Consider the following 119,327-nt stretch of genomic DNA (forward strand, 5'->3'; position numbering starts at 1 on the left):
TAAATCTTTTTATATTTTAAAATTTACTATCTTATCTTTAAAGCTAATTTTGACCGTTGACTATTAAATTTGACTGCACAAGAAAGTTGATCAATATTTTTTTAAAAAAAAAACTTAAGAAAATATTTGAGGAAGGATTAGAATCATCATTCTTTGAGTGAATGACATACTTCTTTAATGGTCAACAACTAAAATCAACATTTAAATTTTAACGGTTAACCATTAAAATCAGTTTTGAAGGATGAGATAATGAATTTTGAAATATAAAGAGACTTAAATAGAAAATTAAAAAATAGGAAGACTAATTTAATGAAATAAATAAGATAATGAGACAAATTTTACAATTAAACCTTAATATTGGAAGTTAAAGGAGATGATGATTTTTTTAGTTGCTTATTTTTTTAAAAAGTAATATAGTGACAATTTCCAACCGCAACTATGTTAAGTTAATTATTTTAAAAGGTTTAATGTTATTTTTAGTTTATTATTTTTCATAATTGTTTTACTTTGATACATTAAATTTTAAAAAATTTTATTTTAATTTTTTATGTTTTTGAAATGTATCATTTTGGTTCTTTTTAAAATTTAAAAGTTAATAAAATACTAACATTTATAATGAATTTTTTTAAAAGTGACGAAAACAATACATTTCACAAACCTAAATGACTATAATGAAACTTTAAAAATTTAACTACCAAAGTAGAACAACCGCAAAACATAATAAATCCAAAATAATATTAAGCCTCAAATAAATATTAAAATTAATTTTTGATTTTAATTTAAAGAAGAATGTCGACGATACTTATTCTAACACTCATTTTCGGATACTCTCTTTAATTGATTAAAATTTATTAAAAATCATAAATTTTGATAGATTTTTCTTCTCATTTAATATAAATAGGAAAAGAGAAATATTAATTAAGAATTAGTAATTTTGAATAAACTTAATCAATCACAGAAACAATAACGAAAAAAAAAGTGTAAAAAAATGTTGCTAGCATTTCTGTCAATTTAAATATATATTACAAATTATTTTATGAGATTTTCTAGTAGTCGATTATATAATGAGAATCTCGGTTCTTCATAAGGTAAGAGGTAAACAACATAAGTATCCTACTGTTGGAACTTGTGGCAATGTGGCTAATGAGTTCCAGATTACTAGTGATTTTAAAGCCTTACAAGCAATGCCATAATCCATGTTACTACGTTGAATTTTTCTGTGGGCATTGAAGGTTTTAGTTGAGTTCTATCAACGTCCTATATTCAACAATCAGCACACAGCTGTTATTGTGACTTGGCAGGGTTTTACACATCCCTTCATCTATCCACAGTACATTAGTTGAAGCTACCTAATGATGAGAAACTCTTGTGTGACACTTTATGGTTTCTCTTCTTTGTGCTCAGTACCATGGGGAGATATGATATCAAAACTATTTCTCATTTGTTGCTACCTGCCAATACCAGCCTACCACCTATCTATCATTAATTATTCTATACAATAAATTAGGCACCACAGTCACTTAGCCTCAAAATAATTAGGCAAAACAGTGAATGACAAGTTGACAGTACTACACTAGTCTTTATCTTTGTGTCTACTTGTCTAGGCATGTGACTGAGATACCTTCCCATCGGCCACTCAAGTTTCTCTCCGTTTTTTATTTCCTATTCTTAATATTCTCTTTGGACATAAACTTCGAAGTTCCAATCTCCGTAACGAATGTGATGATATCCATAGATTCAATATTTTCCCTTTTGAGTCATATAAATAATAATCAAATCTGATTGATATGATTTAACTTTCGTTACTATATCCTGCCATGATGAGGATGGTTGGTGGGTTTAATTAATTTCACCCTCAGAACATGTACGAGTTACCATTGCTAGATCACAATACTGGGTACTGTTGACTAAGTACACCTTAGACATGTCATCCTTGAATTCGTTAATAATAATAATCGCAGAATCAATGTTATTAGTGTTGTCATTTGATTTTATTTACTTAACATATAAATAAAATTAAAAAAGGAAAAAATTTAGTAGATAAATTTTATGTGAATTTCATTAAATAATTTAAATTTATTTTTATTTGAAATTGACATAAAATTTATGAAATAAAAATATATATATTAAATGTGTCATTTAAAAAAAAAACTTCAATTGCCCAGGGATATCCATGGAATTAAACAACAAACAAAATAAGTAAAGGTGCATGCTATACCTTACCCATATCCCACCCCTAAAATTAAAAGAGACAAATACAATGATGCAGGTGAAACCAGGTTCAATGCAGTAGGCATAGCACTAAATAGATTTTATATCGATGTTATTTTACCAGCACAAGATTATTGTCATTATTGGCTTGGCCATAAAACTTCCTTGGACAAATTTTTGGTTGCAGAGACACATTTTTTGTTGCGGGCATTGTATGAACGATCGTTTCTTGTTTGAGAACTCATCCAATCAATTAGGACATTCTCTAGCTCGTCTGTTTTATATTGTTAGATAACAGAAGCATTGATCACATTCATTACGTAAGATGATATCCAAGTACAAAGAGATTACTCATTCGTTTGTTGGATATCATATTGGTCTCATTGATTACATGAGAGAGATCGATTTCGAGCCACAAATAGTTTAACCATTTGAAATCAAAGTGATTTTTTTTTTAATAAATCATAAATATGCTCCACTCCACATAATCCTAATTGAATTAGATAAGAATAATGTGGACTAAAAGCTCTCATTCAGAATGTATAACATAGTCACATACCTAAAAAGAATCAATTTGATTTAATAATGCATAAACTATAGCATAAGTGCATAACTGATCAATAAACAACTATGTTTTCCATTTATTACGCATATGTTTTGTAACTTAAGTAAAATTTAAAAATATAAATAAAAAACATTAAAAATAATAAGAGAAAATGTACTTCTTTTTCTTATAAAAAATATATATATAATCTTTATTGCATATCTTATCATTCAACTATCATTATTTTATCATTTTGAGTACCCATTGAATTTATCCCTATATGTAAACCTTAATAGTTTATCGAAGGATGATAACCTCTGACCAATATTCTAAGTTTTCACCAGAAACGAGACATTAAAACGGGGAAGTGGAATTAAAATGACTTCTGGAATACAGACTCGACTAGAGAAGAATTTTCCTCCGTAGCGGCTGAATCTAAGCACGCCAATTCTTTGAAACTTCATGCTTTAGTTCCCCCAAAGACTTCACTAAGAACCTGCCAACAAGACTCGCACCTCCAAAAATGAAAACACACACACACACACACTTTACAAGTGCGACAAATTATCAGTACCCTATTTTTTGTCTTTCTAAACTCAACACTTCTCAATTAACACTAATCCCATAAAGGTATACCTTGCACGAGAGCATAGGCTCAAACAGCATCAAAGTCCCTCTGAGGAAACAACTTATCTTGGAATTGAAGCCACTTTACCACAGTGGTTCCCACAGTCAAAATGTAGAAATAAATGAAATATTTATTAAAATCAAAACAAGAAACTGCAGAATATATTTATATAATATCCTTGTTGCCAATGACTACTTAACACAATTCCCAAGAAGATTAGACAGTAGTAATGAACAGTAGCAAAACTTGAAATTCCATCTGCATAGTCATTAAAGTGCATCATTGACTTGAACAGGAAGCAATTTTCACTTGTAAAAATGTTATCAAACATTCTAAATCTTGTCTGTTTAATTGGTGATTGGTTCAAAGGTTTAGAGCTTTCAAACTCTAACCCTCTTGTTACTGCAGCTAGGGCACTTGTATTGCTTGATGTGCTCAGCCTTAGCAGGAGTAATTTTAACACATTTACCATGGAACCATCTTTCACACATATCACAACAGATCCAGAATTCATCAGTGCCATAATTATCACCGCAAGCACCACATGTCGCACCTTGTTCATCATCTTCTTCTTCTTCTTCTCCACTCTCATCCTCTTCTTTGGGTGGTGCAGACATCTTCATCCCCTTGGCCTGAGACTCAGACTGACGGGACTGTTAAAAGGTCCAAAACAGGAAGACCAAAGTGACTTTCCAGACAAGGGCAGTGATAGAAATGTAAACTAAGAAACAATTGAAAACTGAATACCACCTTTCCACTTGATTTGCATTTGCTACCATTGTTGTGGGCAGCTGGTTGATCCTTTGATTGCCTAGCACTTCCAGTCACAAGTTCGAAGATTGTTGGCAGATCATTTATCATCTGAAAAAGCCTTTTCCTGTAAATATACATCCAAATCATTAATTAGAAGAACCTCCTAAATATAAAATCATGCATGAACTTTTAACACAACTTTCTAAAGATTTCTAGTAATATACTTTTTCTTCTTGGGACCCTTGAAGAATACTTTTTTTCATTTTTGTTTTCTTCACCTTCCCTACCCCAAAGGCCCAAAATTTCTGTGAAAGATCCAATTCTTCAGCATTGAATTCAATCAGACTGACTTTTACTCATTTAGATATTCAATTGAATCACCTTACACTATTTTTAGGATTAGTTTTACTCTCTATTTCCCTATATTACATAATTTGTTTAATCTTACTATGATTTAGTTAAGAGTTAATGCTTTATGATTTGTATTCTCTAAAATTCTTTCCACAATACCTAAAACCCTATATAACTTCAACAACCTTCAATCTACCTGACTTTTAATTTGATAATTAATTTAATATAAAGGAAACATAATGATAGATTAGCATAAACTTAATGTCCTCTAATCTTTTGCTTATTTTTATAAACATTATATAACTCTCTTAATTTAAAAATAAAAAATTGTCCTCCCTTCCCTTTCCCTTCAAAATCTCATTCTCAAACATAACCTTAATGAAGCTGCAAGCATGGCAAATTATTTTCACTAGCTAATGAAAGTCAAAATGCTTAAGACTATAAAAATTAGTTAGCTTTTGGAAAGTCTTACTGCCACAATAGAATACTTTCAATGAAGATACAAGTTAGCGAAATAAAATGATAACATTCAATATGCTACCTCATAATAATAGATATGAATCAGTTATACCACTAGCTAGACATCTAAAAGCAGATCTACAAAATCAAGGTGTTGTTTCCAAGGCAGTCATGGCATTAGATCAACATGAATTCCCAAAGTTGTTATTTGCATTTTCATAACTTCAGCATTAATAATTCATCTTATTTGTGGTGATGAAGTACCCATATTCTGTACTAGGGCCTTAAGATTCACTGGTAAAAAGCTACAGTATCACTACAAATGCTGGGGACCTTCAAAAAATTAGTGAAGGCACTACCATAACTTGCACCTCAGAAAATTAGTCTTCAGAAAATTAATGAAGTACCCAAATGTTGTTTCATGGGTTCTAATATGGTAGTCCCAAAAGAAGTGCAAGTTATGGCCAATTATTCACTTTCTTTCTCACAACAGTACCCCTTGTACTGCTTTTCTAATATAATAGTACTTTTACTGATTAAAAAAATCACTTTCTTTCTCAAATTTTGACTCTTACGCTAACCTTTGCTTTCCTCTGGTTGGCTGTGATGCAATCCTATCAGGCTGTTATTATTGGCTCTTTAATTATCACTTATGTAGTTATGTTTGGCTCTAATTTCCTGTGGCTCTGATTTGCAGTTATTATGTGGGATTCATGGACTTTGGAGGCCTGGTTGTTTATAGTGGCAGAGATCAGGGGCAAGTTTGATCAGCAACATGTTGAGGACATTGGGTTTGGGTGACCATGGCACAAAGGGGAATTCTCTTGGTGGTAGTTTGAATTATGTGGGATTCATGGACTTTGGAGACCTGATTGTTCATAGTGGCAGAGATCAGGGGCAAGTTTGATCAGCAACATGTTGAGGACATTGGGTTTGGGTGACCATGGCACAAAGGGGAATTCTCTTGGTGGTAGTTTGAAGGTTTGTGGAAGGGAGGATTTCCATGGGATTTTGATGCAAGATAGCAAGAAACTAGGGTGTTCAAGGGTGGCCATGGCATATTTGTAGTGGGCTTGGAGTAGTGACAGGCAAATGGGGGCTTATTTTGTTGTTTTGCTTCAAGGATTGATATAGGAAGAAGATGAGCTTTCTTTTTGCTTCATGCTTGTTGGTGTGAATTGGAGGAGGATGTGTGTGTATCAAAATTAAGCTTCACTAGAAACAAGAAATCAGAACTTGGACAACGAAAGAAGCTTTTCTTTTTCCATTTTTTATTTGTAATCCCTCCTATCACATTCTATTATTCTGTATTGCACTCATATTCCTCCCTCTTTATTTTGCTTTTGTTCACTAATATGTGAGATTGCTTATGGCCAAAAATTTTATCAAATAAAATTTAAACCTATATATAAACCAACAATATATCACCAAACTCCCAAGTGTTCATACTTCATGATGAACAAAGTTTGAACCTCATAGTTTCCAGTTATATGACATGAAGCAAAACAATGCAAATGAAGGAAATTTAAAACTGAAAGTGGAAAAAGATAATAAAACGAGAAACCATGCCAGCTAACAGAAAAAGAAGTTCCTTCAGAGTTCAGACAAACATTACAAATTAAATAAGTAATTATCTTCACGGTAAAAAAAGTTACCAAGACATCACATACAGATAGTCATTGTACATGAAGGCCTGGAGGGAGAATAGGGATACATTTAGGCATGGACAGGGTCAGTCAGCATCTAGCAGGGTGAGAAAGAAACATGATTGAACATGCCATTTACAAAATAAACCTTAGGCAATGGGAAAGAATATGAATAACATGGCCATGCCCCAGGTTGGTTTTTCTGCCTTAGTAATCAAACAAAATGCATAAATTTCTTGACAAAAAGATAGAGATGGAGAGAATTGGTATTTTGGTTCCTCAAAATACTCTTTAACATCGATCAAGACTTTCAAAGATTATTTTCATCAATTAACCATGTAATTCTTCAGTTGAACTCAAATATGAATGAAATTCAGCCTTTAATTATTGTGTGCATATCAATTTAGTCTCTAAAAAGGGCCAAGATTCAGTCAAATTTGGAGATTGAGGTGATTAATTGACAGAATAATTTTTGAGAGACCAAATTCAATTAAATCCAATCTTTTAGGAAGCAAAGCAAAATTAATAAATACAAAAAGTGGTATCTTGCACTATTATTTTCTAAACAATTCCATTGACATTATGCTTCTCCTGTAGAGTTAAAAACTGCTATAAGAACACAAAAACACACACGCACAGTGAGAACCTTGATTTTTCATTTAGTTCAGTGTTTCATGAGAAATTACACAAATTGCTATGGTTCATGTTTGACTGTAGACTTAATAGATTATTGAGGAGCATGAAAAATCTTGAAATATCGTACTAGCAGTTTAGTACCGACACAAAACACAAATTATTAAAGATTTGTATGAAGAGACTAAACTAATGATAACTTTTACTACAAAAACTGTGCACTGCTTGAAATGAGTGATTGTAAAGAATTTAGATGTATCAAAGAAGTTCAAAACTAGCAGGGTTATCAAAAGCCAAATACTTGTTGGAAAAATAAAAGGGGAAGATGGAAGTGAGTTTAGTAAGAAAGTTCTAAATATACAAGAATAATAAAACAATTTCATAAGGCTAATAAGAATGAAATCTTTTGCATGTGTATAATGGAGAACAGGATTCTTACCTTTCATTCTTACCAAATCCAAAGCGGGCACCAAAATAGAAAGCAACAGCAAGCAGCCATGAGTCACTGTGAACTGCAACCAGTGATAGCCAGTCCTTCTCTTGCATGCCGTCCCTGGCAAAGTTTATACCTAATGCTGGCTCAGGAAGTTCAGGAGGCACTTCCTCAACAGGCAAATTCACTTCCCATGTTTCATTTGGAAACCCATATAGACACAAATTCTCCTTCTCTACAACGAGAATAACATAATGTTAACAAAACACATTGCAAATAACACTTCAAAAAATCATTCTTTTGGGTTCTTCCTATTTGGGAGATTATGAAGGACAGATTTTTAGATATTTCCTAATTGTTGATATTGCATTCTGGCATAGTACTTTATTAATAAAGGATAAAGAAAGATGCTAAATTGATAATTTGCCCCAATTCTTTGATTCTTTCTTACTATCCCCCATATATAGTAACTGTTAATTCCTTCCCTGAGAATTTCCAAACATAACGAAGTCAAAGAGAAAACGACAAGCCATGAAGTTTGACATTGTAGTAGTGAGATTTGTGCAAAGTGATAGCCTAATTGACATTAAACACATCAAACTCCACCCATTTGTGAAAGTGGAAGAAAACAAAATGGTGGTTACTAACTGTTCATCATCTGCAGTAGATTCTCACATTTAAGTGCTTACAACATTTATGACACTTGAATGGCCCGTTATATTAGTTTAATTTAAGTATTATGTTTGTCATTGGCCTCCCTCCCAACTCCAAGAAGGGTTTATTTCCCTAGCTCCTTCCAAGCAAGGAGTGCAGATGAATTCAGAAATATTAAATGAGAGAGCCCAACATGTATGTTTTGGTAGCAAATAATGAAGGTGCGACGAGCAATGATATATTGACAAATTGGGAGCAGAGTAATTACAGGAGTGAGTGACAAAGCACGTGATAAATGATTGAAAGCAGAATGAAGAAAGGAATTATTATTATTATTGAGAAAACCCACCAGGATCGCACTGCTGGTAAAACTTTTCAACATCTGCAGGCAAGAGAAGAAGAGGGTGTGAATAAAAATAATAATAAAGAAAAACGAGAAAGAGTAGCGTACCGGTAGTGAGAGCCTTGATCAAACCGGCGCGTCTGCCCTTAAAATCGGTGAAAACCTCTTCGACTGTTCTGGGTATTGGGTGCGGTACTCCTTCCATATTCCTCTCTCTCTGCTGCTGCTGCTGTTGCTGCTCAACAAGGTTTTTCTTTGGCTAGGGTTTTGTTTTTGCCCTATCTTATCTCTATTAGATAGATAGATTTAGGGTTTAAAAATGGAGAAACAAAAGCGTGAAGTAGTAGTGATTGAAATTGAAATAAGAAGAAGGAAGAAGAAGCATTGGAATTTGGATTTGGTGGTGTGGATATAAAAAGATGGATTGGGTTGGGTTGTGACTCGTGAGAGTTGAGAGCGAAACTAAACGGAACTTATTATTTAGTACTAACATAGTCCCTCCTCTTCTTTAATTTTTTATTATTAATAACAACCTTCATCCTTCTTCTTTACTAACATTTTTATTATATTTAAAAAAACCACATTTTTATTACATTATTAATATTTTTAAAAAATTTTAAATTATTATCTATCATATTTTTCCTTTTCATCGTATTACTCATAATATTTATTATTTTTTTATCTTCTTTCTTCTCTCTCAAAATCGTAAACTTAAATATATAAAATTATTTTAGATTATATTTTACTTTAATAATTAATCATTGATAATTAATAAAATATATGTACATTTAAATTATTATAAATAATTTAAAATTTAAATAAAATAAATATTGGACAGCAAAAAAAAATATTAATATTTTTATTTCTATTAAATAAGGAAATTATATATATATATATATATATATATATATATTAATTTTTAATCATTTTAACAACATTTTCCAAGGAAAAATTTCAAATTAAATAATAAATATTAAAATATTAAAAAGATATGCATATATATATATATATATATATATATATATATATATATATATTGATTAGTTGAAAACTATTATAAAACATTTTAACTTTTTAATTAATTTAATATTATTAAGATAATAAATTAAAAAGCATATTTTTAATTTAAGAGTATTTTTCCTTTTTATAAATATACATTTTTCTTTCTTCACACTTTATTTTCAACCAACTATGGGAAGATAATTTTTTTAATAGTTTTTCCTTTTATTTTTTATCATACCAAATAACTAAAAAATCATCTATTTTTTATTTTTGCTTTATTCTTTTAACCAAACATAGTGTTAAGAAATTATTTGTATACTATATTTTTTGTTCCTATAAATATTAAAATGTTTAAAATTTATCTTTCCAAAATTTTAAATATATTTTTCATCATCACAAAATATTAATTTATGATATTTTGACTTAAAATTAGATTCCGAAAATCTAATTATGCATATTAATAACAGTAAGTTAACACTTATTCTGAGTCAAAATATCATACATTTATATTTTACAAAAACAAAAAATATATTTAAAATTTCACATAAACAAATATTAAATATTTTAATATTTATAAGAAGTTATTTCTCTCAACATTATGGCATATGTGACAAGTTAACTCATTGAGATCACTCCATAAATTTTACCATATAAAATACTTTTAAAAATCAAAGTTAGTTCTTTTAGAAAAAAAAACATTTTTTTACTCCATTTATAATTTGTTTGAAAGTTAGATTTGGAAGAAAAGAAAAATAAATTTTTAAATAAATACTTATCTCATTTAATGATATTTAAATTATAAAAAAAACTGATTAATGAACCTAATATTTTGTTTTTTTATTAACTTTATTAATTTAAAACTAACAAAATTGTACTTTTTTCTTTTCAGCAAAAGACCGCACTGTATTGGGAGAGCCGCCTCTCTCAAAATACGTAGCAGAGAGAAGCTTCTGGATGATCAACTAGCTGTTCTCACCGCCATGCTTCTCTCCGGTTCTGTTCTGCAATCGGTAAGTGGTTCTGTTCTGTGGACCGAATTGAAGCTTAATGAGTTGCTGCAAGTTTATCTTATTTAGTATTGTGAATGGATGATTGAGTTTTCATTTCAAACAATACTTAAGTACAAATGAGCCGAATCCAGAGGCTTATCTTTTCACCTGTGACTGTTGATTTTACTCCCATAACACCCCTGATCACCATGTTACCACTTCCTCTCTGGACTCTGTATGCATGACTTATATATGTCTCTTAAGCCTCTCCTCTAGGACCAGATGCTTCCTGTCTTCACTGCTAAGTGCTAATTGTCAAACCTGAAAGAATCATAATAACTTCAACTACTTGGTTATCCTTTTTGCTACATGGAAGGCCTTGCTAAACTAATTATTTCTGTCATGCAATCTATCTAATCATAGATGAAGGTGCTTGCCTGTATAGCCACCACGAGGTCGAGGACAGCTGTGACCTTGACGTTGACAAAAGTAAGCTGCCATTGCAGTTAGCCATTCTAGGACGCCCTAATGTTGGTAAATCAACCTTATTGAATGCATTGTTGCAAGAAGACCATGTTCTTGTGGGTCCTGAAGCTGGTTTGACAAGAGATTCAATCAGAACCCAGTTTGAATTTCAGGGAAGAACAATTTATCTGGTAAGTATCTATATTCCATGGGTACTTTGTTTCTGTACTTCTGGTAGTATTGATAGAGATTGGAGATACAAGTAGGAATCTTGATTGTAAGAGGAAAACATAATAGTTCTTAATTTGTTTGTCTGACCTTCAAGTTAGATGATATTGGCACACGCTTCTTTTCCATTTCATGTGTGTATTGGAGCATACATGCATGTGTCTCTTTTTCTGATTTTCAATCTTGAAAATATGCAATTGTAAGTCAGCAGGTTCTCTTTAAAGTTCATAATACACTTTTAAAATATATTTTCATAGTAGCTATTGTACAATTTTTTATGGTGAGCATGATCAACTTGCTATAATTTTGATTTTCCTTTAATTCTTTAATAATATTCTTTTTTGGCACATTAATCGTCAAACATGATGCTTAGCATGGTTATAAGCATCCAAATTTATATTTTGATTGAAGGTACTCAATAGGCATGCTGATTATACTTTTGCTTCAAGGGTAATAAACTTAAGTATATTGAAATTTCAGTTAAATTTTATAAATATAATCATGTTTGCTGTCATTCAGGTTGATACTGCTGGTTGGTTACAGATGCAGTCTACTCCGGGCATTATGCAATCAAGGAAGAGTCTACTCCAGGCTCATATAATTGCTTTGGTACTAGATGCAGAAGAGGTATATATGTATGTTACATATATTTTACGTTTTGGACAATGCCACACAACTATGATATGATACATACAATTTTTTAGCCTTATAAATTGCAATTTCATAAAGTCTACTCCATTGTTCCAATTTAGTTCACATGTTTCTATTAATAAACACAAATTTAAACCTATTAAAACATGTTCCAGTAATTCATTTATTGGTTGGAGATGTTGAATTTGCTGCTTAGATTTTGCTGATTTTGGTTTCAAATACATATTCATTGAAGATTCCATAGAGCATCTTTAGTGTTCTTTTTGAGGTGAGTGGCAAGTGTACCAATTCGCTCTAAGTAGTAATTCTCGGAAGTTCGAGTATCATTTCCACAGGAATTTTATTGCACTTTTATTGAATACTCTTCAATTTGTAAGTAAGAATTAAATAGTTCAAAGCAAGAATAAGAATTAAATAGTTCAAAGCAAGAATAAAAGCAAGAGTAATTTGTAAAATCAAACAATTAGGAAATCAAGTAAGATGAGAATGTTAAGACCGGACAAACCTAACTGGCCTATGATGCATGAATTGATTATGTTTCATTACCAATGTAGTTGAATCTGTTCTACCCACACTTATCAGTTTACTTGTCCCTGATGCCTCATGATGAAAAGCTTATTTCAATTACCTATCTTCCAAATGCCTTTGTGAAGACTCAATAATTAAAATGCATTAAGACTGAATTCTAGATGTTGGCTAAGTGCTTGGGCATTGGGCCATCATTCTATGCCTAACAATGCTGACCCTATGATACTTTTCTTTATTTGTTCTATTAGGTGTTACCCTTTCTCAAGCGCATAACCCCTAAATTGATGCATGCTTTTGAAACCCTTATTAGGAAATACCCTCTCCCAAGCGGATAAAACCCAAAAGAAATTTAAGATGTAAATGCAGGATAAAAAGAAAAGAAATTAGAACATAAAACCTGGGAGGAATTCTCTTTGCATTGATAACTCTTGAAGTACACTATACATCGTTGGCTTTTTAGGCCTGCCAGGCCCTACCTAATGGATTAGCCACTCATGGCCATCATTCTATAGGCAAGGTGTGTTGACTGACTCTCTATTTATAGCTGCTGAAATGGGCTTCGGGCTTTTGTAGGCGCGCTTAGCGCGTTTAGATCGTGCGCTTAGCGCGTGTTGCAGGCTTAGCGTGTGCTTTTGTTGGATCGCGAGCTTGGCGTGTGCTCTGTGCTTAGCGCGAGTAATTGATCCTGCGCTTAACGCCTCACTTAGCGCCTATCCTTCCTTGCCCGCTTAGCGCGTGACGCGCACTAAGTGCGCGTACTAGACTGGACCTGCTTCCAATTTTCTTCTTTTTCTTCAGTTTTTCTCTTGCTTTTTGCTTGTTACACCTTCAGCCTTCAATTCTGCAACCAAAATTTAAACTTTATCAATTCTTTAACTTTTAATTACAAATAACTGTTAAATAATTATTTTTAAGCTATATTTGCTTGATTTTCTATTATTAATTTACAATTATTTAGCAGTTATCAGTGAGCAACATTGTCAGCAAGATTTTTCTATATGCTCATTAGCAAATACATTTTGCATTGATAATATTTTTTTATATGAAAAAATCTGTACTGATCAGATTATAAATGCAAGACGAAGTATGAAACATGCTGAAGTAATTATAGCCAGATGGGCAGTGGAAGAAGGACGTGGGCTGGTTGTGATTGTGAACAAGATGAACCTTCCAAGAGGCAAACACCAATCGTCATCCTATGAGAAGGTTATGGAAATTGTTCCACAAGAAATTCAGACAATTATACCTCAGGTTTGTCATGTAATAATAAGCTGAACAGTTAGTCCAGCTGTTCAATAAATTGGGCTGACACGCATCATGCTTTAAAGTGTTATGTCTTTGACATAGATGCCATAATTATGTGTTTGGACGTGTCAAAATTGGTCAGGGTTCAAACTTGAGAAGATATGTGCCGTGTGAGGCTGTCTACTTATCATACAGTCCTTACCAATTTCTCTCGTTGCTTTTAAGGGCATGAATAACGAACTTTATTTATTGTTGTATTTTGATTGAGCATTGACTTTTGACATTGTCAGCAGGTAAAAGGAATCCCAGTTGTATTCATTTCAGCATTGGAGGGAAGGGGCAGGACCACTGTCTTGAATCAGGTCATCGAAACATATGAAAAATGGTGTTCAAGATTACCTACAGCTCGTCTAAACCGTTGGTTGCAAAAGGCAATTAGTCCATCCATCATTACTTTCTGTAACAGTAAAATATGCAATTGGTAATAAATTTGCTTTCTTATTTCTCACTTTGGGTCGGTTTTGATTAGGTTATGAGCAGGCATTCTTGGAAAGGCCAAGCAGCACAGCCTAAGGTTAAGTATTTCACTCAGGTCAAGGCCCGGCCACCTACATTTGTTGCGTGACTCAACTTTCTGATACAGACATTAGGTTCTTAACCAAGTCCTTGAAGGAGAACTTTGATTTGGGTGGAATTCCTATACGGCTCATGCAACGTTTTGTCACTAAGAAAGATGCCAGTGGAAGTGAAACTAGAACTAGCAAGAATAGCCATTCAGTAGGCAGAGTGATTGAAAGGACTGTCTCTGACAAGAGAAGTGTCTTAGTTGAATAACAAATTTGACTTCTCATTGAAGGGCATGAGCATCACTCCGCAAAATTTGCTTAAACGAGTTTAGAGTAATTTAATTATAATTTTGTTCTCACTTCAATTCAAATGAACAACAAGATTCACTCTTTTTGTTTTGTACGTTTAATATTTTGTAGGACATAGTATTTGGAAACAACTGAACATGGATCAGGGTTCTCTTAAGGAATAATTATACTCATTCATCTTAATTTTTTACCACTCACTTCCAGTCTTTCACCCCCATTTTTTTTTCTCTGTACTTTTTTCATACATCACATATCATATGTTATTTTCTCTTTTTATTTTTTTCTTTTTCTTTCTTTCTATATCTCTCCTCCATCCATACCAGAATGAAGAACAATCAACCTTTGCGGTCCAAGTTATATGGTTGTAAGCTTTTTATGGTATTTATACTTTTTTTTTTATAAACAATAGCGAACGATCGAATCCATTAATTTTTTTTATAAAAAATAAAAGAAAATCAATAGTTTGAATAATAACCTATTGAATGAGGAAAAATACGACATACACTTATCAATTCACGTGATATTATTTTAGCTTACTAAATGATTTTGAATTTGAGTGTTAAATTTGTAATTCAGTTAAATTCTTGAAAGAATGGTACTCATAATGATGTCAAGCAAATTGAAACTCAAAGTTACTAATTAAGTTCAAACAATTTAATATTAATTGATGCACACCCAATTAAAAATCATATTTGATATAATTTTAAAATATTTTTAAAAAAATCATATTTGATATAATTTTAAAATATTTTTAAAAAAATCATATTTGATATAATTTTAAAATATTTTTTAAAGTCAATAATTTTATCCTAAATAACAAATCATAATTATTAATAATGTTTGAGATTTCACATCAAATGGTGATATGACCAAAATAATATATATAAATGAGAATTTTACTTTATATGTCAAATATGTAGAGTTGACGGTTGAGTTAAACTTAAACTCAAATAATAAAACCTAAGAACATCTTTAGTGGAAGAATTCATTTTAGATTATTGAATCATTTTTTGTGTGTTATATAATGTCACATAGAATGTAAAAAATTTGTTCATATTTTGTTCTAGTAATAAATCTTAATTTGAGTTCTTGGATTATTACCTGTCAATTTCATATTTAAAATTAATTAAAGAAAAAGAAATTAAAAAATAATATTTTTGAAAATGAAAGAATTCTTTCTCTAAAATCCAACTTCTAGCATAAAGAACTCTAGAATAAAAATAATAATAAATATTGTGTGATAAGGGTTCTTGAGCTCAAGAGCTAAGTTCTAGAATCCCAATATGCTCTAATAAAACTAGTAAAAAAAATAATGGATAGATATTTTTTATAATAAAAAATCAATAGATACTTTTAATCTGATTTAATTAAATTCGTAATTTTTGTTATACACAACGTCCTGTACATAAAAGGGAGACCGAGGAATCTATTTAGAGAGCTAGGCCAGTGTTGAATGGAGACAAATATGATGATCCAGATACTTGTGGGCGCTGCCACCAAATATTTTATAAATTTTTATTCAATTAAAAAAAGAGTAGATTGTATGTAAGACCGTGTAAGTCGAATCATTATTCTAAAATGGCTGGACAACACATTGTTCACCTAATTGAATTGAGACATCTCTCTTAGCTTAAATGTTGAGGTCATCATCATCACCGACGAGTCATTTCAATACAATTCAAGCACCTACTTATTTCTCCAGCTTTCAGGTGTTAGAAAAGTTAATGCTAACTCATCCAACTAGGACTCCAGAATATAATTTCTCACCATCTTAATAATAAGCAAGTGCTAATTCGTTCCCTTTTCTTTGTCCTAATGCAATGTTTCATGGCTCAATTGCATTATATTAATTAACTTCAAGCCATTTTCATATCGTTTCATTGAGTTAAATTGTATATTATATCCAGACTCCCACTAATCATCTCGTGTTGAATAACCTGCGATCGAGATTCATTAAAAAAAAATATAAACAGCAACATGCAAAAAACGAGGTATTTATTGCATGTGTTGGAATATTTAAGAAATACCTCATTATATTATTATTATTCTCGTTGTTGTATTTTAAATGGTAAACAAAATATACAAAAACATATATAATGTAGGTAGTAATGGTAAATAAACATTTAAGAAATACTCATAGGCATGTTTAGAATGACCAGTGTCCTCTGGCTCGTGAACAAAATCATTAATATATGGTAATTTAAGAAACATATATTAAGTTTTAAATGAATACTAAAGAAATATGTTTTTTTTATATACTTATAAAGTGTACGATGTGTGATCGTGCGTGTCAATGCTTTTTAGGCATGTGCGTACTGCAAGTGATGAGTAGGCGCATTCTAGACTTTTTGGCACATAATCTCCCATCTATTCCAACTTCTTGTCGACATTTATAATTTAGGACTTCCTTGAACATCTTAGAGTCCATAACAGTGTCTTTGTAGTGAAGTTTTTCTTGAGTTGATCCTCATCTCTACATCATATTCTCACTAATTTACCAGTGAAAGTGAGCAATCAATATAGAAAGATTGTTATTACCCGAGAGACAATGCAATTAAAATTAATTAAGATAGTTTACTAATCAAAGTCGACTCAATTAGTTGAAGGAATTCAAATAAGCATGCTAAAAACATCATGTCGGTATGTTCACATCATGTATTTTTTTTCTTCAAGTTATGCTTATCTCTTCCTATAATTGACCACACGTATTTGCAATAGGTATCAAAATTGGCCACCCTACCTGTCAAATTTGGTCAATAAGCCCATGCCCAACCAACACAAAAAAGTTATGAGTACGTATTAAAAAAGTGTTGGGTTTTGTACCTCTAATTTCAGCAATTTGAATTTTAGGATCCATTTTAGCAGTGACCAAATCATACTTGAAAAACCTATACTTCATCTCTAGGAGTAAGACAACTTTTTCTATCTTGAATATATGATCACAACAAGCCTAAGATGCAAGAAGAGGAACTGTAATGTGCATAGCAGAGTTATTATTGGAATGTAAAATAAAAAAGTGTCAACTCGCATATAAGTCATGTTCAACATAATAATTGGTTGCAGTGTGACTTTATCTCATAACAGTAGTTGTGAGATAAAATGATACTAATAAAACAAGAGTACAGAATTAATAATTTGTTATGCGAAAGTGGTCTCTATTTTTAATTTTTTTTATATAAATTAATCTTTTGGGGATAAAATTATTTATAGATAATATGATAGGATTAATTTATTAATTAGTAAGTCGATATTTTAGGGAACAAATTTATTTAGACGTATATTTTTAAAGAATGAGGTAATAAAAGTTGTTACCTTCTAAAGACAAAATTATATAATATTTTTAATGTGTGTTCATAAGTATATTAGTTAAGAAATGTTAAATATTTTTTATTTTAAAAGAATATTGAATACAATTTAAACAACAAGTCTATAATTAATATATGAAGATTTATGAATTTTAAGTGTTTTTATGCTTAAATAAATGAAACTTTTCATTGTCTATTAAGAAAACACAATCTTGTACTGCTTATGCTCTTTCTTTCCCAAATTCAATTTTGAATCAGTGGGACTTTTTTGTTTTGTTTTGGGTCTAGCAAATCGTGTACCCTCATATGGTTTTACGCTACTTAAATGCGAGTGTCAATTCGGACCATACTATATAAGTGGGCCGAAATAAAAAAAATTGTCTAGTGCACGTAGAACTCTTTTTCTTATTTGTCTTGATCAAAGAATGAAACCCAATATATGTATATAGGTAAATGCTGTGGCATAACATAAGAAATTAAAGTGAAAAAAATAAAACGGTAATTTCATTTTCAACGTAATGCTTTATTAAACAGAAAAGAAGAGAACCCCTATCTCCTCAATTATATGATTAGGATTAGGGCTTCTGCGTGGGTAATTATCATTCGCCAAAAATGACATCTTTGTTACCCAGCTATTGCGGGAAATATAGATATATTACTTATGAGAAATTAAAGCTGCGTACATTACTCAAATTTGTATTTGTATCAGTATCAGTATCAGGTACAGCTGTTGTCAGATTATATACCTAAAGTGTCCAACAACACAAGTGGTTTCTTGTCCTTTATTTTCTTCACGGGAAACACTGTGAGCCTCTGACCACACACTACACCCAAACTGTCTCCCATAACTACCTATTATAGATACTTACTATTTTCTGATGCAATTTTACATACATTTTCATTTTCAATTCTTCTAAATTTTAACCAATCCAAATATTTTTTATTTTAAACAAACGAATCTCAGATGGAATGGAACTGTCTGATAATTGTCTTTCCTTAAACATTTTTTACTTTTAAATTGAATCTGAAGTAAAAAGTAAAAACCTACATATACATGCTAGCCAAAAAAAAAAAAACCTAACTATGCCCAAGGGGATCTCTGCGCTAATAATTATGAAAACCTGCCGATTTTAATTAGTTATTTTTAAAATATTTCATATATTTTGAAAAACAAAATTGTGTTTTTTTCTTTCATATTATTGATTTTATTTAACATTTTAATGTATGCAGAAATATAAAAAAAAAACTTAAAATATAGTTTATCATATATATATATATATATATATATATATATATAATATTTTAAATAACATAAAATGAACATTTTTATCACACACTATGCAAACTTGCAGCCTAGACTTCAGCTGGCTACCAAACCTGATCCCATGCGTTCCAAACTTCCAATGCATACTTTTTAAAATAAAGATGGATGGACATCTCCATTTTAATGAACTTTTTAAAGAGATAAGATGAAAATGGAGTACATATGTATAGATAATATATGTGATAGAAAGAGAAATGATATGTATAATGTATTCCCATATTACAATTCTATTCTTTTTTTTTTACTTGTAAATTGCGATTCTCTTTTAATAATTGATAATCCAATTCATAACCCTAGCGAGACTCATTTCATTTATCCGGAGTCATGCTATAAAATTATCTTGTTTTTTTAATCTTTACTTACTACTTTTTTTTTTTATTATATCGCCTTTAGTTGTTTTCATATGTGTGAATACATATTAAAAAAATGCACATGCATTTATTCCAATATATATAACTTTTTTTTTAAAAAAATCTCCTTATTGTTTCTATAAAATACTGTTTTAAATATAACTACGTAAAGAAATATTAAAAAATATGACAAAGCATTGAAAAATGTTGCTTTTGGGGGGAAATTAAACAGTTTTCTAAACGATACTTATTTATATAAAAAAATACTATATGAAAAGTCAATGAAGCTTGTACACAATTCATTTTGAAATTTAGTTAATTAGAAAATATAAATTTAAATATAGTATTTTAAATTAAAAAATTAAAATACATGATCAAATTAAAAAGGAAAAATAATTTTATTTTATTAAAAAAATTAAAATAAAAACATCAATTATAAAGTAAAACATGTCAATGTTTACGTTAGAATACCTTAAAAAATAAGTTATACGTATTAAAATATAGTTTAATGTAATAGATAGAGTGAATATTGAGAGTGATTTTCATTTATTATGTTTAAGTTTTTTTATCACCACAATAATAGGCTTTTAAGATAAAACTCATAAAATTATTTTATTACCATTGATATATCTTTTAAGATGTTTATTATAAGAGAAAAAGAACTATATTGTATAGTGATATTGTAGAAAAGTTTTATAATATCATTCAATCACAAATAATAATTTATGATAAATTATTAATTTTTATGATAATTATTTTATAAATTATAAAAAATGATATCTAATTAGATGATAATATAAAATTATATATATATATATATATATATATATATATATATATATATATATATAATTATAAAACTCTTATCATAAAACTCAACAAACATATATGATTATTTGCAATTAAACTACGGTATAAAATATTTTATAGTAAACTTTGTATATTTTATTTTTTTATACTTAACAATTTCTATTAATATTATGATATAATTAATGTTAATGCTTACAATTTAAATTTGTCAAACAAAAATTATATCGATAAAGACTAATCTAAGGTTCATTATTTTTTCTTCCAATGTTTCATTAATTATAAGCTCAAAAAGAAGTAAAAAAAAGCGGCATGCTAATAAATTGGACATCGATATTCAATACCATTAAGTCTTATGCTAATTTACATAGCTATATTTTTCTAAATCAGTTAACATTTCTGACCGTGAAAATATTAAAAGGACAGTTTTTATCAAAATAAATAAAAATACACTATTTTTCTATTCGAAGGTTTAAGTTTTATTTATATCCATCACAATTAAACTCTAAAAATTATAATATGTTATTTTTGTCAAATTTATTAATTCTATAGTAATTCGATGAAAAGATTGCCTTGAGTAAATAATAAATATTTGAAATATAATTAATTATAGTATTTTAGTGTATTGAGGTAAACTTATTCTGTAAATTAAATGAATAGTAAATATATATTATTATCTGTTTAATTCAAAATCATGTTAATTTAATTAGAAAATATCTTCAACTTTATATGAACAAAAATTATATTCACATGATAGAAACTTTACTTAAAACTAGTATACAAAATCACATTGGTATACATACCTAAAAAGATAATTAAATCATTTAATAAATATATTTTTATATATTACAAAGTGTTTGAAGAAATAAGCTTCACCTTACTAAAAATCCGACACTGTGTTTATAAATATCTGCTAAAATGTAGATGAAAAATCTATTTATATAATTGTTGACTAACTTCAAAGCATTTGGGTTAATTATTTTTTATTAGATGTTCTTTTATATACGATAAATTTAATATTTAGTTTAGATGACTTTAATTATTTGCAAGAAGGCATATTAATATTTATATAAAACATTTTATATGAAAACACGTCAATATATAAATTATAGAATTAAGCATATATAACACATGGAATGAATTTGTGGCACAAAAACTCACTAAATTACGCAGAGGAATATATAGATATATAAAAAAGAGAAATTAAGACAAATATAATTTATATAAAAAAAACTTATTATTATCATAATCACTTGATTAACTTTTTACAAAATATACGAATGTAAATATTTACTTCGACCACATTTAACGTGTAGGAGTAAATATATTTAAAAGTAAAACTTTACATCATTACATGTGAACATATTAATAATATCAAAAGTAATTAATAAGACAGATACATTTGTATTTTAAATATATGGCGTGTTATATGTGTTGCCAAATGTGTAAATCACTAAACTTAATTTATTTATACTAATTATGCTCTGTATTGTATAAATCATGAAACTAGTTAAGTAAATAAACAAGTTATGATATACTAATAAAATACATAACTCAACAAAGCATAGAAATATGGAAATTAATCATTGAGTGTGTGTGTGGAGAGAGAGTTAATCTCTATTGATTTTGAATAGATAATTGTCAGCAAATACAAACCCAATAATTAAATAATGAAGTCGTGCATCACTTAAAATATTATTGTTAAAGTTTTTTTAAAGTTAATCTCTACTGATTAAATGATATAGAACTGATGGATATATTAATTTCTTTTAAAGTTTTTTTTTTCAATATGTGATATATTACACTACTAATTTGTCTCTTAACCCATTGAATGGGAAATCTTTAATTTTTGTAATCTCTTTATATATGTTTTATATATCTAATAAATGGTACCAAAATGAAGTTACGAGTTTAAAGTTTAAACCTTATGTGATAAAACAAATAAATAGATTTCTTATTGTATCATTAATTATGAGTGTATATATAGTAGGAAAAAAAAAGATAGAAATAAAAAAATAGAAAATGATATATGCAATTTTTTTATCAGCAATATATGTAATAAGTGATGTGTAATGAGAAATAAAAATTAAAAAAATGAAGAGAGAGACAGGTAAGATATTCATGAAATTGAGGTTTGAAAAAATCAAAATTGATGTGATAACATCTCAAAATTCATGGACGCATTAACATCCATACTTGTGTAATTTATTCTGGAAAGCACCAGATCAATGCCCCAACGCTGCATTTTGTATAAATCCAACATGAAATGCCTTCAGCTTTCTAGTTAATTTGCACTGTAGTCGCATAGGTGCTAATTGAGAGATTTCCATTTCCCTACATTCACCAGCAGGAATGGTGCTACATGTATAAGTACGTGAGAAGGAGAGAGATCGAGGGGAATATATCCCCCTCGGATTTGGAACCCTAATATCACATTTATCATATGTTTTTCTACATTAAATAAACTGAAAACTGTGGCTGGAATCTCCTTTAACGATTTGGTATCTTATCTACATTGGGATTAGTTTAATTTGTTTGGATAAAACATCACTTTATGTAGCACTAATTAATCTCAGTGTTGCCGCGTTTTGAATTAAATAATGATTATGTCAAACTTAAATAGTCTAGGACAGAACTAACACAGTTCATTTTATATCAAAAAACTGGAAGCAACACTACCCAGCCTATACATCTACACAAAACGGGTAAGTGGGTAACTTCAAAATCAATTTTTACTGATAATAATAAAAAAAAAGAAAAGGTTTAAAACTCAAACCCTAAGAGTAATACATATTGATCATTGATCAAAATAAGTCATACAATTATCTTATTGAAATCTAAAATAAGATACGAGATTAATTAGAGAGTAACGAAAACGTACAACCTAGATAAAGTTGATAGCGGAAATTAGCACAGATAATTGTCTCTATCTATCTATATATATATGTATGTGCAGTTCACAGATAGCTAGATATAATTGACGAGTCATTACTTGAAGGACATGTTGCTGTACTCTTGATTTGGTGGCTCAGGGATTGGATTCCAGTCCCAGAGTCGGTCAGAGAAGGTGGGTGGAAGTGGATTTGGTAGCGAGCTGAGAGACACTACCGCTGAAGGTTGCATCAGCAAAGTGGAGAACTGATTGGGATGGCTTTGGCTTTGAACATTGTAGTACTGCTGTTGATAACTCATTAGCCTATTCAGATCATCCATATTCACCACTCCACTGTTGTTGGAACTGGAAGGCCCAGCAGAGAAGATTGTTGGAACATGTGCTGCAGCTTGCTTAGATTGCTGCTGCATCATCATCAAGCCTTCCTCATGATCCATTGGAACAACTGGAAGTGCCATTGTGGTGCTGAGTGCTCCCATTGCAGCACGGTAAGCAGCATTGTATTTGGAAAGTCCAAGAGCTGTGTTGACATCACTGCTTGCTTCCGTTTCATTAATTTTGTCAACTATGTGTTCAGTTGTTGGCGGCTTTAATTGTCCCACGAATCCCATGTTGATGTTGTGCTGAACCATTTCATTGTGCTTCTTATTATTGTCATGAGAAGCCCTTGACGAGGATGGCCTCGTTGGGAGGCAGCGAGGGAGGGAAGGATGGTCCTCCACTCCAGCTCTCTTGTACACACGGCAAAGCGATATCTCAGCCTGCAAATGTTAAGAGATTCATTTTGGTGAAAACGGAGCCATGAAAATGAATTTATGATGAGACTTCAAAATTCATGCATGCAGTCTCATAAATGTGTGTGAGAGAAAGTGAATTAATTAATAATGACAAACGGTGCTGGTTGTTTTGATTTTCTGCCAACTCTTTTTTTTTTTTTAAATCCCTCTTTCTATCACGTACTCATTAATTGTTCACCTCTCCATCTTGATCGAGAGTGTCTTGACTTTTGATCAGTGGCTGCAATAAGTTTCACGCAGCTATACTATTATGGTGTGCTATAGCTTTGAATCTAGCTTTGATTTTGGAAGTGAATCGAAGCATCGATATATAAAAGTTAGCTAGCTAAAGAAAACGATCAATCTCGAAAACCCAAACCCAAAACCAAGATGAATTACTTTAGGTTTAAAACTAACTAGGGTTGAATTATAAAACCAAATTAATTAAGACATGGCGGATTTATCATGGAAGAAAGAAGAAGGAGAAGAAGCTTAATTAAATATAAAGCACATACATATGTGGTATGTGGTATGTGGTATGTGGTACTAGCTAGTACCTTTTGATATCGTTCAGTTTCATGTTGCGGCAAGCGATACTCGTTCATAATCCAACTGGTTCGTATGCCTTTAGGAGCTTTCCCAGAATAGAAAACTAGGGTTTTCTTGAGGCCGATAGAGCGAAAATTCTCGGTTCGGATCATCCTATCAGCTCCTGTTGCCTTCCAATACCCAGAGGTAGTAACACGATTGGGACGATCACCGTTGCGATACTTCCTATCTCTGGGCACATAGAAGTACCACTCCTTCTCACCAATAGCTGCCAAGGCTGCTCATAACACACACACATACTTGATTAAAATTCAACAATCCGTGTGCACAATAAACATCTCAATTGAAATAAAAATATCTATATGTATGCGTAAGAGGGAAAAGTTAGCTATGTAGGAAAAAGATATAATATATATGTATATAAAATTAAAGAGAGATGGCAGAAAAAAGGGGGAGTTAGTTCCCAGAATTGCTTCAAGAAAAGGGAAGCTTTAATATATGTATGTGTATATATACCGGGAAGCTCCCAAGGGTCATAGCGATAAAGATCGAGGAAAGTAATAAGCTCAACGTTGAAACGCTTTCCCTCCACCTTACGGCGAAGGTAGAATTCCACGAGCTCTTCTTCAGTTGGGTGGAAGCGAAAGCCGGGCATGACCATGTCGTGCTCGTGATCATCATTATCGTCGACGTCGACGGGCTTGTTGGTGGTGGAGGCGGTGGTGGCATCCTCTTGGCTCTGGCTATGGCTGAGGCTCATGGTGGGTGATGAGTTTGCAGCTGCAATTGCCATTGACTCTATCTCTATGTATGTAAGTAAGTAACTAACAACTAGTATATAGTTAATCTCAGGCAGGGGCTACAACTACTACTACTACACTTTGCTTTGGCCTCACCTCTTTATACTCACAAAAGTAATATTTGTACGAATTTGGTGCTACACTAGTGTTAGGCAAAGATAAGAGACTGATGGTTAACATGACCACTACCACTGCTATATGCAAATGACGAAACTCAATTAACTTTTTTTTTTTTTTTAAATAAATTTTTGTCTTCCTCTTTCTCGCTCTAGAAAATGGGACGGATTTAATTTAAATTCAGAAAATAAAAAAAAAAAGGGAAGAGAGAAGAAACGAGGAGAGGAGTTAATAGAAACATCTACATAGCTTTCAAGCAGGCCCTACATGGGGAGAGGGCATACGCTAAGGTGTTTTTAAGATGAGAAAATGACTTTTCAAAAAGAGGACAGGGTGGCTACAGCCCCAAAGCGGTGCCCTTGGACCTTTCTTCCACCACCTACAAAAACACTTTGAAAAAAAATATATATATATTTATTTACCTTATATCTTCTATATATTTCTACCTTCACCAAAATATATTGTAAGTTTGTGTCACGAAATCATATATCTCACCTAAAACCCACTCACATCAGTTTTATCAAATAAAATATTCTTGTTTAAAAAACACTCGTGTGCTCTTTCTCTCTCCCCTCTTGTCTGTCTCTTTCGGATCGATAGATTATGTTATGTTAACTCTAAACTAAAACTGTTTTTTAACTAAAGCCAACTTTTCATTCACTATATATTTTTTTATTATCTGATCTCCCTCTGTATAGTAATATAAAAATCGAATATATGATGAATTCTCTATTACAAAGTCTCTTTTTTTATTAGATCAATAAATAAAATAAAAAACTTTCAAATAGGTTGTTATACTGCTGGGACTTTCATATGTTCCATGCAGCAAATTCTTGAGTATGTTGAATTGTTGATTTCGTTATTGCGTTAATTGGTTCTTTTTCCCGCCCGTACTTTAGCAGTTCACGTGCACCACATGAATCCTGTAAGTCTCATCAATTATGTATACGATGAAAATATCATAAAATCTTCAAGTTGGTCCTCCATAGTGATTAATCATGCATATATGGAAATTTAAAGTTATCTATTATGTTTATTGTGTACATGGATGTTTTTAAATTAAATTCAAAGTAAAAAAGGTTTTAAAAGTATTTTATTTTATTAAATAAGAATGGATATATAGATAGTGTTTTTAGAATTGAAAAAAAAATGAAGATAAATTATTTGAATATATTTGTATTAATATGCAGTGTATCTAAATTTAAAATTTAATAATCAAACTTAAATTAAGATTAACTAAGATTTTAATAATTTAAAAATTCAGTTAAAATTTTTAAAATAAAGATGTCTTCAATTTATATAGTATATTAAAACTCAAAACTTAAAATTTAAATAATAGCATTTGAGAGGAATAATAATTATAAGCTAAAAATGAAATTAGACATTCAAAATAGGAGAAACCATGCATGTCAGCATGTATCTCACTATTTATTCTATCATTTATCCATATTATTTTAATTCACTTCTTAATCATATTCATGCTGTCCACTCTGACTATTTTAAGACACTTTTTCAATATTTTTTATATATTCAAATTTGTTTTTAAGAATATTAATATAAATCATAGGAAATTAAGATAATAAAAATGAAAAATAAATTACCTAAAAAATATTTTTGTTTGCAAAATAAAATATAATCTATATTAAATTCTATAATTATATAATTTTAAGCCATTTTATATTTTTTAAATACTTCAACGAGTAATTTTTAAACATATAATGAGTTTTTTTAAACTTAAAAATAATTCTAAAATTAATTATTTTTTATATAAGTATTTTTCTTAAGAAACAAATAGAATTTGTTTCTTAAAATAAATAAAAATTATTTTTTAAGCAAAAATATTTTATACAAATATGTTAAAAAAAACAAAAAGTTATTTATTATTATTAAAATAAGCACTAAATTTAAAGAAATTGACCCAATTAGTAAGTTAGCTTCTAATTAAGATTTTAATTTAACTTTCGACTAGCAAGTCATGAGTTTAAAACTAAGTTATAAGCTATATAAACTAGCTTTTAAGTTAGCTATCAATTAGTTTTTTAGCTCGTAAAAGTTTTTTTTTCAAAAATAAATATTCAAATTCATATATAATATAAGACCGCATCAAAGGACATATTGTTTGTTTTATAACATTTTCACAATGGCAATTAAGTGGGAACTTCATGTATATCACTCAAAAAAATTGAAATTGAAATTTTATACTAGTTTAAAAGCAAGTATTCGTTACTTAACATAGTCTAAATGAGTTAACTAATTAAGTTTAGTACTTCAAACTTAAAATTTGAGCAATAAAAATATATTTCCTAACGAGTCAATTAAAAAATTAATTTAAGTTGTTTACAAACACAAAGTTTAAATTTAACTTAATTTTAAAAAAAATTATAAAAAAACTTCTTTATTTCTCAAAAAATAAAAAATTGACTTAATTTATTTATAACTTGATTGTCTTTTACTTTATCAAAAATTTCCTTGGAATATTTTTTATACGCTTAATAATTTAGTATTTAGACATTATCTGTGTATTGGAAATAAATTAAGTAAGAATATAGTGGATTTGTTCAAATGATGGATTCATATTAAAAGATGAATTATTTTTGTGATATTTTCACAATAATAAGCGACAAATTCCTTCATATATTAATAAATATTTTTTTACTAGTTTAAAAGTAAGAAATTTTTATTTAACATGATTTAAATGCATAAGTCAACTCAAGTTGAATATTTCAAACATAAACTTGACCTGTGAAAAAAAAATTACTTGATGAACCAAACTAAAAATTTTAAATTAACTTGTTTATAAAAGATAAATTCTAAATTATCTTATTTATTTCAATTATAATTGAATAGTCTTTATCGAAATTTTCTTGATTCGCTTTCTTGTTTAATAATTTACTACGTATTTAGAGGTTATCTTTATACTCAAAATAATAAAGATATAAATTAAAAATTATTTTGCATTCATGAGGATAATTTAAGATTAAGATATAAAATATTTAATGATGGAAATGATAATTTTTTTAAATAAAATAATAACGTTACTACTCATGTCTTCTTACATTTATATCACATGTCTTCTTACATTTCATAGAAAATCAATTTTTTTTCAATTAGTCATTCTTTTAAAAGAGATTTATACTTTCCTTAATTTTAATTAATACTCGTAGTTATTCCATTAACATTATACGTATTCAAATCATAAAAGGTTTACTAGAGAATAAATCCTTGGAAAGAGGCAAGAAGTTTTAATATGACTAAATTTTGAACCGAGATTAATTTCATAGTTAATTTGAATCAGTACAAATCTTAGAGTATATTAAAAGGATATAAATTTTTTCACATAATTAATTAAATATTTAAGTTTTAATAAATAATTATTTAATAAATAATAATTTTTAAAAATATTTGCTATTAATTCTATGAATAAAATTATATATATGATCTACTACTAAAAAAATTAAAGCAAATAACAATTCAAAAATATATTTTTCATATATATATATTTTCCTTTATTAATATTTTTTTAAAAAAAAAACTCATACACAAAAGGTCATAAGGAAGGGGGACCAAGGCCATGCTTGCTTCTCTCTTGGATATGTTTCTAACTCGAAGGAAAGATTGACTTAAGGATAAAACAACTAATTAAAGCATAAGCTTTATGATCATTAATAAAAATATATTTTCTTTTAGTTTTTATAAAACAAAAACTTCAAAATAAATATATTTTTGTTAAAATTTGATTTAAACCTCCCTTATTATTAGTCCAGCCTATCTAAAGAATTAAAGTTTTTAAAAATATCTCAACATCTCAAAAACAAAAGATTTAATTAAGGTGATTATAAAAAAACAGAGATAACATCACATGATAACACGCGACAAACACAATAAAATCACATTTTTTAAATCTTATCATATCTAAATTTTATAAATCCAACGATATTATTCTTCTAAAGAAACTCGTGTGATATTATTACGATGGAAACAACATTTTATATAATTTAGTCTGTCATCATAACTATGGTAATTATTTATTTATATTTTAAATAGCATGTCACCTGTTAAAATCAATAAAGTACGTAAGAAAATTAATCATTAATTATGTTTTAGTTGTGTATATTTTGTAAGCTTAATTTATGTACTTTTTTGAAAACGTTAGATTTAATTAATGGGTATATTGATCAAATTTTTTTATTAGAAAGTTATTTAATGCATCATTGTATACTAAATTTGAGAATTGATTTGATCCCATCCTATTTATAAATTATCAATAAAATATTTTTTTTATAAAAAAATGGGATTATCAATAAAATAGTCTTTTTTCATCCATTTCAAAAATACACATACAATATACGAGATACTCATTACTTAAACTAATAAAATACAGAAATTAATAAGAAAAACTAATTAATTTTAATTAGAGGAAAGACCATAGATCTAAAAATTAAAATTAAAATCTTTGATCAGTTAAAACTGCTCCCACTTTTTTCATGAGTGAGTTTGAAATCTCCTTAAGCTATTTTTTTTTTCGTTTGTTGGATAATTTTTCTCTCTAGGAAATTCTTTCTTGCCTAAGAGTTAATTGAGTTGTTGGGTGAAAAAGTTTGCGATTCAGGATCTTTTGAGGTGAACCTCAGTTGATAACTTCAGTATGTTGCTGCCTATTCGGTAGCATTGTGTCCTCTTTATTCTACCATTTTCCAAAACTAAAAAAAAAAAAAAAGTAGCCATTTAGTTACTCGTAAATAATTATTGATTAATTAATATACTTGAGCATGCGATCATCTTAAATTCCTTCTTTAGTCATTTCTATACGAATCCAAATTCAAACTGTAATTAACAAGAATAAAACTTCAATAAAATAAATTATCTAAAGTACAATCAACATGAAATTGAATCTCTACAATAAATTATTACCTTATAAATGTCTATGTAACTTAGTTCATTACAATTGTAACAAGCTAACTCGAAGAAATATTATTTACAAATTCTATCCAAAAACGTACGATTTAGATTGAGGACTTGCATATAATCACAGTCAAACTTTTCTCGAGGCTTATATGATTTAAAAGAAGAAGAAGAAAAAACATATAATATAAAATCCAAGCCATAAGATTGGCACCTTAATTCATATGAAATATATATGTATGTTGAACAGATATTGTCTTATTGATGAGAAATGGTACATTGTTTATTGATAATTATAAAATAATATTTTCATTTTTATTTTGTATCAAACTTTTATCTTTAAATTATATTATTTTTATAATTATAAATAAATAAAAAGTAAATGGCCGTATAAAATTTACTTCCCACTTTTCTTCTCATAATTGCTATTAAACTTTAATCCCAAAAAGTCTTAGATGTGATGTGGTTTTAGAAGTATGTGCAAGCTAGTTGTAATAATAAAACAAATAGCAAGAAAAGCTTGCGTTGACAATTTGACATCGAATTTCTTGGTGCGATGCATATTATAACGGCTCGAGTGAGATGCGAGGGATGAAGAAATCTTGTGAGGTTAATTAGCTGGTGCCCGCTTGCAGTTTTGTGGTCACCAATTATAGGATTTAGGATTAGGATAGGTTAAATGTAACGATGACAAATGCATTAATTAACACTGGAACCCTTATATTTTCTGAGGTTAATTAGCATTCTCACATGGTTAGCTTCAGACTAAATTTAGCTAATTAAGAATACCTCCAGCTGATATATAAAGATGGCCAATAATTAATTATTTACTTCACATGGTGGAGAGCGTTTAAGTTAATCAGTGTGCAATTCATTTATGTAATTGCTGATCAACTGATTTGTTAAGAGTAAAATATATATTTATTAAGTTAGAGAATTTAAATAAAATTCTTAATAATTAAACTTTGAAAAATTGACGAAATTTGAATTTGAAGCTGGCTCTTTGATGATTCTAGTTTCATTTGTTTTTTTTATAAAAAAAATAGAATTTTAGTAATCTTAAACAAATTAAAAAAAAGTACTTGCGTACGCATCAGTCATCACCATTAAAATCAAATAATATTTGTTCTCAAAGAAATTATATATGAATATAGTTTGCAAAATGTTTTTTCGTCCAAGATCAAACCTTTGTTTTAAACGGATCTAAGCGTTCACCTTGTACATATCATAACGTGATTGTCATTAATTGGATGTAGGTAGCTAGGCAGCAATTAATCGCGCCAATCGCTAATAAAAATTGTCATTTTCATGTTAGGTGTAGCTTTCCTTTCTAAAAATAAAATCTAAGAACTTACGTGTTTAATTAATAAATTAAAAGCTTTACGAACCTAATCTAAATCTTCCCGATTTATAATTAAAACACGAATTATATAATTTCGCATGCCATCTAAGAAAAAAAGGCATATTTTTTGAAAATGTAGTGTTTGACGGTAATTGTTATTTAATTAGTAATTTTTATGTGATATCTTAATTAAAAAAAAATATTTCCAAAGTAATGAATGATTAATTGATATTAATTAAATAGTTAAGTAAATAAAATACCATTATTACAAAATTAATTAAAGTGACTGATATTAAAATTATTTCAATAAATATTGTGTGAAAATAATAATATATGAAAAAATTTAAAAATATAAGTGCAAAAAAAAAAAAAGTATTTAACATATTCCTAAGAATTGAGAATTGTGGGGATACAATAAAGAAGTGGAGTGAATTAATTTGAGTCAAAGCAGGAATGAAATTATTGTATGGTGTCATTGAATAAAGCATGTGGTGTACTTATAAATTAGTCGGATGGAGCAAAATCATAAGATCCAGATGCAATAAGGAAATTGGAAGGGAGGTGAGTGGGGCAGCGTAGAATCAAAATTTCTGGCAGATGTGGGAATGGGTTGGCTAACGTTTATACTTTATAGTATGGGCATATATAAATGTATATCTATGGAATGGAAGAGTCAAGAGAAACCCGTGACCACTCCCTTCTCTTCCAGTCTTGACAACAACAACTCACTTTGTTTTCTTTTTTATATTTTATCTTCTTCTTCAATTCATTTTCATTTTTTCTTTAATATTTATATGTGTTGAATAGGTAATTTAAAACAAAATAATCAGATATTAATTTTATTTGCTCAATTAACTTTTTTTTTGAAAAAATGTAAATTATATTAAATCCAAAATGATACAATAATAAACGGGGCATACCCCGCAGTTAAAGAAAATCAAAAGTCTCCCTAATACAAGAAGATATATATCAAGATGCTAAAACAAATGCAACAGGTGCGCTTATCTATACATAAGAAACTTAATCTTGCTAATAACCTCTATTACAAAAAATTGATAATCTTCAAAAATCAGTTTATTCCTAGACTGCAGTAGACTGTAATTGCTATAGCCAGACAACGTATTTTTTCTTGAACACCTGATGTGGATCTGTCCCTAATTAAAGAGTCAATAATGCGTTGTAGTAAAGAAGTGAAACGCATGCGGAAAGGAGTCAAATCACGAATGTGAGCCCAAACTTTGAGAGATTTCCTACAAAAAAAAAGAACGAATGAACATTTGACTTAGACTCATTTGAACATAAAGGGTAGAGGAAAACCTTGTTCAAAAAAGCAACTTTGTCAAGAGTAAGCAGCTGATTCCTTTTAGCAAGCCACAGAATGAAAGACATCTTAGGGGAGTTTGCTGGGTTCCATATAACAGAACAACAACTAACATTAGGCTTGACACCTCTAATGTATTCATAGACTTTGCCAACAAGCAATTGTTCATTCATGCTCCAAGATTAAATCCTCTTTTTGACATCTTCTGTACTTAGCTCAATTAACTTTTTTAACCTTGTAATAAGGGGTTCATACTTTTAGTTTAATGCAAATTTTTTAATCCTTGTGATGTCTAAATGTTTATATTATTTTTTTTTTGTCTTTGTCATCAAATTTCATTACAAAAACAATTATGTAACTTATAAACTTCCACACGTCTTTACTACATAGGTCAAAAGTGTCACCTCATCAAATAAATTATGTGTATATATCATATAACTGAGTTTTACATTATTATTTTACTTTTTCAATTATTTTGTTAAATTTTGGATATTGAAATAAAATAAAACATTACAAGATTCACAAACCAAAAAAATAATTTAAATGGATTGTAAGTAAAAAAGTGACATATTTACATGAAAATAAAAATATATTTAAATCATAAATTAAATATTAAAATATTTTTCTCCCTGATCCGTTGGCTAATAAACCCTCCCCCCTTCTTGGCTTCTAGAAAGATAATCAATATCAATGTGTAGAACTCAATCACACACAACTTCATTTGTTGTGTTTGATAGTGTTAATAATTGTGTGAATTATTTTTAATGGTGAAAATTGCATAATAAACTTCAGGACGTGGAGTTTTAAACATAGAATGAGATTAAAAGATGTACACTTTCTTATGTTGTAGTCTTATATTTATTCAAATTAATATATATTTCAGTATATAAATTTTATTTTGATGCATTATTATCTTCTAAGTTTTCCACACACACATAAAATCATTTAAAAAAATATGTGATTATGATAAATTATTTAAAAGTACTATATAACAAATTATTAAAAAGTATAATAAAGTATTTTTTCTTATATAAAAAATTTAATTATAATTTAAATAACCCCTCATAGTCATAGGTTATATTCTAAACGAACTTTGAATATGAAACACAAAAAAAGAAATCCTCAGATACTTTTTGTATTTATTAGATTGACAATTGCAAATTTGCAGGATGAACATAATTGAGTCCCATCAACTTTATCACCGGAGTGATCGTTATCATACCCGATCTCTCTTTTCACAAAAGCCAAAAAATATAACTAAAAGAACACCGTCGAAAAGAAAAAAATAAACTAATTTATATTAATAGTTTTTATTTAATAAAAATATTTTTTAACATAAAAAAATCATATCAACGATATAATATTTTATATTGCATATTTAATTTATTAATAATATGTACCATATTTATATTAATTTTATTAATGTAATGTATTATACTATTAATACAAATTTACAATACGTATATTTATAATGGATATTAAATGTTTACAAAGATGATTGCATCTGATATTAACCTAATCTCAAAATGTTAGAATATGATTTATTTTTTCATTTATATATTTTAACAAGGATATTCTTACTTTTTTTTATTACTTCCACGTAACATAAGAAATATGAATCGGAGAGTAAATAATAAAAATATGAATGCTTATATTTAATTGCTGACAATCATCCAAGTTTAGCCACGTGTACGTTAGAAATTTCTTGTCGTGTAAAAGCCAAAGCGTGTCGTATAATGATGAGAAGCATGCATCGTCCATCAGACCCTCTGTTTAGACTTTGGACTGTCCACAATCTTCAAACCCCACTTTCCCAGTTCTCTCTCTCACACACACAGAGTTATTTATTTATTTTTAATTAAATTAATAATTTCTTTATTTAACGTAAATATTTGTAAATACAATAAATATTATTTTAAAAATATATACATTTAAGGAAAAATAGTCTTAATCATCAAATATAATTTATTAAAATGTAAAAACACATGCATTTTCACTTTGAACTTTGAAACTTTTTGCTTTGTTTTGAACTTTGAAACTTGTTAAACATATATATTTTAATCCCTGAATTTTTTTTTTAGCAATAAATTGTAAACATCGCGAACTCTATTTCATACTCATTGAAGGAATCTAAATATTGATTCAAACAATTAAAGATATTAAATATATAATTTGATTGAATAACTGATTAAAGACAAAAAGATTTATCCGTTTAACATAAAAAGTAAAAAAAAAAAAGGTATAAAATGAGAAAAATATATGATTATATAAAAATTATTTCATTTATTTAATCATGAAAATTGAATTTATAATATAAGAGTGAACATATTAATAAATTAATTGTTTTAAAAAATCAATACGAGAATGAGCATACGTATAAAAATCTTGAAAAAAAAGCATCTGGAAATGGTTGTAAGTTGCAGGTAGGTGGAAGGTAAGTCACAAATGGTCTGAGGAAGCGACCGACTAAATTTTGTTCAACACTTTGTCTTTTCTCTAAGTCTTCAGAGAATCAAAGAAAAGCATTCGAGATTCCTCTCTTGACTTTGAGAGGCTGCTTCCATATGCATACAAAAAGTTGAGAGAGCATTTTCCACAAAAATTCAAATAAAAGAATTTTCTGAAGAAAATCACGTACAAACCGCGTTCCTTAATTTGTATTTGTCAATATTACTATAAAATATACCTTATTTAAGTCTTATACTTATTTGATTTTATAATTACTTATACATAATATTAAGATTGATATATTATATTAATAAATTATATTCATCTCAGTCTAATTAATCTCATATATTAATATTAAAAAAAATTCTCATATATTATATGCATTATAGCCATTATCATGTGATAAAAAGAGAAAAAAATAAGGATAAATTATTCATTTATTACTTATAGTTTCATGATTCGTATATTTTATTCTCTATAGTTTGAAAGTGATTTTTTAGTCTCTATAAGTTAAAAGTGATTTTTTTAATCCCTACAGATTAAAAGTAATTTTTTAGTCTTTATAATTTGTATTTTAATTCTCTTTTAATTCCTGTAATTTGTAATATTTTTAGTCCCTAAAATTTATATTTTAATTACCTTTTAGTCCTTATTATAAAAAAATATAAAAATAAATAATTACAAATTAGTTATAAATTATCAACTAATTTTTATTATAAATTATCTTATGATAAATTAGTTATGAATTAATACAAATAATGAAACTATAGAGACTAAAAAGTATAAATGATGAAATTATAGGAAACAAAATGATAATTAAAAAAAATAAAAATGATAGATGTTAATTAACTTTTTGAAAAAAGTGGATGTTCAAATAATCTTGATAGTTGAAATAGGGAGTTTCGTGATACCCTCTTATAGATTGGTGTGAATCATTCAGCATTTGCTAGGCATAAGATATAGCTCCAAAATAAGGATATATTAATTTTCTATTTAAGAAAATTATAAAATAGGACCATACATGGTATTATTAGTAAAAAAATTTGACTAAGAAAATCATAAATTCTATTATTTTTTAAATTTTAATTTAAAGACATTATCATACTTTATCATTTAACTTAAAAAATAAAAATATTTCTCACATATATAAGAGAGAATCATGGAAAAAAGATGAGAGAGAAAAAAATATTTTTATTTTTAAATTATATGATAAAATACCACAATATCCTTAAATTAAAATTTGGAAAATAAAATCATCAATAATTTTATAGTCTACAATTTTTGTGTTGAATGTTAATGCACTCTAATTAGGGTAGATATTAACATTATCACACATATATATATATATATATATATATATATATATATATATATATATATATATATATAATAGTTTCATTAAACAAATATTACATCAATAATGACAAATTTAACAGCTAATTAATGGTTAGTACATAACATTTTTGTTTAGTGATGATATATTAATATATATAGAAACATTTTTTTCCTTAAACATATGTGATTATGATTATGAATGATGAAAAATTTTATTTTTGTTCATTGGAATTCGATCGTCGATCCATATATATATATATATATATATATATATTGAAAGATATAAGTTTCTTAAATATAAGATCAATTAATATTTAACTTTTGAGTGAAAAATATCTTGAGTTAAAAAGCAAGAAAAAGTTAGTGAGTGAGATTGTAGACAATCATATTGCTATAATAGTATTTCAATTTTCAACCCGAACCCAATGCTAACAATATTTGGTTACCTATTTTGGTTGATTGTCATATATCAGAGTTAGGTGATGTACTTAAACAAGAAAGGATGACGCAATTTTTGGCCTTTAATATCGACCATTTTTTTTAAAAAAAATATACATATAAATCAGGCCAAAAGAGATATATATTGACTTTCTCTGTTTGAATATTTCTCAAAGACAATTTAATTTTTTTATTTATAATTACTTTCTGGAAGGCGCATATATATATATATATATATATATATATATATATATATATATATATATATATATATATATATATATATATATATATATATTCAATATTGACCGACCAGGTATTAAATGATCGCCTCCTTCAAAGATTCAAATTAACTAATTTTAATCACTAATTACACATTCTAATGGAAAGTAAACAATAGGCTACCCTGCCTGCCAGTACTGTAATATGATTCCTTTCAAACTGACATTGTATTTCCCCCAACTTTTCTACTAATTTCTTCTTTTGACATGAAAGGCAGCTCTTTGGTAGTCAAACAATTGTAATAGTATATATAGGTATTTTCAGAAACCATTGTTTCTGAAAATGTATTGTGTTGTATTAATTCCTGAAATTTAGGAAATTTCAAATAAATTTATGATTTTTTTATTTGTTTCATCTAAATCTCTAAACTTAGTCATTCATTGTATTTTTAGTATTTACATATATTATTATTTAATAAGTTGCATTTTTCTCCTTTAATTATTAACTAATTTAAAAGACTAATGTGATAGAGTGTGTGTGCGCGCACACCCTATGAAGATTGATTCTTACAGGTTGCAACGAGAAGATGATGAAACACTCTTTTGATGATAAAATAACATGGTTGAAAACACTAGGTCATTCTAAAGATTACAATTGATAGGCAGGTATATATATGCATTTGGTTTCAGGTTGGTTAAAATTGATTTTTCATATTATGAACACGTTTTAATATTAAAAAAATGCATTTTGGAATTAATTCAATCATGTTTAATGACATAAAATTATGTTTATCAATGTTTAAAAGAAATTAACAGAGACTAATATCCCTTGAAATATTTTTAATAATTTGTCTATATACTTATTCAACTGTTAATTAGTACGCATGAAGGGAGGCAAAAAGGTCAATAATGTTGGTTTATGGTAAAGCGAAAAGGTTTCTAAATAGGCAGGGGGTAGGAAATCGAAATCCAGGTCGCAAGAAAGGAGTAAGCATATGCATGCATATGAGTATAAAAGGCAGACCTCGTTATCTGCTAAAATATCTTGTGCTGAAGGATGATGCAATTGGATGTTAATAATGACACAAATATTCCCTATTTTGGATTTTCGAAAAGAGTGGAAGAGTGAAGTTGGATTAATAGTCCTAGTAGTATTGTATTGTAGCACAAATATAATTGAAAGGGTCCCATTTGGCTAGTTGTGAGTGCCTCATTAAATGGTTACACAAACCCTCAAGAAGCTCGTGGCTTGGACCATTTTGGCGGTCGTCGACACTCCCTTCATCACACACATGTGACTCATGGAATATTAATCACACTCACTCCACAGATCGATCACTAATTGGCTAGCTAATGCCAAAAATTTATGTACCAAATCCACACCACACTATTGTACTTTTACGATAATTTATAACTCAAATTTATTTGCTTGTTAAATAATTTTAAAAAAATCTGTATTTTTTAAATATTAGTATTTCTATAAATTTTTCAATTTTTCCCATAATAAAGTGCACATATATAGTAAAGATCACTGTCAGCAATGTGACAGCATGTTTAGCTAGGTCACGAAGAAGGACAAGATGGCTTTGGCCAATCACCGACCATAAAGGAATAGTTTGTCTCATATATATAATATATCTATAAGGTGTTTGAGTTATTCAACCGTCCAACCAATCCCTTCGTGGAAGAACGCACATCCATTATCCATTATCCATTATCCATTTGTCATTGGTCTGATTTAAGTTAAGTCAGCTAAAAGAGTCTTGCTATGATCGATATTGTCTTCAACATATCTTGTACTTGAACTAAGGTCACTGTTTCTTTTTTGTTTATGTTATTTTTTATTATAAAAATCTCTTAATATGGTCATATATGTTCGAGGAGTGTTTGTTCCCTTCCTTTTTGATGTATGTGGTTTCATACATTTTTTTAAAAGTAACTTTTAGATGTAAGAAGGAAAGTTAATAACCTTTTTTTTTATTTTAAAAAAAGACAAAAGGTTTAAAGTTTTTTTTTTTATGTTTGATGGAAGAAAAAAAATATTGCTCCTTTTGAGATTTTTAACTTACTAATAAGTGAAAATAATTAATTTTAGATGACATTTGGCATAAAAAATATTTTATATCTAATTAAATTATTTTTTAATAATAAGATTTTTAGAAATAGAATTCTTAAAAAAACTTAATTAAAATATATTTGGCTACTATCTAATTAGGTTTCTTTATTTTCTTGGGAATAATATATTTACAATTTAGCATTATACATACAACAAAAAAAAAAAAAAACGAGAGCGCGTGAGCTTGAACGCACAAAATTAAGTTAAATGGATCTTATGCAATGCAGATCTTTCAATTGGTCTCCCTCATGCGTCCAATAGTGGCCGGGTTTCATGGATCTTTACCATTAGGGCTTTAAGTTTTTAAGTTTAGTGGAAGAGTAATTTTTTATAGCATGATGAACTTTTGTTCAAATCCTTGCTTCGAGAAGTATTCACATTCATTATTCCACGGTATCTAAAAATTAACTACTTTTTTTTACCAACCGTATCTAATTAACTTTACAAAATTTGTATACATATTAAGTCTGAGCTTTGAATATACATTTGCATTAAACATTTAGAGGAAGTACTGTTTTATTTCTCATAATGATCATACTTAGATATGATAATGGGGTGAGACATACCCAAGTAAAAAACCCTCATCACCACCCATTGGATGAAAATTTGTTTATACTCACTCTGTTGGAAGAACACTTGTTGCTTACCCATCCCATACTCATAAGGATACTCATTAAGTGGTTAATTATCGATAAATTTTATATATGTTCATGGATATTAATTCATAGATATTTGCTAACAATTTTTTTTAAAGTAATCAGGATAAAACAAAACCAAAAATTTAAAACATATAGTTATATTAACCATATAATTTGTCTGACATCTTTTTGAACACATATACAAATAAATTGCTATTAAGATATAACATAATTTGAAAAAATGCATATATATATATAGCTAGAAATATTATGTAGTTTCGCTTGGCCACAGGCATGAGTACCTAACTATATGCCCATTCTGTTTATCAGTGAGTATTCATTTAGGTATCTAACTTCAATCTATTGTTGGTTTTACTTCTATAGTTATGATTTATTTTGGTCATTCTAATTTTATCCAGTTTGAGTATGATTTGTCTTTAAAATAGATAAACTATTTTTAGTAAAATAAAAATAAAAATAAATCCATTTATCTATTTTGAATCAGGAGAGCGTACACATTAAATTCTATCAATTTTGAGAAGAAAAAATTATTTGCTCAAAAGCAGCTAACCTCATTAACATAATATTTTTTCATTTTATTATTTAATCAACTAATTGATTCTAATTTTAAATTTAACTAAACTCAATCTAAAGCAACTTAGATTTGGTTTTTTTTTCTTAAAAATTAAAAATAATTCCTGAAGTGTATTTTTTAATTTTTTTTTGTGAAGGAACGTGAAAAGAATTTTTTATTTTATATCATTTAGACATATTTTTTTGAGGTTGGAAATAATTATGTGAAGGAAATGCTATTTTTTTTCTTTTTTTGTTTTCAATAATATTTCACTTATAAAAACAGGAAAAGTAATAAAAGATGATTTTTAAATAATATTAATAGAACGTATCAAGAAAAAGTCTAGAATTCTCGTTCTTCTCGTAGGACACTTGTCTTCCTTCTACTTGCGAAGAAAGGGCACAATCTGTTGGTGGTACGACTCTTTTATAGCTAAGTCTAGTACGACATTTCTTCAGAGACTGTAATTAGTTCGTGAAAGACGAATCATAGATGATTGCTTCAACTTTTTCATTTCACGATCCTCTCTCTCCCATCTTTTTGTAGATAGAAAAATAAAATAAAATTGCTGCACACAAAAGAGCTTGTTAATTATACGTATATAAAATCTTATTGCGTTATTAGATCAGTAACTGATAATGCTGCAAGAAAATATCCACCATTTACATATTTCATTTTATTTATGTCAGATATATAATTAAAAAAATCAGTTACATCATTTTTGTTAATACTTCAGCATTCTTAACTGATACCGAGAATGCAAATCTAACGTGTGAAAACAAAGAGGGTAAGTATTCAAACAGTTTCACATGTAACTTATATGGTTGACAGAGTGGTATAAAATTTTTCTAGAATAATAACAGTCACGCATGATGAGTTTCTAATCCAATAAATTAAAAAATATTCATAGTCTCTGATCCAAGAAAAAAAAAAGAAGACAATTCCACATGTGAGTTGAAGAGATGCGAAAAAGCAGTATCCTTGGTAGCAACATTTCAGCAAATGGTCCGTCATTAGTCGTTTATTACTGAATGAAGTTGTTTTAATTTATCCTCTTATTTGTTTTGAATGTTTACTTTAATTAGAAAAATTTAGAGTATTATTAATACCTTTCATATGATATAACATAGAATGCATCTAGTGTTAAAAAAAAAAAACATTTGTAGTGGAATTTTGGTGGCTGTGAAGCTGGGGGCATAGGGGGTGTCACTAAAAGATGTGTGCGGTGCGGTGCATATAGCCCCCACGGGGCAACAAGTTCCCTGGGTCAAGTCAGGCTCAGATAGGCCTCACAGGTGGATTCACTCTCAGAGACCTGTCAGAAACTAAAAAACAAATTATTCAATTTTGTAATGTGTGTAACTGTAATACTACTACTACTACTACTACGTCAAGGAAAGGTAGAGTATCTATTTTTGTGGTTGGTTGAACAGGTTCCTCACACTGGCAATAGAAATTTGCCAAATATTATTAATTGCAAAAAAGAAAGGGAAACTGCGAAATTCGTAGTTGAGAATAATAAATGGACAAAAGCAGAAGGGATGAGGCAGGGGAGGGGATTGCATGAAAGACACAAAAGCATTGGCGGGTCCACTATTAAACCGTTGGATCGATTTCATTTAATGGGTCATTGGATCCAAATCAAAAGCAGTGAATGGTCAAGCATTTGACCATCTGACCCATTTTTGACCCTCTGACTCCGCATTTATTCCTCTTTAGATTTAAAAAAGACTTTGGAACTAACTTGTTGTTGGTTAAGAAATTGTTGTCTCTCTCACTGCCTTCCAGAATTTGTAGGACCATACTTAATATGCAGGCAAGCATCCCGTGATTATATGCAACCAAGCTTGGATACAATACAACTAATCTATGCTTATGCTCTGTTCTTTTTTTCTTTCTTTCTACTTTTCGATATGTCATTTAATCTCTTTTTCACCACATCACCCAAAAACAACAATCTATTTTGGTCACTGCAATTCAAAAACGGGTACGGATCTTAACTAGTCACACAGTTCGTGAAAATTTAATTGCCATTTCGCCAGCCAAGCATAGTTTGAAAGTCAAATCTAATTTAATGATTTAATGTCACGCGGTAATGCTTTATGTATGTATGGCAACGAGAGAGAACCAAAGTAGCAGGCCAAAAAAACAACTAGTTGAACTGAGTCTTACAACATTTATAGTAATTAACTTATACCCCCCGATAAATCATAATTTTGGTTTTTGAAGGAGGAAGGAGACGAAACAATAACATGCAACAAAAACGATACGGATACAGTGGTGGGGTATGAGTCAGACGACCAGTGCATTGATGTCGCACTCATTCCTTAGCGGTGACATGTGTACTACAACTACAACGAGTGCCATCGTCTGTGACCAGTCACTACCTCTGTCCCTGTCTACTATCAGCTAAATGGAACAATCACATTTCTCTCTTTCTATTTGATCACTGGTGCAAACAAAATACTGTCTATGATTAATAAATAAAATAACAAAGATGAAAAACAATTAAATCTCGAGTGTTACAGCATGAATTTGACCTCCAATAACCCATATTTTTTCTTGTTTCTTCGTCCACACGCATTACATAATATGCATCTTGGAATAACTTTGAATGTAAATAGCCACATTTAATTGATTAACGTATAAATTTACATTACACCTAGCTGTAAGTAAAAACACTACGAAATACAATCACGAGGCACTTCTTTATTTATTGCTATTTAAAAAAATTCACAATGAATACAATTTAAACTAATACATATTACACTTGTACACATAGAAAAATATAATTTTAAAAAAATGTACTATACTTCAGAGCGCTGGTTGTCTTCGCTTGTACAAACGAAAGTAATTGTGATTACTATAAAATAGGCAAATAACAAATGGTCAGTGATGGCCTCAAACTGGGATGCTTGTCAATTTTTGGGGCAGGGTCTTTCACATTTGATGAACCTTGTTGGCTATCGAGCAGGGTATTTCCAAAGTTTGGTCTGCAAAACAGATTACTGAGAAACCACCAATTTGACCAAATATTTAGATGTCTATCTTCAAGCTCAAGGAGCGATCATAACAGATATCAAATGTCTTGAAACTCATGGGAGTTGGTTACTGATCACGTAATATGGCAAGATTACAATGTTTTATTTTATGCAAAACATCGTGCTCACAATAATCAACCGAGTATAGAACTTGAACTTTTGGGATGACAAAATTGATGAAGCTTAAGTTTGTCTCCCTAAACTGATTAGCACCCTATTATATCAACTGATACGACTGACTAAATTCTACTAGAGTAATTGCAACAATGAACTTGAAATGAGAAAGAAATAATTAAATAAATAAGTTGACCAGCAAGACCTGCTCCCTCTCGCTCCTTTCCACTACTACACACATAAATGCAGTGATTGTAGTATATCCAAATCTATGTTATTAGAATGTGTGCGGGCCCTTGTCCAAGAGTGAGGGAGAGTATACTAGTGAGCTTAACTTGAGTGACCTATTGTCCAAAACGTCTTAATGTCTTGACACCATGGATTCATGATGTTTACTTAAACAGCCTTAAACTTGTTTCTAACTCACCAATTTGAGACTTGTTCTCCAACACTCCCCCTCAAATCCAATTAGCTTGGCTCAATTGTGACTTGTCTTTAATCTCCATCTTGGGCTTATATTTTATGTTTGGGCTTCAGAGGTCATAGGTCTTGCTTTCATTTTTTAGATAAGGCAGTCTTTCTTTCATTTATTGTCAGAGTGAACTATTTATCCAAAGTATCTAGACACAGTGGACTCATGGTCTTTTTACTTATACACCCTTTCACTTGTTTCTAATCCACAAATGCGAGACTTGTTCTCCAACACTCACCCTCAAGTTCAATTAGCTTGGGTCAATTGTGACTTGTCTTTGATCCCCAACTTGGGCTTATACTACAAGTTTGGGCTTCAGAGGCCATAGGTCTTGCTTTCATTTATGGGTTTCAAGAAATAAAACTATCCAACATGCAAATTACGAAATACATTTCAATAATCAATTGGATAGTGGAGATTGAACAAATATGCAAAATGCCATTTTCATAAATGTCTATGAAACAAATATGGAAATGCTTGTAAGCTAATTAACAAACAATAAAAAGCAATTACTCCTAAAAGAATTTTGCTCCTCTGCTTAGTAGCATTATTTCCTCGAGATCATGGAAAGAGAAGAATTAGTAATACTTCTGTCCTAAAGTATAGTGATGTTGCATTTTTTTTTCTTGAGCAAAAATTTATCTTATTAGTCCTCGTATGGGTATGTTATTCATCATTCACTTTACTGGTTACTTGGACATTATAGTTCAAAAGGATGTTGTCTTGATGTTAAATGGTATCAGTAAATACAATATCTCGATTCTGTTTGATGCAATCAGTGCCATTTCCATAGTTGATGCTGTTTGGCTTTAGCCATTTTGTCAAAAAGAAATCCAACCAAATGTGAAGGGTTCCAGCGTCAGTGTTAATAATAAATGCATGCCCACATGCCAAAAAATGAAAAGCATTTAGCACCAGATAAAGTATTAAAACCTTGTAGAGAATTCACCTGTCAAACTAAACTATCAGACTAGAAATTTAACCTGATATTTTACTTCAACTCATTTTCAGATAATTTTTGCCTCAGGTCCTTCAGAGCATCCACTACTTCTGCATCAAGATTGTGCTTCAATAATCTACCTTGAAAAGAAGTGGATCTGTACATAATAACATGAATAAGCAAACCAATCAGCAAGATCTGTCATTGTGATAGCTTAGCATGTTCTCATAACACCAACATAAGCTGCACCATAGACAAATTGATTAAATTCAATAGTAAAAAATGTCATGCGCTGTATTTTAGAAAAGCAAAATATTCAAACTTTAAAGGTTTCTAGTCATTTTTGTTTCTCAATTGGAAGTTTTGTTTTAATGGAGGGATGAGGGTAGGGGTTTAGGATGCTGGTGGTTCCTGTGATTGCATGACCTTATCCTTGCAAGATCCTGCAAAATAATGTTTTATTTTCTTTCTCATTGTTTTTTTTTTTTTTGCAGGAAGCCCATCAAGAATATATATATATATATAACAAAAGATAATGAATTATACTGGTTTAGATATTAGCAGTGCATTAATATCACATCTCAAGTTACAGTTATCCACGCACTAACCCATAAACCATACTGTGAAAAAACAAAACAAAACATAAAAGACATAACCAGACCATATTTCAGACAGAAAAATAAATATTTCTCAAATTATTGCAGTCAGGGCACACCTTTGCTCTTGAAGCATCCTTTCAACCTCCTTTTGTGATGCCTTGATCTACTACGAAAACAATTAATACAAGGGACCATGTGAAACATCATTGAAGAATATAAAAATCATCAGCCATGTCAAAGCAAATAAAGATTAGGATTTAACTGCATGTCTATGTAATTTTAAATGATGTAAACTATTAAATCTAATATTCCATCAGAAAACCTGGGATTTTAAATGTACAAAGTAAACCAGACAATATGAGAGGATAACATACAGAACCATCCTGCCTCAAATTAATGTTTTACCTCAGTAACCAATGCCTTGCAACTCCAAATAAAGGCTCCCTGAAAGTCAGCAGCAGTATAAATCTTTTGCATCAATAAACAGAGCACAATGCAGACAGTGTTACTTGATAATCAGGTGATGGTATTAATCCGCATTTAAACAATCATGAAAAGGTAATAATGATAAGATCAGAGAATTACTTTTATTTATGCCGAAATTAAATAGTTTGCATATTTTGATAAGGAGAGTGAAATACTCATAGCTGGAAAAGAATTGTGAAGACAATTGACAATCAAGTTGCATCCATTTCACTCAAGTTTTCGATTTATAGGAAGGAACCATACAGCTCCATGTGCTGCTTGCTGATGACAGTGATCAGAAGTGACTACCCAGACTTTGGGGCAACCATCCTCCTTTAAAGCTGCAACCTAAAATGAGCAAAGAATAAAAGGAAATGAAAGATGCACAGTGTTCATAAAGATGAAGCAGGTCTCTGTTGGTAGTGTCAATTCCTATGCAAGAAGATTCACTTATACTGCAGCAAAATTGGGAAGCACTGTAAATGGAGATGACCTTGCTTCTCTCATTAAAATACTTTAAAGTTACATGCCTGACATCATTGCAATTCAAGGCCCATGTGTGCAGAAAATAATATCATTTTAGATACCAATTCATTAATCACTGTTTGAATTTCACATTCAAACGCAAGGCAAGCAGGAGATTCTAGTACATCTGGAAACAGGATCAAGAGAAAATTTGAAAAACAAAATCCCACTGCAGATCTAGAGGGGCATTTAGAAGCGCTTACATGGGTTTATAGAAGTGGTTTTGACTTATAATATCTTTCTAGCTTTATTTCAATAAGCTTCCTGTAAGCTTCACAGTCAAGCAGTCAAGCTTTTGAATAAATTCTCATTTAATAAATGTTTATCGAATAAGGCAAGTTTGGATAAACTTCTCAACAATTACTTATAGGAGAAGAAAATAAAATGAATTGAACTTCACTTCTTTCATAAGTTAAAATCAACTTGTGCACTTCGACTTCTATAAAAGTTCTCTCATCCGACTTCTCCAAAAAGCTGAGATGCATTATGTTTATTATTTTCTTCTCTTACATGCTACAAGGGCTTATTAAGAAGTTTATCTAAACTGACCCAAAGGATTTAATTAAGTTATTTCCTTCTCGACCTTCTTCTTGCGGTGCTAGAATTTCTATTCTGGAAGCTCTGTTTGATTTGACATAGCATAAGGATGAGTAAGTATGATAATTATTAGTATTACCTTCCATAGCTTTAGGAAGCGGAGGTTTTGTTTGACGTTGGATGTGATTCTTGGAGGAGTGGATTCAGAATCCTGAATTGTTACATGCACTCTTCTGTAGTAGTAGTAGTATTCAATCTCAATAATCTCACTTTTATGGATTCTTACATTCACTAACACAAACGGCCAAATTCTTTGCTTTACAGATCACAAGTAATCCCATCAATAAAATTTTGTAAATAATTCAGAACAAGAATGAATATAGTTAAGTTAGTTAATTTTATTTAATAATATTCATAAAATTAAATGATAGTTATATTTGATAACATTATTTGTAATTTGTATCCGTTGTATTTGAATCGCCCTGTCGTTTGCTCTTAGATTTATTTCGTTACCGTGCTGTAGCCTTGTAGGGCAGTCCAAACATGTCAAATAATGCCGGGTCCCACTTTTGCTTCTTCATGTACATTATTGGTCTGTGGATGCATATCGAATAGCCATGTTTAGGTTACAAGGTTAGTCATGTTCCAGGTTCCGAGTGGACTTGGTGCTATGTTATGTGAACCAGTATAAGCTTTCCCTATGTACACTAATACTCCCTCTGTGTCGTATTATATTCCGTATAACTTTTTAGGAAAAAAAAATTGTTCCAAAATATATTATTTTATAAAATTAATGATTTATTAATCAATAAAATACTTAATATATAAGAAGAGTAAAATAAATCATTAATTAAAAATATATTATAAAATTATTTAATATTTTTTTTTGAAATTCAACAAATTCATTACATTTCTAAATATTTATATCAAAATCTTAAGTGTCATAATTCAGAAGTATTATGCAACATAAATGATGCAGTTGTGGAGGCAAAATTCAAAGATAGTGATTGAATTACAATTGACCACGAGTCTGCTGTACCCCTGTCAAAGGAGAGGTTGGGTTCAACTCCCCATGGAGTAGGTCGTTGATTTTTATGGGAATTAAGGCTTATTAGTGTTGGAGAAAAGCAAGACTATCTATTCTCCAACTTTCTTTCTTAAATTTGACCTTGCACCATTCAGGATAAATGTGGTGAGTCTAACCATTGGGGAACCAGGTGTCAGATCATGTGTTATTGAATCATAGTTAAACTATTCAATAGTCTCTATGGATGTTTTTATTTTTAGTTTTAGTAATTCTTACACCAAAAAATTACAAATTTTAATTCTTACATAATTTTTTTGTAACGGTTTATTATTGTCAAAAAGTTTTTGTAATAGTTTTAAAGTGCCAACAAGCCTTATCTGGTGATAGTGACAGAGACCAAGCGTGTATTGTGTAAGGACTAAAACTTATACTGTATTTTCTTATAGAAGGACTAAAAACTTAAAATAGAGACAAATCAAAGGAAATGATTAAGGGAATAATTTAACCTTTTATCCTATAACATATGCAACGTTCAGTTTTTCTTCTTCACCTTCTGGGCTAAATGATAACGTAAGGAATCTAAATCCACGGGCGTTTCCTTTGCCGCTTCAAGTCATTGAAAATTGCTGTACGAAAAAACAATGATTGAAAATCGTGCTACATTTTTGGGTTTGAAGCATGGAAAAGCAAAACATGATCTCATTTTTAGTATTATTTTCGGTATTGTCTTTGAGTGGATCATCTTGACATGATGAGAGTCATCCTGTTAGGAATAATTAACTTGATATTCAAAATTCTTTCCCCCTTCCCCGGCCTGTTCTCTCTCTGTCTTTATTTTTTTTTTCTGATATATGGGCAATCATTGGTTTGGAGAAAAGCAGTCCGATGATCCGCTTTGTAATAAATGCTTTTGTAGGCATTTTAAGGCAGGGTCAGTTGGCAATGTGGCTCATGTTGGAAACAGGACAACCTGGATATATAGATCAATACAAAATGAGATAATTTATCTAATTAAGCATTAAGCAAGTTGGAGCTCCTTGGTGCTACCGTATACCATTTTGTATTTTCAATTTACAGTTGTCACATGTTACATAAAATTCTGTTCCTCTTAAAAAATTATTTGTGTACTGTTGGTCTATTAAATTGTCATAGTATGTATGTATGTATGATAGTTCTCCTAACAAGAGATGCAAACAGGCTAGTAAAGATGCAGCGAGGAGGCTGAAAATTTTGGGCCTAGTCATCACAGTTTAGTCATGTTTCACTCTTGGGATGTAGTAGTATTAATTAAAATGTTCTTATAAGACTTGAACAATCCTTCTTAATTCAAATAAAAATAATCACTCCTTTATTTATTTATCTTTTTGATAAGGTGGATGTAACAATGAATGTAATGTAATTATAGAAGGCGTATCTAAAATGATCAATTTCCTTGCTTTGATTATACTTTTGGCTGTCTTTTTGAGAGACACTAGCATTCTACACATGTACATCACTTATCATAGGGTAACGTTGTTGTTACTTTGTTAAATGAGTGAAAAAGGAGCACTCTGCGCCCACTTTGGTCTTTTAACTGCTCCACAAACTAGAGCATGTGAAATTCAACAGAAGTCTGGTCACACATCAGAAACATATATATGTAGTATAGTATAGTAATATATAAAAACAAAAGAGTGTAGAGCGTAGCAAAGAAGTTTTTGGTGAAATAATAATAGAATGGGAAGTTAGTTGTTGGTACTACACCTAACGTTACGCTAAGGACAATCCCAAATACCGTGCCAAAGAGTTCATTGGGACCGGTTCTGCCTGCCTTGCTGTTTGAAATGCAATCCAGCTCTATCAACTATCATGGCACGTGACTGGGGCCTCAGAATTCGAAAGTGGTAGGGATTGTCTTTTGGAGAAGAATATAATATAATACACCTTTTTTGTTCACTAACCATACACCATAATATTATGAATATGTCTTTCTAGCTCCAAAATTCCTATGCATGATGGTATTGCTCTCTAATCCTATATTCTTTATTTGCTTTGCTATATATCTGTGGATGAAATGAAATTCTTGTATTTTTCTTTTCCAATGTTTTGTTCCTCTCCCAAAAGCACCAACACTCCATGTGCATCATATTTTCTACCCTTGTTCTTGCTGCTTTTTTGGAAGAAAAAAGAATCTATCTTTTATATAGAGAGAGGGTTATTGCTCTAATCATGTAAGGTTCTTCTGGCACTGCATGTGCAGCAATCACCTCTGCCCACTTCATATTATTTTGCACTTCTCAACCTCTCTATGAACCACTCATATCATCACACAGCCCTCTCTCCCTTTTACATATATATACACATGTATACATAGATGTATGTACCTTCCAATCTACCAAGTGTTTTATTGTCTTAAAGAATTCAACACCTGCAGGCAATTGATACCCTCATTCCAGCCACAATGAGCAGCAGTCCTGCACCTTGCAGCCGATCCTGGTGAATACCAAAACCAAACTAATTAAGCATTTTGATTTCTCATGAGAAGTATTTGTTTTAGAGAGCGACCTAGTAGGAGACTTGGTGTTAGACAGTTTTGTACGTTCAATCTTATTATGAATTTTGTTTGGTATAGAACTTAATAAAACCCTCCCCATGATTTTGTTAAAAAGGTCAATTAGTGAGGACTCCCTAAGAAGGTATGTGCAGTTTGCGAGTGAAAGCTGCATACAAGAGTTATTGGCAGCTTCGGTCACAAACAAAGGAAATGGCAACGATGGATGGAAGGTGCTAACTCTTGAAAATGGAGTGGAGATATCAAAACGAAGGTCTGACTCACTCCACACGTTTCGCAGCCGTTGGGTTCTTAGATCTGTCTCTCCCCAACAGTTCATCACAGTGGCCAATGCCATTGATGCTGCAAAGGTGAATACCAATTTTCTAATGGGAGGTGAAAGGGAAAAAAGAGGGAAAGAAAAGTAAACCATAGGAGAGTTAAGAGGATTAGATTCCCATCCGGCATGTTGAAAAGAAAACTTTTGTCTCTAGCATTGTCCTTAATCCTATCTTCTTTATTAGTTTGTGGCTGACATCAATAGGAATGACAAAAAATTTGCACGATGCCTTGTCTTTTACTTTCTTTTTTATTCCTCCTATTTGTACATCACGTTACATCACGAGGGTTCAATTTGATTTGAAACTACAAAATGGTTAGTTACTGATTACATAAATTCTGATCTTGGTTTTTCCATTATTCTATTAAGCCAGCAATGGGACTCTGATCTGGTGGAAGCCAGGTACATAAAAGATCTTGAAGACAACCTCAGCATAATTCGTCTTAGGTTTGGTGATAACTCCAAGCCTCTCTTCAGGAATAGAGAATTCATTGTCTATGAGCGGCGTGAGACTATGGAAGATGGCACCTTGGTTAGTACTAAATATGCTATCAGGCATAAATTAAGCACAGCTTGGATTGCTTTAATTCATCAAAACTTAGGTCCTGCATAAGCACTTATTGAAAAAATAAATGCATTGAGTTCTTCCAGCTAAAATCAACTTATGCACTATAAGTTGATTTTAGTTTACGGGAAAAACCCATTTATTTTTATATATCTTGTTATTTTATTTTATTTACCTATAAGTATTTATTGAGAAATTTATCTAAACAAGCTGTTGTGTCTTTCAAATCATTGAACAAAATGTTAATCGGGTGTTATAGGTGGTAGCAGTTGCTTCACTGCCAAAGGAAATAGCTGCAGGGTTACATCCGAAGCAAAGTAATGCAATCAGAGGACTGTTGCTACAGTCAGGGTGGGTGGTAGAGAAGCTTGAAGATGATTCATGTGTGGTCACTTATGTTGTTCAGGTACATAGAATAAAAATGTTCACGTTTCTTCTCCACAAACAAAAGAAGGTGATCTTCAATGCTTTCTTGCTCATGGCTTTGTTTTCTTTCAGTTGGATCCTGCAGGATGGCTGCCCAAGTGCTTTGTCAATCGATTTAACACAAAACTGGTTATGATCATTGAAAACCTTAAAAAATTAGCCCAAGCATGTCCTAGTGAAGGTGAAATTTGATTACTTTGTAAAGTTTGAGAGAAAGCGATCGAGTGTAACCAAGTATAGTATTAATGCCCATCATTGATATTTACTTACTATAAATATAATTAATTTCGGCATTCAAGATAAAGATTTAAGTTTCTACTTAACATATTACAACTCAGTCAGCTAGAAAGGCTTTGTTTTCCGCATTTATCGGTATCATAACTAATTTCCTCGAAATGAATGTTTTAAACAGCGCTTTATGGAGGAAAAAATGATTTATGTAAGAATGAAAAATAATGCATTTCAAAATTAGAACAAAAAAAACGGATAATTATTTTTTCAGAGAAACTAAAATTAAACTTCAATTTTTTTAAAAGAACCAAAAATATATTTTGCCCTTTTAATTTTATTTGAGATTTATTTATTTCAGAAGATTAAATATCTTTATTCCTTTAAAGTTAAATTTATTTCAAACATGAAAATATCAACAACTAATGATAAATTATTTATTTCAGTAAACAATGACAAATTATTTATTTAATTTAAAAATATATTTAAAATTTAAGTGTTAATAATATTGAATATTAATTTTTAAATTTTTACTCTCAAATATTTGATGAAGACATCAACCCAAGGGGATGTGCTTGAATAATGCCTTGAATTCTTATTTGAGAGTCATCTGTCAAGGTAACAAAAAAAAAAAAAAAAACAAAGAATCCAAATAAGATAGAAAAGAGAGAAGATAATTGTTATCATCAATCACATGATAAAAAAACACAAGAGTCAAGCGTTCAAAGTTCAAGAAGAGACGGATGAGAACAAAACAAATACATTTGCAATATTTTTGTTTCCTAAAATTAAACAGATAATTACAAGAAGTCAAATAAACATATGTTTTAAAATTTGAAAATAAAAACTGTTTCTAAAAAATAAAAGCAGAAAATAAAAAAAAATTACTAATGAAATATATTTTAACTATTATGTATTAATTTTGCAATCCCTGAACATCCACGCAGTGCTTCACATTTCATGGTAGACCAATGGCCTGGTCAATGATTTCATGAAGACCATATAACCCTTTTGTCTTATCAAGTGCATTCTTAACCTCTTTCACAATATACTTCCCTCGTTCCAACGACCTTCTTGCTGAAATCAGCTCCAACATTAGCACTCCAAAGCTATAAACGTCACTTTTTTCAGTCAATTGTTGAGACATATCATACTCTTGATCCAAGTAACCCATTGTTCCTTTAACTTGAGTGGTAACATGATCTTTCTCAGAATCAACCATAGACTTGGAGAGACCAAAATCAGCAACTTTGGCATTTAGGCGGTCATCCAGCAAAATATTGTTTGATTTGATGTCCCTATGTATGATGGGAGGATTAACAAGTTCGTGAAGATAAGCCAAACCACGGGCAGTACCAAGGGCAATTTTCAGCCTTCTAATCCAATCTAATCTAATTCCTGACTTCCCTGCATTGACCATATCCATTTTATCAGGAGGTACAAGCTTGGTCAGGTGTATAATAATATCCGACTAAACTTTGTTCAAGGTAACCAGGTGGTTAATTAAGTACCTGAGAGAGCATCCTTTAAACTTCCATTTTGAACATACTCATAAACCAGCATTTGTTCTTCGTGCTCAAAGCAGAATCATAAGGCTGACAAGATTCTTATGGTGAACCCTCGATAGGCGCTCAATCTCCCCTTTAAACTCAAGCTTTCCCTGCATAGATTCTTTTTGAGCTCGTTTTATTGCTATCACTGTTGCAAGTCCCACATCGGGTGGTTAATGAACATGTGTTTATATAGCTGGGTAGACCACTCCTTTATAAATTGGTTTTTAAGAGGACCTATCGAATGCCTTGGTTTCACTTTAACATGGTGCTTATATGTGTGGACATTTACAGTTAAAGTACGTTATATGTTAGGCAATGCTTAATTAAAAGCACATGTGCTACACTATATCTAAGTAGTTTTCACTAAAATTATAAAAAGAAGCATTTAATTGATGGAAAACACATATCAGAAGGAAACTTTTTATTCAGTTTTGTAGCTTAATTAAAAGTACTAATATTCAATATATACCTTCCCAAAACCCCCAGATCCAATGTCATTGACTTGAGAAAAAATTTTGGTGTATTTTTTAAGCTTTTCAAAAGAAAAGATCCTTGCTTCTTTCAACTGAGGGACCTCCCTGTTGCTCGAAGCTGTATCCCAGCGTCCTGCATTTTGTGAAATTTAAGCATGTTAATTAAATCAATACCATGCAAATGATTAGAAAGCAAGAGCAAAGTATAGAGCTATCTTACTAAAAGGATTGCTTTGTCCAATTGCTTTTTCGGCCCTTTTCTTTTGGCGGAATGCATAGAGACCTGATAGAAGTAATAACACTAGCAGGACCAAACCACCAACTGCTGCCCCAATTATGATTCCAATGCTTGAAGATTTACTCGATTCACTCAATCCTTCTACATGATAACAAAGTTGGAGAACAAAGATTATCAAAAAACGGAGCAATTAGTACTATTAATTTTATTAAACAGTGTGTGAATGAAATTTACCAGAGTTTCCAAAGTGTTCATATTTATCTCCACGAAAACAAAATGGTCCAAATACTTCAGGAGGCTTAAAAGTCTGGTTGCTAAGCAGAAAACCAATGCTAAAAGCCCCTGTTCGATTGAAATGATCCTGTCATGATGGGAAGACTTGTAAGCTCAATTCGAGATACTGAGTTGAATCCTTCCTTAGATGGCTCAACAAAACCGAATCCACAGGTAGAAAATGAGACTTAAAAGATTGCATAAGACCCTCTTCAAGCATTGAGGAGTAAGTTTTATCATCAAAGTCGGAAAAGGGAAGCGACCTGAAAGTTAAGGTTCCCGAATATGGATATGCGCATATACAGTTGGGACTAGGAATCTGTTCTGAACTGCAGGTACAAGGTTGACAGTTATTTGGTGGTGTTGAATATGAGAAATTGGGTTGAGGAGAGGAGCAGTAGCTTTCTAATTCTCCATTTTCTTGGCAAACTGGGTTATCTTTAAGTCTGCAAGGAAAAGTGCAGTTAAAAATCAGGCTAAGTGAACCAAATTAAGGTGCAAATCTCATATTGACATTTTTCTTTGGGTTTCTAGCAAGTAATAGACATTTTTCTGTGCCTTATGTATGGGTTCTGATAGAAAGGAGGTTAGATGTTATGGAATGCTCCTTTTGCATGCAAAAGATGCATTTGGATAGAATGAAATGCAACATTTGGTTTCCGCAGTTGAGTCTTTTTTGGTTTGTATGTGGTCAGATACGCAGATTTTGTTACATGGATTCTGAGGATTCCTGATCCTTTTTTTCTGCATCACTATTTTTTAAAAAATAAATTCTTGATAAATAATAAATTACGTAAAAAAACATGGAAATTATGTCTTGTGGAAATAAAATACAAGTCTTAAGTCATTTGCTAAGTGTTAGCTTAACACACTAATACTTTCTGGATTCATCATGGAAATCCCAGTGGCAAATTGTCCTCACTTGAGGTATATGACACACACTCATGGATTGATCATTGCCTTCTGGTCACAGTTAATAGGGTGGAAACTGAGCAGTGTTTGACATCCTCCAGGTGTGACTTAAATTTGATATAGTACAAGCACATATTCAAAATAAAAATATTTACAAAGTCTCTAATTCAGATAGTGAACCAATATCTCCAGAAAGCTGACCAGCCAAACCAGTGCTGGCTAATGTTCTGAAATACTAGCAATCAAGTTAATATCTCAAAAACAAATTCTGAAGAATGGAACAACAACCGAGGATATCCGTTAAGAGACACTACATTGATGTGATGCGTGAATTCTTGCACTTGATTCCTTCCCAATCATCACAAGGATCTGAACCCACCCAATTAGGAGGGGTGTTCTTCCAGGTATCCATAAGAGACAAAAGTTTGATCACTGCATTAGAAATTACAGCCAAAGAATACGATTCAGTCACTGAGATCTTATACATAGAGTTGTCTAACTTTTGATTGCTCCGAAGATGAGCAGAAGAAATAATTAATACTGACAAACTTTTTCTAAAACTTGCAAGACACAAATTTGGTTTATCTTAACTTGTCCATTTTTTCTAGTTCTACCAACCAAAGCAGGAACAGAATGTTGGGCGGTCAAGAGCCAACATGAGAATAAAGTAGGTGTAACGGAGATGAGGATGTTGCGGTGGATGTGTGGTAAGACTCGACAGGATAAAATTAGAAACGAAGCTATTAGAGAGAGGGTTGGAGTAGCGCCTATTGTAGAGAAGATGGTGGAAAATAGACTTAGGTGGTTTGGGCATGTAGAGAGAAGACCGGTAGACTCTGTAATGAGGAGAGTAGACCAGATGGAGAGAAGACAAACAATTCGAGGCAGAAGACCCAAAAAGACTATAAGAGAGGTTATAAAAAAGGATCTCGAAATTAATGGTTTGGATAGAAGTATGGTACTTGATAGAACATTATGGCGGAAGTTGATCCATGTAGCCGACCCCACCTAGTGGGATAAGGCGTTGTTGTTGTTGTTGTTGTACCAACCAAAGCAGGTCCAGTGCTTCTGGTTTTGAACGTACTAAACTTAGTTCTATGAACTATAAGCATTTAATAAATGAACATTATAGCAAACATGGCATTCACATGCCAAGAAAAATGAAGTTGAGTATTACAGCGTGGTTGTAGTGTCAGTGTGAGCGTGGGGGAGAATGCATTGATTTAGTTAGCTAAGTAGATAGCTTAGCTGGTGGTGACTGCCACTGACGTAATCGTGCAACGCAACCATTCAATTACTTCATTTAGTAAGTTAGGGGATTTATAAACACACCTTCAAATTGGTTATAGACCAAATTAAAATATTTCAACTCTATCACATTCTTCCCAAATTAAAAACAAGAAAAATCAATATAAACAATTGAATAAAATGAATCTCAACACCATTTTTTTAAAATAAATCCCTCTCACTCCATTATAACTCTTATTATCAATCCAAATCCAAACATAGCCTAAAGTATTGGAATACGTCAAGTCAATCATACTATATCCCCACTTGGCCACCTACGTATTAAACTAGATTTTCATAATCTATTTAGTTCATTATATCAACCATTATATTGTTTTTTTAAAATATTTATATTAAAAATGTAATATTTAATGTCATTAATATATTTTATCATAATTTATAAAAAGTATTTATTAATTTAGTAATGATCAACAAAACTGTTAATTAAAAAGATAGATCTTTTTGTACATGAAAAAGGTCAAATTTTAAAATTTTATTGTTTTTTAAACTTAATGTGTTTATTTATTTAAATAAATATTGTTTTATTATATAAGATTTCAATACTCTAGTCTAGTTAAAATGTAAATTTCATTAACTTATTTATAAATTTAAGTTTATTAACTTATTTAGAAATATATTTATTGAATATTCTTTAATTAGTCTTTAGGATACTCATATATTAGCAAAATTTTCTTTCAGTGTGTAGTAGATATGCCAATGTTTACCCATGTGAATCAACTGTAAGAGTGTGTAAGAAATAAAAAATAAAAAAAAATTGTGATTCTTTACAAAATTAACGCCTTTTTTTTTAATGTTAGGGAATTTCAGTAATTGAAAGTTACTTTTTTAAATACTCATAATCATCTAGGGTGTAGAAAATTAACGCGAAAAAATTGATTTAATTTCTGAAAACAACACTTGGAGCCCTATGGGTTAAGGTGGAGACGCTGCGGGAAGATGGCGCCTGGGTTTCTCCTCTTCGGGCTTTGTTGGGAACTTGGAAGTGTTATTCTTTCTGCAATATTCAATTTTCTTCTATGCCTAACCAATTTTGTGAAATTTTCATTTTACCCTTTTGTGTGTTGCAATGTTCATTTGGAATTTTTGGCTTCCCGTGGCTCAAAATTAAATCTACAAATTAGCAACAAGTGAATTGATGCACTTGATTCTATCCCAACCATCATTACAAGGATCTGATGATCCCTTCCAATTGAGAGGTTTATTCTGCCAGGTACTTGTATATTTTAGCTAGAGAAACAAAGTTCTATATGGATGATAACATAACTGAATAATGAGTAGGTTGTGATTTAGAAAAAACTAGAGACAGAGATATGCATATTATGTAAGGCATATAACGTTAAAATTGATCCTACAATCCTTATTATTTGTTTGTGGTACTGCAAGCACAACCAACAAATAATTGCAGCTTTTTCACTCATTATCATCTGAAATACGTAGGTAGTATAGTAAATATATTATGACTCTCATAACTTAATTTCCCGTATTCCACTGCATTCGCTATTGTCAGATAAAGTCAATAAGACAGTCTGTCATGCTTAAACCAACCCTATGTGATGAGACTGCGCGCGGCTAGAAGGAAAAGGACTTCTCGCGTTGAATTTTAACATGCTCTCAAGTTAATTTGTATTTTTTGAGTTTATTTCAATATTTTATAGAACAAAAAGATCAACACACAATTTCAGCATATATATCTATGGTGCATCCTTTCTTACGCATCAGCCCATTTTAAATAATTTCCCCTATTTTTTAGGTAGAAAAAAAATGTAAATATGCACTAAAAATTTTACTATTTTCATTAAAAAAATTGATAATTTTAATTTTAAACTTTATACATTTTTAGTGCACAATGCCACTATAAAGTTTGATTTTTTTTTTCCGTCAAGGGTGGCTGAAGGCCATACGAACAGAACGGGGGAATGAAACCCCTAAAAAAAGTTTTAATCTCAAACTTTTACAACTAGAACCACCCTAATAGGTTATTTAAATTAATAAAATATAATAAAGTTAATATGAATTGGTAAACACTAATTAATGAATTGAGCATATAATTGATCAACGAGTCTCATTCAAATTTAACGCCTTATCATCAACAAAGAATAAAAACCTTATCTAGAGTTTTCAACTCATTAACCTTAACCAAGATTTATGTTAGACATATCCGCTGCATTCAATCAAGTGATGTACATATATAAACAAAATAATAAAAAAATTGAAAGCTATCATTTCTTAGTGTGGCTCTCTGTGTGGTCTCCTCTTTTGTCACACAGTTCAGTTGCCGTTGTCAAAATGTTATAGTATGTCAGAACATGAAATACATAGAGGGAGGACGACTCCTATGGTTACATTGAGATAAGAGAAATATAAATTTAAATCAAATTTATTTATTTTTGTAATAAAATAAATAGATTTAAATTATATATGAATGAATGATTAAGATTATGAGTTAATAACTTAATAAAATCACGTGTTTTTTTAGTCTTAACTATATGTGTTGATTGTATATGATTTAGATATTTATAGTTGGATATTATTTCTCATAATTAGTAATCATGTGTTATCATAAAAATTAACCTCTATGTATTAGTTAGTGGTAACAATAAACATGACCACTTTAAAAAATCACATTCATTTATTTTTTCATCTTGATCATTTAAATATGATTTTTATTTTTTTTTATCTTGATCATTTAAATATGATCTAGTAAGGCTGTAAAAAAAATGATCCAGTAACATTATTATTTTCATTTCTCATTATAATCAAGAGACACTACCTTACTTTAAGCAATTTGTTTTGGGGCTATTTAAGTAATTTAATTAGAAAAACTTTGTTCTCTCTCTTTCCCCTTCCCCCTCTCATTCTCGCGTAACACTTCACGTACATTCTCGTTGAGAAATCAAAATCAAGCATCGACCATAATTAAAGGTCCAAATGCAAGTAAAAGAAACCATCAAAGAAACATGTGACCATTAAGAAGCATGCATCAAGGTATAATAGCAGCAATATGAGACGGAAAATAAAGAATCACGAGCTTTTTAGTTATACAAACCAAATCACTATTAGTCTATTATCCACGGTCCATGATGGTGTACCTAGCAACCTTATTGCAAGAGTTACTAATGATGGCCAATCAGTCGCTCCTGCTACAATAGTTCCAACCTAATATCAGGTCACATTTCTGTGATCAATGATCAATCAATTAAAATCAAGCATTGAATATCTAAATATGGTGTTCAAAGTCATAAAAGCCTATTATAATTTATATAATATAAATATATAATGTATAATATTACCCTCAGCAGTCAGCACATTAACAGAACTAGCAAAATATGGCTATAAAAAATTATATGTCGTGTATAGATCACTTACCACTCCCAAATTATAGGTTCAACTAATGTACTGCATCTGGCTGGTTCTCTGGCAAAGCCTTCCGAAATGCTGCCATTTCATTATATGTCTCGTGTAATCTTGATAGAGTAGGGAATTCCTTCTGTTTGAACAATAAAAGGAATATTGGATCACGAATTTAGACAATAAATATTGTTTTATGACCTAAGATTTTGTATATTACAAAATACCATGCTATTTATAAAAATAAAGGAAATTATGCAATATGAAAATATTTTAAAACAATGAGTTTGATATAAAATATAATAATTCAAAATTAAGGGTGATTTTTAATTAGTTGACCGTATAAACAACTTCACAAATTACGAGTCACCAATAATATATTGAAATTAAACTTTTAAAATAATTATAAAAGTAAAAAAATTTCAATTACATGGATGAGAATGTAAAAAACTTTTGTTTTGTCACACGATTCTAATTAAATTCTAAAACAATATGCAAAATAAAAAGGGATAAAATACTGTATATTACTCTTGAATATAATTTTAATTGCTCATTATATAAAAGTTATGTATGATAACTAAGAACATGCTTCTACATTACTAGCATAATTTGGAGGACATTAAAGGGTTAGTATTAAACAATTAATCATTAAAAAGACACCCAAAAAGTTGGAGCTAATTGCTAAGGTCCAAAGTCGTTTACACAGTATACTATTGGTTAGGAACATGATGGTAGACCAAACAGAAGTCTAAAAGCCTAAAACTGCCTTGCCTTCAAAAAATTATTTATAAGAGGAAGAAAGTGAAGATCACATCACACCCTTTATCAAAGAAGCTATAATAACGACACTAAAGCAATTCAATTCAAACATTTTATTATCATCCTTTATTCGCCACCAAAATGGTACACATTGAACCATGCACAGAATAATACCATGTCAACGTTGAATCTCTTAATTGCTGTATCTAACTGAGGTGCTAAAAACAAATCTGCCTGTAAACAATAATCATTTCTCTGTTAGATTATAAATAGTTATGAAGTGCAACATGAAACTGAAAAGTATACTCTGACAAAGATAAAGAGCAAGTGCTTATTGCTATGCCTAACCCTAGTCATTTTTAGGAATTTGTGTTTACTTTGTAGTTGAACTGCATTCAAATTGTACTACAGAGGATAAGTGCAAATGTTACTATATTATAGCCTGTGGTCAGGCCTAGCAATGCATGGTATTGCTAACCATGATTTTTAGGCTACTGAACCCCATGGACTCCATGGACTCTTAACATACCAGTAACATTTCATAGCCTGTGGAAAGAAGCAATCTGATCCTATTGAACTCCATGGACTCTTAACATACCAGTAAAATTTCATCTCCAGTTGCATATCTCCTAGCATGGTCTTTCAACAATTTTTCGAGTGCTGAAACACATGAACAATAGTATTTCAATATTAAATTAATCCTAACCAAAAACCATCTATTAAATTGTCATGACTCACTCTTGAAACATGACCGACATATGGACTATAATTTCCTTACTCTGGCTAGCCTAAGAGTATCTCACTCCAAATCACAATTAAAAGATCGATCAAACGGGATTACCGAAAATCTGGCAAAATTTCCCCTAAAAACAGGATAAATCTTATATTGAATAACCTGTGAAAACATATCATATATCCAGATCCAACAGTTAGATATCAAGGTCATAGATCACAACATAGGCCCATGACATAATGTCCAAAATATCAATTAATAGTGATATCGGTCATACATACTAATTATCAAAGTGTCTCAAGACATTATAATTACACCATAAATATATCTATAGGATAAGATCATCTACATCTCAAAATAAAGGGATGTTCTCTATATCTATTCCTACCCTTATCTCTATAGTTGCATTACATTGGAGTCGCAAAAAAAATACTCTCCATCAAATGCAATAGAGGCCTACCAAAAAGATAAACAAATTCTTGTGTAAGTCACGAAGACTTAGTGAGAGTATAAAATACAAAGTGGACAAGGAAGGGAGCACAAACATAGCACGAGTCTTTACATCCAAAAATAATTTAAATGACATTAAATAAAAGCGAAATAAATACAACTCACTTTTAGAAACTATTGTATATTCCCTTAAAACTTTTAGAACTACATATAAACTTGTATTCAAGAATAACAACTTTGTAAAAATTTTCATTCTACTATGTGCACATAGACCACATTATTTCTTCGTTGTGACGAACGGTAATTATAGAACTACGACATTTAGCTCGTAGGTTGTATTATCTCTTCGTTGCAACGAATGGATCTTTAAGAAATATTCAACTCATAGGCTGCATTCTTTCTTCGTTGTAGCAAATGGAAAAAAAAAATACATATATACTATGAGTGTTCGACTCATAAGTTACATTATTTCTTTGTTGTCGTAAATTAAAAACATATACACTATGAGTATTCAACTCATAGACTATATTATCTCTTCATTGTAGCGAATGGTAATCAATCATAAACTCAAAATAAATAGATCAAATAATTCAAGATCCATTTTTAAATACCTTATCAAAACTATTAAGAATCTCAGAATAAATTCTAATCAAGCGAAAATAAATATTTTACTTCATTCTCAAGTACTCCTAGAATTCAAAGATCACAAAAGAGTATATTTTGGAGTTTACTTGCTTCTCCTAAAAGAATTTAAAAAGTGCCACTAAATAGATTAACTACTCACAACCAAAAAGAACGCAATCAATGCCTTCCAATGCCATTGGGAGGATCAACCATCATTTTTCCATAGGATCCAAGCATTTAAAATAAAAAGAACAAGAGATTAGACAAAATTCTCAAATTTAACATACATAGGATTTTGAGGAAATCACAATAATTCCTAATACTTAGTTTTCTAACCCGTCTCACACAACCAATAACTAAACTAGGCTATAAAATAATCATCTAACTCAATGGGTTATAAATTTACCTTAAAGAGATCAAATAGAGAATTTTAAGGAGATGAGTGTTGTTCACTTTTACTCCAACCACCTTCTCATGCTTGAGAGTGCCACAAGGATGCAATAAAGTTGATGAATTTTGGAACAATGGAGGATTAAGGGTGGAAGGATGAAAGATGAAAAATGGGGATGATGAGGGAGGGCTCAAGAAATGGGTGTGGGTTCTTGAAAGGAAGGAATTAGGAAAGGGCGATAAGTATATGTGCAGCAGGAGAAACAAACCCCCAATCAAACTAGTAACAACCTTATCTCTACTAAGAGATAAGCTAAACAGCAACCACCAATCTGCACTTCTAGGATAACAAGCTAAGCTAGTAACAGAAACAGAGCTATAAAGCTGGGAAAACAGAAACATAACAATCTTATCTGTTATTAGTTATTACCCTCATAAGTTTTAATTGAAATTTCATTCCTGGATATTAAGTTTAGTTTGTTAGTTTTCAGTTAATAAATGTTTGACAGTTCTCAGAGAAAAGCTTGAAGGGATTGAATAATCAGAAAGCAAAAAGAAAGGATCTCTACTGATACTAACTGATGGAAAGAAATTGAATTCTGTATTCACTGTTGGAAGCAATGGTACAAGGATTCCTTAGATACATGATATTACGAATGGTAAGAATAACTCAGACTCTAACAGGGAAACTGCCAAGCAGTTATTAACAAAAAAAACTAACTATAGTAATTAACTAACTCAGCCTAATACTTGAAAAACTAAATAAACACAGAAATTCAGACTTTAAGAATGCAGACAGAATATATTTCATAGTTGAAATGTAGTAGTTAGCTACGAGGGGGAAGAAATGAAGCACTGATACTTTAATTTAAACTCACCCATAAAGCCTTTTCCAATTACACTTTGGGTCCAAGGAAGTTTTTCATCAGTGCCAACTTTTTCCTCTATGTACTTCTACAAATACAAAAGGAACATAACAAATTGACAATAAATGCATGATACACACCCTAGCATCGAGAATAAAGTTGATTAAAAAAAGAAAGAAATAAATGAGCAATAAGGTAACATCTACATATGTTTTATTATTAAATAAAAAGAAAGAAAAAGGAAACTTAAAATGTACCACTACAGTATAATTTTGAAAAGGCTGTATAGATGAGGAAACAATAGTGGCAGCCTGTGAAAATGATTAGAAGAGAAGGGAAGTGTTAGTGAAACAAATATAAAAATATAGTTTTGAAAGTTGAAAGAGTTGCAGTAGTACTTGGAAATTGATGGCTCTTTGGTGAATATCACGAGGAAGCAGAGGAGGGTCAGGATACTTATCTTCCAAATACTGGATGTGAGACTGAGAAGAGATGAGAAAATGGAGAAGGGAAGAAAAAGAAAAGAGGGAATAAGTGAGTGAGTCTGACCATAATAATGGCAAGAGAGTCAACAATTACTGAATCTCCATCGACAAGCACGGGAACAAATCCAATGGGGTTGAGCTTAAGAAACTCTGAACACGGGTAAAAGAGGAAATTGAATTGATCTGAGCTTAACAAAAATTATATTGCATTGAATTAGGAGGAACATGAACAGAAAAACAAACCAGGGTCAGAAAATGAAGTGACTGCTAGGTAATCGTAAGGTAGTCCTAAAGAAAGAAAAGGGAAGGTGAGAGATTGAGATATGGAAGTAAGAAAGAAGAAGTGAGTAGTAGAGTACCTTTGAGGTTGAGAGCAAATCGGACTCGGAAGGAACAGGAGCTTATCCAGTACGAATACAGTTTGAGCTTCTTCTCCTCCTGAAGATGTAGCAAACGATAACTAAGGGAAAAGCAAAATCAAATTGGTGGCGTAGAGTAATACTACCATACCATTTCAAGTTCAGTATCAGTAGCACTCCCTCCCACCCTTTCCTTCACTTCACTTTCTTCTATTATATCATTGTACAAATACATCACGTCCCAACATGCGTGTCCAATTTGTTCCCTTCTTAGTTTTTTCTATTTAGAAGAGTCAAAATTCCTGTTTAAAAAAAAATAACATGGATTTACACTTTTTTTCTTAATTTTAATTCAAATATTTATTCTTAGTTTATTTTCATTTTTTTTATTCTGCCACCAAACAAACATACATTTAGTCTGCTTGAATCATTTGAAAAATCATAAAATTCTACCTCACTTTTTTTAAGAGTTTAACATTGATGCATTAAAATTTTATTACATCATTCAATTATAAATTATCATTAATATAATTTTTAAGATAATTTTATAAAACTCAATAAATTTATCATAAATAATAATTTGTACATAGGTCATTTTCTCTTTTTTTAAACTGGAGTGTATGAAATTTTTTTCATTTATAAAAATCAAACTCTTGTTTCTTTACCATGCTAAATATTGCCCTTCTGTCCGATTATATTAATGTTGTTGGTGTCAATCTAGATGGAAGAATAACATTGAATAGTTTTAAAAAAATTGGAATATGAAATTGAATATTTTAAATTAGAAATATCAAATTAAGTAATATAAATGAAAGAAAGATTAAAAGAGGAATTTAACCTTTTATTTATTATTTTTATCTAACTAATTTATTATTTTATACCATTTAGATAAATTGAAATTTTATTTTACATACTTAATATTTTCTTTTATTGGACCATCTCTTCTTCCTTTCTTGATTTTTTTTATAACTTTTCTAGTTCAAGTAATCTATTTGTTGTCCTTCTTGATATTGTTAAGATACTTAAGTTTTGTTTCCATGATTGATTTCAATTATAATTATTGTTTTAAAATTCGGATTGCATCAGTTGGTTCTAAAGATCCAGGCGGGAATTGATCTTGTGATCAATCCATTAACGTTAAAAACCTAGCTCATCTTTGAGCTACCAAGAATTGGTCAAACCAATCCAAGAACAATAAAAGAAAACTAGGTTATTAAAAAAAATTATTGTTTTAGTTTATCTTAAACAATTTTCAGATAACTAAAAACACTCATTTAAAGATTAAACATAGATATTAATTATTTTGCTAAATATTATTCAATTTGATCTCTTTTAAGAAAAAAAATATATTGCCCTTCTGTCCAATTTAATCAACACCATTAGTATCAATTTGGACCAAAGAATAACATTGAACATTTCTTTTTTCAAAATTAGAAGATGAAGTTGAAGATTTTAGAAAATAGAAATACCAAACCGGATAATGCAAATAAAAAAGAGACAAAAAAAATAAAAATAATTTAACCTTCTTATGATGGCAAAAGTGTCAAGCAAACATTTACATCTACTTTTACCAAAAAAGTAATTTTAGCTAGGTTTGAACTACATTATGCAATTTGAGGCGATTTTTTTGTAATATGTGACGATTGGATTTTTGGGGACTAAAAATTACCACAAATTGCATTATTTCTATAAATTATGACTTCCTTTTTTTTGCACAGTTAATAACAATTTTTAACCCCCAAAAATTCTCATGTAGATTGATTTATCCAAACCTAATTTCGGATCAAAATTTGACACATTTCAATGGTGCAAAAACAAAAAAACATACTAAAAATTTTACATAAACAAAATCTGAAAATTTTCATGTTTATGACGAAAAACATGATGAATTAGAGTCGATCTGATATAACTATCGCAAGGATGAGAGAAATGGTGAGGTTAGTGGTTGGTGTGCTACCACATGTCACGTTATTGTGTTCCTCGTCCTCAGAACATGAGGATGATCTCTCAATCTAATGCATGGTAAAGGACTTCACCCTAGTCTGAGGTTGGAGAAAATGGTGAACATGATCTCAAGACTCGAGCTCGCAAGGTGAGTCTTAAAATTAGTTCAATGTTACAAAAATCATCATCATAAACTCAAATGAACTTTTTGAAACACCAATTCAACCATAAACACCATTAAGAATCATCCATCAAGCTACATTGACCGGGATTCTGGGAAGAATATGAAATGGAAAATAAACATGAGGCTTTATAGACATACACCCGAAACCAATTTTTTTTTTTTTCAATTGTACATGATGTGTGCAATAAATATTGCATGTGGCAACCTTATTGCTATATTGAGTATCATATTTTAATACTTTAACAACGAATTCATCCGGATGCTGAATAAGTAGCTCCTGCTGCAATTTCTCCAACTTAATATCAACTCATATTTCTGGGGTGGGATCAATAATAGAGTTGAAAATTAAAAACTGTGCCCCAAATTAAAAAAAAAACTTAAAATTGGTATATTATAAAATAGACAACATTTGAAAAGTTAAAAAAAAAAAAAGGCAAATAACAAATGGGGATTATATTCCAAAGTGCTTTAGAGATAGCTTTACCTGTCCCAAATTATTGGTTCAACTAGTGTACTGCATCAGGCTGGTTCTCTGGCAGAGCCTCCTGGAATGCAGGGATCTCATTATATGTCTCATGCAATCTTGCTAGAATAGGGAACTCGTTCTGCTTGGACAACAATGAGGAAAGTAAGTTGTCATACGATGAATTTGGGCAATGCAATTTAACATACGACCAAAGATTTTGCAAACTACAAAAAACAAAAGTTCTAATTTTGAAATTTATAAAAGATATCATGTCAAGAGATACTTCACCTCCTATTCCATATATTTAAAACGGAAAGAGAGACAGACAGACATTTCTATATTGACTGGTTCTATCCAAAAATTGAACTCCCTACAATTAACACATCTCATTATGATTCAAGGTCCAGTTTTATTTTTGAAATCTATTACAAGTATTTTACTAACTTATGAGTTATAAACAATCTAAGCATAGTAAAAGTGAGAAATTCATGTATTTCTGAGAAATAGATCTGAACTACAACTGAGATCAATTCTGCATTCCACACACTCATATTATTAACTTGATTGAGGAACATAAAATAAATGGCTGACAACCTGACACTTGATCGTTAATAGAGAGAGAGAGAGAGAGAGACTTTTTTGAGTAACTTGAAAGGGTGACAATGTAAAACTATAAGAGGATAATGTACCCAAATTATAATTACAAAAGGGAGAAAATGAAGATCACATCCTTGACCAAAGGGGCTATATACTGATGGCACCATAGCAATACAACATGGTGATAAAACATGACATTTTCAACAAGGCTTCTGAAATTCTAAAGAAGTATTTTCACACTAAAAGAACAATTGCGAATATTTACTCTTTTATACATTATAATTATATTATAATTATCCTTTTATTGTATGGTTGTCTGTATGTAACCTATGTGTTACAGTCTTACAGATGGTACCATAGGAATACAAGTCACGCATTTTATCACCATCCTTTATACCCCACATAAAAGATACACGAGACCAAGGACAGAATACTACCATGTGAATGTTGAATCTCTTAAATGCTGCATGTAACTGAGGTGCTAAAAATATATCTGCCTGCAAATAATAATCCTCGTGTTAAATTATAAATAACTATGCCGTGCAAATGCAACATACAAACTTGGTGTTTGTTTCAACAGCTAATCCTACTAATTTTCAAAATCTTGTTATCATTGACTTTGGAGTTGAATGACATTCTAATTGTAATACAAAATATCAGAGCATAAAAACATTTATTATGGTGTCCCATCCCATGGTCAGACTCAGACATAGGAATTCTGATAATGCCAGTCAAGATATTAAGGCTATTGTACCCTTGAAAAGGAGTTATCTATTCCATTTATTAATTTTCAAATGACTGAACTCCAATGACTGGCAACATACCAGGAAAACTTCATCTCCAGTTGCATATCTTCCTGTGTGGTCTTTCAATAGCTTTTCCAGTGCTGAAACATGTAATTATCAATAGCATTTGATTAAGTTAAAAACAAACCAAATTTCATAAGGAAGGACATAACATAAACAGGGTATATCTTATCAGTAAGGAGGGGGAGGAGAGAGGACGAAATACCATAGTGAATATTTTCTTCAACTATTAACATGGCATACTAGTCTAGTCAAGACCTGAATGCTTATGTTTTTTCCACCAGGGCCATTAACTTTGCCATTTGATCAATTGAAAGATCAACTTTGTGTTGTTCAAGTTAGATTTGTACCTTTTACATACACTTTTTTTATGAGCAATTGGTTTTCAAAGATTAAGGAAACTCTTACAAAAACATAATTAAGGTTCTATGGTAATAAACAGATATTAACTATAAGCAATACAGCTGGTTAATAGTCCCAACTCTCATGAAATACCAACTTGAGGGTAACTTGGAACATTGGATAGAATATGCTATCATACATCTCTCTCTCTCTCTCTCTTGCCCAATTCATAAGGTCCACTTTAATTACAATGTTATTCAATTTCGTACTGTCAATATGATAGTCAAATTCAGTATGTGTTGCATATAGAATAAAAAACTTACAATATTTCAGAAAACAAGGATACACAGTATAGGAAGAGAATTTTATAAGCAACATAACACCGGGCTTCTTAGAATGTGGATTTGAAACTAACTCAACTCCAAAAGCTAGTTGATAAGGTAAGGGTTGTCCACCACTTTTATACTCTATCTTGGTACTATCTCTAGCTGATGTGAGATTTAGGTTTTTTCTAATACACCCTCTCACGCCCAGCACTTTTGGATTTGGTGCGTAGATAATATGGTGTGTGGCCTTTTTGATTTATTTTTTTTATGGATCTAGGATAGGCTTTGATACCATCTTGTAGTGCTCTTAACATACGGCTCTTAACATTTGGACATATGGGATCTATAGAACTAATATTGATAAAATAAACCTTGTTTCATGAATGATCTGTCATATTATAGTGGGAGACAAAGTAGTATATTACTATATCACAGTAAATTGTTTAACTCTGAACAAATGCATGACCCTTAACTTCAGAACTTTCTATTTTGCTGCTGGGTTTTTTTTACTCTATAGTGCAGTGCGAGCAAATTAGCCAAACCTCACCTTTAAAGCCTCTTCTAATTATACTTTGGGCCCAAGGAAGTTTTTCATCAGGGCCAACTTTCTCCCCAATGTAGTTCTGCAAAGTGAAAAGCAAAATAACAATATTAGTATATGCACTCCAGCATCCAGCAATGTTTGCTTGGTAAAAAATAAATAAATAAATAAATACAGCAACAATAATGTTAAAAAATTTCAAAGAATGAAGAAACGGCACATATAACATACCAGTAAACTCAAGTTATGAAGAGGTTGTATTGTTGAGGAAACAACACTAGCAGCCTGCAGACCAAAACATCAGAAGAGAATCCATTTATTTGGTTATGAAACTCCCGAGTTTTATAAAACAGCTTAATATGAGGAAAAGAGAGTCTGATTGAATACAAATATGATCTGATTGACACCCCTTTCCTTGAATATTGGACAAGAAAAATAAAATTATGGTTAGTTTCATTTTTGGAGAAATGGGATGTAATTGTACCTGGAAATTGATTGCTCTCTTATAAATATCATGAGGGAGCAAAGGATTGTGAGGATACTTATCTTCCAAATACTGCATGCATGTGAAGAGAAAACAATGTGATACGTATTTGAAGAGAAACTAAGTAACAGGGAACGCATGATTTGGAAAAGTGAAAGAGAGGAGTGACCATAATAATGGCGAAAGAGTCATAGAGAACAACGTGGTCATCCACTAGAACGGGGACACAACCAACAGGATTGAGCTGGAGAAACTCTGAAAAAGAGTTACCATTTGTCATTTGTTGATGTTAATGAATGAATAATTTGTAAATTGAGAAAGTTAGGGTTAAAAAAGAAACCAGGGCGAGATTGTTCTCCCTTGAGCAGATTGACGGGCTTGTATTCGTATTTAAGCCCTGTATGTGTATGCAAAGGTGAGTGGAAAGTGAGATGAGAGAAGGGAAAAAAAGGAAAGGGAGTGTAGTGAAAGGAGAGTACCTTTGAGGTTGAGAGCGATTCGGACTCGGTGGGAACAAGAGCTCCTCCAATACGAATACAGCGTCAGTTCTTTACCAACACTTGCGCTTGCCTATTCCAATTCAAAACAAACAACAAGAATCATAAATTAATCAGTTTGAGACTGATGATGAACAAAGCGTCGAGTTGCATTGCATACCATTGCTGATGCTCAGTGTCGTGCTGATCCTTCCAACACCCTGGACTCTCCAGTTAGGAGTTATCTATAAGGTCAAGACAAAATCACCCGCCGACGATTAAAATAAAATACGATTATTCGATTAGGATTTTAAAATATGCTTTTATTATAAATAAAAAATTGTCAATTTTAAAAAGACTTTATAAGAATTTTATAATGATTTTGTAAAAAAAATTACAAGAATTTTACAATTAAAATTTTAATAAATTTATAAAATATGAATTCATAATATATATAAAAAAATATTATGAATATTTCATATTTTAAAAGATTATGTAAATTTTAAAAAGATTCAAAATTATTAATAAAAAATTATGAATTTTTCTTACATAACACTTTAAATAAAATTCATTCTATACAAAATAATCTTAAATTTATTATATAATAAATCAATTTCTCCTGACATACATATCTACAAGCACATAGGTTTATTTTCTTTTAATCATTAATTATGTTAACAGTTATAAAAATTATATAATGTTATGTCTATTAATAGCATGTACAAAAAAAATATTTATATATTTATTCACTTATACATGAGTCAACTTCTAAAATTCATTAAAAATAAACATGTAATCAAGATGTTTCTAATTTAACAAATTATGAAGATCTCTCATATCATTCAAGGACATAAAGAATTGAAAAATTATGAATGTTTACCTCTTTGAATAAAGAAACAATTAATTATGTATGATGGAAAAAGAAAAACATGTCAATTATTAGAAAGAGAAAAAAAAAAGTCTTATGAGATTGTTTGATTTGTCTTTTTACTAAAATTCTTATAAAATTCATCCCAAAAAAAGAATACAACGAAATTGTGAATATATGAATACATGATTTTGATAATAATAAAGAAGAATCAAACAAGATTGCTTCAAAGCATAAGCATTGCTTCAATATTAATACAAGATTGCTTCAACAAACAAAGTCTTGCTTTAAGATTAACTCAAGATTAAGCCTTGCCTCAAAATAAAGTGTTTTCAAGACATTCAAGACTCTGGTAATCGATTATCAGGCAGCATAATCGATTACCAAAAGAAAATTTTAAAAAATAGCTGTTAAAAAAAATTTTGATTTTGAGTTTTGAACCTATAATCGATTTGTAATCGATTAACACCAACGAAACTCTTGAAATTCAAAAGTTATGACCCTTCAAAATATAACTGTATAATCGATTACCAAAACCTGTAATCGATTACCAGTGAAAATTTTAGAAAAAACTTTTTGAAAAGACACATATCTTCAAACCAACCATTTTGAAAAGGCACGAAGGACTTATATACATAGGTGTGTCTAACTTCAAAAAGCAAGAGAGAGATATTCGAAGAGAACTTCATTGTCAAATGCTCTCTCAACAATTATTGGACAAACACTTGCAAATCTATTGAGAGTTCATCCATCCAGGAACTTCAAATTGTATTATCCACTCTAAAGGAAAAAATCTTTGTGTTATTCTCAGGAAGTCAATTGTAATCAAGAGACTGTTGTCTCTTGAATTGTGAGTTTCTTGAACACAAGGGAAAAGGATTTCTTAGGTGTTCAGAAGTGTTGTAAAAAAGATTTTTACAAGTGAAAAATCTCAAGTAGGTTGCTTGAGGACTAGACGTAGGCACAGAAAGTGACTGAACCAGTATAAATCGAGTTTGTATTTCTCTCTTCCCTTATCTCATTTATATTATTGCAATTAATTTTGTTTTGCATGTTTTAAAAAACATTATTAAATTAATTATTGCTTCTTCTGCGTTCTGAGTCTATCATTTAGAAGAGGATTAAAAGTTTGTTAGTGGAAAATTTTAAAACTTAATTCACTTAAGTTATTGAGATCACATGTCCAATAGAAATATGTATACGTTTGAATACCATATGACTTTTTTTTAAGTTGTAAGAAATTTTAATTAAATACTAATAAATTTTATTGTTTTCCTTAAATGTCCTAACAATCTTAGTTGAATATTATAAAATTTATTTATATTATTTAAAAATCTTGACTAAACATTTATATTTTCAAATCATTTAAAATCCTAATTGAATCACCCTCCCTTAATTATTAGTATTTTACTCATCTAATTTATTTTTAAAAAATACTTCAATTAGGTTTCATTTAAAATTAAATTTGACCTTTTTTTTTTTGAAAATTTGAAGCAAGAAGAAAATGGGACCAATTATTTATATAGAATCCATTAATATTCTTACATTTATTTCTCTAATATGACATCATTATATTACTAATTTATAACTTCACACTTGACACCATTCCAAATCCCAATTACATTTCCAATAAGTATAATGTGCATTAAAATGTGAGGAAAAAATAAAGAATGCTATATATGTTGTGTTTAATTAGAAAGAAAGTGAAAAAAGATAATAAAAAAAATTCTAAAACCAAAATTTGTAGGCTTCTTTATTTATTTTCTTCTCTTTTTTAATAACATATTTTTATTTCTACAATTATATTGAGAGTATTTTATTTTCTTCTTCAATTTGGAATATATGATTCCGGTGAGCGAGTGGGCGCAATTGGACGGTCCAAATTGCTTATTGGTTGCAAAAGATGGAATAAAGTTATGTACTAGTAAATAGTAATTTTATTGTAAACTATCCAGTACCTGAGAGAGAGTAGCATCTGAGTCTTGTGTTTAGCGTAGGGGATTGAAAATGAGTATGTACGGTAGGGATCCGTGGGGAGGGCCGTTGGAGATCCACGCCACAGACTCCGCCACCGACGACGAGCGCAGCCGGAATCTCCAGGAGCTGGACCGAGGCGCTTTAGACGAGACACAACAGAGCTGGCTCTTGGGCGCCGGAGAACAGAAAAAGAAGAAGAAAAGGTACGTAGATCTTGGCTGCATCATCGTCAGCCGCAAGCTCTTCATCTGGACACTCGGCACTCTCGCCGTCTGCGCCTTCCTCGCCGGCTTCATCACCCTCATCGTCAAAACCGTCCCCCGCCACCACCACAAGCCACCCCCTCCCGACAACTACACCATCGCCCTCCACAAGGCCCTCCTCTTCTTCAACGCCCAGAAATCCGGAAAGCTCCCTCGCCACAACAATGTTTCCTGGAGAGGCAACTCCGGGTTGCAGGACGGCAAGGGTGACGGCGTGCCGCCCGTCATTAAGGATCTGGTGGGCGGTTACTACGACGCCGGCGACGCCATAAAATTCAACTTCCCCATGTCCTTCTCCATGACCATGCTGAGCTGGAGCGTGATCGAGTACAGCGGCAAGTACCAGGCTGCGGGTGAGTTGGGTCACGTGAAGGACATCATAAAGTGGGGGACCGATTACCTTCTCAAGAACTTCAACAGCACCGCCGACACCATCACCCAGCTGGGCATGCAGGTTGGATCAGGGGACACCTCCCAAGGTAGCACCACTCCCAACGACCACTACTGCTGGATGCGTCCCGAGGACATCGACTACGACCGCCCCACCCAGACCTGCACCACATGCTCCGATCTGGCCGCCGAGATGGCCGCGGCGTTGGCGGCGGCATCGATTGTGTTCAAGGACAACAGGGCCTATTCGCAGAAGCTGGTTCACGGGGCGACCACGCTCTTTAAGTTCTCTAGGGATTCGAGAGGTAGGTACAGTCCAAATGGGAGGGAGGCTTCTGTATTCTACAATTCCACCAGCTATTGGGATGAGTTTGTTTGGGGAGGGGCATGGATGTACTTTGCCACTGGTAATTCCTCTTACCTCAAGCTCGCTACCACTCCTCGCCTCGCCAAACACGCTGGCGCCTTCTGGGGAGGCCCCGACTATGGCGTCCTCAGCTGGGATAACAAGCTTACTGGTGCTCAGGTACTCTCTATTTCTTCACTTTACCAACAATAAACAAACTATTCTACTTATCTCCTCTTTTCATTTTATTTAGGTTCTTCTCAGTCGTTTGAGGTTGTTCCTCAGTCCTGGTTATCCCTATGAAGAAATTTTAAGCACATTTCACAATCAGACCGGCATAGTCATGTGCTCCTACCTCCCAATGTTCACCAGCTTTAATAGAACAAGGGGTAAACAAAATTAAAAATTAAAAATTTCCCTATTTCCGATTCTTGTTCGTTATTTCTTATAGGATTAAGTCAACAACTATTAACGAACGTTGTATTCTGCACCAGGTGGCTTGATTCAATTGAACCATGGCAGGCCTCAGCCTCTCCAATATGTTGTCAATGCAGCCTTTTTGGCTGCTCTTTACAGTGATTATCTCGATGCTGCTGATACACCTGGATGGTATTGTGGACCCAATTTCTTCTCGACTGATGTCCTTCGAGACTTTGCAAAGACCCAGGTGGGTGCTACGGTGCTAGTATTCTGCTCCTTAATGATAATAATTATAATTATGAAAAGAAATTCTTACAAGTCAAGCGGCTGTCTGGGCTAAATATCTTTTTCTTTTCCCTTTTCTGTGTAGATTGATTACATCCTTGGGAAGAACCCTCGGAAAATGAGCTATATTGTAGGTTTTGGTAATCATTATCCAAAACATGTTCACCATAGAGGTGCGTCTATACCGAAGAACAAGGTTAAGTACAACTGTAAAGGAGGATGGAAATGGAGGGACTCATCCAAGCCAAACCCACATACAATTGTTGGTGCTATGGTTGCTGGTCCTGACAAGCACGATCATTTCCATGATGTCCGAACCAACTACAACTACACTGAGCCAACTCTAGCAGGAAATGCAGGTTTAGTAGCTGCACTTGTGGCATTGTCCGGTGATAAAACCACCGGTATAGACAAAAACACCCTTTTCTCTGCTGTTCCCCCAATGTTTCCCACACCACCACCACCTCCAGCACCATGGAAACCATGAGGTGTTGTATTGTGTCATTCATTGTCCTCCTTTCCATCAAGTGCCAAAAGTGACTTCATGATTTTGAAGATGGAGGTAGTAGATCTAAGAAGTCAAGGACGGCCGCACGTGAAAAAATGGAAGTAGTGAAAACTAGGCCTAGTGATTCTAGTTTGTCTAGGAACAATCTTTGGTTTAAGATTAGCATTAAAATTTCATAATGGTACTTGAGACTGTCTTTTGTCTACTTGTTTTTTTGTTGTTGTGATATACATAGTATGTATGTATCAAATCTTGAATTCTTTAAACGTGCAAAACGAACAGCATGTAATGTAGGTGTCACGTTTTGATTTATAATGTCTTATAGTTACCTTGCTCAACTTTCTTTTTGCTTGGCAAGTTTGGGGAGTTCTTTTTTTAAAAAAAATTTGCAAAATGGTCATTAGGTTGTTCTAAATGTTGTGGTTTCTTAAAATGGTCATCTAGTTAGTCATGGGTTTTTTGCAGAAGTAGGTATAAACATTTGTTTCGTTTCCAACGAAATTAGTGAGTGTGTATGAGATTGTTTTTGAGTTGAGAGCAACTCTTCTTGACCTGCTGCATACACTTGACTATTCAAATCAAACAACCACAATCAGTTACCACTGATCCATCATATCCAAATACCATTGCTGAATGCTGTGCTGATTTTAGAGTTTGAACTTCAACAGCCGCTAAAAATTCTTTCCTGCATTCAGTCACCAGAAAGAATCAATAAAATGTTTTTTAATTTAATATTTCTTTTTGAAATAATCTACTTATGAAGTATTTTTCTTGATAATTTTTGCCATGACGGACCCTGGAGAAGTGGAGTATCATTGAATCTAGAGCCAAGCACGAAGCTGCTAGGGAGTGACCCATGTCTAGGACATCATTAAATGGGGGAACACCTTTCCTTTTCATGCGAATGTTGTGGAAGGAAACCATTATCTGAAACATGTTCGCCAATATCATGTCTAAAGAAAGAGCTGAATGTATATGCTTTTATTGATAAATTGAGTGATACATCAGGACTGTATATATACAGCTCTGGGGATAACAGAATCAAATAACCAGTAGTTACAAAATAGGATCTGAACTACTTAAAGATAAAGTTATAACAAGAGGAGAGATAACAACAATATAAAACAGTTGTAACAATAGCTAACAGATATAGCTACAATCATGCTGTTGATAAATCAATCTGCTGCTTGGACCAGTACACCTATATGCCCTCTCAAGATGGAGGAGGATTCTACGGCTCCAATATTGGATGCGAGAAAGTTGTGTTGAGTGGCAGAGAGAGGTTTGGTGAGCAGGTCTGCAAATTGGTGACTGGAGGGTACATGGGAAACTTTGAGCTGATTCTTGACAACAAGGTCTCGAACAAAGTGATAGTCAATAGCAAGATGCCTCATCCGTGAGTGAAAAACAGGATTAGCGCATAAACACATCGCACCAATGTTGTCCGAGAAAATAGTTGATGGTTGCTGAATGGTAATGCCAAGTTCTTGCAGAACCTGTTGTAACCAAAGAAGTTCAGTAGCAGTGGAACCTATGGTGCGACATTTAGCCTCGGAGGAAGAGTGAGCAACTGTGGGCTGTTTCTTGCAGGACCATGATATAGCATTAGGACCAAGATAAACTATGTACGCACCAATGGATTTTCTATCAATTGTGTCTCCACCCCAATCAGCATCACAAAAGGCATTGAGTGTGAGACTTTTGGCAGGAACTAGTTGGAGGTCATGTGATATTGTAGACTTGAGATAGCGAAGTACTCGCTTGAGAGCCTGCATGTGGGTGGCAATAGGAGTCTTCATAAATTGTGAGTTTATTGACAACAACGGCTACATTCGGGCGAGTGATGGATAAGTAATGAAGTGAGCCTGTGATGCTGCGATAAGAGGTGACATCACAGGTGGAGTCATCTCCAACTGAGCTAAGAGAGCACGAAGTGGACAGAGGTGTGCAAACAGGCTTGGCATCAATCATAGAAGCTTTCTGCAGTAGTTCACGTATATAACGATGTTGTGTCATGAATATACCAGATTGTGACGGTAATAGCTCAACACCAAGGAAGTGACTTGGGGTCCCCAGGTATTTGAGGGAGAATTGCTTAGCCAGGGAACTTTTAAAGGTGATAAGAAAATGGGAATTATTACCAGAAGATCATCCACGTACACCAAAAAATATGCAGTAACAAAACCTTGCTTGTAGATGAAAAGAAACGGCTCAAACCTGGAGTTGAAGAATCCATAGGCTACCAAAAATGATTTAAGCTCATTGTACCATGTGCGCGGAGCCTGTTTGAGACCGTACAGGGCTTTATGCATTTTACAAACATGTGGAAAGTTAGGATGAACAAAGCCGGTAGGTTGAGATATGTAGACCTCCTCAGTCAGTGTTCCATGTAATAAGGCATTGTTAACATCCATTTGGCTAAGAGTCCAGTGATTTGAGATGGCAATGCAGAGCACAAGTTTAATGGTCTGAGGCTTAATGACAGGACTAAAGGTTTCCTTAAAATCAATGCCCCGACATTGATGAAAACCTTTAGCAACTAGCCTTGCTTTGTAACGAGCAATGGAACCATCCGGATTTCGTTTCAATCAGAACACCCACTTGTGACCAATGATGTTGAAATAAGGTTGAGGAGGGACAAGAGACCACGTACCATTTTCAATTAAAGTTGTAAACTCATCAGACATGGCTTGTTTCCATTCAACATGTTGGAGAGCCTTAGACACACACGTTGGTTCCACGGAGTGTGGAATGAGATATTTAGTTACTCAGAACAGCTACTTGGGTTTGGAGATACCCGCTTTTGCTCGAGTGATCATTGGGTGAGTTGGTTTGATGGTAGTTGGAGATGCCGGAGGAGTAGCCACTGCAGAGGACTGAGGAGAGAAGATGTGTACACGGGTAAGGGGGCTTCAGAAGGTGTAGGTTGTGGTGGTGTGTGTTGGTCTGTTCTGGTTATGTTGGGAGGAGAGACGGGAGGGGGAGATGTAGGTGTGGTGGAATTGGGTGATCGGCGACGTAGTGGGGAAGATTGGATATTGGCATGAGGGATAATATTGGTTAAGGGTATATGAGGCACAGGTGGTAACTGTTCAGAATTTGAGATTGATGAGGGTGTCGGAGGATTTTTAGGAGAGGATGAGAAAGGAAAAATAGCTTCCAAAAACTGAACATGTTGGGAATCATAGGGTTTTGTTATTTTTAAATTGTAACAGATGCAAGCGCTGAGTGGGGTTGTAGCCAAGGAAAAGGCATGGTTTAGATCTCTAGTTTGTTGTTTGTATAGGGTTTAAGCCTGGGAAAACACAGGCAGCCAAATGTTTTAAACTTTGTGTAATTGGGTGGTTTGTCAAACAGAACATGGTAAGGGGTGGTCATGTCTAGGCTGGTGGTAGGTAATCGATTAATGAGATATGCTGCAGTTTGAAAAGCATATGGCCAAAAGTTAGGAGGAAGGGAAAAGCATGATTGAGGTGACAACGGGCAATTTCAGTTAGGTGTCGGGTGTTTAAGTTCGGAGAGACCATTATGTTCAGGTGTACGAGGAGGGTTAGTTAGATGGGAAAGGCTATGCTGTTCAAAAAAGGAACGAAGTTTTATAAATTCACCGTCATTATCAGAATAACAGGTTTTGATTTTTGTGGTGAATTGCTTTTCCACCAGATTTTTAAATATTGGAAAAAATAGTGAGACATCAGATTTAAGTTTCATAGGATAAAACCAGACATATTTGGAGAAGTGATCAATAAAAATGACATAGTAACGAAAACCATCAATTGAATTAAAAGGAGCAGGGCCCCAAACATCAGACTACACAATTTCTAAGGGGTAGCTACTAGAGATATTAGACCTAGAAAAGGGTAGTTTGGGGCTTTTATTCAAAAGACAATTATGACATTTACTGAAGGTGCCAGTAAAGGAGATGTTGTTGGTCTTGAGTGCATGATGAAGAATTTGAGAGGCAGTGATGCCAAAGTTGAATGGAGTTGGCTGTTGTAGCAAGTGAGGTGTGGGGGGTGGGTGATCGTGGGGAGAGCTTGTACACATTATTAGTTTGACACAGTTGAGAGACATAAATTAAGTTCTGCATAACAGTGGGAACACATAAAGTATTAGATAGTTTTAAATGAGAGAAGAAAGTGGGAATGGTGGGGGAACCAATATGAGTGATGGGAAGATTATTACCATTGGCAACCTGTAGATGATCATCCCGTGTAATCACTCTTAAGGGAAACTGAACTACTTAAAGATAAAGTTGTTATAACAAGAGAATGAGAGATAACAACAATATAAAACAGTTGAAACAATGGCTAATAGATATAGTTACAAACATGCGGCAGATAAATCAATCTGCTGCTTGGGCCAGGGCACCTATAATGTCCATACAGGTACATCTATTATACTACCAAATAACAACTGTAAAGGAGAGACATATCGAAGCTAAACCGAAACACAATTGATGAATAGGCGTTACCACGAACACTTGATGAACCAGAGAAAAATGATGGAAGGGGGTATCAGCATCTTCTCTGCTGTCCAAGCTCCTACTAGCAGTGCCAGAGCAGGAGTGTCAATACCAACCAGCCAGGGTTACAAACGGGGATTGAGACTGTCGTGTAAGCACCGAAACTGAACAACACAAGAGTTAATTCAAGAGAGGTCACAAATTTACATCTGCATAATACTTGGTCCAAATTTGAGAACCTGTACAAAACGTATTGCACAATACAATTCAATACGGCCTTCAACACTTCATACTCATCATTACAGGCCTTTTCATATTTTATTAGAATCAATTAAATATGATTTCACAATAATTGCATTAAGTAATTAATTCTCATAGAACTAATCATTTACTATTGATTACTTATTACTTATTATATATATAGTTGCACTTTATCTTCTAAATGCACTCTACTCACTTTGCAAGAGTTAAATCCAATCATCAAAGTTGAACTAGGATTTTTACTTTAGTTTTTTTTTAATTCCTTATTTTATCCTTTAACCTCCCAAAATATTATTATTATATCACAATCCAAATTACTGCAATGATTTATGGGGAGCATAATGGAAAAGTTTGATGGAGAAAAAAAGTGTAACTGTTATTGGCCTTTGGTTTTTCTATCCCACTCCGACATCCTAGTTACAAGGATCATCATATGAAAACCGAAAGGGAAAAAAAAGGGGGGGGAGGGAGTATTATTACTGTAATCCTAAATCAACTTGTAAATACACGAGTATACATTGTCACGAAAATTTTGACAAACTAAGCTGTTTAGGCCTTTCAAGGGGAAGCTTCTCCATCTCTACAGAAACAAAGGTAACTTCATCATTCAACTCTGCCATTTTGAGTTGATTTAGAGTCCTTTTGGCATAGACAGTGAAGGCAATAGTGGTAACTATTGCAATAATGAAAGAAATAATGTTGTATACGATTTCCACAGTAGTCAAGTGGTGCTTCCCATACTGTGCGTCTGCCAATGTCTTTATTAACCGACCACTGAGAGAAGGAAAAAAAGAAAAAACAAAAGAAAAGATGTTAGTTTATTTAAAAGAATTAAAAAGAAAACAAGTTCGAAGCTGAGCCACATCTATATGACTATATCCATCAAAAGTCATATTTGGTTCTCAACTTCTCAATTCTCATTTTCATACATGTGGTGCTAAAAAAAACTCGGGTACGGTAGGGAACTCATTAAGCCATGAAGGACCATAAATAGAAAGACAAACTAACCTGTAGATATAGATGAAAGCTTCTGGTACCATTCCAGCTACTGATCCACATAAGTAGGGCCAAAACCTCATATTTGTGACTACCACGGCATAATTGAATATAGTATAGGGAAAAGGAGAAACCCTGAACAGTGCAACCACTTGAAATTGACGAGACCAGTTCCCCTCCCCAGCAAGCCTAATCATTGCAGCATTTTGGGGCCATCTCTTTAACCATTGCTGGAGAATATAGAAACAACAATCACAAACAAAAGTCAAAACCTACTCAGAACAAATACAACACAAAATTTGAGAAGAGTGTTGATCATATAAGAAATAAAATGACTTACATGAATGCGGTCACGGAACAGTAGCCCAATTAAGTAAGGCAGGACCATCCCAATGGTTGTTCCAACCATTATTATAAAGAAGCCAAGGCCATAACCAAAAATCATCCCAGCCAGCCACATGGAGGGGCCAGAAGGTATTAAGAACACTGGGAATAAAGCCAGAGAGGCAACAAGTACTAAAGCAAGAACTGGACGGCCAAAGGCAGTAGCTTCCCATTCCATGATTGGGTAAAGAACCTGCAATACCAAAATTACAAAGATAAAAGTTTCAAAATATGAATTTAATCAAATGTTCTAAGCATCATATGGAATGCATGTCATTCGACAAGATCTAGAATATAGTCTCTAAGCTTGTTTATAGAAGTAGCAAAAATATCATTATTTATGGAATTCCACAAGCCCTTCAAGTTTATTACTATAAAGCATGTATGAAATTCAATGCAGAAATATAGCATGGATGGTATTTTTGCTAAATGGTGTCTATAATTTTAAAACCCCAGTATTTTTCATTGTCTAAATGAAGTCACAGCAAAGTGGATGATATCGTATGGATCACACATTAAGTCTTCATCTAGATGTTTTTTTTTATCACATTTGAACTAGCCATGGTAAACTATATGCTGGTGCAGAATAATTTACATAAAGTGGGGGGGGGGGGGGGGGGGGGAGAGCATGGAACTAGCAGCAATAACTGAGGACTTCATATTCGATGCCAAGTGAAATACCAAATTTCATATATCATTTTAAAAATATTAGAAAACTGAAGGTGGCACAGGATTGCCACAATATCGACAAATGCATGTCCGCCAAATAACTACAATACCAGTTTGTTACTGAACAGAACATGCAACAGTAGTACCAGAATAGTTGTAAAGTAAGAGGAAATACCTTTACAAAAAAAAGTGGCACTCCCCATTTGACAAGAATAAAAACAAGTATCACAAAGACAACACACCATAAAAAGGATTTCATCCACCACCAGAAAGACTTGATTCTTGATTCTGCTCGAGTCAGCAAGGTTTCAGCTTCAACCACCCTTTGTTCATCGGATATGACCAGTCTAATATATTCACTACTCCCCCTCACATGAGAACCTGAGCTTGCATGTTTTCCCAACACCTCTGATGATTCTTGTGTCATCATTGAGATGCCAGAAAGCTATAATAGTAGCAGAACAAAAACAGAACATAAGCATCAAGCTGAGACTGTATGATTAAAAATTCAAAGTGCATATCTGAATTTACATTACATAATTAAATTCTGCAAAAACAGTCAGCAAATAATAATTTATCAAAAAGAGTGACACCAGGAATTCCATAGTCTCTCATTGCAGGCAAGTAACATTCCCATTATATGACAATAGAGCCGACACAATAAACTAACCCAAAAAGAAATACAAGGATACCAAAGAAGATGTCGAACATGTCTTCTAATTATATGCATGTGCAGAATTAAGGATAACTGTTACTAAAAAATATTGAAAGATTCAGAAATTCAGTAGGGTGTTCTCTGTTTGAAGATAATGCGAGCCAAACAGAAAGAAAATGTAGTAATTGGGCTACATACAGGAGTTATTATATGTGCAAAATAACATTAATCTTATGGGTGGAATAAATTTTCTTGGAGCATAATATAAGTTTATGGTTGATGAGCAAAAAGTAAATGCAGAAAGCAATGTTGCTAGGTTTATGTTGTATTTCAATCTAAGATAGCAGGTACCACCATGTCTATGATGAAACACCCTCAATATTTGATGCTATAAGAAATTAAACTTCCTTGCTAAGTGATTCCAAAACACGATGTTTGAAACTTTTCAAAATTGCAAATCTACATAATTTCCTAAGCAAAATTAAAAAAAGAAAAAGAAAAATGCATTTCTGCAGTGGAAGTATCTCAAGTGAAGACAGAGACGACAAAATATAAACACAACCTAAAAATAATCTCAAATTTGCAGCACTTAGATGGAACCTAGCTTCTTATTGAGTAGGCTTGTATGGTAAAGAAAAAGGGGGAAATAGGTAGGGGAAGGATATATAGAAGAGTTAAAATTGGTGAATTGATGAAAGTAAGAGAGACAAAGAAACGAACCTTGGGGGAAGGAGTTGAGCTCTGGTAATTAACGAATGCAACACAACACAAGTGAGTGAAGAGAAAAAACGGGGTTGGGTTGGGTGCGATTCTGAAAATGACGGAAACGTCCCATTCACGCCAACACACTCATCATTAACCAACTAACTTCAACTAAGAAAGTGAAACCTCTCCCCTCCTTACCTTTGCTTTTACCAATGTTTCCTTCGCCAACCAAACAACCACAAATCTTGTCTCCTTACTTCCCATTTCTTTTTCTCTTTTTGGTTTTATTCTTTACAATATATTAATTTAATTTTAATCTTTTCATATTTTTTTGCACTCTTAAAAATAATTTCTATTACTACCAAGTAATAATAATCCTCTAAAAAAAGTAACGATAATATGTATTTAGATATCTTATCTTATATAATATATTATAATTCAATTGATCATATATACTGAATTTACGAAAAAGAATTTGAGTTTTGATTCTTGTATAATATATATTTTTAGAGAGAAATAAATAAATTTTAATCGTATCACTAAGGATTAGTTTTATAATTGATCTAAAAAACCAAAATTTATGATAATACTAATTGAAATCTCCTACAAAAGAACCGAGAGTATGTTTAAAAAAAATAAAATCTTATATCACGTGATCACACGTTCAATATCTAGATAATCACTTTAATTTCTTGAGAATTCTAGGTTAAAATCTTAATTTTTCACATTTGATATTACTTTTTTTAAAAAAATATTCTTGGACAATGTTTTTTAATCAATTGGTCACAAAAAAAATTTCATAAAAAAGATGAAAATCTTATTTTTGTGAGTTTTTAAATTTTTTTATTACAAGTAAAAATATTATGTTATTTTTTATTAAATTATATAAATAATAAATAATTAAAATAACTGAGAAATATATATTTAATTCTTTAATTCGTAAGAAAGTTATAAAGATTCTAACAGTGAATTAAACAAAATTGATTGGTTTTTAAGAAATATGATTTCCGAGTGGGGATAATGATGTTGGGAAGAAGCGCTTCTCTTTTCATTGGCTTACTGGTTGGTACACTGGCTCTCCTACATTACATGCAGGGCGTACGTGGTTCAATTTTTACGAGGAGTTCTTCTTCCTCTTCCTTTTGCCTCCTCAACTCATCACATTCTCCTTATTCTTTACTTTTCGTCACCATTAATTAATTAATGCCTTCATTTCCTTGTAAGTTTTTCTTATCATCATCCCTTTGCCCTTTTCATATCATTTATTACATGAGTTTCTCTGCCGCCTGCAGTTATCTTGGTGGGTTGATGTACCTCATGTACAGACTGCCTTTTGTCGAGTGTCTAATGTTTGGTGCACTTATATCCGCCACTGATCCTGTTACTGTTTTCTCCATATTTCAGGTTATGTCTTTTACGTACTTCTTTAATTCTTCTTTTTCTATTTCTATTTTACCATTACTGCATGCTGCATATCCAACTAGCTTGTCTTTCTATTTCTAATTCATTGTGCTTTTCGGTATTTTTATATCATACAATAATCCTTACATCCAATTCAATTTGTTCCTCATGTGTACTTTTCCCTGCCTTACTGCAGGAGCTTGGCACAGATGTCAATCTATATATATGCCTTGGTTTTTGGAGAATCTGTTTTGAATGATGCAGTAAGTTTCCATTGCTACCCAAAAAAAAAAAAAAATCCTGGTGAAGTGCATCATTTGTGTTATAAATATGGATGGTACGTAACTGCTGGCTGATCATTTCTCTCTCTCAAACCTCTGCTGTTCACTACTGGCAGATGGCTATTTCTTTGTACAGGTATATGAAAATTAACCCAAATATCTTTCAAGTATTAAAGTACATTCTGACTCAAATACTTGCATTGCAGGACGACGTCAGTAGTTAAAAGTCATCCATCTGGACAAAATTTCTTCATGGTGGTTGTTAGATTTTTGGAGACTTTTGTTGGGTCAATGTCTTCTGGTTGGCTTTATAAATCTTACCTAATGTTCTCTTTATGCAGTGTTTTTTTTTTTTTAGTTTAATTACCAGTATTATTGGCTTTAAAGATAGGTTTAATTATAGTTGAATTACCTAATGGCTTTACGTTGCTTTTACCCTGTAATATAACAACTCTTCTAGCAGAAGAGATTAGAAGAGGGAATTTAATTATAAATTGTTATATTTTCAATGTTCCTAATTTGCCATTGTTTTTTACGGATCTGCAGGAGTTGGAGTTGGATTTATATCTGCTTTAATATCCTTTTAAATTAATGGTTGTCATATTATATATATATACAGATAGATATAAACATAATAACTCTTTACTCTAGAGATTTAAAAGTCAAAATATAGTGAATTGAAACCTTAACTATCAAAACCTATTTAAGTGTGCAGGATCGGATATTGACAATCTGGAAATTACTGATCGGAAATATTTTCAATTTAGTCTTCAGAACTTGGAGAGCTGTCTTTTTGTTCTTTTCCCATACTTCTCGTAAGAAAACTCCTTGGACCATTTATTCACGACTTTATTGTAGAATTTCTATAACTTTCTTTATGCTGGCATGGTGCAAATTATTTTATTTCTCAGGTACATGCTTGCACTTCTAAAAAACTATTAACTAGGATTGTCCACATTTATTTTCTCCTTGAAGTTACTAGGAACAACCAATTATTTTCCCCACCTTTTCCACATTCACTATACCTGGCTAGTTACTGAACAATAAAATTTAACAGGCACCATGCTGGAAGCTTTAGAAGTTGTATATATAGGTAGTGACAGTCCTATCGAGAGTCCCTCGGCTTCGGTAAGTTTTTCTAAATGGCTCATTATTGTTTCCACACAATTGCAGAGCTTTTTCGTTGTGAAATATAGCAGAGTAGCTCATAGCTGACTTTTACACATGTTTGGGATGAATTCTTTTTTGGAAAATATATATATATATTTTTTTTTTAATTTATGCTCCCTCAGAAAGTTAATAAAAAACAATTATTTAAATCGTCTGTGTGTGAGAGAGAAAAAGAGAGAATAACTAGGCTATATTTGTCGCTAAAAGAAGCAGAAGCATGCAAATTGACCTGTGAGTTGTGATTATATTTTTAAATTGCATCTAAAATTCAAGTTATGAGCAATTCCATTAGGGAAAAGGAATCAAATAGTCTAAAGCTAAGTACTGGCTGACCATGACCCAGGACCGAACAGAACAGAAGTTCCGCATACCCAACCAAGCATTAAGTGTTAGATAGGACATATGTAAAGCCCTTAATTCAATTTTAAGTTCAAAAAACCTCATTATTTATAAACTTTGTTGTGGAATTCTATGTTAATTTCTAAATTAAACATTTGAATTGGGACTGTGCATCTTATCCTGGCAAACGATAGGACCATTATAATGAATCTACTTTACATGTTTCTTTCTATTCTCTCTTTTGGTTTCATCCACAAGAATTTTGAGGGAAACAATGGTTATTTATCTCCTGATGATCAAGAGCCGTCATCAGGGAACAAAATCAAGATGAAGCTTCAAGAATTCCAAAGGAGGTATCGTCTGTGCTCTGAAACTGAAGATATTCTAAACCTATGTTTACTTAATGATATAATTCTACTTTTAATTAACTTTGCTTTTCTATTGTAGTGCTGCATCTTTTACAGCATTAGATAAAAACTACCCCACCCCATTCTTAACTAGTCAAAATGGAGACGAGGAAGATGAAGGTAAATTTAATTTGGCATTAATTTCTAATCAATATTGTCCGTCAAATTCTTAAGAATTGGTATATAGATTATATCCGACTTGATTTACTTTTTAAATTATAGTCCACTCCACTGTTTCATCATGTGTCCCACTTGTTCAACAAACTAAGTCGTCGTCTTACATTCTAAAATATGAACTACCTGATTTTCGAATCAGAGATTTCTCGGATGCATTTCTTCCCTTGTTTATTATCTTGTTTTTCATGACCGTATCTTGGGCATTTGAAAACTAAAAATATTTTTTAACCTCTAAAATCTTGTCTCGAGGCTGTTGAACTTACACTGTAGTATTTAATCCATAAAGTATCTAATCACGTATGCTTCTTAGTAAGTCATAATTTCCTCCTTTATATGATTGCAAAATTTTCATGTGATATTTATCAGCTGCGTTTCTAACACTATTTTTCATCTATGATGTCGATGTACTATACTTGGTTGATGTTTATGAATGAATTTTGTTGACTTCATATTTCCCCAACTTGTTCTTAGCAGCTGTGCCTCTGACTTTCAAGAACGTGGGATTGGATGACCATGACCACTATTCGTCATGATATTTTTGGAACAACATACTCAATAATACTACTTGAAGGTTCCTTTTTGTACGCACCTTAAATGATGCAATTTATAGACAACTTAGAGGAATTAATTGCCATAATACAAGGATGGATCATTCCATGTTTCCAACTCACAGGATTCAGAATCTTACGTCAAGTAGGCAGAGTTAGGTTGAAAGACAGACATATGCAAGTTGATGACTATGGTTCTGTTACGAAGCTGGAGCTGGAGGTTTATAAACTTGATCTAACCATACGTGTTTACTGACTCTAATTAAATATCGCTAGTCCAAGATTAGGCATGTACTTACCATTTACCACATACATATTACCGAACACATGATCTTCATATAAAATATTCGCGTTATTTGTTCTTTGGGATTGTTAAAAAGATCAAAAGAATATGCGTGTACAACCATCGAGGATGATAAAGAGAAATACCAAAATGTTTCAACTATGCAATACATTCATCCGACTTTGAAAAGGTTTTCAACAATGAAAACACAGTAGAATTGTACCCAAAAAAGTTCATGCTACCTTTTATACACTATTTATTTATGGTGTTCAATGTAAGCCTCTTTTTTTTGTGAATATTCAACGTAAACCTCTAACGAAAGTACCACTGGAATCTCTTAACCAGAGGCAGCAAACTTGTGTTGATACCTAGAACCGTCAATATTTAACTTTTAACTTGAGAACACCTACTGGAATGACGCTTTCATATCGACTCTATGTTGGTTAAACATGAAACAAAGCATGTAATAAACCAACACTAAAGAAAGTACTCCTACGCTGGTAGTTGATCAAAAGGGGCCAGAAATCCGTAGTCCATCAACATCTGAAATGAGGTTGCAAAAGCAGTACATATTGCAAGCCACTGAAATATATTTCTAAGGTTAGCAATAAAATTAACTTGACAATGCTCCCTGGATTGAGAATTGACCATTTTGTTGTCACCTTATCCGTTCGACCAACATTTTTACTTATTCAACATTAAAGCTTCTTTGAACCATGGATAACCGGATTGTGTAATCATATTGTTCACCTTATCCATATAGCCAGCTTAATCAACTTAAAAGCAACTCATCCATGGCAATGTTTAATCAGCTTCTTTGAATCATGGATAACACACTTACACATCTACATGGATCTGTGGAAAAGTGTACCGCAAATGACACCAAAAGATTGACCAGTAAAACTATGTACGTAGCAGTCACCGTCGTACAAATTTAGCACATATTCTTCCATCATTAGCAAAATATAATAATAAAAAAAAGGTTCCAGAGATTGGCAATCAAAGTTATTTAACACAACGAAGTTTATGTAACGACCATATCATCCTACATTGTATAATGAAGCATGCCACCGGTCATTTTTCTTCTCAGTCAGGTGGTGCCACAATTCTCAAATTCCTAGACAGAAGAACATAAACTGTAGGCACTTTACAAACACAAGGAATGCAGTTACAATTTACATGCAGTCAAGATACATATAGTTTCTCCGTCGATTGTACTGAAGAAGGCTTCCATAGGTGCGATCCCAGACACCAACAAAAAGTGATTCTGTGTCAGGGCTAAAAGATACACCAGAGATCTCCCCAAAAAAATCGATCTCCTGCTCCTTCTCAAACCCACTCTGTGCATCATATACATGCACAAAGTCAGCTGGCTCGGCCATTGCCATGAACCGACCATCAGATGTAAACCGTATAGAACGTATAGCTCCAAGGTTGCCCTTAAGCACAGTGACAGACTTTGACAAGTTCCTAACATCCCAAACACGGCATGTTTTGTCTTGGTTCCCAGTAGCAAAAATGCGGCCATCAGGATGCCATGCAGACGCAAATGAGTAATCCAAGTGTCCACATAAAGGCTTGACAGTCTACAAAGAACCAAAATTTAAATTATTCATAATTTACCCAGACACAATGCATACGGAATTTGTAACACAAACCAAAAGAGAACACCACCTTTCCAGTTTGAGAATCCACTAGTATCCCTTCTGGGTTGTCTCCAACAATCACAACCAGTTTCCCATCCGGGCTCAATGAAGTATGCTGTGGACAGAAAGGAAACCAATTCAAATCATCATTTCTTCTATGTATTATTATAAGACATTAATATCATATTTTCCAACACTAGCAGTGTGCATGGCAATGAGCATGTAGAGAGAAAAAATATAATTATTTAGACATACTCACAATTCTCTCTCCTTTTTTAAACTTTAATAATTTCCCCATCATTATTCTACTATTTTCTTTGAAGTTCCTTAATTGTAGTGCAAAAAAAGGTTATCAAGTTAAAGTCCATTTTGGTGGCTTCACCCATCATTAATAATTAATAAACTGATTCAAGGCAGATTGATAGCCAAATTACACTACTTTAAATAATAAAAAACAAATCCCACAGGGATTTTTACAAAATCAAAAAATTTACAGCAAATAAAAAAATTATAAATATAAATATTACTCACATTTACGGGCCAGGAGAAGGAGAAATGCTTGGAAAGCTGAAATCTTTCCATGTCAAAGTCTCTAACTCCACAGTCATTATTTGAAGCCATGAAATGAACAGCTCCACTGGAATATCAATTAATTGTTAGTATGCCACCTTGAGATGTGTAAGCAGTAGTTGCTAACACCATATGAATTGCTAAAGATCCTAAATAAATAGAGAAAATAACAGAAAAATAGGAGAGCAAAGAAGCAAGACCTTGGATGATCATAAATCTCAACAGCATTTGTTATTGCATTGTCATCATAAGTAGTTCTAGAACAAAAGCTAACACCAGGTCGATCTACGTACTGCAAGACAAGATGTGTCATTTAATCAGACAAGAATTACAAATTATATCGATTGGATAAACCAAGTTGACATAATTGAGAATGAATTCATATTATTCAGTTTGGCTAATCAATAATTATTCCATTATTCATATCCATATAAAGGAAAAATAATCTCTATACCATTTAAAAACAATGTAAAACATCTAACATATATAATGAATACAAAATAATACACAATCTAATTTGAGCATCCAAAGCAGAAATAAAATATTGAGCACAATAAATGGCAGTGACTAAGTATCATGGTGGGCAGCAATAGCACATCCAATAAACAATAACAAAGTAAAAAATACTAATCATTATAGGGAATAAAAATAAAAAGTACAACCCCCATAATAATTGAAGTACCTTGCAAATAAGTTCTCCTTGAAACCCCCCAGCAATCAACAACTTATCCCGCACAGCCAGTGTACTAATCTGTGTCTGAGTAAATCCTTCCAAAAGGCTTCCAGGATGTTTCTATTACCAACAGGCATTTAAAAGCTTAGATGTCTTTTCTAACTTCTAAGTGATCATTTTTTATAACAAAGCATTGCAAAAATTATTACCTCACATGGAGCTACATGCCCTGATACATTCAGGATTTCTGATCTCTTGGAATTTAAAGACGACCAGTGTATAATTGAGTAACTCGAAACAAGATATGCATCATGCTTTGATGTTGCCCAAACCAAGTTCCTCAACTGCAAATGACAGATTAGAGGTATAACATTAATTTTAGTTAACTCATTGATCATGGCACACTCTGAATTTTTAGAAGGTAATAGTAGGATAATTTAATTCTATTATATGCAAGCATTCGGGTTTCCACCAACGACAAGATAACACAGAGCGGCTAAACAAAACTTATCACATCATCTGAAATGATTCAATGTAATTAAATACTATACTAACATACTTGGAAATGAAGTATTGTTGATTTCACAGATCGAGTGTTTTGCCAGAAATCATAATACTTTCCTCCTCTATGTGTTGGTGTGCATTCCTGTAGACAAGAGATAGAGAAGATGAGAAAATAAAATCCTCCCAAAAATCATTACTCAAAAGCTACAGACATTATACCTTTTCTGACTGTTCGCCTGATTGCGGTATATTTTCATAGTTCTTGTACTGCTCTAGTCTAGTTTGTCTATACTTCTCACGACTAATGCTAAGTCTATCCCAAGGAATACCTTGGATATCCTTTCCTTTCCTGGCTTCTGCAGCAGAGGTATCTGTCATCCGATTTTCCTGCCCAACATAAATGCATAATTAACATCCTTAAGAGTTAAGAATATAATAGAGCATGGACGGTTTGCTTATGAGGAGAAACAAACGAACGAACCATGGAGTCATATTCATCATCGTCATCTGATTCGGACTCTGAATCACCAAACACTCTACCACGGAAATACATGTCATCTTCTACTTCCGCCATTTCATTATCATCAGCAACATACTCCATTTCGTCCTCCTGTTGTTGAGCCATGTTGCTGCTCCATAAAAAGAGGAACAAACACATCAATCAATTTCACCTCGTGAGAAAATAAACAAACAACCTTGAAACTGCAGAAGAAGCAGAACTGAAGTTTCAATTTCAATTCGGTCTAGAAAGAAAAAGAAAAAAAATAATACCTAACCCTAAAAATAGGATACTTAAAGATTAGAAAAACATATATATTAGTATGAAGCTAACCGACAATGGAGTTATCGAGAAATGGAAAATCTGAAGAGAAATAATGCATCAATTTGGGCAATTCCCATCATTTCAGGCAGGCAGTTAATCACGAACAAAGCGATGAATTCACATCCCAGAGTCCCAAAATAAAAAAAAAGTTAATCGAAAAATAGTAATCGTAATAATAAACTAAAGGGGCAGCAAGAGAGAAACCGAAGCGGAGACGCGGGCGACAGAGAGAGAGAGAGTTGAAGATGGAAGAATTAATGAAAAGAAATGAAGGAATGAAGAGAGACTGTGTTGAATTGAATCTGAGAAGAAAGAAAGGATTAAGGAAGGACCTTGGCTTGGCTTAAAGTTGAATTGAAGAGAGAGGATCTGATCTGGGGCGTCTGCGTCTACATCTACAATTGAAGGAAGCACTTTCCTCGCATATATAGGACTGTCACTACCTCCCAAACAAACTGCCACTGCACCTTTTCCTGTCCCTTTTTTCTCTCCATTTTTACTTCTTAATCCCCAGATGTTTAAGTTTTTTTTCATACTCAAAAAAAAAAAATAAGTATTTCAAGATAACTAATATTTATTAAGGAATAATTTTATATAGGATTGGAGTTACTATTGTTTTTATAATTTAATGGCATATAGTGTAAACTTAAACCACTTTATAATGCATTTGTTTAACTCAAAATGATCTCATTATGTTTATATTGGATGATTAATTTATTTATTGAAAAAATGTATATTTAATTTTTATGGTGCGTAAAAAACTTTTATATTAATAATAATCACATATCATAAATAAAATTAATTTTTAACTCAATGAAACTGACCCTCTTACCAAAGAAAAAATATATTTATTTCATTTAGATTTTCTTTTTAAATATTGGGATTTGTTGCTTCTATAATAAAATGAAACATTATTTAAAGAAAGTTTAGACTTTTTTAATGTTTGATGAGGATCATGATTTCTGTAATAAACATCAGTATTTCTATCAAAATTAAGAATGGAGAAACTTAACTAACATTTTTAGTGGGGTGTATTGTATCGATCACCATTCATCTATTATAGTAGTATCTATTAGATTTTCAAATATTGGTTTAAAAAAAATATTGTTTCTATAAATGTAATATATGAATTGAACAGTAAAATTAAATGTTATATTCTATATATATATATATATATATATATATATATATATATATATATATATATATAATTTTATATGTTTGGTAGGGAATTTTTTTAGTTTTATGAGAATCATATAACATCCCATAAATGTGATGAATCGCGTATAATTACAAATTGAAATTGGAATACTTTAAGTGCACGTTTTACATCCCTTTTTGTTGATTTTTGTTGTTGTGTAAATAATTTTTTTTCTCCTTGTAGCATCAACATGGTCTTTACAAATATACCAAAGTCTCAATAAATATGATAAGCTAGATAATACCCCATATCATATTGGGTTCTATCCACGGCCTATTGCACTACAAGCACGTGCCTTGACAAAACTTCATTAAACACATTAGATGCATTTAACACAATGATGTCATTATTTGAACCCACAATGTCAAAAAATGCATGTCAAACCCACGAATATTGTGATGCAACGACTTCAACAATCATTGTTGGGTTGTCATGATCACCTCGACAAAATTTACATTTCCACGCAATTGGACAATTTTTCCATTCTTAGTGCATACAATCGATGGAACATAATATACCTAGAAAATCACGTGTTGCTCCCATTTGTAATAGTCTTTTAGTGTCTTCATTATTTGACCTCCTCAGGTACTCATTCCCAAATATTGCACAAATGCCTTATACAAAATTCTGTAAGCATTCCATAATAGTGGTTTCAACAATCTGAATATACTTATCCACACTATCAGTGGTTGAACCATAAGCCAATATATGAAGAGCGACAGTGCACTTATGCAACGATGATATGCCTTTTCTATGCGTTACATTTACCCTCATTTGGAAATACTCGTCTTGATTATCGAGGGCCTCTATAACTCGAAGAAACACATGTCTTTGCATGCGAAACCTTCTTCGGAATTGAGTCTTTATGTATATAGGATCTGGTGAGAAATATTCATTGAACAATCGATCATGTCCTTCCTCACGATTTTGATTCACCGTTTTTCTTCTTTGTTTGCGCTAAGTAGTATTGTCAACTTGTTGTAACCTTATGACTTCTTCTTCATTATTTGACCTCCTTAGGTACTCATTCCCAAATATTGCACAAATGCCTTATACAAAATTCTGTAAGCATTCCATAATAGTGGTTTCAACAATCCGAATATACTCATTCACACTATCAATGGTTAAGCCATAAGCCAATATATGAAGAGCGATAGTGCACTTCTGCAATTATGATATGTCTTTTCTACGCGTTGCATCTACCCTCATTTGGAAATACTCGTCTTGATTACTAAGGGCCTCTACAACTTGAAGAAACATATGTCTTTGCATGCAAAACTTTCTTCAAAATTGAGTCTCTGTGTATATAGGACGTGGTGAGAAATATTCATTAAACAATCGATTATGTCCTCACGATTTCGATTCATCATTTTTCTTCTTTGTCTGCGCTAAGTAGTATTGTCAACTTGTTGTTGCCTTTAAAGTATCAACCTTATGACTTCTTCATTGATGTTGTCTTCAAGTTCCTCATCTATGATTTGATCCCAAAGTCTATCAAAATTCATATTTGGATCCATTGTATGACTAACTTAAGTGTTGGAAATCAGATAAGAAGATTTTGTAATTTTATGATAAGATGCGAGAATGAGAAGAGATAGCAAAATTATATAGCATCTTTCATAACAACTAGTTCCATAGTGAGACCAAGGTCGAGGATAGATAATACATAACAACTAAATTTAAAATAAAAATACAACAATGACCTAAAACTAAAATTAACTAACAAAAACAACATTGGCCTAGACAACTAAAATTAAATAATAACAAATCCACATTGGCCTATTCATTTAAAATCCTCATTTTTGCCTAAGATAGCCACGATACTTTTCATGGTATTGGAGTTGCTTCTCTGACATGCTAAGCTATCCTTCATGAAGACTTCATACTCCATACGCCTTCTCGTGCCACTTTTAACTCAATAACTTTATCGTATTTGGTGTTTTTCTCTTTCATTGCATTTTTTAAGCCAGACAAATCAACATCAGGACTAGTGCTTGTAGCTCATTTTTCTTTGCTCTTCCTTTTTGTTGCCTTTTGTCCTATTGGGCGGGATATTAATGTTGTTGTGTGATATTCATCAACTTTAATGGGCGTCTTTGGGTTAGAAGATGACGAGTATGCATCTGAAGCATAAAAACCTTGCTTCTTCTTGAAGAGTTATCCATAAATTATGCATGTCATTCTGGTTCATCTTTCAACAACAATCAAGCATGCTCAACTTCAAATTTTTTTACCTATATCCTGCTTGTAAATCTTACTTGCAAAATCCATAATGTCTTTCTCTAAACTCCCACTTATCTTTTGATTAAGCGCTTGTTTGTAACAACCTATAAACTTCTGAACTGTAGGGTGGATTTGATTCCATCGAGATTTTAATGATGTATCTTTCCTCTCCAAAAACTGGATGTGCTTGTCATCATTGTTACATGCCTCTTTGATTCTTGCCCAATATTTGGTTAATGACTAGACAACTCCTATGATTGTATCCTTTGACACATTGAGCCATGATCGAATGAGAATTATGTCCTCTTGCATCGATAATAGTTTACAAATTTTTTTTACTCAAATTTTCTCCTCCTTTAGTTAGTTGAATTCTTTCTAGGCTGATTGGTGATTCGGATTCATTATTAGAGGCTCCACATTGGATGACAGAGGCCTATAACACATGTTGAGGTTGGTTCGAGGTGGTGAATACATAAAACATGATGGAATTTGATAACTTTAAGTGGTAGTTTCTCATTGGATGAAAGAGGCCTATACCACTTGTTGAGATTGATTGAAAATGGTGGATACATATAATGTTGGAAAATTTGAGAATTGTCATCGGTAAGGGATGATTGATTTTGCAAAAGATTGTAATATTATCAAAGATTAGGATCCATTTCATAAATAATAAAATCTATCGAGGATCTTAAAAAGAACAAGAAATAAAAGTAGAAGTTAAGAAATTGTGTGTAAAATGATATGAATTGAATCCATATTTATATTGATTTTCACATAATGGTAAACAATTATTTTTTTACTCATAATGGATTATCATATTTGATGGGCAACGGTGATTAATATACTAAAGTTAAGATTAAATCATTTATGTGTTATCCGAGTTCAATCTTTGATGGAAATAGTTTTTTTTTATTAGATTTTACTTATTTTTCTATTAAATTCTAAATTATTCATTTTTTTTTCGATGAACATGAGAATTAAGAAAAAAAATATTTGTGGGGATTCTTTTGATGACTACCTGTAGAAATTTCTGTCAAATTGCTATCTTTCAGTCTTTTGATGGGCAACGTTAGATTTTTTAAATGCTTCTAAAAAAAAAAACTTTTCAATTTAGGCCCTCACCCTCACGTTTTCTCTCTCACTCTCCTCCTCTCAATTCCTCTTTGTGAGAGAGCAACAACTCCTCTCTGGATTTCATTCACAGCAGCTCCCTTCTGGAGAACACTGATAGCAGCTAACCCTCTCGTTCCCCCACAACTCCTCTGTTTCAACCAAATCCCCTGCAACCCTTCTATTTCTGTCCTTTGGAATCCACCGGCAACAGTGGGAATTTTCACGGGACTTCAAGTTCTAATGAGGAAGAAAACTCGTTTACGGCACTGAATCCCGCTAAGAAGAGGTGCTTGCATGAGATTGCCAATGTTCCGAGGTTTGCACAAATGGGGGTTTTGACGGCAAGGCTGTGTTGTTCTTCTCTTTCTTCAATTTCAGTTTTCCCCCTCTTTTTTGGGTTGTTCGTTAATTGTACTTGTCTGTGTAAAGTAATATTTTTTAATGGCGTGGTGAAGGAACGGATCTTGCCTTGAAGAAATTTTGTATGTCACGTCGGTTTGCTCCAGAAGAAACTGGAGATGTTCTTAGTGAACAATATAATATCAGTTCAAGCACTAGCGGCTCATCTTAAATCGATGTTTTTCTTGAAAAATGTGGAGCTTCGTTAGATGTAAGGCGGCAAATTCACTTCCCAAGGCTTCTATGTTTCATGCTTTCGCTTTCATCAATTTTATCATATTCTAAATCATCTCTTCTTTTGTTCTGAATCAAATAAAATAATCCTACTTCAAAAAAAATGTTAGAAGTAATGTGACACTCTTTCTTTAAAAAGAGTATTGTTATAATCACAAGTTTTAGATACATATTAACATGGTGACTAACACACTATACAATATTTATGTTGATGTGACGTTAAAAACGAAGATAGTAGCATTATGACGCCTTAAGACAAAAATACATACTTAATTTTGTCTTTTTTTTACATATTGCATTTTATTTTTTTGTTTTTATTGTCTTTAATTTCTTTAAATTATTAAATTAAAGATTTTAAAAATTAAAATACCATTTATAAACAAATAATGCTAATAATGAGAAAGAAAAACAAAATACTTTTTTTCCTTACAAAATAGGAAAAACAAAGAAAATAAAGAGAAAGAGACATGACATATTGTATCACCATAATGAAAAATGGTCTAACTAATATCTAGTTGTCTTGTGTTTTTTTTCCTCTTCTTACCAAGCTCTCAAATTCAAAATCATTTTTCACAATAATTTTTCTAAAGAAAGTATTTCCTTGCAACAAATATGTAAATTGCTATGATTTCTGGATTTTCTTATCGAGAATTTGTCATTGTCTTCTTACAAAATATTTATTGTAGATAAATATGTTGTTTTGTTACAATATTCTCAATGATAAATAAATTATTTATTTTTAAATAAAAATATAATTATTTTTCAGTAAATAGAAATATAATTATTGTTTAATAAATTTATAACATTTTTAATTTATAAATTCATTTCATTAAGGTTGCTTCATATTTAAACGAATTATGTAGTGTAGAAAATAATTTGTTATTGTCTCAAATTAAACAACCACAAGATTCCAGTAAAAAAAAAAAACCAAAAGATTAATAACATTTCAAAATATTTATGCTTTTTAAATCTGGTTCTCATACCCTTCACATATCTCATAATATATACTTTTAATACAATAAATATTATATTTTTAGTATTTTTTTTCATTTCCTGTCATGTTACTATGTACGCAATAAAAAATAAGTTTAATTAGGATATATTTGGAGTGTAAATATTTTTCAATTTATTCTTAATTATAGATTTTTAGATTACTCCAAATATATTAACTATTTTGATAATTACTTCAAAAATTATATTTAAATAATTTATATTTAGTAAACAGAAAAAACTTTATTTTGAAAATACATAAATCAAACTCTTAAATCTAAGATCATACTAGGTTATCTCAAAGTTGGTAGATTAAAAATACAATATAATTAAGAAAAAATTATTAAAATTTAGAATAAAAACACATTAATATTACTTTATCATAATAAAATATTTTTAATTTCTTACCGATACATTGGATGTACTGAAGAGCAGGAAGAGGTAAGAATTTTAATTAAAAAAAAGACAACGTTGGAACATTAGACCAATTAATTAAATAAGAAAGTAAAAAAAAAGTACGTTTTGATGAACAATATACAGAAAGAAAGACAGCTGGCTATTCCTACTCTTACATTGATTCATCTCTCATCTTCACTTGCCATCTTCCCATTTAATCCACTTTCTCAAAACCACAAATAAGAACCAACTTCTTTTCAATTCATTCTCTTCATCATTTCTTCTTCTTCTTCTTCAGACAATCATTTGCTTTTGGATGGTAACTCGTACCCACTTTTCCATTCCGGTAAAGTTGTTAGCTTTTCCCCCATTCTTTGCAGCTTCGTTGAGAAAGAAAGTAAGAGGGGAACTGCATCCATAGACTTCAATGTCGCAATTTGGATGTGGGATCTCATCTGACATGGAATTCGAGCCTCTTAACTTACCCCACATTTTCCTTTTACGAACTTTTCTCATTTTAAGCACTTTTTTTTTCTTGTTTTGCATTTGGGACCCTTCTGTTGAATTGACGTGTACCCAGTGACCCAAGTTTGAATTTTTTTGACATTGGATAAATAAAGTTGTTTGCTCCCTGCAATCATCCTACAACTACAAGGGGTCTAAACAAAACTTTTTCCTTTCTCTTTCTCTCCCTTTTCTTCTTTGGGGGGGGGGGGGGGGGTCAGTGAATGAAAGTTTTTACTGTGCTTCTTTCTGGTTTTAGGATATGCATTACTTTTGAGGGCATTTGGATCTGGAAGAGCTTTTCTCTCTCTCACTCTCTCTCCAATTCATATAATTACTTGGGGACCAACTTGTAAAATTTGAAACTTTTAAGTACTAGTGGCACTGGGTTTCACTCTTATTATTTGTTTTTTTCAATGCAAACAAAAGTCTCTTTCTTAGCAGCCAGTTGGTGTTGTTTGTCGCAGGAATTGGGCACTGGTAGCTTAGCTCGTGTAAATGTGTGTCTGGCTTTGGAAATCCATGAATAAAATTATCTGAGATTTGAGAGCTTTGAGCTGCGAAGATGGTGGCTAATTGACTTTGAGGTCAACTTGCAAGGTCATGAGGTGGAGTTGCAGTGAGCTACATGTAGGAGCAACATGATTGAGCAATTCATCAATTTCGTTATTAGGCCTCCCAGGTATTAATTTTTCCTTCTCTGGTTGGTGGCATGGCACTATTCAAGTAAGCAGGTACCATTGTGATGGGTACGGGACAGAGAATGTTAACTGTCTCATATTCATTAGGGCTCTTTCTCCTAGCAAGAGGATTCCTATTTTGTTCCCCACCCTAGTAATTACGTGTGTTTTTGTACTTTTTTTTTTTTGTTTTCATGTTTATCTCTTGCCTTTAATTTCCTTACCTGTTTTTACTTATACAAAATCGTATTAAATTTTCATGGCCATGTCATTTTAGTGGTTGAGAAATTAAGGGGGAAAGTACTTGATATGCACCAAAATTGTCTTTACTTATTTAATATGTTGTTTTTTTTTCCTTGATAGCAGTGTTTGAACTAGTAGATTTTTTTTTATTTGATTAAATTTCCTTTGTACTATATACTGTGTTCAAAACAAACTGGTCTCAGTGTTTAAACGTCAGTTCAACCCAATCTAATTAGAGATATACTTTTCCGTTGAGATGTTTTGAAAGTTGTGAAACCTGTAAAACAAACACACACTCAATCATCTTCAATGAACTATGTTAGACAGTCTTCCCTATTGAACTTAACACCTTTTATTTACTAACTTGTTTTAGCTGTAAGTGGCTGTGCATCCATTGCTCAACTTGCAATTATCTTTTTCCAGCAAATTTAGTTACAACTGTATCTACTTTATCACTTTTACAGGGCGGAGTATAACCCTGATCAGTACCTATGGGAAAAGGAATTCACCCTTACAGGTCGAACATACCAAAGGCAGGATTTGGAGGCAAGTATGGACATTATTTATTTGATGATTGCTTGCAATTATTGCTGTCTGTATATAGTTAAATCATGATTCCAATTGTTTGCTTACTGTTAGATTATCTGTTTTCTGATTGTGCAGCTCAAGAACACCAGAGGCTATACCTTGAAGTGTAGTCATTATCTTCCTTCTCCTTTCCCTGAAGATACTTCTCTTCCTTGTGTTATATATTGCCATGGAAACAGGTACTTGTTATTAAAATGACTCTTGTCTTGATGCTTTTAAAAAATTGTATATGCATGATCATAGAGTTTTTTAGCTATTCTATTCTTCTCCCTTGTGATATGTGTGCATACATACAATGATGCAGTGGATGTAGGGCAGATGCCAATGAAGCTGCTGTAATTCTTCTTCCTTCAAATATTACTGTTTTTACCCTTGACTTCTCGGGGTCAGGCTTATCTGATGGAGACTATGTTAGTCTTGGTTGGCATGAAGTAAGTTATCTCATTATGCATGTTTTTATTTGTTTATTAATTTCTGGCTATTATGTTGAGTTTCTGCATATTCCATCTTTTCTGAAACTACCAAAACGTGTCCATTCCTTTGTGTGGTAGAAAGATGATCTCAAGATGGTGGTGTCATATTTGAGGAGCAACAAACAAATATCTCGTATAGGTCTTTGGGGACGATCTATGGGTGCTGTTACTAGGTATTACATCTCCCAATTAACTTGTTTGATATTGTCTTTTATATGAATTTTTGCTCCTTTGATGCTTTATATTTGCTATGCATACCCCTACAAAAAAAGAAAGAATGCTCCTCATTGAATGATTTTAATGTGTTGTTCTAGTATAATTTCATGACCTAAGTTTTACTTCTCCTTCTTGTATTTTTTTTTTTTTTGGATCAGCATCTATCTCTGTATGTGTGTGTGTGTGGGGGGGGGGGGGGGGGGGGCAAAACTGTTGAGGCCTTCCTATGGGAGTTTTTTTTTTTTTTTAATTATTTGTGAAGGGAGAATGCTAACAAATGCCTTTAGGATACTGTTTAAGAAATCAAAAGTGGAAATTTTATTGGAAAAACATATTATCAATGCACCTCTATCATGATTTCCAATAAAGTTTTTTTATTTTATTGATTCTTAACCAGTGATTGAGAGCATTCATTAGCACTTAGCTGGATCCTTTGAGAAAGTGGAAAAGAAGAGGAAAATAGATGATTTTTCCCCTTTTGAGTACATATTTTGAAAAAAATTGATGACCAAGTCACTGGGTTTTGTAGTATCTCATGGTCCTACCTTTACTCCGTATATAAGTAATTATTAGCCACCCATATATTCAAATTTCTAGTTTAATTGACTATTCCCTTTTACTTTGGTGTGATGTAGTCTTCTTTATGGAGCTGAAGACCCTTCTATTGCTGGAATGGTGTTGGATAGTGCCTTTTCGAACTTATATGATCTCATGATGGAGCTTGTGGATGTTTATAAAATTCGGCTGCCTAAATTCACTGTAATCTCTCTCTCACTCACTTTCTCTCTTTGAATGCCAGCACCCTTTGTAGTAAATGCTCACTCAAAAGAGGAAAAAAGGGACTCTGTATGGTTCCTTCCAAACAGTCATGTAGTGATATGAACCTGTAGGCTGTAGTGCATGACTGCATGTAGTAAAAGGGGGGTGCATCATTAGTCAGAGTTGTTGGGACTGCAAAAGTCTTTAAAAATATTGCATTGTTATAAATGCATCTAATGTGCTGTTCATTTGTACTTACAAAAGATTGATGTGCTGTTCATTTGTACTTACAAAAGATTGCCATGCATTGTGAGGTTAAGTGGTTCTAATTCTAACTAATTTCTAGGACCTAGGGTATCTGCACTCAGCTTTGTGTTTACACCATTTTCCACCCATTTTACTGGGTCTATACATACCTCAATTTGCATTTAGCTGGCTGAAGAATTTGATAGACTTTTGGTGAGGGTCTTCTGTTTTACATATTGTTTTGATTGATTGACTTGAGCAAACACCCACTGTGACTTCAATACAGACATCTTAAATTAAATTTTTTCTATTTTTGTAAAGATGGGTATAAAAGGAATAGGAATGCACAGGGTTGAAGAATGCAGTTTTGATTTAGACTTTATATTGGATCAAGGGTTTCTGCGGTAATTATTGGTCTTTTTTCTTTTTGGAAAATTTTGAATATGATAGATAGGGACACATTAGTTGTAGCAATTTTTGGCAATTATTGCAGTTTTTGAAATGATTTTTTGGGGATGTGAGGGTGGGGTGATCCCAGCTATATTGATTTTCAGTTCTATCACTCAATATTTATGTGTTGATTTACTTTTAGGTTTAACTTCATTTTCCTTGATATTTGGATAATCATGTCCTTATCCCATTTTGATTGAACGGACTGGAATGATTGCTCTATATTCTGCAGTCAGTGAAATCTTTCAGGCCATCCAGAAAAAAAAAGAAAAATGTGCCACAAAGATCCTATAATCATATTGTGCTTACTGGCAAATGGAAATATACATGCAGCTTGCTTTTTTAGGGGTTATTATCTTAGGGGGATATTGGTTAGCTTACATGGTTTTATTACTTTCATGCTGGTTGCTTTTCTTTTCCAAATCCTTCAAGCAACATGGAAATAAAATCTATAGCTGTTAACTTGGATTTTCTGGTGTGTTTATTAAGTCTTGTATTCTGCTGGATTTGCCTCAATTAGGTTAAAATGGCTGTACAGTACATGCGGCGGGTTATTGAGAAGAAGGCAAAGTTTGATATTATGAATCTGAACTGTTTGCAGGTATGTATTAGTTGTGCAGTTCTTCTTTTGTTTTCTTCTTTAGAAAAATGGTGAAGCATATTTCAAGTTGTTTAACATTTTTAAATTATTAAAATTATTTATGTAATTATGTAAACTTCATTAACTTGGATCCAAATTACTTTTTTAACATTCAGAAAAAAACGTCCGCTTAAAATATAATATAAAAATATTAAAAGAAACATCTCTTAGAATTTTTTTTGTTTGAGATTCCATATCATAGAAAAAAAATAAAACATAGCAAGTTGTTTTGAGAAGGTCAATATATATACTTCATCTTATTTTGGGATGACTTTTTTACAGTAATGGCTCTTAATAAATTTTTTTTGCAAGGCTTATTTTATACTATATATATATATATATATATATATATATATATATATATATATATATATATATATATATATGTTTGTGTTTGTGAGTTTGTGTGGTGTTCTGTTGTCCTATATTTTGGACATTAGTCATGCTAGAATGTCAGTCATGGCATGTTTATTTTCACCATGGAATCTGAGCATGAAAGGTATTATTTTCTGGCTAAACAAATTTTTAAGTAGAGTTGTTTTCTTTCCATGTCTAAAATTAATTCTTATTAAATCCACAGGTTGCACCAAAGACATTCATTCCTGTTTTATTTGGACATGCAAGCGATGACAAATTCATTCAGCCTCACCATTCTGATCTCATCTCTGAAGCCTATGCAGTATTAATTTATTCCAAATTTGGAGAATGAAATTTTTTAAAGCAATCTGCACCCTTTTTCCATTGGTAGCCAAAATACCTATTCTTTTTTTTTGTAGGGTGATAAAAATGTCATAAAATTTGACGGTGATCACAACTCGTCTCGGCCACAATTCTTTTATGATTCAGTTTCTATTTTCTTCTACAATGTCCTTCACCCTCCTAATGTTCCTAGAGCTCATAAGCTTGAGAAATATTATAATTTGGGGGATCTAAAGCTTGGTTCTGGTGTGGACGAGGTAATTTGCATTTAGAAACTCATGTCTTGGTTTCATACTCAGTTAAATTCTGTCTTCGATAAGTTTATTGCCTACGACCACTGCCTACTGTTTGCGCTTTCTTAATCAATTGCAGAATATGTGATCAAAATACCAAACAATTAAAATGGCTAATATTTATTTATATTGAAATTCTTATTGCACTAATGAGAAGCTTGATCCATAAGAAATATAGATGGATTTATACTTTGTGCCTAGAGTGCAGCTTGTGAACTAATGAAATGATACATTAGCAAGATGCAAATTACAATCCTTAGCATCCTTATTTCCATCCCTAATTGACCAGGTAGTACTTTTTTTCAACCTCAGTTTCACCTTGCTCAAGTTCAACAAAATGGAAAAACAAAAAAAAAATATAGAATCACCTGGCCTTAACTTGCCTAAAACCTCTAAAACATTTTTTATGATACATGAATCATAATTAGCTTTTATCTTTGGCTGTCAACTGTCTTTTTACTTTTTGAAAATATTAACACAAATAATTATTATGTGGTTACGTTTTAATATGGTCAAATGATTAAGCTTTTATTTTGTGAGCACTTTTTAAAGAACAGGAACTAATTTGCTCTTGCTTTCATGCTAGAGCCTATTATATGAGATTCTCTCTAGTCTGAGGTCTGCATCAACCGACGCTGCAAGTTCATCTTCTGTGCTTCCAGCAATTTCCAGCACAAAATCAGTTAGCGAACTTCTTTCAGAAGTTGCACCAGTGACTGACACAGTAGGGATGGCTTAACCTTCAGTTAATGCTTTTTTCTTTCAAAAACTTAGTTACGTTTAATTCATTCATCACTTGTAATGCAGGAGTCCTTTTTTAGAGAAGATACTAATGGCAATGATGAGGCTACAGATGTGCAGGTAATCGTATCAAACACTGTATCTGGAATTAAGAAAATGTTTCAGACACATTATCACTGGTGGTCTTGAGTCTTGGTTGAATTGAAAGGGTGAATAATTTGATTAGTAGAGTTTAGTACTTAATTCTCCCTACAGGACTGGACTGATTTGGTGTGAAGAGATATTGACTTGACTAGTTTGGAGTTAAAACTGACAAGTGTATGTCCGTCCACATTTTAGCATTCCTTTATTTGAATTTGATAGGATAAGAAGCTAAATGGCGAGGGTGAAGATTGTTGCTCGTACACGAGCTCAAACAGAGAAAGTTGGGGAAGATGTTCTTCGTTAGGAGGCAGTGATGAAGAATCTTGTGCAGATGATACCCTCTCTCAGGTACATAACTTGTTCTGCTGTATTGTCATTGGCATGCTTCATTTTGTAAATAATAATGTCAGAATACTACTGTGAAGGTGTTTGCAACACCTATGCGAAGCACGAATGAAAAAGAAAAAGATGATGACAAAAAGCACGAGGAGAAGAAGAAGAAGAAGAAGGGGAAGAAGCCAAAGAGTGAGAGGTTTGAGAAGCTGGAGGCTCTAAGCAGGCGCCTGAGGCTTTGCCTTCTAAAGGGATCAACCCATGGAAGGCACAAGTCAACTTAGACACACCTCTTCCTTCTTTGTATCATATCACCCATCCATCGTCTAATTCTAATGTTTTATTTTACAACACTGTTTCTAGGTAGTTCTTCACATTCAACTTTCTTTTTAGGTTTTGCCTAACATTGGCTTTGATTTCCCTGCTCTCATTATTATTTCATACTTATGAAGGTGACTCATCACATTGATGTGCAGGTATCAGATACAATACGTGTATCCAATATATAGATAAGATTATTCTAACCATGTGTAAAACACACATATTAAATTAAATATGTATAGAAAATCATAAAACTATGTAAATCTAAATCAAGAACATATTTCTTGGATGCTGGTATTAAAAAATAAAAGAAAGGTAATCATTGTCATCATACATTATTGTTTACAAATAAAAATTATGTCAATCTCATTGAAATTTTTACTTAGCTTGAATATTTTTTACCATATGAAACTATTTTTTGTTTTTATTTGAATATATAAATTTTAAAAGGATGCATTGCAAAAATATTATCTTAATCTTGAAAAGTTAAGGGATTTTAACTCAATTAATTGAATATGGTGTGAGTTGTTGTAAATTTTTTATATTATTTTTTATTTTCTGATAAAAAAAATAGTGAACATTATGATATTGATAGTCTTCATTTATTTTAAAAAGTTGAAAGTAACAAGAAAAATATTTAGAGAAAAAAATAACACCCCAATAAAATTATTAGACTATATTAAAACATGATATTCTTTTTTAAGTATATGTTTTTTTTTATAGAACATTATTGACAATATTGGTGAAGTTTTTTAAAATTACAATTATTTAAATCCTATTTAAGATTAATAATGTTATAAGATTTTTTCTATTCGATTTTTTTTGCTGAATTAATTTTTTTATTCGAAGTTACAGGAGAAATTGAATGTATTTTTTTAAAATAAATTAAATATATTAGTCATCTTATTTATTAAGAATGAAATGTTAGAATTGTTTGATTATAAAATGATAAATAACTTTGTAGTTTAAAAACCTAAAGATTGACATAAGAATTGATAATTTATATTATATTAAATCTCTATAAAAGTTTCGCTTATATAAGGTTTCAAAATTTGTTGACACGACTCATATATATTTCACATAGAGATAAACACTTGCTATATATATGTAAAACATTTTAACTATAGTATAATCAATATTCTTTTAAAAGTAAAGTTGTTAAAAATATGTACTTACAAATAAAATCAATAATCCAAATATTCAGTAGAAAAAATAGTATGGTAATTGTTTTTAGGCTTAATTAGTGTTTTAGTAGAATTTGGAGGATATGTTTTTTTTTTTTAATTTAAAAATGCTATTTCTAGTCCTGAATTTTGATAATTTGCTTTTTTTAGTTCCTGGAAAAATAAATTAACACTTTATGATGATTTTTAATATTTTGTGATGATTTTTTAGGACAAATTTAAAATACAAATTAAGTGACTAAAAAAATAATTTATCACAACTAAAAAAATTGCCATGAAATATCAATTTATTACGATAGAGACTAAAAATAATAATTTGTCAAAATTTTAATTAAAAAAAGTAGTTTTAAATTTTAGGGATAAAGAAACACATTTCAAATTTTGAGACTAAAATAGTAATTAAATGTAATTTAAAACTAGTTTTGATATAAAAACCAATTTTTATATTTATTTTAGAAGTGGTTGAAACTAGTTTCACAATAAAATAAATTTTGAAACTGTGACGAATATGAGAAAGTTGTTAAATCTGATATGCCTTGAGAATTTTGCTGAAAAAAATCCACAACCATTTTGCAATCTGACTCAAACAATATGTTGTTAATATTGAGCTCCCTCCTGCAGCAGACCCATTGCTCGAATAAATTGGCCATGGTCATCACGTAAGTAAGATTCCTATTCCAAAGCACTGCTGCTGTTAAAATATGTTAGCATCTTGCGTTTAATTTCACCTTTTGGAGGCTTCTTCCAGTGCTGCATTTGCTGTTGTTGGAAGTGGCATTATGTATGATTCGAATAATATGTTTTGTTCAATATTTTTTATGAAATTAATCTTGTAAAGTGAATAAATATTTTTAAATAAAAATATATTTACCATTAATTTAAAATCATAAAATATTTTTATTAATATTTTTAATAAATTATATTCTTAACCTTTTTACTTTATTTGAAGTGAAAATGTTATTTTTTATTATTTATCTTCACTTTAATTGTACTATTCACTTAACACTATATTTTATAGTATTTTATTGCGTGTTTATTATCATTCTTTTATATTTAATGTCATTTTTATTTAAAATATTTCATTAGTAATTTGATTAAAAAAACATTATAGACAAAAATGTTAAACTTGTCATATTTATTAACAAGTAATATATATGCAGATTGACTTGCCAAAGACAAAGATTATTCATCTACTCTTTGTCTGGGACACTTATTCTCCACGACTCTCTTCATACTCTTTAGCTGATGCTCTAGGCATCTTCTTTGTTAGATTATAGTTTATTAGTTTTGGTCTTGCTGTTTTTTATTTCTCTGATGTCCTAGACATCTTTTTTGTTAGATTATAGTTTTGGTCTTACTGTTTTTTATTCCCCTACACTGATAAAAAAAAATATAACAGCATGAAAGATTTTAGTTGTCGACGACAATCACAAAACAACAATGGGAACTTTACAAGAAAAGTTATTTTCAAAGCATTTTTCTTATCTCAAACTAATTTTAATTATATTGGTATGTTTGCAATTATTATATTCAAATATATTTAATTATCTTCTTGCAACAATGTTGTTAAACCCATAATTTTAAATATTGGACTTACAATGATCCGGTGAACCAACGGCTTAAAATATTGGATCGACTATATAATTCGCACGCTTTGACTCGGAGTGATATGGTCGGATTGATGGTTGGACCGGTGACATGTGGGTCAATTTGATCCAGTTTGGTTTGATTTTTTTTTTTGCAAAAAAACTTTAATGATACTAATGTTTAATTAAAACACTGGAAAAAATTATCACTAAGCATTTGGATCAACTGAAGTAAAGTAGGTAAAGTATTTATAATTATTAAACTCTCGAGTTAACTCGTTAATTCTTATAAATTTATGAGATCACTTTCCCTCTCTCATATAAATTATCTTTTTAGTATACTTGCTAAATTTTAAGTAAATTTAGTATACTCTTGAGTTTATCATCATGTATTAAAAAAAATTAGATAAGAATGTAGGTCATTTTGAATTATTTTCTATCTATATAATGTTCAACATACCTGGTATTCCCAAATTAAACAATTCTCACATCTAATAAGATTAAATCCTTATTCTCTAATAACATTAAATTCCCTCTAGGAATGCTCTATCACTACTATAATATATGCAAGTTATTATCTGATAGTGATCCAGACTTAACTATTTAAGTATTATGAAATTTATGATTTAATATTTTGCTTTATTATATTATTGAAATGTTTAATTGGTATGTTATTTATAGATATTTTGTTATTATTTTTATATGAAGTGAATTCTTACGAGTTCACGAGTCGAGTCTATCAATCTTTCACGAGTTTACTTAAACTCTTGAATTTGAAAAATGTATGTTGTTCTAGCTTAATCATAAGTTTCAGGTACAGAGTCTTTAGTATACCGTTGAGTTAAATATTTGAAAGGATAGATTTATCATTCATACTATTTATATCAGACTTGAAAAATATGCAAGAAAGATGAACAAGAAAAAAGGGAAAAGAAAAACTATTCGATATAATAATTTTGGTTTTGTTGATTTATAATCTAATCCGTTTATTTCAAAAAATTTAATTTGATCCTATCCCATTTAAAACGTTTTGAATTATATTTTTTTTCTTACTTTTATTTTTTTATAAAAAATTAAATAAGAAATAAAATATATATAATAATAATAAATAATTTTAAATATCAAATATATCATTCATAGGCCACTATATAACTAATAATAATATATTTATCCATTTTAATTCAAATAGGTAGTAAAAAAAAACTCAAGTAGAAAAAAAAATTCTTTAAGTAAATGTATTTTTTATAAGTTATAATATATGTATATATATAAATTTGTCCATATTCAAATTGGATCCGATATTTTTTAAAAATCTTTTTATCTTTGATTTTTGATTTATTCGGTTATCAGATTCCTTTACAGAGTCTTTAGTATACCTGCAGGGTGACTGCACCCATACCTTAGTGATACGAGATATGAGGTTAATTCATCCCGATGACGTGCATAATCGAGCTGTTTATCCAATAATCACGTTTCAGTTGAAGTTGCGTTTTCAGAAATGCAGTGTTTGCAAAATATTCAGAGCTGCAAAGGCCACGGTGGATGACAAATGGACACCAGAAAACCCTTGTTATTTCTGTGAAGAATGTTTTTCCCTACTTCACCAAGCAAAGGATGGCACTCCATTATATACTGACTTCGTAGAGTTTGATTACAACCATGATTAATTGCTGTTATCCTTGGAAGAACACCCACAGGCAACTGAAGCTCTTTACAATAATCTCATAGAAAATTGCTTTTTCATTGTGCTGTATCTTTGGAAAGTAAAATCTATAATGAGGTCCACAGGGTAGGAGATAAATTGTGTCAGACTCCTACATGGAGATGCATATGTACAAATGTTTATGATCATGTTTTTCAGATATACTGCAAGTAGAACTATAGAAAATAGGTTCAGATCATGTTTTGTATCATACCAAAAAAACATTAAAATACTATTCAGTTTCTACCTCAAAGTAAAGTTAATATATTTTCAACTCAACAGGTTCAGTTTGAACCATTTCAGCTTTATTTTTGTTAAATATGTTTTATTTTGAAAATTGCATTTGAAAATAAAAAATTAAAACTCGCAACCACCTTAAATGGATTTTAAAAGTTTTAAAGTTTAGTTCCTAATTTTTTTCAAAATTCATTTTTTAGTTGATGAATAAAAATTTGACTTGTCAATGTGCTTCAACTTTTTTTTTTAAAGGTTTTTGGTGTTTGAATAAAAGTTTGGCTGTTCAAGATTTTTAAATTTTTTTAAAATTTGGTTTTTAATTACTGAACAAATATTAGATTTTTAAAATTTGTTCAAGGTCAAGTTTATAAAATAAAAGGATCAAAATTATATGGATTGCATGTTTGTAAAAAGGAAGTGAGAAAGACTAGAAAGGATTTTGTTGGAAGTTTTGACTTTTAATCATACCAAATGACATTGACTATGTTGGATAAAACTAGATGAAGAGTTTGCATGCTCCTCTCCTTCTTCTTCCCTCACTCTCACCCATTACCATTACCGAAGAGGAAAAAATGACTAGAGCAGAGACAGACAAGGACCTCTTCCAACTTCATAAATCTCAGTCACTATAATATAGTAATACATAGGGAATTTGTTTAAATTTAAAATAAGTGCTTATTTAATAAGCATATTTGATTTTCAAAATAAATAAAAATTTAAAACAAAAATAATTTAGACAAATAAACTAAAAATATATATATTTATTTTATTAAAATAAGTACTTTTTAAAATAAAAATAAGTTTAATGTAATGCATACACACATGCTTACTTACTTACACAGTAGAGAGTACGGACACAACTACTTACAATCCGGTCCAGGCCCTTCCACGCCCAAACCAACTTCTTCTTCCTATCACTGTCCCCACATTTACCATTAACACCATCCAATCCAATACTACTTTCCTTTCCCCATTCTCCCTTGTTTTTAACGCTTCATTTGTAAAACATAGTATACAACTAAATACACTCCTTTATCACGTATTTTATATCTCATATTTATCTACATTTTATTATTTATTTATAAATATATACACCTTATCTTTTGCAACCCAGCATGTGAATCAATGAGTATAGACTTGCTTTAATTTAACTAAATCTAATTTCAAATCTTGAATGCACAGATACATTAATTTTTTTTTAAAATACTTTATTATCCATATATTCCACACAAAAATTGGTCCCCATAAAAGATAAATGAAAAATAGTAATATTTATATTTCAATTGTAATTGCTCTAAAGATGAATAGATAATGGCATAAAATTGTATGAGAAGCAAAAAGAATTGTATGAGAAGCATTTTCCTTGTTTATGCTTCTTTAAATACTTTTAATCTTCAAACTAAACAAAATATTTGTTTACGTTATCAAGAAGGGTTTTAAAATGTTGCTTAAAACAATTTTTTTTACCATTCAATATCTTTGTGTTTATCTCTTTCCAAAAAAAAAAAAAAATACTTGAGAGGATATTCACTCTAAGAGAAGAGGATTACTGTTTAGAAAAGAGAGATATAAGAAAAAGAAAAAAAAATGAATAGTAGTTTTCTTTTATTTTTTTTTTTAGGTTTTTTTGAATGATATTGCAAGTGAACCAAAAAATTGTCTCTTGAAGTATTGAATAATATATTTAAAATTTTCATTTCATCTTATATTTTGCCTTGTTTCATGTTTATTTTTAATTAAATAACACGAAACGAGCATTTTTATGCTATTTAATTATTTTACTTATCAACAAATTAAATGTACCCATAGAAAAAAATAGATAAAGGACTTAGTAGTATATGCGTTTTTAAGTAAAGAATTTGTTTTCCCTATTAGTTGGGAATTTAACGAGAGTACTATCAATTTGAATCTGATAAAAGAAACGAAAAAAGGTAAATTAATCTGATCATATAAAAAGGATAAAAGAAAACAATAGAAAGAAGCTACACGGGTGTTTTTGTGAGGCTGTTTCTTTCTTATATCTGAAAAAAGGATGAATTGAGCCCCGGCAAGCTCCTATTCTCTCTCTGCCATTTTGTAATTATTTAATATCTTGATCATTGTGTCGCTTCTGAATCTTTTCATTTCCAATATGGACCACAAGAAAAAATAAATACAACAGTCATATGCATATGTCTTCGCAAGGTAATTAATCATATGGACCACAATTCATAAAATTTATAAATTTAAGGTTGAGCAGATGTTTGTTGCCTTTAGTCCTTTTATCTGTGTATCCCTAGGTAATGGCTGATGTACTTTCCTCGTGGATTTTAATTTGATTTTCTTGTTTGGGACTAGGTCACATTGCTCCACCAAAAATATATATTAATCCTATTAAAAACTACTCTGACTTGTTTTTTTTTTCTCCAAATAATAATAATGTAATGCCTGTATAAAAAATATAATATTTAAATTTAATTATTCATTTTTGCTATTGTCAATACTATGTTTGCATGCACTTAAACTTTATGTGTTTATAATTAATAATCTTATAAAAGAACTTTTTAAAAATGATATTTTAATCGTTTTGAATATATTAGTTTTAAATATATTATATTGTTGAAGTGTTGAATATGTTAATCTCATTTCAGCTTAAATCATACATTTTATCAATGCAATGAGATTTGTCCTCTATTATTATTATTATTTTGTGTCTCTCTAAATTTTTTTAAATAATAAAAAAAACAGAAATGAAATACAGTTAATAAAAAAATTACAGAATAAAAAATAACAATATAAAAGTAGTGGAAAGTTAATATAGGTAAAAAAGTAAAAATTTAAAAAATGATTTAATGATAAAATTATCCAATAAAATATGGACAATAAATGAGAGTATTTATTTTATTATTAAGTATAAATTATTATTCATACTTTCAAGTTTCAACCGCAAATAGTAGACACTGGATAGCACAAAGGAGAGAGATTCGAGCGAATCCGTGGCTATGGGTTTTTAGACCGAGTTCAATGGGCCTTCAAAACATAGCATAGCATTCTGAAAGCAGCCATTGAAAGGGAAATACCAAATATCTCATATATATATCACCACAGAGCAATCTCTGTGTTTAGAACTTCACGCAAAAATAAATCACTAAAAATATACAAACGCTTACAAGGAAAAACTTTACTTGTTCACTTGCATTGCAAAAGAAATATGAGGCATACTAATCCTTCTTGGTTGGGGTACATTGTAAATAAGAGAATTAGCTTAGGCATAAAAACTTAAAAAGAAAATTATAAAAATGTCATCCACCGACACCATAAAGCTTGTATTTTTCAAAAAAAGAAAAATGTTGCAGGAGAGAAATGTGAAGTGAAGTTACGTGGGAAGGAGTAGTGCTTTGATGAGCCCCACCCAAGTTTGACGACAAATCTTTCAAGTGGTACAAAAATGGTGATGTGAACCCAATCCCATATTTCCTTCTATTCACATCTCAACATGGGACCCACCCTTAGGCTTAGCATCACCACAATTTTTTTCGTTTCATTAACATTTCTTAACCATACAGCCAAAGGAAACGAACAGACACATTTCATACTCTTGATTTTGGCTTGGGATCTTTTTCCATACAGGGAGGAAAATGTATAAAAAATAATCATAAAAGCTTTAAATAAATTTCATGCCCTACACATGCCACCAGATCCTTCTATGGATTGATGTTGCATTCTCGTAAATACACAAGATTGTAGTCAACATACTTTGTCCAATAACCTCGGAACTTGGGAATACTTATCTCCAGCCACGGTTTCATGTTTCCATTGTAGTGTATAACAGCAGCCCGTTCAATTTCTTTTTGGTTGATATTGGGGTTATAGCCAAGACCCAACACATGCCAAGATCGGTGCAGTTGGAAAGTGCGTTTCCAGAATGTTATAAGACCAGGCGGCAGTGTTCCTAACTTCCATAGTTGTCTATCATGATTCTGTGTGCCAGTTTAATTATAAAGGAAAAATCAGTTCACAATTCAAATAAAAAAGAACTTGACTGAAGAGGTAAATGAGACTGAAACATTTGTTGATATTAACTTGGATGTATTACAATGTATTGATGCGTGTAAAACCTACTGCTCTAACCTTTACTTGTACTAAATTATGATCCTAACTAATTAAGAAAATAAATCACGATAAGGAAATATAGGATAACCAAACCTAGGAGATAATGAGGAAATAAGGAAGCAAAATCTAGAGGACAATCTAAAATATGATAAGATATAATCCATATATTCTAACATTATATAGTATATGTACACATTGTGATATTTTTTTAAAAAAATAGTGCATTGCTTACCATCTTTTGCCAGTTGTGGTACACATCGGTGATGTTTTGCCTCTTCCACTGGACCAAATCAAAAACATTCATGCCGTATGCCCATCCACATGCACGAGGGTCAAAATTCTTTGCGATAAGAGGATTTGAGAAGTTGAGATAGCGATCAAAACGATGGAAACGTTCTCCACAAGTTTCTACGGCACCATTAACATTGCCCTTCAAATCAATTGACCAAAGACCAGTCAGATCCTTCTGCACAACTATATCATCATCCAAAAACAGCACTTTGTTGAGCTTTGGAAAGATCTCAGGAAGGTAGAAACGGAGGTGGTTCAATATGGATAAATACTTTGGATTCCGAAACTTTAAGTTTGAATCAGAACTTGCCCGATGAGTCTTAAAGTAAAAATCTATCATAGAAGGAGAACCCAACTGCTTAAGAACTGGACTGTAACTTGAATTCAACCATGTAAAGTCTTCAATGTTCTGAACTTGAATGGTTGCCTTTTGTGGTGGATTCACCAAAAACCACATCCTCATTGCCGCATAATTGAGCCTATCAGTAACAATGTGGAAAACATGTTTTGAGGTGTCCTGCAAATTTATTAATAAAATAACATTATTAATGATATATAATCAGAAATGAAAGTGCCACTGTTAATATCAAATAGCTCATTTCTTTTCTTTTTCTTTTTTAACATTTTTAACTCTACACTAAATCTAGGGCCAAATGAAATGGAAACAAATTAGCTCAATTTAAAATAGATACAGTAGCAATGTAACTGCAAAGACATGCCAAATTTTCTTGTGTTTCATGATCCTGGGTGATAAAAATAGCTCAAGAAATTTCTGTGAAAACCATTTACCTTAGCATGGGCAACAGTAGAATTCACAACAACAGCTGTTGCCAATATGTTATCTGAGAATATTGCATAGTGGTATAGTCTGGGGTCTTCTAACTTCTGTTGGTTGCGGAATTGTTGCTGAGAAGTATTCAAGCTATAATACTCAGTTGTAAGGCGCAACGGAAGACAGTGGAGACCTTTAGGCAATGTTTTTGCTGTCAACTGAGTTAAGAACAGGGTCTGCTTCTTGTGCACATGAAGCTGCTCCTCTGTTGAGTGGAGCATAGCCCTAAGCTTCTTCACAGCAGCAGCACAATCATTTTGAATTTGCCTTCCTTTCATCAATGTTTGTTCCATTGCCTTCATTCTCTCATTTGCACTGCATGGTATAATTTAAGTATAATGTAAGACTAAAGACTGAATAAAATGTAGCTCATAGAAGAATTGAGCTACTCAACATGGTTATAGGTGTAAAATAAACCTAAAGATGAAATAACTAACTCAATAATTATAAAAAACAGGAAAACCTGATGACATGTATAACAAGATTCTTAAAGCTACACTCACTTCCTGGGCAAATCAGAATCTTTGCTTGCATCTCCCAGTGTTCGTGAGACTTCCTTTACCCGTAATCGAAGCTCTCGAGTGAGATGGGGATTGCTCCTTACTGCCTGAAGGGAAAGATATACCCTAGCCTGGATGAGCTGATCTTTTAGTTGCTGCACCCGAGCATCAGGTGGTGTTTGGTCATTATGCTTATCGGCTTCTGATAATATAGGTTCTTTATGGGTTACTTGGCTAGAAGATTTAATATGTTCTTGCTCCTGCTTAGTGTCCTGGAAGAAGATGTGCACCAAATGCAAAGAAGAAAATTACAATCTACATTGAGGTTGATTTGCCTTTATTATTACATTAATATAATTTGATAAATTTCTGAATAAGTATGTTTCGTAAATGAAGGAATGCACATTGATGTCAACACTTATTTGTTCATTTTCCTTGTTCAAGAGACCAGGGAAGGAAATAATTGTAGTTATACAAGTATGGGCCAGGAAACAATGACCATGGCTTAAGAGTTCAAATATAAAAATATAATTTAGCGGTTTGAGATTACTTCTACTCATTTAGATTGTCTCAGACTAAACTCTTTTTTGAAACACTAAAAGAAACATACTTAATTATTTAGAAGGAAAAAGATTGAACCTAATCAACATGTCTATGTTTATTTATATAATTAAACTTCCACGATTGCACCTTATATAAAATATTTTTGTGCCTCAATCAGAAATGCATACAAGTCTGGTCCAAGAAGTGTTCATCAAGGACACAGAAACCTGAATGTTTAGATTACCATGCTATGCAATTACTATTAAGTCATCAACTAAACGGAAAGGACATTAAAACATGAACCAATTTTGATTTGCAATCATGAATGAAGTATGGCAAAGCTCAATCTAAACAGTCAGATATTAAATTCCTCATAGGATTATTAATTGAAGGTTCAAGAACCAGAAGCAGTCAGGCGTTTATACTTGATAGATGATGAATAACCCACTACTAGACATACATGTATATAATATGTTTAGCATGATCAGAAACCTAAAGAAATTTTTGTACCCAAAATGAACAAAGCAACAAGTGGAAAAAACAAGAGGCAAATTTATCACTTACCGTTGTTTCAGATACTAGATCAGAAGATTTAGCGAGTTTCCCATCATTGTCATCAACATCAATAGCATCTTCCCCATTAACACTATCACCAGTTGTATCAGCTTTCACCATGTAGCTGTTTTGATTTCCTTGATTAATTCCATCTGTCACCAGTTTGATGGGGTTCTCCCCTTTGGTTTGACCTTCGTCGTTTGTAGCTGACAATACCCTGGCAGATACATGCTCCCCCGGTTTGGCAAAGTGCAAGCCTAGGCCA

General features: G+C 31.5%; 12 protein-coding genes and 2 pseudogenes across 25 annotated transcripts in view; 5 read left to right on the plus strand and 9 right to left on the minus strand.

Moving 5' to 3' along the window:
- Positions 1-3,495: 3,495 nt before the first annotated feature.
- Positions 3,496-9,143, minus strand: LOC114393420 (PHD finger protein Alfin1). Its single transcript, XM_028354772.1, has 5 exons — positions 8,764-9,143; positions 8,662-8,694; positions 7,665-7,893; positions 4,134-4,260; positions 3,496-4,036 (listed from the first exon to the last, which is right to left on the minus strand). The coding sequence occupies exons 1-5, from the start codon at positions 8,858-8,860 to the stop codon at positions 3,764-3,766; spliced, it is 759 nt and encodes a 252-aa protein (XP_028210573.1). The 5' UTR covers positions 8,861-9,143; the 3' UTR covers positions 3,496-3,763.
- Positions 9,144-10,551: 1,408 nt separating this feature from the next.
- On the plus strand, positions 10,552-14,835 carry LOC114392445 (GTPase Der-like). 2 transcript variants are annotated; one of them, XM_028353590.1, is made up of 6 exons: positions 10,552-10,667; positions 11,070-11,302; positions 11,859-11,966; positions 13,584-13,769; positions 14,054-14,194; positions 14,293-14,835. In XM_028353590.1, the coding sequence occupies exons 3-6, from the start codon at positions 11,883-11,885 to the stop codon at positions 14,386-14,388; spliced, it is 507 nt and encodes a 168-aa protein (XP_028209391.1). In that variant the 5' UTR covers positions 10,552-10,667; positions 11,070-11,302; positions 11,859-11,882; the 3' UTR covers positions 14,389-14,835. The 2 variants fall into 2 exon arrangements, with proteins under 2 accessions (XP_028209391.1, XP_028209392.1); XM_028353591.1 differs by having other exon boundaries at positions 14,057-14,194.
- Positions 14,836-23,130: 8,295 nt separating this feature from the next.
- Positions 23,131-25,694, minus strand: LOC114392602 (NAC domain-containing protein 35-like). The gene is made up of 3 exons (XM_028353792.1): positions 25,159-25,694; positions 24,651-24,919; positions 23,131-24,078 (listed from the first exon to the last, which is right to left on the minus strand). The coding sequence occupies exons 1-3, from the start codon at positions 25,433-25,435 to the stop codon at positions 23,413-23,415; spliced, it is 1,212 nt and encodes a 403-aa protein (XP_028209593.1). The 5' UTR covers positions 25,436-25,694; the 3' UTR covers positions 23,131-23,412.
- A 17,889-nt stretch (positions 25,695-43,583) lies between these two features.
- LOC114393442 lies at positions 43,584-48,174 on the minus strand. The gene is made up of 7 exons (XM_028354801.1): positions 48,101-48,174; positions 47,727-47,856; positions 46,790-46,873; positions 46,466-46,504; positions 46,177-46,223; positions 45,505-45,618; positions 43,584-43,902 (listed from the first exon to the last, which is right to left on the minus strand). The coding sequence occupies exons 1-6, from the start codon at positions 48,172-48,174 to the stop codon at positions 45,513-45,515; spliced, it is 480 nt and encodes a 159-aa protein (XP_028210602.1). The 3' UTR covers positions 43,584-43,902; positions 45,505-45,512.
- A 2,232-nt stretch (positions 48,175-50,406) lies between these two features.
- On the plus strand, positions 50,407-52,779 carry LOC114392538 (START domain-containing protein 10-like). 2 transcript variants are annotated; one of them, XM_028353709.1, is made up of 6 exons: positions 50,407-50,497; positions 51,028-51,089; positions 51,263-51,515; positions 51,858-52,016; positions 52,309-52,455; positions 52,548-52,779. In XM_028353709.1, exons 2-6 carry the CDS (start codon positions 51,055-51,057, stop codon positions 52,665-52,667), a joined length of 714 nt encoding a protein of 237 aa, XP_028209510.1. In that variant the 5' UTR covers positions 50,407-50,497; positions 51,028-51,054; the 3' UTR covers positions 52,668-52,779. The 2 variants fall into 2 exon arrangements, with proteins under 2 accessions (XP_028209510.1, XP_028209509.1); XM_028353708.1 differs by having other exon boundaries at positions 50,497-50,611.
- Positions 52,780-53,447: 668 nt separating this feature from the next.
- On the minus strand, positions 53,448-56,773 carry LOC114393446 (annotated as a pseudogene).
- A 3,622-nt stretch (positions 56,774-60,395) lies between these two features.
- On the minus strand, positions 60,396-65,754 carry LOC114394209 (glutathione S-transferase zeta class-like). 6 transcript variants are annotated; one of them, XM_028355862.1, is made up of 11 exons: positions 65,626-65,754; positions 65,475-65,553; positions 65,359-65,403; positions 65,180-65,265; positions 65,029-65,112; positions 64,888-64,941; positions 64,643-64,718; positions 62,166-62,227; positions 61,742-61,801; positions 60,827-60,947; positions 60,396-60,635 (listed from the first exon to the last, which is right to left on the minus strand). In XM_028355862.1, exons 1-10 carry the CDS (start codon positions 65,707-65,709, stop codon positions 60,849-60,851), a joined length of 729 nt encoding a protein of 242 aa, XP_028211663.1. In that variant the 5' UTR covers positions 65,710-65,754; the 3' UTR covers positions 60,396-60,635; positions 60,827-60,848. The 6 variants fall into 6 exon arrangements, with proteins under 6 accessions (XP_028211663.1, XP_028211665.1, XP_028211664.1 ...); XM_028355864.1 differs by having other exon boundaries at positions 65,029-65,100; positions 65,626-65,753; XM_028355863.1 differs by having other exon boundaries at positions 65,475-65,544; positions 65,626-65,724.
- A 1,834-nt stretch (positions 65,755-67,588) lies between these two features.
- Positions 67,589-71,915, minus strand: LOC114393757 (glutathione S-transferase zeta class-like). Of its 2 annotated transcripts, none has more exons than XM_028355186.1 (11): positions 71,822-71,915; positions 71,644-71,734; positions 71,505-71,561; positions 71,334-71,419; positions 71,165-71,236; positions 70,912-70,965; positions 70,687-70,762; positions 69,490-69,551; positions 69,103-69,162; positions 68,087-68,207; positions 67,589-67,917 (listed from the first exon to the last, which is right to left on the minus strand). In XM_028355186.1, exons 1-10 carry the CDS (start codon positions 71,822-71,824, stop codon positions 68,109-68,111), a joined length of 660 nt encoding a protein of 219 aa, XP_028210987.1. In that variant the 5' UTR covers positions 71,825-71,915; the 3' UTR covers positions 67,589-67,917; positions 68,087-68,108. The 2 variants fall into 2 exon arrangements, with proteins under 2 accessions (XP_028210987.1, XP_028210988.1); XM_028355187.1 differs by having other exon boundaries at positions 67,589-67,954.
- Positions 71,916-74,394: 2,479 nt separating this feature from the next.
- Positions 74,395-77,035, plus strand: LOC114393758 (endoglucanase 25-like). The gene is made up of 4 exons (XM_028355188.1): positions 74,395-75,664; positions 75,738-75,873; positions 75,979-76,151; positions 76,275-77,035. The coding sequence occupies exons 1-4, from the start codon at positions 74,516-74,518 to the stop codon at positions 76,674-76,676; spliced, it is 1,860 nt and encodes a 619-aa protein (XP_028210989.1). The 5' UTR covers positions 74,395-74,515; the 3' UTR covers positions 76,677-77,035.
- Positions 77,036-81,749: 4,714 nt separating this feature from the next.
- Positions 81,750-85,029, minus strand: LOC114391836 (transmembrane protein 64-like). 2 transcript variants are annotated; one of them, XM_028352820.1, is made up of 5 exons: positions 84,848-85,029; positions 83,648-83,917; positions 82,760-82,996; positions 82,432-82,649; positions 81,750-82,197 (listed from the first exon to the last, which is right to left on the minus strand). In XM_028352820.1, exons 2-5 carry the CDS (start codon positions 83,900-83,902, stop codon positions 81,945-81,947), a joined length of 963 nt encoding a protein of 320 aa, XP_028208621.1. In that variant the 5' UTR covers positions 83,903-83,917; positions 84,848-85,029; the 3' UTR covers positions 81,750-81,944. The 2 variants fall into 2 exon arrangements, with proteins under 2 accessions (XP_028208621.1, XP_028208622.1); XM_028352821.1 differs by lacking the exon at positions 84,848-85,029 and adding an exon at positions 84,690-84,819.
- Positions 85,030-85,852: 823 nt separating this feature from the next.
- On the plus strand, positions 85,853-89,411 carry LOC114393447 (annotated as a pseudogene).
- Positions 89,412-90,365: 954 nt separating this feature from the next.
- Positions 90,366-94,134, minus strand: LOC114394081 (uncharacterized WD repeat-containing protein C2A9.03-like). Of its 3 annotated transcripts, none has more exons than XM_028355648.1 (11): positions 93,987-94,126; positions 93,668-93,693; positions 93,313-93,460; positions 93,051-93,218; positions 92,887-92,973; positions 92,537-92,671; positions 92,337-92,447; positions 91,855-91,946; positions 91,616-91,721; positions 91,113-91,199; positions 90,366-91,024 (listed from the first exon to the last, which is right to left on the minus strand). In XM_028355648.1, exons 3-11 carry the CDS (start codon positions 93,454-93,456, stop codon positions 90,614-90,616), a joined length of 1,341 nt encoding a protein of 446 aa, XP_028211449.1. In that variant the 5' UTR covers positions 93,457-93,460; positions 93,668-93,693; positions 93,987-94,126; the 3' UTR covers positions 90,366-90,613. The 3 variants fall into 3 exon arrangements, with proteins under 3 accessions (XP_028211449.1, XP_028211448.1, XP_028211447.1); XM_028355647.1 differs by having other exon boundaries at positions 93,664-93,693; XM_028355646.1 differs by lacking the exon at positions 93,668-93,693 and having other exon boundaries at positions 93,987-94,134.
- Positions 94,135-100,383: 6,249 nt separating this feature from the next.
- LOC114394202 lies at positions 100,384-107,743 on the plus strand. 3 transcript variants are annotated; one of them, XM_028355853.1, is made up of 14 exons: positions 100,384-100,556; positions 101,182-101,396; positions 102,102-102,183; positions 102,301-102,404; positions 102,530-102,656; positions 102,777-102,871; positions 103,550-103,673; positions 104,890-104,970; positions 105,590-105,688; positions 105,786-105,965; positions 106,588-106,725; positions 106,809-106,862; positions 107,106-107,234; positions 107,312-107,743. In XM_028355853.1, the coding sequence occupies exons 2-14, from the start codon at positions 101,356-101,358 to the stop codon at positions 107,501-107,503; spliced, it is 1,446 nt and encodes a 481-aa protein (XP_028211654.1). In that variant the 5' UTR covers positions 100,384-100,556; positions 101,182-101,355; the 3' UTR covers positions 107,504-107,743. The 3 variants fall into 3 exon arrangements, with proteins under 3 accessions (XP_028211654.1, XP_028211656.1, XP_028211655.1); XM_028355855.1 differs by lacking the exon at positions 100,384-100,556 and adding an exon at positions 100,950-101,066; XM_028355854.1 differs by lacking the exon at positions 100,384-100,556 and adding an exon at positions 100,957-101,086.
- A 7,652-nt stretch (positions 107,744-115,395) lies between these two features.
- LOC114393133 (probable galacturonosyltransferase 4) overlaps positions 115,396-119,327 on the minus strand; it is a 4,909-nt gene continuing 977 nt past the window's right edge. The window contains exons 5-9 of the mRNA XM_028354395.1: positions 119,072-119,319; positions 117,968-118,236; positions 117,422-117,779; positions 116,574-117,149; positions 115,396-116,208 (exon numbers count right to left, since the gene is read on the minus strand). Coding sequence (XP_028210196.1) covers positions 115,933-116,208; positions 116,574-117,149; positions 117,422-117,779; positions 117,968-118,236; positions 119,072-119,319 — 1,727 coding nt within the window. The 3' untranslated portion in view covers positions 115,396-115,932. The remainder of the gene's footprint in view (positions 116,209-116,573; positions 117,150-117,421; positions 117,780-117,967; positions 118,237-119,071; positions 119,320-119,327) is intronic.

This window comes from Glycine soja, chromosome 17, assembly GCF_004193775.1.
Source record: "Glycine soja cultivar W05 chromosome 17, ASM419377v2, whole genome shotgun sequence".
NCBI classification, from domain to species: Eukaryota; Viridiplantae; Streptophyta; class Magnoliopsida; order Fabales; family Fabaceae; genus Glycine; species Glycine soja.

What these genes read in the sequence shown, in the direction of transcription:
- LOC114393420 (XM_028354772.1), bottom strand. Translation starts at nt 8,860, where the DNA reads ATGGAAGGAGTACCGCACCCAATACCCAGAACAGTCGAAGAGGTTTTC. An exon ending in TTACCAGCAGTGCGATCCTG is followed by an intron (nt 7,894 to 8,661) that starts GTGGGTTTTCTC and finishes TTCTCGTTGTAG; the next exon opens with AGAAGGAGAATTTGTGTCTA. An exon ending in GGATTTGGTAAGAATGAAAG is followed by an intron (nt 4,261 to 7,664) that starts GTAAGAATCCTG and finishes GTATATTTACAG; the next exon opens with GAAAAGGCTTTTTCAGATGA.
- LOC114394209 (XM_028355862.1), bottom strand. Translation starts at nt 65,709, where the DNA reads ATGTATTTGTACAATGATATAATAGAAGAAAGTGAAGTGAAGGAAAGG. An exon ending in ATTTGCTCTCAACCTCAAAG is followed by an intron (nt 65,404 to 65,474) that starts GTACTCTACTAC and finishes TTCTTTCTTTAG; the next exon opens with GACTACCTTACGATTACCTA. An exon ending in ACTCTCTTGCCATTATTATG is followed by an intron (nt 65,113 to 65,179) that starts GTCAGACTCACT and finishes ATCTCTTCTCAG; the next exon opens with TCTCACATCCAGTATTTGGA.
- LOC114392602 (XM_028353792.1), bottom strand. Translation starts at nt 25,435, where the DNA reads ATGGCAATTGCAGCTGCAAACTCATCACCCACCATGAGCCTCAGCCAT. An exon ending in TGACCCTTGGGAGCTTCCCG is followed by an intron (nt 24,920 to 25,158) that starts GTATATATACAC and finishes TGTTATGAGCAG; the next exon opens with CCTTGGCAGCTATTGGTGAG. An exon ending in AAACTGAACGATATCAAAAG is followed by an intron (nt 24,079 to 24,650) that starts GTACTAGCTAGT and finishes TAACATTTGCAG; the next exon opens with GCTGAGATATCGCTTTGCCG.
- LOC114391836 (XM_028352820.1), bottom strand. Translation starts at nt 83,902, where the DNA reads ATGATGACACAAGAATCATCAGAGGTGTTGGGAAAACATGCAAGCTCA. An exon ending in TGTTCCGTGACCGCATTCAT is followed by an intron (nt 82,650 to 82,759) that starts GTAAGTCATTTT and finishes TATATTCTCCAG; the next exon opens with CAATGGTTAAAGAGATGGCC. An exon ending in GCTTTCATCTATATCTACAG is followed by an intron (nt 82,198 to 82,431) that starts GTTAGTTTGTCT and finishes TCCTTCTCTCAG; the next exon opens with TGGTCGGTTAATAAAGACAT.
- LOC114394081 (XM_028355646.1), bottom strand. Translation starts at nt 93,456, where the DNA reads ATGGCTCAACAACAGGAGGACGAAATGGAGTATGTTGCTGATGATAAT. An exon ending in CAACAATACTTCATTTCCAA is followed by an intron (nt 92,672 to 92,886) that starts GTATGTTAGTAT and finishes TGTCATTTGCAG; the next exon opens with TTGAGGAACTTGGTTTGGGC. An exon ending in AAGGAGAACTTATTTGCAAG is followed by an intron (nt 91,947 to 92,336) that starts GTACTTCAATTA and finishes CTTGTCTTGCAG; the next exon opens with TACGTAGATCGACCTGGTGT.
- LOC114393442 (XM_028354801.1), bottom strand. Translation starts at nt 48,174, where the DNA reads ATGTACATGAAGAAGCAAAAGTGGGACCCGGCATTATTTGACATGTTT. An exon ending in AGCAAGCAGCACATGGAGCT is followed by an intron (nt 46,505 to 46,789) that starts GTATGGTTCCTT and finishes GCTGACTTTCAG; the next exon opens with GGAGCCTTTATTTGGAGTTG. An exon ending in GCAAGGCATTGGTTACTGAG is followed by an intron (nt 46,224 to 46,465) that starts GTAAAACATTAA and finishes TTTTCGTAGTAG; the next exon opens with ATCAAGGCATCACAAAAGGA.
- LOC114392445 (XM_028353590.1), top strand. Translation starts at nt 11,883, where the DNA reads ATGCAGTCTACTCCGGGCATTATGCAATCAAGGAAGAGTCTACTCCAG. An exon ending in TTCAGACAATTATACCTCAG is followed by an intron (nt 13,770 to 14,053) that starts GTTTGTCATGTA and finishes TGACATTGTCAG; the next exon opens with CAGGTAAAAGGAATCCCAGT. An exon ending in TAAACCGTTGGTTGCAAAAG is followed by an intron (nt 14,195 to 14,292) that starts GCAATTAGTCCA and finishes GGTTTTGATTAG; the next exon opens with GTTATGAGCAGGCATTCTTG.
- LOC114393757 (XM_028355186.1), bottom strand. An exon ending in AATTAGAAGAGGCTTTAAAG is followed by an intron (nt 69,552 to 70,686) that starts GTGAGGTTTGGC and finishes TACATGTTTCAG; the next exon opens with CACTGGAAAAGCTATTGAAA. An exon ending in AGAGATTCAACATTCACATG is followed by an intron (nt 68,208 to 69,102) that starts GTAGTATTCTGT and finishes TTGTCCAAGCAG; the next exon opens with AACGAGTTCCCTATTCTAGC.
- LOC114394202 (XM_028355853.1), top strand. Translation starts at nt 101,356, where the DNA reads ATGATTGAGCAATTCATCAATTTCGTTATTAGGCCTCCCAG. An exon ending in TCATCTCTGAAGCCTATGCA is followed by an intron (nt 105,689 to 105,785) that starts GTATTAATTTAT and finishes TTTTTTTTGTAG; the next exon opens with GGTGATAAAAATGTCATAAA. An exon ending in TTGGTTCTGGTGTGGACGAG is followed by an intron (nt 105,966 to 106,587) that starts GTAATTTGCATT and finishes CTTTCATGCTAG; the next exon opens with AGCCTATTATATGAGATTCT.
- LOC114392538 (XM_028353708.1), top strand. An exon ending in GCACCTTGCAGCCGATCCTG is followed by an intron (nt 51,090 to 51,262) that starts GTGAATACCAAA and finishes TTTGTTAAAAAG; the next exon opens with GTCAATTAGTGAGGACTCCC. An exon ending in CTATGGAAGATGGCACCTTG is followed by an intron (nt 52,017 to 52,308) that starts GTTAGTACTAAA and finishes CGGGTGTTATAG; the next exon opens with GTGGTAGCAGTTGCTTCACT.
- LOC114393758 (XM_028355188.1), top strand. Translation starts at nt 74,516, where the DNA reads ATGAGTATGTACGGTAGGGATCCGTGGGGAGGGCCGTTGGAGATCCAC. An exon ending in ACAAGCTTACTGGTGCTCAG is followed by an intron (nt 75,665 to 75,737) that starts GTACTCTCTATT and finishes CATTTTATTTAG; the next exon opens with GTTCTTCTCAGTCGTTTGAG. An exon ending in CAGCTTTAATAGAACAAGGG is followed by an intron (nt 75,874 to 75,978) that starts GTAAACAAAATT and finishes ATTCTGCACCAG; the next exon opens with GTGGCTTGATTCAATTGAAC.